This window comes from Papio anubis, chromosome 13 (genome assembly GCF_008728515.1).
Source record: "Papio anubis isolate 15944 chromosome 13, Panubis1.0, whole genome shotgun sequence".
Lineage (NCBI taxonomy): Eukaryota > Metazoa > Chordata > Mammalia > Primates > Cercopithecidae > Papio > Papio anubis.
The window spans coordinates 96,023,559-96,165,537 of NC_044988.1; the positions used below are offsets into that span (position 1 = coordinate 96,023,559).

Consider the following 141,979-nt stretch of genomic DNA (forward strand, 5'->3'; position numbering starts at 1 on the left):
CTGGCAAAACCAAGATAGTGGTTTCCTTGGAGGGAGGTGGGTGGTGCCTGGGAGGGGACATGAAGGATTTCGGGAAGCCAGCAACATTCTCTCTCTTAATCTGGGTGTTGGTAGCATGGGAATGTCCTCTTTGTAATCCTATGCTTTGTGCACTTTTCTACAATAAAAATGCTAGAATAAAGGCCGGGCGTGGTGGCTCAAGCCTGTAATCCCAGCACTTTGGGAGGCTGAGACGGGCAGATCACGAGGTCAGGAGATGGAGACCATCCTGGCTAACACGGTGAAACCCCGTCTCTACTAAAAATACAAAAAACTAGCCGGGTGAGGTGGCGGGCGCCTGTAGTCCCAGCTACTCGGGAGGCTGAGGCAGGAGAATGGCGTGAACCCGGGAGGCGGAGCTTGCAGTGAGCTGAGATCTGGCCACTGTACTCCAGCCTGGGCGGCAGAGCGAGACTCCGTCTCAAAAAAAAAAAAAAAAAAAAAAAAAAAAGCTAGAATAATTTTAAAACAAATCAAGGCTGCAGTGCTGGGAGGAAAGACTACCTACGGGGGCCAAGCTCAACACACTTGCAGGCTGCCTTCTGACTCTGGGCTGGAGACATGAGGCAGGCACAGGTGCTCTTGGCCCCTAACCCCCTTAGTGGGCAGGTACTTCCTCAGCCACACAGGAGGAACGCCCATCCTGCCCCACCCTGCTGCCTTGTCCAGAGCGGGCTGGACAGCCACAGTTCCTCTCGGCCGGATCTGCTGAGCTCACATTCTAGAGAAACAGACAAGCTCTGTCACTTAAATGATAAAGTCCCCCCAAAACTCACCCTTATTATACATTTTACTTTACCAAGAATGCCCAGAGGACAGTAATCAAAAGGCAGACTCAGGCTGGGTGTGGTGGCTCACGCCTGTAATCCCAGCACTTTGGGAGGCCGAGGCAAGTGGATCACCTAAGGTTGGGAGTTCGAGACCAGCCTGGCCAATATGGTGAGGCTGAGGCAAGTGGATCACCTGAGGTTGGGAGTTCGAGACCAGCCTGGCCAATATGGTGAAACTCCGTCTCTACTAAAAATACAAAAAAATTATCCAGGCATGGTGGCGGGTGCCTTTAATCCCAGCTACTTGGGAGACTGAGGTGGCAGAATCGCTTGAACTTGGGAGGAGGAGGAAGTTGCAGTGAGCCAAGATCACACCACTGCACTCCAGCCTGGTTGACTGAGCAAGACTCTGTCTTTAACGAAAAAAAAAAAAAAGCAAAAGAGGCAGACCCAATTATGTTTCCAAAAAAGGCTTCCTAGAATCTGGGTTTCACCAAGCCCACCTGCCAGCCCTGATCACCCCCACGAGGTAAACTCAAAGGCTACAAACTCAACTGGTAGTGTCACTGGTTCCCAAGAGCCCCTGACATCACAGGGGTCGTGGTTGGCAGTGGAATTGCCCCAGCTCCACCCCTCTGCCTGGTCCAGACGTCTTGGTTTTATTTTTCTTTTCTTTTCTGAGGGCCAACAGGAGATGCACACACCTCCTAACATAAAGTGGTACTAACCAAAACAAATGCTCATCAAATGCACGTATTTGCACACTCATAAAAACATTACTAGACACCAAATCATTACAGGAAGGGGCGAACCTTCAATCCGCCGAGCCACAGCATTTTGAAGTGGATTTAAGATAAAGATCAAATAGGACAGGCACTGGCCCCAGCCTCACATTGGGTCCCCGTCGCCAGCCACGAGCGCATGAGAGACTAAGGAACTTTCTGGGTTTTGTGACTCTGTGTCCAATTTATAGAAAATATCTTTCTGTGAGTTATTCTTAGTGTCTTAATGTGGCTTTTATGGTTTCAAATAATACAATCCCGGGCCTTCTCTGTTCTCACTCCGGTCCTCAGCTGGGGAAGCCCCCGGTTCCAGACGGGCTGCAGAAATAATCCAGCCCATCCATTTGGCAAGAAAGCCAAATATTCTTTTTTTTTTTTTTTTTTTTGAGACGGAGTCTCGCTCTGTTGCCCAGGCTGGAGTGCAGTGGCCGGATCTCAGCTCACTGCAAGCTCCGCCTCCCGGGTTTACGCCATTCTCCTGCCTCAGCCTCCTGAGTAGCTGGGACTACAGGCGCCCGCCACCTCGCCCGGCTAGTTTTTTGTATTTTTAGTAGAGACGGGGTTTCACCACGTTAGCCAGGATGGTCTCGATCTCCTGACCTTGTGATCCGCCCGTCTCGGCCTCCCAAAGTGCTGGGATTACAGGCTTGAGCCACCGCGCCCGGCCTAAATATTCTTGAAGAAAATACATTTTAAAAATAAGTGACACCTTGAGAATCCCACATGGTTGCTTTTGATGTAATGGTCTAACGCCCCTAATTCTGTGTGCCTGCAAGGGTCCAGCTCTGAGCAGCTACTTGCAGGCCCAGGCTTTAGAGCAGGGCCAGTGGTGAAGGCTGTGCCAGGCCTCTGGCCACTGCCTGGAGGTCTCCCATGCCCAGCACACAGTTGCCTGGAGCTGAGCATCACCTGCCCTGAGCCCAAGGGGTCTGTTTGCCCTCAAGCCCTGGTTGGAGGAGGAGGAGGGAGCTGTGATTTCCCCAAGTCTTGGTAGCAAGGCCCCTCTTCCATCCAATTATTATTATTACTTAAGACAGGAGTCTTGCTCTGTCAGCCAGGCTGGAGTGCAATGGTGCAATTTCAGCTCACTGCAACCTCTGCCTCCCGGATTCAAGCAATTCTCCTGCCTCAGCTTCCCAAGTAGCTGGAATTACAGACACGTGCCACCATGCCCAGCTAATTTTTGCATTTTCACCAGAGATGGGGTTTCACCATGTTGTCCAGGCTGATCTTGAACTCCTGACCTCATGATCCACCCACCTCAGCCTCCCAAAGTGTCCATCCAATTATTTACCAAATATGTATAGAGGCCTGGTAGGTGCTGGGTGCTGTGGTGACCACTTACATTTCAGCCTCTCCACAATCCTGTAGGACAGATGAGGAAGCTGAAGTGCGGAGAGTAGGACAGGACCTTCCTGAAGTCCCACGGCCAGATCCTGAACCAGATCTGGGTGGCTCCCCAAGACCTGCTCTTGACCACTCCTAGCCACTGCCAGACCTCAGCCCTGGGCCACCCAGCCAGGGCACCGTCTCCCTCAGAGCTCCAGTCCTGAGAGCTGATAGCAGCCTGGGCTCTAAGGGAGCCCAGTCTCCTGACCCACGGTGGAGGAATCCCATGACTAACGACCCAGATCTTGTGCTGGAAAGTCATGGGTCTGTGGCCAGAACCCCTACCCACTGAAGGGGAAGCTGCAGGAAGGACTTAGGGGCTTTGCTGGGGCTGGCTGTCTCCCCGCTGCGCACACACACATACACACACACACACACACACACACACTTGTGCGCAGCCTCAGAGCCCGAGCTCTGCCTCACCAGCAAATTCTGCCACAAATCTTGTCTCCCTGCAGCCCCTCTCCCATCAGGCTGGAAAACCCCAATGGGAGGGAGAACCAGTTCCCAGTCCTGACTCAAAGGACCCCAGCTGAGCCCCATCCCCTCACTCCTCTGTGTGGGCCTCCACTTGGGTTCAAGGTCGCTGTGAGGTCTTCCACCCGCACAGCAAGACCACAGACACTTGCACCGCGCTGCGGCAAGGTGGCCGTGTTACTCTGTGACGATCACACAAGGCCATCTCTAGCTGAGAAGGGGCCTGACCCTTTGGCCCGTGTGCTCTGGGGGTCCAGCCACGCTGGGGTCCAAAAAGCATAACATGGTCACTGCTGGCTGGAAGTTTCCAGCGCTGTCTCTGGGTGTTCCCGCTCCACTTCCGGAGTCAGTGTGGTTCTCCCTGGACCCTAGACCCGGGGCCACCTCCCAGGAATATCAGCCCCCAACCCGGCCCACTGCTTGGGACGGCTCTGGTCCACCCAGTCTGACCGCCTCTCGAGGATCTGAGGCTCGGCAGGGCTGATGGCGCCGGGGCAGCATGGGACGGCCCAGGCTTTCTGCAGCCCTGGCTCTCCGGGCAGAGTGGAGAGACACTCGCAGCTCCTGGTCCTTGTCTTCCCACTCCTCCGAACCTGGCCAGGACTGCACCCTGCGCTGCCCCAGATCCGTGCCTCCAGCTGGGATGGTAAACTGGGAGGGGGCAGTGTGGCTTTGGCTCTGGTCAGAAGCAAAAAACAGTCCAGACAGCCCGGGGCGGGATGGACAGGGCTGGGTGGGGTGGGGGAGGGCAACTCCTAGAGCCGTGCCCGAGGGAAGAGGGTAGCGCAGAGGAGAGGGGCTAAGGGCACGGCTCAATGGAGCCGGGGTGTCCGCAGACTGGAAGGAGCCGGGACCTCCGCCCCAGAGCCTCCTTTTCCATTCTCGCTTCTTCCAGTGATTCGGAGCCTCCGACTCAGTCTTTCCCCAGGTGGAGAGAATCCGAGGCTGTTTCTGCCGCTGAAATCCGAGCGGGAGAGCATCCCGGAGCCGCCTGCGCGGAGCCAGCGGCCCCCGCATCGTAGGCCGGAGGCGCCCGGGAAAATATGCGGGTCCCAGGTCGCACCCGTGGTAGCCTGGCGGAGCAAGGTGCCGTTCGCCGCCTGCGGGCAGGAGCTGGCTCTGGGCCTCAGCCCCTGCTGTGCCGTCCGGTCGGCCGCTTCTTCGGCAACGAAAGCGGTGAAGAGGCGCGGGAGCCCCGATTGTGCTGGAGAGACCTAGGGCCTCTGCGCGTCTCCGTGCGAAGGACCCGAGACTGGCCAACTGAGCAGGGAGAACGGGACACGAGGAGTGACAAAGGGCAAGGAACGGGGCCTATAGGGAGGGTGTGTGTGTGTGTGTGTGTGTATGTGTGTGTGTAGGCGGAATGAATGGACAGCGGAGAAGGCATGGAGAGGGGCCCAAGGGGTGTGGACTCAGCAGCCCCACCCCGGATCAGAGAAGGCAGCCAGGCTCTGGCGTCCATCCAGCCAGCGCCCCTACCTGGGCGCGGGCCGCATCGCGGCAGACCGCCCTATATCCGCCTTGCTGGCGTGGGATATGACTGGCAGGAGCGCGGGAGAGGCGCTGAGAATCCATGCGCCCCAGGACAGACCAGACGCGGCACGGAGTGGGACTGCCCACAAGTCCTCCTGCCGTGAGATCAGGCCTTCGAGTTGTCGGGGGAATGCGCCTCTAGGCACAGCCAGCGGCCCCGGATCGGCACTGGACACCAACCCAAGGGTTAGAGAAGCCTGGGAGGCCAGGTCGCAGGGGCCCTCATTCAGCCAAGGAGGGGGAAAGGAGAGCTGTAGGGTAGGAGAGGCCAGGCACATGGAAGGTGAGGAGGGGATGGAACCCTGCGCCAGGAGTTGGGGGTGCAGGGCCTGTGACTGGAGAGGATTCCCATGTGCACCCTAAAGCAGAGGGAGAGGGTCTGGGCCTGGAACAAGGACTGTCGCCTGGAGGTGGTCGCCCAGCCCCGGTTGCAGGGACTGACCGCGGCCAGCAGAGGGCAGGAGGGCAGCGGTGAGTGCCTGGTCCCACAGGCCGGCCCCTGAGCCGGCCTGGCGCTTGGGGCTCCTGGCCTGAGCGCCGAAGTCTTGCCCGCCCGGCTTCTCCCTGAAGCAGCCGCGCCCGCGCCCCAGATGCCCGGAGAAGGCGGGTCTGAGTCCCAGGCCCAACTCTCATGGGTCCAGGGCCTCGGGGCTCTGCTGGGCAAAGAGGGGACCAAGATGTGGGAGAGAAACTCCACATTTACTCGTCCACTCTCCGCGACCTAGACACACAAAGGCGCCCAGAAACACAAGAAGGCACAAAGCCCCCAACCCCGCCCCCCCCCACACGCTGGGAGACACGCTAGCACACAGAAGCATTCAGAACCCCAGAGATACGCACAGATACGCAAAGGTGACAGAGATACCCCTACAGAAAAGGATCTCAGACACAATACAGAGGTTGAGACACGCACAAAGACTTAGGCCCCCGCACGGACTGATGCAGACACACACACCAGACACAGGCACGAAGGACCCACACATTCACACACACACACACGGGTGCAGGGAACTCAGACAAAGATCCACAGATTCACCCCCTGGGAGTCTGGAAGGTTGCGGGGACACACATACCCTGTGTGCAGAGCCAAGGTGCACACGGAGGCAAGAGCCGCAGGGGTGGGGGCCCGACACGCACAGACACACACAGATACCCACCGACACACACGCAGGTAGGGTGGGGCGGGAGCCTATAATCCTCCACAAAGCCGGGCCCCTCCGCGGGGCCCCGCGGCGCAGGGAGCCACTTCTGACCCAAGCCTCCCGCAGGTTCCAAATCCGATCCGCCCTTTCGCCTCCAGCGAGGTCAGGGGACCCGCCCCCCCATGCCCTCCGCCCCCGCCCGGCTCCGCGCCGCTGCCTTGCTCCGGGAGGGGCCGGGGCCCCCCCGCAGGGAATCGCTGGGGTCTGTTCGCTGCTACCCCGGGCCGCACTCGCCCCCCTGCTCCCCGGTGAGACGCGCGTCGGTGGGGACCACGGGCCGCAGACAGCCGGTCCGACGCAGTGGCCTCTCGCACTGGACGCGGGTGCCAGGCCCGGCTGGCGCGGGAGTCGGCAGCTCCATCTCGCCGGCCTTTGGTGTCCCGTTGCCGAGGCCCACTTTGCCCAGGCTGGTCAGGGCACTGTCCTTGATCCGCGCGTCCCAGCGACCCCTGGCCGGGCACCCGGGCCGCCAAAGGACGCCGATCTTGGCAGCCAACTTAATCTCTTTAGAGCCGCTACCCTGGGGCCACCACTCCCTCCCAGCGCCCCTCACTGCAAACCCTAGGAGGCCCGGGTCTTGCCCATGTCTCCCGCCCCTGCCCGGGGACCCCTTTTCCAGCCTTAGTTGTCCTCTAAACTCTCGGTCGCCTGAACCCAGGCCTGACCTTCCTTGTCGGCCCAGTGTCCCCCATTCTCGATCCCGGGGCCCCAACCTCCCATCGGCTCAGTCCTCCGCCCAATCTCTGCCAGGCCCGGAGCTTTTCCAGACCCCTCACCCACACTCTGGGCCCACTCCCCGTTCCTGGGCCTGGGCCCCCCTTGGACGAGTTCAGGACCAGCCGTCCTCGCCTTCTGCCAGCCCCCATCCTTCGTTCCGGGAGCCGGCCCTCTCCGCGGATCAAGCCGCCCCGAGCAGGCGCCGCCGCCCGGGGGACGCCGACTCAGCCCCCGCGACTTACCTCGGCCGACAGTCGGGGGTCCCCGAGTGTCCACTCCGGGCCGGCGCCGTCCCCTGGCGGAGCCGCCGCGCTCCCCGCCGTCCGTGCAGTCTGGCCTCGCTCGGGGCCACTTCTCGTAGCGCTGGAGCTTTACAAAATATTAATAATAAAGAAGGCAGGGGAGAAAAAAGAAAGCCTTCGCTCCCAAACTCCCAAATCAATTTTTCAAGGGGGTGGAGCAGAGGGATTTGTTTCGAAGGCGATCAAAACTTCTGCGAGGGGCCCACGGGGCGGCCGGCCGGGCCAGGGCGCCGGGGCCTGCGCTCGGGGCCGGGCGCTGCGCGGGGCGCGGGCCGGGGGCGCGGAGCCCCAGGGCGCGCGGGGGGGGCGGGACGGCACTATTTGACGTGGAGCCGGCGGCGCATCCCGGCGCAGGGATACGGGCCGCGGGGTTCAAAATGTCAGGGAAGTTTCTGGAGGTGAGGTGTACCTGTATCCCTCCGCCGCCAGCCCCAGCTCTAAACCCGGCGGCTCCGCGGGCGCACCATGGCACTGGAGTAGCGCGGGGAGCGCGCCCGGAGCCCAGCGGCCCGCTGCGCCCCGCCCGGGACCCCGCTGCGCCGTGCGCGCCCTCCCTGCCCGCGGGGCCGCCCTGCACTCCCCACCCTCCCCGCCTGCCGCTGCCGCCACCAAGCACCGCTGCCGCCGCCTCCTCCCAGGAGTTGGTCTGTAGCCCGCCGCCGCCGGGCTCCGGGACTGACAAGCAGGTGACAGAGAAGCCGGCGCGCGGGAGGCGTCCCGGAGAGGCGATGCGGGCGTGGGCTGCAGCCGCCCTGGCCCGGGCCCTGCATCGTGACGCCGGGCCCAAATAGCGCGCGTCGCTGCCCATCGATCGCCGGGCCGGCGCAACCCCTGCCCTGCGGGGGCCGCGCCTCCCCGGCTCCAGGGCCGCGGCGGCGGAGAGCGGGTGGACGGGCCGACGGGCGAGCAGCCCGGCCAGCGTCCCAGCGCCCTGCGTCCCAAGCGGATATAGTAAAGCCAGGTCCCGAGTCGCTGGAGAGGTGCTTCCCTCGCGGGCAGACGGACTGCGCCAAGATGTTGGACGGCATCAAGATGGAGGAGCACGCCTTGCGCCCCGGGCCCGCCACTCTGGGGGTGCTGCTGGGTGAGTGCGGGGTCGGAACGCCCGAATGGTCTCGGGCGTGGGACAGGGGCGTCCGGGCCAACGGATAAAGGAAATGGGTTTACAGGACATGGGGAGGGGGCAGAAAGACAGGACTCCTGGAGTGATCACCAGAGGGCCGCAAGCACGCCTCCGGCAGGGGTCCTGAGGGGACAAGACAGCTGCAGTCGCCACCCACCATCCTTTACAGGCCTAGGTTCTAGAGCTGCCACTCTGGTGTGGTAGGTGGCGGGTGGCAGGGGTGATGGAGGACCTAGCAATCACCTTGGCGAGCTTGGGAGAGGCGCCAGGTCACCTGGGGTGGGGGAGATTCTAAGAGAAAAACGTCTCCCTGGTCACTGGAACCACAGATTTGGGGGAGATCGGGGACAGAAGACCACGAACGCCACCGTGGGGCGTGTCAGCCAGCGAGCGTCCCAGCCTCACCTCGCCTGTCTTGGTCCCAGCCGGCCACCCTGCGCCGTGCCGTGCTCCTTCTCATTTGTCTTAACACGGAGCGCGGATTCTCCGGAGAAGGGGAGAGCGCAGCGCCGAGCCAAGGCTCGAGGCCCGCGGCCTCCACGCCGGAGCCCGCGGACCGGGGCGGACTAGCCGGGGCCTCCCGGCCCCTGGCGCGGCAGTCCGGGGAGCGCAGGCGGCAGGAGGTGATCCCGGGCGGCCCGAGCCCTCGGGGCCGGGGGCTGTGGGCCCCGTGCGACCGGGACGCCGGGGCTGGGCCGGGCGGCGCTGACGGCCGGGCTTTCGCCCTGTGCGCTGCAGGCTCCGACTGCCCGCATCCCGCCGTCTGCGAGGGCTGCCAGCGGCCCATCTCCGACCGCTTCCTGATGCGAGTCAACGAGTCGTCCTGGCACGAGGAGTGTTTGCAGTGCGCGGCGTGTCAGCAAGCCCTCACCACCAGCTGCTACTTCCGGGATCGGAAACTGTACTGCAAACAAGACTACCAACAGTAAGCGCTTCTCGTCCTCCTTCCCCGCCACCGCCCGGCACTCGAGCCCGGTCAGCCCCCTGCCGGGCCCGGCCCTCGCCCGCTCTGCCGCCGGCTCTGTGCGCGACTGGGCCAGGCAGTTCCAAGGGTTCCGAGAGCTGCGCGTCTTGGGGCTGGGGCGGACCAACCCAGCCCAGCCGGCACTGATGGGGTCCTGGGAGCCTCCGGACGGCCCGCAGTTGCCATCGGTTGTCCCGGAATCCTGCGCTGGGCCGGCTGAGGGATTTGGTGCCTGGGTCTTGTGATGTAGGGTCTGGCCCTACGGAGGCCTGAATTGGGAACCCAAACTTTATTTCCAGAGGAAAACAGTGCTTTAGGGAGCCAGGCCTGGCGGACTGCTTCAAGGGCCTGGTGTGTGGGGGTTTGGGATTCCTGGAGCCTGGAGCCAGGAACCAGGAGCCAGGAGGTGGAGCGCTGGGCACTGAACGGCCTGAGCCGCAAGGGAGGCCCCCTTTCTGTCAGGCTCCCTGCTGCACTTTTAGTCCCTGATGGAGAGAAAAGAATGTCCATATTCCCCAAACCGTTCCATGCGGGAATTTTGCACTTGGCAATTTTCGTTGGTTGGAGAAGCATTCTAGGAAGAGGACCTCAAAAGGTGGCAAGTTACAATCTGGGGCTCCCAATGGGAGTGAGGAGCTGACCCAGTCAGCCCTCCCTAGAAGGCCTCCTTTCTGGTAGTGTGTATTAGGAGGGGGTTGGCCCGCTCTGCCCTGGTACAACCCAAACCTCAGGGCTGAGGCCAGAGATGTGGGTTGAGCCTTTCTTGCTAACTAGTTCTTAGCTGAGACTGGATTTGTATGGCCGGGGTTGGGGACAGATAACAGTACATGCAGGCTTTTTCTTCTGACCTGCTGGGTTTTCTGCCTGGCACTGCAATTGGGAGGGAGGCAGTGAGAAGGCACAACTGAAAGAGGGGTGTGGGGATCCCCAAAGCCCTGTTGCAGACACAGTGGGTGCCTGCAAAAGTTTTTAATGATACCAGAAAACCGTCCTGGATGAGGCTGCAGAGCCGGTAGGCTGCTTAGGTGGTTTGGTGCTCAGAGAGGGCTGTGTATGCCCAAGCCTCCAGGGAAAGAAAAGCTGGGCTGCCGGTGCCTCGTGGTGAGTGCAACCTACGTGCTCTGCCCAGGGATTGTCCCCAAATCCAGGGCCTAGTGGAAAGCAGCCCAGCCCAACTGTTAAACTGAGGCCTGGGAATAGTGCAGGCCAGAGCCCTCGAGAGTGCGTCGGATTTTACCCCAAAAAGTTCTGGCTGTGCCTGGTGGTCTGGGGGCTGAGCCTGAGCTGCTTTTTGCACCTAGCTCTTCCAGCTGAGGGATCTTTGGGTAGAGATTGGAGTCCATTCAGAGGGTCAGCTGTTTTGCTGGTCCCAGAGTACAGCTGAGGCCTTCCTCTCAGTAGGAAGCACCCCAGATTTAGGGACACTGCCGTCAGTCGGCTTTGTGCTGTGCTCTGGACTAATATGATTCTAGTTCCCCGAGAGGGAGAGGCCGCCAGTCGGTTCAGCCACAGCCCAAGCATAGAGCAGCACAAATTGAATGGGGAAAATAGTTTGGGGTAGATGTGGCTGTGGGCTCTGGGCCGGCTAGAGGAGCCCCTCTGCCGGGTGCACCAGCCTCCAACCCCCTCCCCACCACGCCCTGCACCCCTGGCCACACTCTGCTTGCCTGACCCCGAGCTCTGGCAGTGCCACTTACACCCAGCTCAGCCACCAGCCTTGACGACAACACGGGGGGAAGGGGGCCCAAGAAACTAGAAACAGGCCTCCGAATCATTTGCACGGCTTAAGAGAAAAAAAAAAAACAAAACTTAATATGTTGAAAAGACTTTCCAATCACTTGTACGTAGCCTCCCCTCCCCCCACTCGCCATAATTATTTATGGAGCTTCTATTTTTAAAAAAGAAAGGATACCCCCTGGTTCTTCAGGCACAGAATGGTAAAGTCATGAAATTTCAGCTGGATGTTACCTTAGAGATGAGCGGCTCACCCCCTCATCTTACAAAACAATTAAACGTTAAACATTTGTGACTGCTTTGTCCAAAGTATATTTGTTTTAAAAAGAAAAAGAAAGTCACCTAAGAGCCGGCTTCCTCAGTGCAGTCCGGTGTGTTGGGAATGGTTTTTGGCACAGGGCGAATCTCAGGTCGGCAGACCTCACTCAGTCTGGATCCTGTGGGGCTGAAGCCTGGGGTGGGGAGTGCATTATTCTAGCTGTGGACGGTTCACTCGTCCTCCCTCATTCCGTTTTTTCCAATAATGCCAATTAGGTATCTGTGTTAGGCCGGCCGGCAGGATGTGCTGGGGGTGGGGTTGTGGGGTGGTTGTTATCAAGACAATCTTGGGGACAAATACCCAGTGAGTCGTTTCACAGGGAGATGGAGCGCCGCTCCAGGCAGGCAGCAGCTCACTGGAAAGGGATGTTCTTTGCACAATAAAAAATTTTTTATTTACATTTCTTTTTTTCTTTGACAATTGCAGATGCATATTTATTTCATTTGTGCGTAAATGCTTTTCAGACAAGAATCCAGGCAAGCGGGCACAGAAACGTGCCTTCTTGATTTTGTCGAGTCTGTGCGTCAGCGGTATTGGGAAATTAACAACCCCCCAACCAAACACAACTTCTGAAAAATGTGTCCTCACATTTTTCAACCTCACTCAACATGGTTGAGTTGCAGGGTTCCATCCTTAAAAAGAGGTTGCCGTTTTTAGTAAGTGCCTCTTCCTCCTTTCGATTTGTTCTCGAAGATCCCAGACTCCCAGAAGTGCCAAGTTCTTTTACGCACCACGGGGGTGATTGACACTGGGGCACATTGAGCCGAATTTGATAAAAATCCTTTTGTACATCCTTGGCGGGCAGAACAGAGTGCTGGCCGTGGAGTTTGGGCATTTTCACTCTTAACTCCAAAAGTCTCCTTTTTCCCCATGAGTGATTTTTGGGGGATCCTTCAACAACAACAACAAAAAAGCAGTCTTTTCGGACAGAAAACCGGTTAGGAAATGGAGAGGAAACGCAGCCTCCCCCAAATCAGGAACACCTCTCACCGTCCTCCACCGGAGAACAAATGAAAAATAAGGCACGTTCTCCCCTCCCATGTTTTTTTTTCTTGGCGACTTGGCCAAATAGAATTATGTAACTCTCTTTTCTTGCCGTCTGTCGCTCGTCTGGAAAGGGTTTTTATCCTGAAGAGGTGGAGAATTCCTGGAGGAGGCTCCGGAAGGGGGGAGGGTCGGTGGGAGAGTCCAAAAATCTGTCACAAAATGGAGTCTAATCGCTTGTAAGACAGCTCCCAGGTTTGGCGACCCGAGACCCGCTGGGGTGCAAGCGGGCGCCTTTGTGCACGGCGAGACGCGGGGCTGCGGCCCGGGCCGCGCTCCTACCTCGGCGGCGGGGCCGCGGCGCCCTTCCGCCCGCAGGGCCTGCCCGGGCGGCCGAGCCTCTCGGCGGTACAGACTTCCAGGGCTCCGCCGGGCCCGCCGGGGGCCCTTTGGGCTCGCCTGCCCAGGTAGGATGTGCCCACCTTGTCAGAAGGGGAGCATCCAGGCTTTGATTGAGTTTCACAAAAAGCCCTCTTGAGTCCTGGGGTGAGTTTTTAAAAAATTTCCCCCAGCTGGCTGTGGCTCCAGTGGCCCAACCGCTCTGCCCTGCACATTCCTTTCCTTGGAAGTGTTTAGCCCGGGAAAGACCTTCCTGGGAGGCTCACCTCTCCCCCACACACTCCCCATCCAACTCCCGCGTTCGGGTGTGGCCCAGGGGGAGAGCAGTCAGCCTCTGGCCTTCTCTGGCTACTTCTCCCAGCCTGGAAGGCCTCCCCATAGGCTCCCCTGCAGGGTGCCACTTCAAGCAGCACCCCTTCCTCAGTGTGTACCCCAACCAGCGAGCCCCCCTGCCCCAACCATCAAACTTACTCAGGGCTGCAGAGCGCCTGTCCTGGAAACTGTCTGCTTGGGAGGAGGAGCCAGGACTTTGCCTTACAAAAAGGCTTCTATGGTGCTGTCTCTGGGGGCTGAGGCCCAAAGGGCCCACTCTGGCAGCCCAAGTCTGGGGACTCTTTGGCCCTTTGGAGGGTACCTCTCCATTTAACCCCAGCACCTTGGCTGTGTGCAATGGGGTAAGCACAGGCCTTCCTGGGGCTGCAGTCCCCTGCTGCTGAACGGAGGCATTATTCACAGTGACTCCTGGCTCACCCTCAACTCCCCGGGCGCTGGGCTGGTGTGGCCTCATTTGTTTGCCCTATTTTTCTTGAGTGGGGTAAGTAGGCTGGGAGGATCTCCTCTGGGGTATGTGATTGGTGACTGTCAGCTCTCTCCTGCCCTGTCCATTGGAGCCAGGCTTAGAGACCACATGGCCCTGGCACCTACCTGATCCTCCTCTGTGAAATGGGGACTTATTCTGCTGGGGGCATGTATTCTTATAAGGACTTGAGATAAGGTACCCCAAAGGACTTGGCATCTTGCCTGGCTTGTTATTAATACTCTGGAAGTTATTGCTGTTACTGTTCTCACCATGAGCATGGCAGGGAATACCTTGTCTCCAAGGACACACACCACACTGCCAACAGGTTCTATACCCAGGTTCCATGGTACGCAAGGTTTACCCTGAGCCTCTCCATTCAGGGACGATGAGGAGCACCCTGGGGAAGGCGTTCCCTTTCCCTTCGTAGGACACTGTGAAAGTCTTGTCTTCCTCAGCCATGAAAAGAGCTTTAGACTCCGAGTCAGACCTGAGTTCACCTCCCAGCCCCAAATCTTAGCAGCTAGCTGTGTGATCTTCGCTAAGTGGTTGCCCATCTCTGAGCCAGGGCTTCATCAACAAACTGGGGATGATGATGTGACTTTGCAGGGTGGTTATGAGGATTACACAGGCACCTGGTGGAACTCCAATAAATATTCCATTCTCTGGGGGATCCGTTATCCTCTCCTGCACCTCATCCTCTGGGGAATCCGTTATCCTCTCCTGCACCTCAGGAGAGGTGGAAAACCTGATTGCGTGGGTGTGCACAGATGCCAACTGCATTATCAGAAAGGGCTGCAACAGGGTGACCGGGTGTGCTGGGCTCTTTCTCCTTGGGGGACAGACAGGGTGGTCCAGAGCAACAGTATTTCCACCAGGAAACAATTGGCATCTCCAGGGCCTGCATATAGCTTGGAAAAGCTTAATAATTCATATTTGAAGAACTGTTTGTACTTAATTGTTTTGTGATTGAAGCCACAGAAAATAAAGCTCAGCCAATGGAGAAGGGGGTAGGTGGGGGAGAGATCCGGGGATTTGTGTATTTCTCAGAAGGAAGATGAGGTTTAAAATGTGGAGAAACACCATTCCAGGAGCTCAGAAGTCCCCTCAGCTCAGGCTCTGTGGCCTTGTGAGGTTTCCACCCATGGGTGGCTGGCGATGCTTCTCCAAGGAGCCGCCTTTGTCCCGCGGCTCTGAAGTTTCTAAAAAATAAAGAAAAGGAAGGGGAAAAAAACCAGTCCTACTTTGGCATCAGTTAGGCTGAAGGATGGAGGATACTCTCACCGACATGAGTTATAACTTCCAATTTGTTGGACACCACAATCAAGCCTCAGCCAGGGGAGGGAGGAAGGGAGGGATAGTCCACTCATACAAGGCGCTGCATGTGAGCTGTCAGTCAGTTGGGGGTGCCCGAGGACCCAGGGCCCTTGGCTCTCTGGCTGACCCAGCCGGAAGTTCCTCTGGCCCTCTCCAACCAGATTCTGTGCTGATGGCAGCAAAGAGCAAAACCAAAATTATATATATTTATTGCCACTGCAGTCAGAAGTGGAGAGACGGTGGTAGTGAGAGAGGGCTAAGGCTGAAAACCATATTTGAAAAAGTTGATTCACGAAGGTAGAGGAAGCAAAGTGGCAGACGTTTGCCATTTCATCAACCGGCTGGTGTTCTCCATTCATGTCATAAATGTCTCCTGTCATTTGATGCCAAAAGCAACATGATTTGGTTCCCTGGTGGCCTATAGGGTTTTTCTCTCTCGCTCTCTCTCTCTCTTTTTTTTTTTTTTTGCAGTAAATGTTTATTTGTTAATAATATACTTTAAACAGCCTAGCCTTGACCTCAAGTCTCCTGAAGCATCCATCTTCTCTCAGAAAAATGTTTCAAAGTTTGTGTAATTTTGGGGGGAAGGTGTAACTGATGGGGCAGTGAAGGGCCTGTGTTTGCTTTAACTACTGCTGCGGTGGGGAGTGGTGGGGCATAAGGGGCCACTGTGCTCGGAATGGCAACTTTCTTGGGTTTCAGGCCGGCTGACAGCACTTCCTCTCTGCCCTTTACCTTTGCTTCGCCTGATCAGTACAAATAAATTTCCGCGTGGGCCCTTCCTTTGTTATTCCCTGGATAATACTGTATCCATTTCTGCTCAGCATCTTGACTGGCAGCCGCTGGACCTGCCCTGCTGACCTTAGGGCCCCAAAGGGAGGATGAGGGGCTGGGGATCTGGGGATGTGTGGGTACATTTGTAGGGAGGCTTTGTCTCAATTGGGAGCCTGGCTCAGACCAACCCTGGACGAATGTCCTGGCTGATGGCAGAGCACCTGGCTGGCCTTGGCACTTGGTGAACTGGGGGGAAGTGTTGCTGAAGGAAAAACCCGGTTCCTGGAGCCCGGTTCCAGAAGAAACAAAGATGTTTGCTTCCTGGCCAGGCCAGTGCGGTGAGAGAGGCTTTCCTGGGAACTGTGGGGAGGTGGCTAGCTGGGGAAGGTTGTAACGGCCACCCAGAGCAACAGCGATGCCCACTGGGTCTGGCAGGAATGAGGAGGCCACCGAGCTGCTGGGTAGCTGAAGATGAGCTGAGCATGCTTGGACACAGGGCCGCCAGGGGTCCCTCCCCCAAGCACCTCCTGAGGAGCTTCAGCAGCAGTGAGGGGAGGGGAGGAGCAGCACTGGGTTGGGACGGGACAAGTTGGGTGTGACTGCTGTTCCCCCTTCTCCCGCCTCCTGCCTTCCGAGGGGACTCTCTGACTCTTGTCATGTGACTCCTGGATTGCTATAGTTACTGGGCTGTTGGGTGTGGGCACCGGACCAGGACTGAGTTGCCCAGGCCTTTGGGGTTCCAGAGGATCAAGGTGCTCTGGGGTGACCTCCTCCAAATGGAGGGGTCCTGCAGTGGGGCACACTTTCTCAAAGGAAGAGCAAGCTTGTTGGCAGTTACAGAATGGGGATCCAGAATGTCTCCATCTTCTAGTGACAAAGGCCAAGGGCCTTTAGGGAAGGACTGACAGCTCTTCCTCAGCCTCAGTTCCCTTCTCTGTGAAAAGGGGATGGTAATTCCAATCTTACAGGGTTGCTCTGAGAATAAAGTGGAACAAACCCAGATGCCAGCCGGTGTTGGGCATGCAGTCAATGTATGTTTTCTTCCTTCCTGCTGGGAAATGAGCCCAAGGCAGCCACGTCTGGCAGGAATGCATTGTCTGTCCTGTGTGGGAGGCCCAGAAAGTGCAGCCTCCTGAACAGGCCTCCCAGAGGGGTCTTGCCCACCCTTCTGCTCCTCACTCAGGTTGGGGGCCTGTGTTTTTATTTATTTTTTTACCTTGAAAAGGGAATGGGGCCCGTCTGGATGCCAGGGGCTGCTCCTCGGAGCCAAGGCCAGTCTGTGGATGGGCCCTCATTACTACTGAGACATGTAGGTCCCATTTTTTCCAAGAGGCTGCTGAGCATGGTCAGTGTAGATGTGAATTTGCAGGAGCACAGCCTTACTGAACAGGGAGGCAGGACGCAGTAGTGTATCTAGAAGGGCAAGGCATTGGCGTCTGTTGAGCCCCTGTGAAGTTCACTGACTGTACCGTCCCAGCTCTGTGCGGGGAGGAAACTGAGGCTGAGCAGCTTGAACAACTTCCCCCAGGCCCAGAGTTACTCTGTAGCAGATTTTTCCCGGCCCAGAGTTACCCTGTAGCAGATTTCCCCCCAGGCGGGTCCAACTCCCAAAGCCGGATGGGTTCTCTAAGTCCTCCTATGCCGACCTTCCGGAAGGTGCAGGCTCTACACTGTTGCCAATCTCCCCAGAACGCCCAGCCTGGCAGGGGTGGGGAGGAGGAGTCGCTACCCCGAGGGCTGGGAGGCAGAGTGTCACTGACCTCCTCCGTGCGGATTGCCCCCTGTAGGGCCAGCCCTGGTCAGAGGAAGAAAAAGGTTAGAATAATTGCCTTCCCCTGGGCGGGAGAGCTTCCTTCGACGTCCGGACACGCGGATGGGGCGGCTTTCAGCGGCCTCCACCCGCCCATCCCTCCAGGCCCAACTCTCGGCGGTTAGTGCACCACGTTCTCCTTTCCTGGGAGTGGGATGACACCAAGCATAGGCTCCTGGGCTCCGCAGCCGAGTCGCGGGCGCCAGCGGCGGTTGATGAATTTCGGTGTCACCAAGGGTTTAGCCCGGATTTGGGAACCGCGCGCTCTAATACGCGCACACGGTCCTGCCCTTTCTAAAGCGCAGCCCTTTCACCCGGCTGCTGATTTATGGAGGAATCCGATCCTGAGACGGGCTGGGCTGGAGCCTGGAGTCCGGGGCCCTACAGCAGCCTTCGGGCTCCTCAGCGTTTCGGGGATCCTTGGTGGCTTGGGGACTCACCTGGGCTGGGCTCGGGGTGCCCTACCGGGTGGGGCTTTCCGCGGTCCAGAAGGAGCCAGTGATTCTCCTAGGAGCCACTGCAGGCTCCCGCTGGAGGGAGTAAGGCTGGCGGGGAGACTTGGCATTTTCATTCCTTGTTGAGCACAGCCCTCGCCCCTCCCCAAGCCCTCCCGCCGACCCCCTCGGGCTGGCCGAAAGCGGCAAGTTAGGGAGGTTTGTTTATTGAGAGAACAGAAAATTAGGGGTTGCGGGGCAGAATCTAAGACCCTTTTCCCGCCTGAGAAATGTGCAAAGTCCCTCAGCTCCTGGAGGCAACCAGGCGGCCCGAAAGCTGAGTTCCCGGCGTGGACGCTAGGGCAGACCCCAGCCCCCTCCCTCCTGCGCCCCAGCCGGAGGGCGACGAGCGGCAGGTTTTTTTTTTTTTTTTTTTTTTTTTTTTTTTTTTTTTTTGGATTTGGTTTGCAGGGGGGAAATGTGGTTGTATCAATCCACAAATATTTACTCTTAACAGACTTGTATCTGTGGAGATTTCGAACAAAGACAGTTTAGGGGGATTACAAAAACCCTAAACCCCGTTTTTCTCCCGGACTTGGTGCTTTAAATGCCAATTATAGGCGAGCCATATCCAACAGCAACGGGGAAAGGCGAGCAGGCTCCGGGGAGGGAGGTGGGGGGCGAGTCCGGCCATTAAATGTAACTTTTCATTATGAAAAGGATTTCGCCGGTTTTATCTTCTAATAAGATTATGTCACGAACACAAGTACCTAGGATGGTGCTGAGTGACAGGGCTCTGTCGTTTAATCAGAGGCTGTGCCGCTCAAACCGCGGGGCCCTTTGTCCCACGGAGTGAACGACGGAAACTTGCTGTCCTAATCCCCTTATTCATGTCAAGCACAGAAAAGAAGCCGAGCACCTTACAACCGTGTCCCCTCCACCCCTTCCGAGGGCGGCGGGAAGAGGGGGCTCCGGCCCTGTAGCCCACTGACGCTTTCCGTTTCCGAGCGCGCTTGGGCCTCAGGAGCCAGAGCGTTGCTGCGGGGGCGGGGGAAGGGGTGGTTTTGCGGGTGCCTTAATTGGCAGCGTCTGGAAAATGGGGACAATGACCCCACGACTAGATGATGAATGGGGGGAGGGTTAGTGGGATGTTTTTGCCTTCTCTGACCGAGAGCACGGGTCCTGCTCTGTCCCCTTTTCCCAGGAAAGGTGGCACTCTGGGTGCACACCCACCACCCCCATTAAAGCGGGATTGACCAGAAGAGAGGCCGAATGGAGATGCCAGGCTGGGGCCCTCAGCGGGGCAGATTTCGTTGGATCCCTGGGACTAATGTCGCAGCGCTCGCACTCCTGCAGGTCTCCAGGGTTGGCCATTCCCGGCTGCATGCTCGGCCCCTTTCTTCTGAGGGCGAATTCCTTTGTTCGACCCCCGCGGAAACCCGCTTCTCCGCCAGGCCCGTGGCGCCTTTCTCGCCACCTCCGCCGCCGCCGCCACCACCTTCGTCCCACCGTTTGCAGGGCTTTCCTGCGGCGCCCTGGCCGCGGAGACCCAGCCCCGTCTGCCGACTGGCCCTTCGACGTCGCCGCCGTGCCTGAGCCCCGCTGCCTGCTCGGACAAGCAGAACTCCGGCAAGCGCAGCGGGCGCCGAGGCTCGGGCTTTAGCCGCGGCGCTCGCCTCTGGGCGCAGTGGGGAGCCGCGGGCGTCGGAGAAGCGGCCGCGCTGTTCCGGGTCGCTGCACCGGCTGAAAAAACCAAAAGCAAAACCAACACCCAGCAAACGAAGCCTGCGTGCCCCCGGGGGCTCCGTTTTGCTCCCCTCGTGAACACAGGGGTGGGGAGCTCCTGGGGTTTCAGCCCAAAGGCTCCAGTCAGCGGAACCAGAGGGGGGACTTCGGAGGAATTTGTCTCTGATGTCCCCGCTCCTTGGCCTCCTATTAGAGCTCGTAGAGGATCCGCTCTTGAGTCCCCGTGCGCCCTGGCAGCGGTCGGGGACGCCAGAGTGCACGCAGTCTCCTGTGCGCCCAGCCCAGACTCCGGGCGCAGGGAGGATCGGGCTGAGAGCAGGGTGTCACCTCATAAAAGCGACAGGCAAGGGCTGTTTTATAGGGAGGGAGAAGGAGCAGGAAGTGATGCTTCCATCTCTGACTGTGTAGGGACCGGGAGCTCCGATGGAGGAAACCCTTTCTGGGCAGGACGACTAGAGGGATAGGGCAGGGCCGGGGACCATAGGATTCGCTGCCATTAAGTATGGGACGGGCAGGCGACAGCAGGGAAGGGGACCGACGGAGCCAGAAGCCCCGAGCTCACCTCCCGCCTGTCCTCTCCTGGAGACCCCTCTGCAGTCCCGGCTTATTCGGCAACCAGCCCTTCCTTCCAGGTCAGGGGTGGGGGAGAGACTTTCTCCCTCAAAACACTTGATACCAACTTTGTTTTTTTGGCAAGAAAAATAAGCTTTGTTTGGAAAGGGGGGGGTGGGGGGCGTCGAGCGAGCGAGGGAAGGAGCAAGGAGGCGGCGGCGGAGCAAACTCTGCGGATTAGGTTTCAGCGCCTCCGCCCCACCCCCAGCCCCGCGGCGGTGATTTGTGTGCGGGGGTCTGTGACCCTGCGAGCATCAAACGGCCCGCGGGAACCGGCCGAGTTCAGAGGGACAGTGGGCCGAAGGGCGGCCTAAGACAACGCAGATGGTTCCTATCAGCCCGACCGGGACCGCAGCGTCCGCCCGTCCGTCCGGGCTCCTCCGCAGGGAAGAGGCCTTGGTCTTGGGGGAGGCCCCCGCCTGAGCGTTGATTAGGGTCTGGACGCAACAGTCCACGCCCAGTCGGCCCCAGTGGAAAGGAGGCCTCGGAGACTAGTGTCAGAGGGTTCCTCGGCCGGGTCGTCCTGATCTTACTGGGCTCAGGAGGAGCCTGATGTGCCTGGTCTCCAGAGTGACCTCTGAGCAGGGACCAGCAGGAGAGAGACCCTCTAGCCTCCTCCCAGTGGCCAGGTTACCCTGTCCCTGCCCTGCAGGCAGCTGAGGCTCATCCACGATATAGTGCCCCTCCCCTAGGTACCATTCTTCCCTTTTTTACTCAGAGAGGTGCCCTGCCCTGCCCTCAGCCTGCTTACTTCTGACTTCATTGATTCTACCCAGTGATAGAATGAATGCCCTGCTTCTTCCTGGCAGCTGGAGCCCTTCTGCTTGGCTTGAGCTAACTTTGAGGGACTCTTCTATTTTCTCCCTCCTGTCCCCAAGGGAAAGCAGAGAAGGAGGCTCACTCATGCCTTGGCCCAGATCCTTGCCTTGGTGCTGGGAGCCCTGCTTGGTCAGGGTGGGAGGGGCTCTTCCCTGACCAGCCCTGGCCTCTGAGCCTGCTCCCCTTCTTTCCCCAGAGCTGGAGCAGGGCTGCCAACCTCAGCAGGCCCAGGCCTCCTTGGCCTGATTTCCAGGGCCTGGCCTCCTGCGTGACCTCCAGTGACCTCAGTTGAGTACAGCAGGGCCACACTCCCAGGGACCCTGGGCTGCTTTAGGATATCCCAGCTGAAGGGCTCTTCAAGATCCCAGTAGAAACGGGAAGACCAAGGTCCAAGTCCAGCCACGACTTGTCCTGTCGTAGCAGAGCAGAGGTGGAAATCCCAACCTGCATGCTACCAGGCTTGGGGGCTGTGTGGCAACTCCACAGTCCTTTCGAGAACCCTCTCCCAGACTCTGGCTTTAACACTGGCCTACTCTGTCTTCCCTGGGCCCAGGTCTCAGGGACGGGAAGGTTCTTCCATCCCAGCTCTTTAAGAGGGGGTGACAAGTGGACCTGGACAATGAAAGTATTTCCAGAGTTTTCTGGATAACATGGGGTCACGTGACTTGGGAATTCTGTCTACTAAACTGGGACCTTGGGGGACAAAAACCAGGTGAGAACAGTGCCACATCCCACCATCTTTCTTGTCTCTGACTCCCAGACATCCTGGGCTTGGCCCTTCCTCTCTATAGTGGGTCATGGGAAGGCCAGAGGCCTGGCTGGGTACTCAGAGGGCCAGTGGACTGCTGGGACCTCTCGAGACTCCGTCTCCCAGGGTCCCTGCCTCGGGGGAGCAGCCGGCTGGGTCATCTGTGCACGGAAGACACATCTGCCCTCCACATGTTGCAGGCCAAGCAGAGGACATGTGGTTTGGGTCGTGTTATCTTAATCATATTTATTAGCCAATCCTGGGGGAAAAAAGAGTTTGATATTGTTATGATTCGGAAAAGGTCCCCAAATCTACAAGGCGACAGATCAGGAGAGGCCACCAGCAACAGCCAGGTCTCAGCTGGATTCAGGACATGGCTTTGGAAGTTCTTTGGGTTGTTCTAGTGCGATGGAATCCCTATGCTGCGAAACAACACTTACCGCTTTCATTTTCCCAAACAGAGATCTGAAGCGAAATTAATTACCCCGCCTTGACTGATAGTTGTTCTGTTGGAGTATGGTTCTAATCCTTATTAACATTCTCTAAAGTCAGGCATGAAATATGACTTTTACACCACACTCTTTGGCATATGTTTTTCTTTTCCAGGATACTTTTCAGGCTATCTCTAAGCCTCACTGCTGTTCATTATTTTTGCCATAGGTCTAAAGTTGCCTTCCCCAAAGCCAGTCCCGCACAGAGCACAGCCAAGCGGGGAGGGGGGGGTGTGGGAGGAATGACACATCTCTGCTAGCGACGCAAATTGCTTCTGATTATTGAGCTTTGAATATTTTTCTCCATCGTGTTTTTATTAAAAACTCCAGCGTATTTACACTTGATAGTGTCTTCAATTAGGTTAAAGAAAAAAAAAAAAAAAGCAGGGGTTCCCCTTTCTATAGCAGTATGTAAGGAAAATAGTTGTTATGACCACAAAATTACCATCCAAACCTGGTTCTAGTAAAGCCAGCCCTGCTTTGACAAGCCCAGCAGGCTGGGTGCTTTTTTTCCAAGCGTTCCAGCTGCTAGGGAAACAGACCAGAGAGGAAGCCCACAGAAGCCTCCATTCTGCAGGGTACTTGGGGCACCTCTCAGGAGCTAACACTTCCCAAGTTTGTGAGCCGCAGAAGGAAGCCCAGCTGCACGATGCATGTTGTTTATTGAAGAACTGGCTCCTAATGAATGGCCGGTGTTCATTTCATGCTGCTTGTGGTAAGGCTTTGATGGGGATTCGCTCACTGAATCTTCTTACTGCTCTGGGGGCAGGTTTTATTAATATTATTTCCCATTTTGCCAACATCGAAGCTTGACTTGGGTGCAGTGATTTCCCCAATGGCAAGCTGATCATTGCCAGCTTCAGATGGCACCCTAGATCTTGATGAGACTTCCTAAAAGCACTATTGTTGGCCAGGCGCAGTGGCTCACACCTGTAATCCCAGCACTTTGAGAGACTGAGGCGGGCGGATCACGAGGTCAGGAGATCAAGATCATCCTGGTTAACATGGTGAAACCCCGTCTCCACTAAAAATACAAAAAAAAAATTAGCGGACATGGTGGCAGGCGCCTGTAGTCCCAGCTACTCGGGAGGCTGAGGCAGGAGAATGGCATGAACCCAGGAGGAGGAGCTTGCAGTGAGCCGAGATTGCGCCACTGCACTCCAACCTGGGCGACAGAGCGAGACTCCGTCTCAACAACAACAACAAAAAAAAGCACTGTTATTTGCCTGCGTTTCCAGGTGACAGAATTGGGGCTCAGAGGGGTGAAGCCACACACCTAGGGCCACACAGCCAGTGGGGGTCTATGCAGCACAGAGTTAGCATCTGCGGGTGCCACAACCTGCCCTTGGAACCACTTCTCAGCTCCCGGGAACCCAGGCTTGAGGGAGCACCTGCACTGAGCCTTCTCAGTGGGTCTGACTTGGCCTGACCAACTCTCCTGGCAGTAGGCAGGGCACATTTCAGCCCTGGGGAAAGGGTTGTTATCTGTGACCTGTCTGGTGCCAAACAGGCATGGCATCATCCCTTCTGAGCCCCGTTTTACAGAAGAGGAAACTAAAGCACAGAGAACCTAAGTGTCTCGCCCTAGGTCACACAGCTAGTGAGCAGCTGATGGGAACCACACTCAGGTGGCCTGTCTTTGGGGCGGTGCCTCTCAGAGAGAGGCTGTGAATCATCATCTTCGTCATCAGTGTTGTCAGCTTTATGCATGACCACCCCTGAGTGCCTTCTCAGTACTTTGCCAATACATAGTGAAAGCAGCGAGATTCAGAGAGGGAAGGTGATTTTCCAAGGATTACACCACAGGATGGGGCCGGTCAGGGTCTGCCCTCCTGCCCAGGATAGTGGAAGTCCATCCCATGGATGGGAGCATGGCCAGCCCTCACAGGGCCACCTTTACCCCTGCAGTGCTTTCCTGGCTCCGGGCTGCCGGTGCAGCAATTCAGGGCAGGCGTTGTCTGGCCTTTGAAGGGACGGCTGCCTGAATGTGTCACTTTGAACTGCAAAGGGGCCTGTGGTGAGGGCTCAGCCCCCTCCCACGTGCCCCCGCCTGCCCACCCCTCCAGCTCTGGTTCCAGTCGGCAGGCGTGGAGCCGAAGGGGCAGGCAGGGCAGTGGCCCCCCTGTGGGATGTCAGCCTGATAAGTGAGCAGCGACAGACCCCTGGAGGAGGATGGAGCTGGCCGCCCACTGGTTGGGCTGTCCCACGTGGCAAGAGTTCAGGCCAGTCCCCGAGGTGCCATCCTCCCACAGACATGCCCTTACGGCTGCAGAGAAACATCTGCCTGAACGTCAAAAGATTTAAATTAAAATAACAGTAATGATAGTACTAATAATGATTTGTAAAAGGAAACATCTTGCCTTGGGGCACAGGGAGTATCAGGGACCCAACCCTGTGCTCTGCTTGGGGAGTGCTCGTGGCCGGAGGTCAGGAAGAAGAGGTATTAGGTAAGAGACCTAATGCCTATTAGGTCTGGGTTGCTGATTCCCAGGAGTCCAGCTGGGGGGCCTTTTGAGTTGCTCAGCTTCCTAGCCAGGTGCTCGCTCAGCTAGGCCAGGATGGGGCAGGCCTACCCTGCCCTCAGAGAGCTCCCAGGCTACCTGGGTGGGTGGGGTGAGTTGGGGGTGGGGGCGAGGGCAGAGTTGAGCAGAAATCAGGCCAGCACACTCCGTGTGCCTGCAGATATTGGCTCTTGGATTTTGTGACCCCAGAACTGATTTCCTTGGGAGGCCGAGAACTTAACCAGATTTTTCACCAGTGCGTTGGAACCTCAGGTTTTACCACCACTTGCCACTGTGTGACCTTAGGTTAGAGGCTTTAACTTCTCTGTGCCTCCGTTTCTTCAAAGTTTACTGAGGACCAGACCCCTGCCTCCGGGTAAGGATGATTCACAGAGGGAGCAGTTGCCAGTCCTCGTTAGGTGAGTGGTTCCTGCTGATTTTGTTACTGATGTTCCCACAGTCCTTTGTGCCAGGCCTCAAAGGGGGCCGCCTTTGACCATATGTATCGAGTCTCAGCTAGAACAGGGAACGGTAGGTGCTGAGTTCATACTGAAAGAAAGTATAAGGGTCAGGAGCTGGGCTGGACTCTGGGCTTGGCCTCTTTCTAGCCGTGTGACCTTTGACGAATTCCTTAGCTTCTCAGAGTCTCCACTCCCTCGCAAGCAAAATGCACAAAAAGAACCTACCTTCCAGGTTGTGGGAAGAGTGAGATGAGATGCTGTGTTCAAAGAGCCATACCAGTCCATGGGAGCCGTTTTTCTTAGAGGGAAGGGTTGTGGGCAGGGGCCTCATTAGTCACACAAGAAGGCAGCAAGAGTGTGTGCCAGCTTACCACGGGCAGGTGCCAGTAAGATGGGAGGCTGCAGCTTGGGAGGATTTGGGGAGGGCATTCCAGGAGGGGGCCCTGGCAGCGGGAATATTGGGGGTTAAATGGGTAAGCTGGGACAGTGAGTCTGGTGGAGGGGCTTCTGGGACTGGAGGCTGCAGAGCAGGGCAGGAGCCCGTAGCTATGCTCTGGCATTTGGATTTTATCCTGTGGGCAGGAGGGAGCCATTGAAGGTTATTGGACAGGGGAGTGACAGGAACTGGAGAGGCACTTTATGGAGCTGATGCTGACAACATGTGCCTGGGATTAGATCGGTAGGAGGAGGCTGTTGCCACCTTGGAGGTGAGGGTAGTTGCGGGAACCGGAGAGGGAACAGGGCACAGGGAGGGTCACAGAGGCCTGGGGCCTGGAGCTGGGGTGGCTGGAACCCAGGTACTCGGCTGCCTGGTTAAGGCCTTGGGGTCCTAAGCACTCTGGGCTGGTCCCAGCAGGGGTGACCCACTTAGCTGGGTCCCTGGAAGAGCCGGCTTGACCTGTGCAGCCCCATTGGGCCCCACACCCAGAAGGGCCCTTAGCTTGGTTTAATGCTCTGCTCTCACACTCTTGAAATTTTTAATTTTTGAACAAGTGGCCCTGCCCCTGCCTTTTCATTCTGTGCTGAGCCCTGCAGGCGAGCCCCCAGCTCACCTGCCGTTCCTGCATGTCTCAGACACTTGCCCACATCAAGGTCTTGCTCAGGCTGTGGTGGTTGCCCAGGAGGCATCCCCTAGCCCATCATCCTTTCTTCTTCTGGAAAACTCTCCCTACTCCCAAGGCCTGGCACAAGAGTCACCGGTTTCATGGAGTCTCTCTGGCTGTGAGCCCCACCCCTGTCCTCCAGGCTTGGGTCTGTCCTGCAGCACGTGTTAAACATGCAGAATCCTAGGTCTGTGAAAGAACTCCAACCCTCGAGGTGAAGCCCATGAATCTGCATTCCCAGATGGCCCCTGGGGGAAGGCTTGCATGCTGAGGTCTGAGAACCTCTGCCCAGGGCACCTCCGAGCCTGGCACAGGGCCTGGTACTTGGTAGGTGTGTCCGTGTGTCATGTCATTGTGCATGAATGAATGAACTGTGGTTACCTGTCCGTCTTGATGAATGAAGCTCCCTGGGCCTGGCTTATTGCCTGGCATGGGTGGGTGGGTTGCAGCATTCTGGCTCCACAAGACAACTGGGAGGACACCTGGCCGATCCTGGGGATTGGCTGGGGCAGCATTATTCTCCTTCCTGAAACCCTGGGACATGGGGGCCAGGCTAGGGGATAGAGGGGCAAAATTACTACCCTGTGGGAGATGGGAAGTGGGCAGAGGCCACGGAGCCCACCAGCACATCCTCCCTGTAGCTCTCCCCTCCTCCGAAAGGACTGCCCACTCCTGACATGGTTATACAGCAGGCACATAATTATACAGCATGATGGAAGAAGAGGGTTTGATTGTTATTTCCAGAGCCTTAACCCTGTGCAGACTGATTTAAGGATCACATTATTTCATTCAACCGTAAGCCTCATAGCCTGTGAGGCAGAGTCTGTTATCATCCCCATTTCAGCGATATGGAGACTGAGGCACAGCAAGGGTAGTTGGCAGTCCAAATTCACACAGCTTTGTGTGACCCCTCTGTCAGCTGACCTCTGAGATGCCTCGTTCCCCCTGTGGCTCCCGCTTTTGATACCTTAGGGATGCACCTGGCACAATAGGTACTCAGTGAATGTCTGGGGAAGGCAGGAGGGAGAGAAGAAGGAAGCCCAGCTCGCTCATCCAACCGGAAGGACCCCTGCTCCAGGCAGGACTGGAATGACGCCAGGACCCCCAATGAGCAAGAGAGTCCCAGCCTGGCCTCCCTGGGATGAGGAGCGGGCAGGGAAACCCAGAGGAGAAGCACCAACTTTGGCAGGTTGGGGCACAAGAGGGCACCTGGAAGTCACGGTGGTGAAGCCTGAGACTGGAAAGCCTCTTTGCCCAGCAGTGACGAGGGGACCATGCAGAGGCCTCAATGGGCTGTCTGAAGACAGCGTCAGTTTCATACAAGCATTCCAGAACCACATGTGGGACTTCCTCCCTCCACACCCTGTGTGGGTATCAGGAAGGCACGGAGAAGAAAACACTCCATGTCCTGCCCTCAGCTGCCACCATGGTGCTGAACAGGGCGAGTCTAGCCAAGGGATGGCAGATGCCAGGAGCAGACCCGGTGCACAGTAGGTGTTCAGGGACTGTCCCCATGGAGATTTTCAGTTGCCCACCTCCTGCATTAGCCCCTGGTGCCAGGTTCTGGGCTCCCCACCCCCGCCCAATGCCACATCCATGAGCCACTCTCTTGAGTCCTTTGACTCCTCTGAGCCTGAAGTTAAGTCATCTATAAAATGGGTACAGCTGTTCCTACTGTCCAGGTTGTTGTAGCGATTAATCCATGGGAGGGTCCTGCTGCAGGTGTACCTGGAAGAAGGGGTGCTGCCTGGGGAGGTGGGAGAGCTTTTACCAGGCAGGTGACATTTGGACAGTCAGGAAAGGCGAGGAGGAGAGATTTGCAGGCTTGGGGTACAGTGTGAGCCAAAGCCCAGAGACATGGAAGCCTGTGGCCTGTTAGAAGCACAGGGCTCACCATTCCCTCTCCTCTCCTCTCCTCTCCTCTCTGCCCCTGGCTGGCCTCACCCTCAAGCTGGTGCCAGTGTGGCTCTGCAGATTGGCTTCTAAGCCCTAGCACCAGCTGCATGCCAGCCAGGCACAAGCACCATATGAAGCCTCCTGACATGCCTGGGAGACAGGTGTTACTGTCATTTCCATTTCACAGATGAGGGGACTGACACCCAGAACCCAGTGGCCACTTACCCAGGGCCACACGGCTGGGGAGCTTCACCACCAGGTCTGACTCCAGCTCCTGTCCACACTTCCCCCAGCCCTCGCACTCCTCTTCTGGTCAGCTGCTTGACCCCACTCGCTCATGGCCAACACAGGGAGCAGGCAAGATGTCCCGGGACTTACACAAAGGCAGGGGAGGTAGACCGCTGGGACTTGGAAGACTGAGAACAGTTACATAGAGGAGGCGAGCTCCGGAAGCTTCTACAAAACCAGTTGCAATCGGAGGAGATGCTATGGTGAGGGAACTCCAAGCTGAGGGCACTGCCTGGGCAAAGGTGTGGAGGCTGACAAGTCCAGCCACACTGATGATTGATGTCACAGCACAGTCACACACATGACCTTTGAGATTTAGGGGAATAACTGTTCCGGAGGAGGCTGGTGGTCTCAACCTTGGTTCCATCACTTTCTGCCACTTAGCCTGTTTTTTTTCACCTGTAAAATTGTTATTCTAAAAACCCAAATCAGGGGTTCCGGCGAGTGAGGAAATGATCGCTGCTAGATGATTATTATCCAAGTCTCACAAAATTGCAGCTCAGGAAACTGGAGCTCTGAGAGGTTAAGTAACTGCTCCGAGGCCACCTAGCTGTTTGGATTTGGGCCTTGACTAAAGAGCACCAAGGGCTGCGCATCTTAGGTGTCCTGGGCCGTGGCCTCTCAAAGGAAAGGAGGGGAGGGCCTGAGGCTTAACTGAACACTTGCAGGCTGAGCCAGAACCTCCCCTGTGGGTTGCCAGCCCTTCAGGGGTGTGCAGGGAGGGGCGTCCCACTCCCATGGCCCAGGGACCAGCACTGGGGACGAATGATGGGAGTGACAGCCACTTCCTGCTAGAAGACAGCCCGATGAGTTCCCTGGGTATCCTTCATACTGGAGCCCTCCCCTTTATGACCCTTTTGGACCCAAGCCTTCTGCAGGCCCCACTCTCACTCAGGAGCTACGACCCCACAAGCAGCTTCCTCCCTTCCTCCTTTCTGATATTTGCTGAGAAGCTGCTGCATGCCTTGTCCTGGGTACTAAAGACACAAGGCAGACACAGCCCTGCCCAGTGGAAGTAGCTTGTAAAGGCCCTGATAGAGGGAATACAGGACATTGTGGTCCCAGAGGACAGGGCTCCTCACCCAGTCTTAGGGGATGGAAGAGGGCTTCGTGGAGGAAGAGCTGTTGAAGCTGAAAGCAGAGGAATTATCCAGGGAAAGAGGGCAGGAGAGCAGGTTTCAGGCAAAGATCAGCATGCACAAGGGCCTGGAGAGGTCAGGTCACAAAAGGTCTTGAAGTCTGTGCTAGAGTCTGGCCTTTACTCCAGGGCCCCTGGAAGCCATGAAAGGGTTCTAAGTGGGGTGGGGGGGGTCATGTCAAATTTGAGGTGAGAACATGCACTCTGGCTGCTGTGTGGATTGCAAGGGGATGTGGGGAGCCAGAGAAGAGAGTGGATGGAGGCTGTGGACACAGGGAGAGGGGCGCTACAAGGTAGTGTTCAAGTTTGTGCACCCTAGTGCACATGACTGCGAGTACATGTGTGCATAGGTGTGTGTAGGGAGGTGTCAGGGATTTGAGCTGAATGAGAGCCCGACCTTGTCCTCTAGGTCAGGGCTGTCACCCAGCATCCAGCACAGGGAATGGCCCATGGTAGAGACTCAGTGAATATGTGCAGTTCAGATCTCAGTGGGCACCAGGCGTCCTTGTCTGTGTGTGCATGCATGCAGGCACACGTATGTGCGAGTGTGTCTCTAGAGATGTGTGTGCACATGACAAGTGGTGAGATGGCACCTCTCTGGCCATACTCCCTGGGTGGGACCCAGGAAGCCTTGGGCAAGAGGGTAGGCAGCTGTCGGCCTGGTCTGGACTGGCCCAGCCTGGCAGACACCTTGCACCCAGCCAGAGGTCACCAGCATAAGCTCTGCTTAGCTTTTGTGCCCGTGCTATCAGTCAGGGAGTTGTCGCTGCTTCAAGCATACCTGCCTTACCCACTGCAGCTGAGCTGATCACAGGCAGTGGTAGGTGGTGGCACTGTGCTCTGGAACCAGCAGCATCTGGAGAGGCAGGCTCAGCTCCTCCTTGGGGACTCTGGCTTATTCTTCTGAATTCAGATGCCAGAGCATACGGCAGGGGCGGCGCCTGTGTCAGTGTGTGTGTCCCTGTGTGTGCTGTGGGTGTGTCCCTGAGCCTGCACGTCACCCTCTGTGCCTGTGGCTCAGGGTGCCTGCCTGTCACTTTGTGAGCACAGCTCAGGGTACCCTGTATCTGTGTGCACTGGTGCAGTCAGGCGTGTGTGTGTGCATTTGTGTGTGTGTGGTTGTGGGTGATTCTGTGGTGTGTGGCATACAGGCTCATCCTGAGGATGCTGTGTGAGTCTGGGTGTCCATGTGGTGTTGGCCATCGTGGGCTAATGTGTCAGGGCGTGGGGAGGGTGTGCACCTGTGTCACTGTGGGCCCTGCGGGTGTGATGTATGGACGTGGGCTGAGTGTGACAGGCAGAGCAGCAGATGGCCCTTCCTGGACTGTGACATCCCTGCGTCCCTGGCCAAGACTCTGAGAGCCAGCCCAGGTTTCAGCGGGAATTTCCTCTTACCTCTCTCACGTGCAGGGGAGGGCAGGGTGATGATGGGTGACTGGATTCAGGGACTGTGGTACTTGTCCCGTCTCCACCCCCACCCCCAACCCTGTACTGGGAACAGCGGCAGTTCCTCCCCTCCCCTCCTCTCTGTCTTCTCAGGAACTTGACCCTGCTGTAGCCTCAGGGCCAAAGGGATGGACACCCAGGGCCCCCTCCCACCACAGGCCCTAAACCCTCCAGAGGAGGCACAAACCCCACACCTCCCCCTCTGCAGCCCTGCCCGGACCTGCTTTGGCCCATGGCGGGGAACCTTGTCCAGGCTGGGATCTCAGGGTCTGGAAGCGCCCAGGCTGCATGGGGAAGCATGGGGAGAGGGAGCGGCAGTTCCAGGGCAGGGGGCAGGTTCCCGAAGTCCGAGGAGCTCCTGGCCCAGGTGAGCCCCTCTCTGCTGGTGTCCCTGGCAGGTGGGTCTCGACAGGTATGCTCCTGTGGGGGCGCCCCACTGCTGTGCCCTCCCAGGTGCGCCTGCCCATCTCTCCCAACAGGTGTGCCCTGACAGGTGTGCCCGGATGGAGTTTCCCTGGGAGGAGCAAGGTGAACGGCGAGACCTCCGGGGCTCCCCAGGACTCCCCGCAGCCTCTGCACCAGCCTGCAGCCCAGGGGGCCAGCGCCCTCCCCGCTGCCACTGGCTGCCCTGCCCGCGGCCCTGCCACCCTGGGGAGCTGACCCCGACCCCACCCGGTCCCCCATGTCCCAGCTCGGGGGCTCACAAAGGGAGAGGAGGGAAGAGCAAAATCGCAGAGATTTGTCTTGTCTGGGGCTGACAGCGGAGCGAGTGATTGCCAGGCCCGCTTGGCAGTTTTTAATCATTTTATCTCTGTTCTCGGCTCTCCGGGGAGACAGCCAGTGCTTAGCAGTCTGCTCAGAAAGACCTCGGGGCGCGTGGCGCAGCGGCGGCTCGGAGCTCCCATTATTAGCTGTGCTCTTCGGAGCGCGCTCCGATCTCTCCCGGGGGAGCCGGTGAAAAATTAACACGGGCCGGCGGCGCGGGCGCCCGATGTAACTGTAATTACTCCATTGATATTCCTCACACAATAGCGCTGTCATCAGTCATTTACATAAACTTTCTCTCCCCAGGACGGGCGGAGGTGCCTAATCCTATTGGGCGCTTCCACTGCATGCATTATACATGGCAGCTCCTAGGTGCGGACGGAGGGAGGGGCGGATCGCCGGGCTCTAGGTGAGGAGGGAGGGAAGGAGGGAGGGAATAATTGGGAAGGAGAATTGGAGAGGAGAGAGAAGGAGGAGGAGAGGAGGAAAGGGGAGGGGAAAGGAGAGTTGGGAAGGAGAATTGGAGAGGAGAAAAGAGGCTGGTAGGAGAGGAGGGGAAGGGAGGGGAAGGAAGGGAATAATTGGACAGGAGAAAAGGAGAGGAAAGAGAGGAGGGGAGGGAGAGACAGTGAGGCAGGAGCAGAGCCATAAGCTATCCCCAGAGGATGGGGCCCCCAGATGGGCTGGAGCCCCGCTTTGCCGGGTGAGGGTCCCTCTGCATCCTGGGGCCAGTCCCCGAGGGCTTGGTAATGGGGCTCCCAGCCAACCTGCCCCTCCATCATCTGTCTGGCCTGGAGCAGGTGAATCTGATTCTCCAGGGGCCTCGAACAAAGCCTGGCCCATGCCCCACCCCTCTACCGGCCTAGAGGGTCTCGCCCTAAGCTCCACTGGGCTTGGGCTGGAGGCTTTTCAGCTGCTAAGGAGTTAAAACCTCCCTGGAAATTACCCTGTAATGACCTAATTAAAGACTTCGGGCCACCTACTCTGGGGTGAAAGCTAATAACACGCGCCCAGCAATAATAATCCCGGCGGAGTCCCCCTGTTATTGCGCAGCCTGGCCCCTTCCCACCAACTGCGGCCGACACTCTCCCCTGGCCCTGCCTGTGCAAGCTGTTAGTGACTGAGGAGGGGCAGAGGAGGGCTCAGGATGGGACCAAGGGGAGAGGCCCAGGATAGTCAAATTTCCGTTGCTGAATATTTAATGAGGCCCGCGCGGTTTATTTGGTTGGCCTGTCGATTTTTATTCTTCTGTCAATAGCTTCTCATATGCGGGGCTGTGATGATCTTTAGCAGGGCCTCTCCAGGGACGGCTGCCACTAAATGCAATTATGGATTTTATACCTCAATGTGTTTGATATTTCCACTGATCTAATTTGCAGCCTGGTAGTTTATTGTTTGGCATTTTAATGGCGCTCAAATGCTATGGGAAATTTGATTTCTTTTTATAATTCCTCCTTAACGCAGTTAATGCGGGTGGCAGGATGGCCCAGATTTTAGAGCCCAATGTATAGAAAGAAGGGAGCAGGAAAAAAAGAGAACACCCCGTTGTATATATTTAAAGATGTGTCCATTGAAGAGGGAGCCCTTTAGGCCCTGGGGCCCGGATGTTTGCTGCCTCTGGAGCAGGGACCTCTGAGGGCTGGCCTGGGGAGCTGGGGCTGAGGTGTAGGGGTGCTGGTGGTGGTACCAAGGTTCAGGCAGAGGGGCCAGCAGGCAGCCCTGTGCCTCAGGTATCCTGAGCTCTGTGTCCTGTAGACCTTGTTATGGGACCCCTCCAAGTGGCTTCAGGTGAGTGTCCTACCCAGTCTGGGCATCTGCAGAGCCGAGAATTCCAGTCCTTCCACTGGCACCAGTTTTTGTGTCCTGTATCTGAGGGCAGGGGCTGCACCAGTCCTGGGCCTTTGAGGATGGGGGTGATTCTGTGACATGCCTGTCATGTATGTGACAAGTCCTTGTGGGGTCTCACCATGTTCACCAGATGTGTTCTCTTCCCAAGTTCCCAGGCCAGGGGTGTCTCTGCCTCTGTCCCTACCTGCATCTCTCCTTCTTGTCTTGGCCTCCTTGGGAAGGGTAGGGGTAGGGGCGTGGCCAGGATAGACCAGAGCTGGTTACAATCCCAGAGCTCAGTTCCTGGAGGCTGTGCTGGTCCTTTTTTCAGGCTCGACTGAGGGCAGAGAGGATGCTGGTGTCCCAGAGCAAGCTGGAGGCTCCCATCTCTTTGGGCAGTTCCCCCAAGCTAAGCTTCCTGCTTTCCTGACAGAGAGTCTGCAGGCTGGGTGACCAGCCAGCGGTGGCCTTCTGCCCTCAGATAGCAGGGTGGGGTCAGAGGGGACACTCGGAGAGCCATATAGCAGGACAGCTTGGGCTGGACTACCAGCAATTGTTCTGGACTTTCTAAAACAGCCTCTGGAGAAAAGAAGTTGAGAGAGACTCCGGAAGCGCTTCCAAGTGACCTGCCTGGAAGTGACCAGGGGAAATGGTCCAAGACAAGTACATTGAGTTTCTCCATGGGGCACAGAGCTGGGCAGGCAGCCTGGCATGGGGGCATGTGGAGGGAGCTGTGGGAAACAGCCGTGGGCCTTCTGGGGAGGTCTGTGCAGGCTCCTCTGGTCTGTGGGCCCCAAGTTCTGGTCTGGAAAGCCCCCTTTCCTGGAGCGCAGAGGAGTCTGAAGTTCAGGCCTCTGAGATTATAGTCATAATTCAAGCTGCCGTTGACTGAACACTTACTGTGTGCTGAGCACTGTGCTAAGTGCTTGCAAGCATCACCTCTCTGCATCCTCAGGAAGCATAGGTACCATCAGTATCCTCGTCTTACGGAGGCACAGACTGAGGCTCTGAGAATTTTATGTCACCTGCCTGAGGTCATAGCTAATAGCAGGAACAGGACATGAACCCATGTATGCATATCTTCATAGGCCCTGCACTCAGCTGTGGTGCCTGATAGTATGGTCTTCTCGGGCCTGAGCTGGGCTGGGCTGGGCTAGGCGTGCCTGCTCAGGGGGAGACCACCCCCACCCAGCTGGGTTCCTCCCCATCTTGCCTCTTCCCACTCCTGTTCAGCAGCTCAAGTTTCTGTCCTTGAGCCAGTCCCACCCCCAGAACCCACCAGGCTGCTTGCTGAGCTGCACTGGGGAGGCTCTGTCTTCAAGGGAATCCTGTGCCCAGGGGGGCTGTCTTCTCCCTCCTCCTGGAGGATTCCAGTCTCACCATCTCTCCCAGGTTTCTGCTGGATCCAATCCACCTTCCACACAGCTGCTGTCCACAGCACCAGCCCCACCCCAACCTCTTGCCACTCACGCATGAGCAGTTGTGGTCACAGCTGATGTGCCCCTACCCCGGTGAGGCCCTGGGCAGAGCACTTCACCCACATTCTCTCAGAACTCTGAGATAGGGACCAGCTTCTCCCCATTTTACAGATGACGCAACAGCCTCAGAGCAGACCCATTCCTGCTGGGGTCCTAGTTAGGACTCACAGCTTCCCCCAACAACCCCTTCCCCCAACCTGGAACAGTCCTTCCACCCCACAGCTCTGTGGTGTGTCTCCTGGCACCTAATGCCAAGGCAATTTGTGCTCATATGTTGTCCCTGGTCAGTCTAGGAGGCTGGAGCAGGGTCTGTCCTGCTCGCAGTCTGCCTGCTGCTGCTACAACAGGGCCTGGCACACCCGGGCCTAGGAAAGATTCCTGAGCACGCAGCTGGCTGAGCAGACCAGTGAGTGCATGTGTGCGTGAGTGAGCGAGGTCCCCAGAGCCTGTGTCCCAAACCTCTCCTCACAGCCATTCCAAGATCTCATGGCCCCTTCCAGACAGATTGCAGCCCCGATGCCAGGGCTTCAGGTGGTTCACCGTCTTTCTTCCACTCGTCCTCAGTGCTATCACCAGAGCTTCAGCGCCACCCGAACTCCCACTTTCCCTCTCTACACTGTTCCCTCCACCAAGAACGCTTTTTCTCTTCTCTTCACTGGGCAAACTCTGCTTCTCCCAGGTCATCCGCTGAAGAGCCGCCTCAGTTGCCTGGAGGGGCTGGCCCTGACTCCTCTGGGCACCCCCAGCTGCCCCAGCCCTTGTCACGTGGCTTTGCCACCGTCTCCCTCACTGTACGGGCATTCCCTGAGGGTGGGTCTCTACTGCCATAACATAGACACTGGGGAGGGTCTGCTGAGTGAACGGAGTGAAACAAGGGGGAAGAAACGCTTCTGCTGATCATCTCAGATCGTTCTCCTTGTCTTGGAGGCATGAGACAGACTGGCTTTCTGCTCTTTCAGAAATTGCCACCCTGGGGTGGAAGGGAAAACAGATTGAAACCCCGTCATTCCTGGGTGTGGACTGGGACCCCGTCCAGGGATGACGGATTGGCAGCCTGGGAAATCGGGAATCAGCCTCACCCCGTGTCTAGGTGTTAAGTGGACTGCGCCCTCTTCCCACCCCCAGTCAGTGAAATCAGACCTGAGTAATCTGATGTTCCACTTAGGAAAGAAAACAGGATTCCCCAGCCTGGGAGGAGCTGAGGCTGCGGTGGGCAGGGGGACAGCTTGCTGGTGTCAGTATGAGCCATCAGGGACCTGATAAGATCTTCACAGCTTGTTATCCCGGGTCAGGTTGACTTGTGTGCACAGCTGGGGGCTAAGAGTGGAGGCTGGGGGGCAGTTCTCCAGGTAGCTAGATCAGCTCTCAGTAACCTGCCTGTGGTGGGGTGAGGAGCTGGGTACATTCCAGACAGCTGCAGGAGGAACTGGGGGTCCCAGGGCCTCTGTCTGCCCCTGGGAGTGCCAACTCTCTGACTTTGAGGCTCAATGCACCTTTGATAGAGCCAGCAGAACAGATGAATGGGGACGGCATGGTGCAGTGGGTCATGCAGACTCAGCAGTGTGACCCTCGCTCAGTCACTTCCTGCTGTGTGTCCTTGGGCAAGTCACAAAACCTCTCTGAACCTCCGTTGCCTCGTCTGTAACTGGGGAGCACAATCTCTACTCCCCTGGATTGTTGACAAGATTTAGTGATATCCTGTTTGTCCCTGACACAACTGAGCAGCTCAGCAAATTAGGTGTACGTATCAATCATTCATTATCCCAGCTGGGACACTTTTGAAGCAAAAGGGGATGTCATTAGTAATTATGCTGGGACCACAGTTATAAGCCAGGACTGTCCTGAGCATCCTGGGATCTCTGGCCACCTGTCAGTACAGGGCCACAGGGTGTGTCCATGGACTCCCCTGTCTTTCCTCAGTACTTGTTGGTGGGTGAAGGGCTCCTGGGGTCTTAAAAGGGATGAACTTGAAGCAATACTGTATAACCTTTATGAAGCACTTCTTGCATGCCAGGCACTGTGTTTTCTCATTGAATTGTCACAGTAGCCCTACCAGGTAGACGCCACTTTTATGCCCACTTTGCACATGAGGAAACTGAAGCTCGGGGTCAAATGACTTGCCAAGGTCTCACAGCCAGAAAGGGGCAGAACCAAAAGCAGGTCTGGCCGGCTCCGCCATGGGAGTCTCAGCCACTGGCCCGCACTGCCCAGCAGCAGAGAGGAGCAGAGGCCCGGCTGATAAAGGCCATCTGGAGGCCAGGTGGGAGTCATCTCACCCTGCCAGGTAACGGGGCTGGTGGGCCCGCGCGGATCTCTCCAGGTCCTGGGTGTCCTGCGCCCCCACCGGCAGGGCATCTGCAGAAGTCGTTTCCCAGGCTGGAGAGTCTCCCCCATCAGCTCAGCAGCTGTCAGGATTAAAGAATGAGATGAGGAGAGAAATCCATAAAGTGCGAGTTTGGAAAAACCTGTTTGTTGGGTGAGCTATTGATCAACCGACTGGCCCCTCCCAAGTCAGCATTTAAGCTTAATGGCCAACAGAGGATGGTGGGGTCAGGCTCAGAAGAGGGAGGGGGGAAAGTTCACTCTCTCCCACACTATTCTTCTCCCCCATCACTGGCTCCCTTCTCCAGGACGGGGGTAGGGAGTGCCTGCCCTTCCCACGGCCTTAGGACAGTTATCTTTGGGGATCAATTGTTCCCTAGTCTGAGGCTCCTTGTTTCATTCTGCAAAGCCCCGTGGCCCCCTGCATTGTGGGATTATAGAGTGAAATGCTCAGAATGGCCCCTCCATGAAACTGCACGGGGAAGAGAATAGCTTTGCCCTCCGGCTCAGCCGAGTGAGAACTCTACTTTGCCACTTCCTGACCGTGTCACTGCCCCTCCCTGAGCCTCGGCTTCCTCGTCTGTAAAATGGGACCACAACCCTCGCAGGCTATGTAGTCAGGGGTTGAATCTGAGGGAAGTTCCTGGCTGCAGCTTCCTTAGGCGGGAGCTGGTGGAGACAGGCGTGTTTCACCTGCGATTCTCTCAACCAAGACAGGCCCTTTCAGCAATTATGTTGAGTTCCTTAGAATTCCTGCCAAGTGCTGACAAGGACGGAGGGCCTGGGGGCTTCTCCTGCCCTCCCAGCCCACCTGCTGTCAGTCTGCCCTGATAGAGCCCCCACCCTATGCAGGCACTCGGCTCCTCTGTCCCACCTGGCCCAGCGGCATAGGCGTCCTGCTGCGCTGCGTTGTTCCAGCTCGCTTTGAATCGTGTCCATCTGGCTGGGTTGCCCCCGCTGCTCCCCTGCCCCGCTGGAGGTCCCTGTGGAAGAGCATCGCTCAGACCAGGGATCCCACCTCCCAGAGACCACCTCTCCCACACCAGGTGCTCACCTTTCTCCAGAACTCTACGCTTGATCCCTGGCAGACCTCTTCCCTGGCATCTCCCCTGGCCCCGTCAGCCCTGCAGAGGGACATGGGGAGTACTCAGACCCGGAGCCTGTCCTTGAGGAGCACCCAGTCTTGTCAGTCTTGTGAGGGAGACATACGTGGATCCCAAATCCCTGCTGTGCTTGAGGTCTGCCCTCGGGCCAGGCAGGGAGCAGGGCCATCTCTAACCCACCCCTTCCTGCAAGGGACATCGTTCCCAAGCTGAGCACAGACTGAATTTCAACCCACTCACCCCTCTGAGGAGCATCTTGCTTAGTGAACAACCTACACAACCACACAGGGCAGCCTGCTGGGGGAACAAGATCCTTGGAGGAGAAGTCAACAGTGTAGATCCCTTAAGTCAGAGATGGTGCTGGCAAGCAGCACACAAGGAGGGAGGGCAGGGGATAATGTCTCCGGAGAACCATTCCAGGAGGAGCTAGTGAGGAAGTGGGCTCTGTCCTCGGAATTCGTGAGTTCCATGTGTAACAGTTGGAGTTGACTCTCGAGTCCAAAGGGAACCACAGGGGATTTCCAGCAAGAGGGCTCTGGAACCCAAACTGCTTTGCGGAGGACGGGGTGGGGGAGAAGCCGCTGAGGGAGGGGGGTCAGGGAAACAGCCCCACCGTGCCCCTGAGATAGAAGTCCAGTGCGGGTAGGGCCTGCTCTGGCTCACAGAGCGTGCTTGGTACCGTATCTGCCACCTATTAGGCACTCGAGAAATACTTCCTGAGCCAGATTATTAAACCAGGGGAAAGGGTTAGAATCCTGGCTCACTTCTCATTTGAGGTCTGAGATCCCTGCCTTCTTGGCAGTGTGATCAGGGCAGAATGTTGGGCTAAACTCTCTTCCTCCTCTCAGAAAACCTTTTTGCTCTATGGTGATATGAAGTGACATGTCAGGGTAAAACATGGATGACAAGAGGGAAGTCTGCATGTCTTAAAAAAGCAGGAAGGTGTGTGCTGACCCCTCCCACTCTCATTTCTCTATCCACCCACCTACTCATCCAGCCACCTACCTATCCATCCATCTACCTACCCATCCACTCATCTATCCACTCATCTGCCTACCTGTCCATCAGTCTACCTGTTCGTCCGTCCATCCATCCATCCATCCATCCATCCATCCCTTCCTCCCTCCCCCCATCTGTCTTTCCATCCATGCAGTAGTCACTGAGGATCCTCTTCATACAGACCCCATGTTAGGCAAATAAAGACACAACAGTGAAACCTACAGGCATCACCTGCCCTCGGGGGCCCATAGTCCAGGGGAGAGATTGATTGGCCAGGTGGCCAGGTGCAGCCTGCCCCTCTCCCATGGGGCCAGAGCCAGGTTGCACACCTGTAAGATGAGCCCCTCAGCCCCTGGGTTCTACTTCTGGTGGATGAGCAGAGTCTGCCAGAGACCATGTTCCCAGAAACAGACTCTTGGTCCAGTCAGCAAATTTTTGTCAAGCTCCTGCCCTGTGCAGACCCTGCCCTTTCACTGAGACACAGCAGACAAGGTTCCTGTTCACGCTCACCCTCTGCTCCTTGTGCTGGCTCTGGAATCGCTAAGGTACATTGAGCAACCGGCTCCTAACACTGAGGTCTTAGTCTAACAAGGGGGCAGGGAAGTGGAACACACAGACAGTGTGATAGGTGCTCTAGCGTTAAGGTTCAAGGGGTTGCTAAAAGGAAAGACTAACACATTTTGCGTTGGTGGATCAGGGAAGGTCTTATGTAAGAGGAAACAAATGAGATGACTCTTTTGATCAAATAGCCTCTTAAAAATGATTACAAAAGCAGTATGGTGCACACCTGTTCCCAGCTACTCAGGAGACTGAGGCTGGCGGATCACTTGAGCCCAGGAGTTCAAGTCTGCAGTGTGCTATGAGGGCACCTGTGAGTAGCCACTGCACTCCAGCCTGAGCAACAGAGTGAGACTCCATCTCAAGAAGAAAAAAAAAAAAAAATGCTAGGAAAAATTCAAATAATACAGACTATATAAGCAAAGAAATAAAAGATCCTTCCCCCTACTCCAGCCAAGCCCAGTCCCTGAAGATAAGCTCCCTTAGAAGGTGGAATAAATTCCTCTGGACATTGTTCTACACATTTACATTCTATTCTACATGCATAACTTTGGGACACACCGGGACCGTGCCGCACACACTGTTTGGCAGCTTGCATTTTTCACTTCCCCGTTCCTTTCACCTCGGCGCCTTCAGCTCCTCCTCACTGTGCACTGGCACAGCATTCATTTAACTAGTCTCCTGATGATGGACAGTGGGGTTTGCATCCTGGCCTTTTGACCCCTTGACTTTCACTCAAACCTGCCTGGTTTAAGAATGGTCAGTGGCTCAGGTTGCCGAAGTGTTGTGTGCTTCAGGGGGAAATTCGTGACCCAGCAGTTCCTTCCAGGAAGCCACGCAGGGAGGACCCTTGGAACTGATGGCTCCTGCACAGGGCAGTGTGGAGCCCTGGCCCAGGCATGAGGTTGCTAGCTTCTTGGGGAAGCCCAGGGATGTTAGCATAACCCTAGGTCCAACTCCGCAAGCCCACACTGCGTCCTTCGGGAAATCCGAAGCCTCAAGAGCAGCCAGCCCGTGGCAGTTCCAGGCATGGACTGGGTGAGTTCACAGGGACACAGACCTCTCTCCCCAGAGATCTGACATCTGCCCCCAACCCTCCATCCTCCTGTCCCCAGGGAGCTGCCATCTGTGCCCTCCCCCTCTGCTCTGCTGACCCTGGCAGCTCCTTGTGTGATGGGAAAGGCCCTGACTCTATGCACTATACATTTTTATTTTTTCAGCACATTGTGAAATTCATAACACCCAGTAATGACTTCCTCACTGAACTGGGAAAAGGGAAGGGAGAGAAAAGGGCCTGGAAGAAAAATGAACCAAGGCAGGCGTGGACTCCATTTGTAACAATATGGAAATTGATTGTTGAGTCGTAGGAATATTTTGTAGTTTGCTTAGCTGTGCTCAGCACTAATAGCCAGGAACATTAGTGAACCCAGGAAATGAGTTATGGGTGCATTAAGGAGGCTTCGAGGCTCCCTGGCCTCCCTCAAAAGGCAGGTCCCAGCCCTGCAGGTCTGCCCACCCTGGTACTGGCTCCTTCCTGCCCTGAGAGAACCAGGCCAGGCTCTGTGCTAGAGCAAAATGCAAGCACCGTCTTGATGGAGTGTTGGGGGCAGGATCTGGCTTCAAATCTCAACTCCTCCCTCCTGTGAGCTGTGGTACCCAGGGCAGGTGACTTGGCTTCTCCCAGTCTTGATTTTCTCATCTATAAAGTAGTGTTAATTATCCCTCTCGGGGCATGAGAGGACTGGGGACGATCATTAGTATAAAGCAAGGAACACAGAGATTGGGCATGTTGGTGGCACAGCAAGCTGGATGGATAGATCGATGGACAGGTGCGTGGGTGATGACTCTTCAGGTGAAGGTGAGGGCTGGAATCTGGGGGATGCTGGGCTGCCCGTTGGAGGCACCAGGGGTGACAAGGCTGCCTAGGACCATAGAGGTTACCAGGACTGAGGAGGCTGTGACAGTAGGGACTGGAAGTTGGGACCAGATAATTGGGTGGAGGGAGGCAATGGCTTGCAGCCTCCTCTGCACATGGGCAACTCCCAGAGGCAGAGGTCCACCCAGATCGAGCCATGCCGCATGGGAGGCTCTGGTGGTCCTTTAGAGGCAGCATGATCTGAAGTCAGGGTTCTCACACCTGCCCATCTAGAACCTGGCCTGCTTGCCTGCTCCCTGTCTTGGTGAGAGGCACCTACCATCTTCCCAGGTTCTTACATCTAAGCTACCTGTGTCTTCCCTGGTCCTCCCTCTCCCTCACCTACAGGCTAAACATTTGATCCCCTGACCATCACTCAAATCTGTCCCTTTCTCTCCATCCCCTTCGCCTCCCCTATCCCAGGCCTCCCCATCCCTCCTCTGAACAACTGCATCAGCCTCTGTCTGGCCTCCCTGCCTGCTGTCTGCCTCCCTGGCCCTGAAGTCAGAGTGAACTTTTTAAGGTCTGATCCTGTCACTCGCTTGCTTAAAAGCCTTCCATGCTCTTACCACCCTTTCAGGGACTCAAGACCTCTAGGAATCTTCCAGAGGCATCTCTCCTGCTTTTTCTCCCTGTGTCCTCCCAGCCCCGTCCCTTGTGTGCTCTAGAACCAGAGTTCTCCAACTCGAGCAGGCCTCAGAATCCCCTGGCAAGCCTGTTCAACTATGGATTGCCACCCCTGCTTCACCAGTTTCTGATTTAGTGAGTCTGGGCTGGGGCCCAAGAATTTGCATATCTAACAAGATCCCAGGTGATGCTGAGGCCACTGATGGGGGAACCTCATCTTGAGAACCTCCGTTGTTTTATTCTGATTTTTTTGAGACAGGGTCTTGCTTTTGTCCCCCAGGCTGGAGGGCAGTGGCGCAGTCTTGGCTTACTGCCATCTCTGCCTCTCGGGCTCAAGTGATCCTCCCCATCTCAGCCTCCTGAGTAGCTGGGACTATAGGCATATGCCACCATGCCTGGCTAATTTTTATATTTTTTTTTGTAGAGACCAGGTTTCGCCATGTTTCCCAGGCTAGTCTCAAACGCCTGAGCTCAAGCGATCCACCCGCCTCGGCCTCCCAAAGTGCTAGGATTGCAGGTGTGAGCCACCGAGCCTGGCAGAGAGCCACTGTTGCAAGCACACCAAATTTTGTACTGTTCTCAAACATCAGTTTCATCCCCGCTTGCAAAGCTTGGCACCTGCTGTGCCTGCTGTTGAGAATGTTCCTTCTTCCCCTTCTCAGCTTGGTGGGCCCCTGTTCATCCTCTCCTACAACCCCCAGCAGAGGCAGCGGCCAGGAGCCCCTCTGTTCAGCAGCCTTTTGTCTCTGTTGGTCCTACACGCTGGGGACTTCTGAGCCCACTGAGGAGGGCTGGGCATAGGAGACTTCAGATAAGGAGCTTCCTGCCCTGCCCCAAAGTTGGCAGTGTGTCCTGGCACGTCAAGCAGGGGACTTGGCTGCCAGGGATGTGGGCCACTTGTAGGGTCACAGACCTCGGTCATCTTTTCCAGGGGCCAGAGGGAGCGGAGGCCCCTGGGAAGCTGAGACCAGAGCCGCAGCTCTGGCCGGTCAGCTGAGAGGCAGGCAGGAGCTCCGAGGGGGCGGCCTTGTTTTGTTTTAATCATGGGTGAAATGCTGATGTGGCCCTCCCTGGGGACGATAAAGGGGAGGCCAGCCCCACGGGCGGTGGAGGCGCTTCTGCAAACAGCGAGGGAAACCCGAGTCAGCAGTGGTCAGGGAGAAGAGCCAGTCGTCCTGGAAAGAGGATGTTAATGATGCCGGGAGGGCAGCGGGAAAGCCCCAGGCAGGCCCGGTGGCCCCCTCGCTCCTGGCCTGTCGGCACTGCCCACCGCTCAGGCCAGTCCCTCACCCTTCCTGAGGCCAGTGTGACCGGGGCAGGCAGGAGCCCACTGGGAGCCTCCAAGCAGCTGGAAGTTGTTGGCCGCAGCAAAACTTGCCGGGCATCCTTTCTGTGGGTGCCCTGGGCGGCCCTCCTCGGGCAGGGAAACTGCTCGGCATACCTATTTTAAACACCAGTGTAATGGTTTATGGCCCATAGAGGGATAATTACGGAGTGCAGAACCCAGCTTTTATGGCCCCTCCTCCCCGGGGCGCACTTAGCGAACAGTATGTGTCATGTAGCCAATTTAGATAATGATTCTGATAAAGATAAACGGAATTGTTTATTATAAGTAATTGGGTCTGCTAAGGCCCAGATGAGGCGATGATGGGGAAGGACTCCGTAGGATGTGGGGACATGGGGACAGGGCCTGGATGGGGCTCCAGGGTGGAGGAGAAGGGCCTGCCCCCCTCTCCCTCCCCATCTCTCTCTCCCCATCTCTCTCCCCATCTCTCTCCCTCCTTCTCTCCTCGCTGGGGCTGACTGATCCTCCTCCATCCTGGGCAGAGGCTGCTCCTGGGCATAAATAAATCATGGGGTTTTCTGTTGAGTCAGCTGAGTGGGGGAGGCACCTGGAAGGAGGGACTGGGGGTGGCTCCAAGCTGCCCCAGGCAGGGCAGCCTGGCCTATCCATCCCCAGACCCCGAGGGCTGCCATCCTCCTCAGCAGGCAACTGGCAGGTGCAGGGGGTGGGGCACAGGGGGCGGGGGTCAGCCTAGAGCTGAGACTGCAGGGTTGTCTCAAGGGGACAGTGGCCTCCTGTTGGGGGTCTTTGTGAAGGATAAACAAAACGAAGGCCCTTGGAGCCCACCCCCCACAACACACACACCTGAGACCTCTAATTACGCCTTAGCCCCAGGCAGGGCCGTGGGAACACTGCCCTGTAACCCACTGCCTGACCCCTCTCCCCTGGGCCCCCGCTCCTCTCCTGAGGCTGACTCAGTTCTCGCTGCAGGGAGGAGAGGGGTCCCACAGACCCAGATTCAGGAACATGAACAGAGATTAGAGCCTCTGAGAACAGGGTCCCTGTCCCCAGCATCTCTGAGATGAGGATCCCACAGACCAGGGTCTGAGCTGCGAGTTCAACAGGCCGAGTCTGCTCTGAGGAATCCCACAAACTAGTGAGTCCCCTGTGAGTAGGACCTTACAAGCCAGGGTCCTAGGTGGAGGATCCCACAATCTAGTTTGAATGGGGACCCTGCAAGCCGGGGCTATCGAGACAAAAAGAAACCCAAACCAAACCACAGGTCTCAGATAGTGGCCTGAGATGGGGTGGGCCTGCCTGCAGTGGAATACTCCAAGGCTTGGGGGTCCCAACAGCCAGGACCCTTGAGGCAGGGTCCTTACAACAGAGGCCCAGTGGCCCCTCAGACCCAGGTGGAGGGGCCCAGCTTGGCTGCCTGAGGCTGCAGCTCCCCGGATTGAAACCCAAACCGGAGGAGCTGCCTGTCACGGTGCCTGTGATCCTGTGATCCGAGGCATGATTGAGAGGGGGCGTGGCAGGAGGGGGGCTGCAGGCCCCCAGGCAGCCCCTGTGTGGAGCAGCAGGAGTCTGAGGAGGAGAAAGGGGGGGATTTTCTCTTTCTTCCTGGCCTGCTTATCTGATCACAGAGGAGGGAAGGGCTCCCGTTCAAAGGCAGTCTCCTTATCAGCTGGGGGTTTGTTTGGAGCGATAACTGCACCTGGCAGGGAAGCCTTCCTGCAGGTGGGGGCGCGGCTGCCTGGGCGGAGCTGGCTCCAGGGTGTCCACGTGGGAACATGGCTACCGCTAATGCTACATGAGTGTGCACCCCATGGTCTTTGCATGTGCAGTTCTATCCGTGTGTGCATGTCTCCAGGCCAGTTTGTGCTCCCACCTGTGCGTGACAGTGTGTGTGTGTGGGTGGGCACAGAGTACATCTGCCCTTGGCACAAGAAAAAGAAGGGACTCAGATCTGGGCCTGTACTGGATTGGGCACTGCTTGGCGTCCGTCATGATGGAGGTCCCTGCCAGTCCCACCTGTGTCCTGTCTCCAGAGTGAAATACCTGGGCCCTGTGGGAACAAGGGGATGGGTCAGGAGCAGAGGTTGTGGCATCACAGTTCACTTGTGGGCACAGCAGGGACAATGGGAAAGAGGCTCCATGGATGCTGAGGTGTGGCCCCAGAAAATGTTGATGGAGAAGAAAGAGCCTGTGGAGAGGCCAAGGCACGGACTAGATCAGGGCAGCAGGATGGGCCAGCTGAGGGCTGGGCAAGACTGAAAACAAACCCAACAAAGGCGCCCAGGGTTGTCCGAAGATAGAAACAGAGTGGGGCCTGGGTCTTTTTGTGCTAGGAGCTGACTTAGCTTAAAACCCATCCCCCATCCCAAATCCAAACCCATTCCCCTCTCAGTGTTTTGTTTCAAGTAGATGCTTTTTTTTTTTTTTTTTTGAGACAAGGTCTCACTTGATCACCCGGGCTGGAGTGCAGTGGCACAATCACAGCGCTCTTCAGCCTTGACCTGCCAGGCTGAAGCAATTCTCCTACCTCAGCTCACCCCGATGAGCTGGGACTACAGGTGAGCGCCACCACGCCTGCTAATTTTTGTATTTTTTTGTAGAGATGGGGTTTTGCCATATTGCTCAACCTGTTCTCGAACTCCTGGGCTCAATTGATCTGCCTGCCTTTGACCTCCCAAAGTGTTGGGATTACAGGCTTGACCCACCATGCCTGGCCCTAAGTAGATGCGTTTTAATTCAGCTTTTTATTTTGAGATAACTGTAGATTCATAGGCAGTTGCAAGAAATAATAGAGAGGTCCCTGTACCCTTTGCCCAGTCTTGCACAGCTATGGGACAACATCACAGCTAGGACGTCCACATCCACACAGTGCCGATTGCACTTAGACTTCTCCAGTGTTGCGTGTGTTTGTGCATGGAGTTCTGTGCAAATTCATCACATGTGAACGTTTCTGGATCTGCCCCCACAGGATCCCTCCTGTTGCCCTTTCATGGCCACACTCCCATCCTCCATCCCCAGCTTCCTGGCTTGTGTTGTGTTGTATTGTTATTTAATCTTATTAAATGGCACCTCCACCTCCCAGGCCCCCAAGCTGAACATTAGGACATTGTCTTGGTATCTCTCATCTCTACTCCCCACCCCCTGCATCAGGCCAATGGTTGGCCATCGAGGCTTAGATATTCACCCTACTAATCATTTCTGGAACTCTCCCCTTCTCTCCATTGGACCTGGGCTCCCAGCCCCTAGACTTGGTCTTGCCAACCCACCCAGTACTCACTGCCATACCCCGATCCCCTATAGCTTCACCATTCTTAGGAGAAGAATGTGGAATATACCGCTCTTGGGGCCCTACTCATCCCACCAGTCTCTAGTCTCTGTGTTTGTTCTAGCCCTTCTGAGCCACTCCCGAGATGCCACACTGTCCTGGCAGCTTCCTCCTCTTGGGCAGCTCCTGCCCTTGGCGCAGGTTTCAGCTGAGCATCCTATCCCGGGAGCCTTCCCTGACACTCTGCTCGGGGTTGCTGCCCCCTGGCTGGGCTCCCACAGACCCCTGTGCCTCCCCCACTCCAGCCCTGGTTTCACGTATTGTCATGGTCTGTTTACTCAGCAGCCTTCCCCAGAGACAGCAAATAACTTGGAGGCAGAGACTGTCTGGTTTAGTGTGGTGAGCCTGTCTATGAGGTGGGGAACGGGCACCTGAATCTAGTTTGTGTGAATGATGAACAGGTAGGTTGGTGGTAGTTACCAGGTCTGCCCCACTCAGGGTAGAGGCAGTCAGCCAGGGGCTGGAGCAGGTAGAAGGAGGGACTGTTTGCTTCTCTCTTGCCCAAACTGTAGCCACACATCCCAGAATGGAGCCTTTCCCATGTGCCCTCTGTCTTTTCCCAGTGACTCTACTGCCAAAGTCTGAGTACTTGGCTCTAGAGAAGGAAATGAGGAGCAACTGCTGAGTGCCTGCTGGATGCCAGACTCTGAGCATGCCACGGAGAGCTGGGTGGGCCCATGAGAAGAGGAGGGGGTAGCCTCAGTATCTCTCATCTCTACTTCCCACCCCCTGCATCAAGACAATGGTTGGCCATCCAGGCCTAGACATTCACCCTACTAATCATTTCTGGAACTCTCCCCTTCTCTCCACTGGACCTGGGCTCCCAGCCCCCAGGCTTGGTCCTGCCAACCCACCCAGCACTCACTGCCATACCCCGATCCCCCACAGTTGTGACACCCAGTCCCGGGTCTGTTGCTTCCTGTTGTGACCTGGGGCAAGTCCCTTTACCCTGTGAAATGGTGGTGTTAGGATCTTCCTCATGCACTCCCGGGAGAAGCAGAGGAAGAGGTGGTGGGAGTGAATGTGATGAAGACTTATGCTTTGCCACGGGATAATCAACTTTTTGGAGGTACCCAAAGATTCACTGGCCTCGGGCCACTGTCAGGAGGTTGTCCACAGCTCAGCCCTCACCACTGCTCGGCCCTGGAGGCCTTGTGAGCCTTGTCCCTCACCCGATGTGGTGGTCCCCTTCGATGGGGGGATCTAAGGGTCCCGGCTGCCCTAGACCACCCCTCCAGCATTGGAGGCAGTGGCAGGTGCTGGAGGAGGATGCTGGTGGGGCTGAGGGAGCTGGCCAGGGACACCTGCCCAGCACAGAGGAATTCTGTCTCAAGAGGGAAGACAAACAGATGGGAAGGGGAGCTTTAAGGTGACCGTGTCATGGAGTGGAATCCCGGCTTTGTCCCCTACTAGCTGAGAGGCCCTCTCAGCTAAAATGGGGAGAGGTTTCTCCTGTTTTGTTCACGGATGTATTCTTAGCACCCAGAGCAATGCCTGGCACATAGTAGGGGCTAAAAAAAATGCTTGTTGAATGAATGAATCAGCCTTGGGTGAATCACTTTGCTAAGCTTTCCTTGGAAATGGAGATATAATTGTGCTGTTTGTTTTGTTTTAGGTATTGTTTAAATAACATAAAATTTCACATAACATAAAATGCACCATTTCAAAGTGTACAATTCAGCAGTTTTTAGTGTGCTCACAAAGTTGAGTGCTGCCGTTTTGATCATTGAAAGTAGTGCCTGGCGCAGCTACACTGTGGATGTTGGACTGTCTTTTCGTTTATGATGCACACCTGCTACTTCCCAAACGGGTATAGACAGCTTCCGAGAGGAGGCGAAGAGTCAGTCAGGTTCTCAAAAATAAAAGCAGAGGATCAAATCCCTAGAGTGTGCTGGGGAAGTATGTCAAATGCCCAGGCCAATCTCCACTAAAGTCGAGGATTAAATTGAACTCTGAGCATCCTGGCAGCCCAGATGGAAGGAAAAATGGGATGAGAGAGAGAATTCACATTGACCACAGGAGGCTGATGAGTTCATTGGGAGAATCTTTTTTTTCTTTTACCAAATTTATTTTTTGCAGTTTCCTTAGATGAGGAATGGAAAATAGACAGGTGTCAATGAGCACCTCTGTTGAAGTGAAATATTAAACAAGATCTTCAGGCCGGGCACAGTGGCTCACACCTGTAATCCCAGCACTTTGAGAGGCCAAAGCAGGCAGATCACTTGAGCTCAGGAGTTCAAGACCAGCCTGGGCAACATAGTGAGATCTGGTCTCAGACAGACAGGTAGGTAGGTAGGTAGATAGATAGATAGATAGATAGATAGATAGATAGATAGATAGATAGATAGATAGAATAGAGAGGATAGATAGATCTTCAGAGGCTATCTCCCCAGGCTCATGGTTTCAGACAGACAAGGACAAAGGCTCAGAAGCCACTTGGAGACATTTCTGAAGGTCACTATGCTGAGGAAGGAAGGGATGTGATGCCTCAGGGAACTCTTGGGACATGGGGAGAGGTGGGAGCCTAGCTGGAGGGCCGTGGCGTGTTCCTCTCGCCCATCCCTCAAGCCTTCACGCTCTTGGCAGGTGAGAGCTGAGTTCTCTGACACGAGTCTAAAACAGGTAGACTGCAAGGTTTCTCAGGCTCAGCACGTTGATGTGGTGGGTCAACTCATGCTTTTGTTGCAGGAGGCTATCCTATGCATGTAGGGTGTCCAGCAGCACCTCAGCTGCCACTCACAGGATGCCACTGGCACCGCATCTCCTAGTCCATGGCCATCCAAAATGTCTCCAGACATGGCTGAATGTCCCCTGAGGCAAAATCACCTCTAACTGAGAAGCACTGAGTAGGGAAAGACACCAGGCCCTCTGACCTTCTGTGTGCCAGACCCCCAAACCTCCCTCTACCCCAGATCTGGCTTTTGCCTATCACCTGATGGGAGGATTCACGCTCTTAGGGATGGCCCTGATCACCTAACACTTGCCTGGCCCTACTGCCACCTTTTAAACAGCACTTGTGCAGTTTTCTTCAGTATTTTATTGCATTTTGTTCTGAGATTTGGAGAAAGTAAAACAAGTGAGAACTGGGCAAAAGAAAAGCACTACTACCAGTAAAAAGAAACATTCTTCCCACAAAGGTAGACATCACCAGCTTGCCCAAGTGAACGTAAGACTGTCAGATGGTGAAGAGGAATAATGACATTTAAACACGTGAATATGGTAGAGCATAAAATGCTGGCAAATATCTTTCTTGGTCAGGTGTCTGATATGACGCACAACATGCATGACATAGGCAAAGCATATTTGAGAATCTGACCATACTTTCAGTTCTCTGCAAGCAGAACTCTGCTTACGTGCAAGTCTGCTCCCCAGTGGTGACATGTTTTCAGGATCACCTGATCCTTGGGAGCAGGGGTTGCCTGCCTGCCTCTGGGATCAGGACTGGGGTTGGGGGAGGAGATCCACAGACTTTGGATCCCAGAAGCCTCCTCAGGAAGGCTGGCTGGGCGTCCTCACCACAGAGTCCTTGCCATTTCCACAGGGGCACGCATGCCCTGGCTCTGCAGCTCCCGGGTCAGAGTTTTGGAAGTGGGAGGATCTCGATGCATCCGTTCATTCATTCAGGCAAGCATTCGGCCACCAGTGAGGACTTGCTTATGCGCCAGCCAGCGTATGAGATGAAGAACGTACCAAGATAAGTCAGGGAACCGCAGGGAGCTCCCGGTTTTGTGAGATGACCTAGGGCTGTCCATTTCTGTGATGCAGGATGTTCCCTGCATCCAGGCACCCAGCCTAGGGGTGAGTGGGGGACTGGACTCCACCTGGTACTTTGCTCACCTGGCACAGGGCTGTGTCTGGCCAGAAGAAGGGGTGCCTGCGTCACTTAGCAGCACAGTCCAGTGTGGGCTAGCTGTCCGGTGATTAGAGTTTCCAGAGGAGGATGGGCAAGAGGCTCTACTTAGGTCCTTGCTTGGGGCAATAAGCAGCAGGATGGGGAGGTCTCAGAAGAGGGACCAAGGGACCTGAGTGGGAACAACCAAGCTGGAGACTCCTGGGTATGAAGAGCAGAGAGGGAATCCCCAGCCAAGTGCAGAGGTCAGGGGGCTGGGTCTGGGGAATGTGGTGGCTGGGTTGTAGGAGTGCAACAGGGCAGAAGGGGGTGAGTCTGCACAGGGTACCAAATGCCAAGCTCGGGGTTTGGAGAAAGGGAGTCAAGAAGGTTCTAAAATGAGGGAGGGACTTATCAGCTCTAGATCCCTTTGACCAGGGTGTGGGGAATGGGTAGCAGCAAGCCAGCCTCAAACTGGGCTGGCCCTCCCCGAGGCTGCCAGGCCCGGGGCACCCCTCCTGTTGACCCCCTGCCCTCCCTGCCGCCTGCCAGCCCCCTCCCTCTGGTCCACATTCCCAGCTCCTGATTAGATTTGGGAAGGACTAATTAGATATAATTCATTATCCTCAAAAATGAGATCAGAAATCAGGAGCTCTCCTCAGAAGAAGGTGGCCTCGCCCCTCATCCATCATGCCTCTAAGTAACCAATTTAAAGGCAGGCGGCCGCACGCGGCAGCGTTATTACCTTGTCATAAATAGTTAGGGGAAGGCCCCCGAACGAGGCAGCTTTATAAATGGCTTTTATCACATTAGTTTGCAGTTATTTGTCATCCACTTTGCTTAAGATAAATGCCGAACAAATAATCAAATTATCAAGCCCAAACCTGGGAAAGTCATTTGCATTAATTGCAGCAGGAGAGACCGGGGGTTCAAATTCGGAAAGCCCCCTGTCCCTATCAGGCCTAGTTTGCTGTGGAGGGAAGGAGGACTTCCTGGGGACATGAGAAGTCCGTACGGGAGGCGAGAGGCACCCAGAGGCCCCCCATAGGATGAGGCAGGCCTGATCCAAGTCTGGGATACAGGGTGGGAGGGGCCCTTCAGAGGGCTGAGAGGCGGGCGTTCTAGGGCTGGGGTCTGCTGGGGCATCCTCTCCCTCATGCACGCACAGAGAGGCATGCAGACACATGCAGACGCTCAGACGCACTCACAGGCACACTTCTTACTGTCTGTTGCTGGGAGCCGGGGCCTTTTGTCTAGCCCCAGAAGGGCCCTGTCATAGGCCTGAATGGGCCCCCTACCCCCAGAGAGAGTGACAGCTTCAGGCAACTCGTGCCCCAAGCCTGTCTGGTTCTTGTCCTGGCCACCAGTGCTGGGCAGGTGGTGAGGAGCGTCCCAGGCCTGGGCAGAACATGTCCAGGGGCGCTGCTGACCCTCTCCCAGCTGGGCTGGGAAGGCTCCCTCCAGCAGCGGCCCCTTAGTGGAGAATGGCAATTTCACGCTGTCCCCAGGAGGCCATCCTGTGCTCCAGCTGGGCCAGGGCTAGGTCGGCCCTGCAGGCCCCCATCCCTCCTCATCCTATCAGGGCGGGCATGGCCCATCCAGCCTCTCCACACACTCTCAGGCCTTAGAGATTGTCCTGTGCCCTGGTGAGTGTCTACACTGGCTTCAGAGGTTATCTTGTGTGTGTGTCTACACTGGCCTTAGAGATTGTCCTGTGTAGGGGTGTCTACACTGGCCTTAGAGATTGTCCTATCTGGGGCACCTACACTGGCCTTAGAGATTGTCCTGTGTGTTTGTCTACACTAGCCTTAGAGATTGTCCTGTGTGGGAGTGTCTACACTGGCTTCAGAGGTTATCTTGTGTGTGTGTCTACACTGGCCTTAGAGATTGTCCTGTGTGGGAGTGTCTACACTGACTTCAAAGGTTGTCCTGTGTGTGTGTGTCTACACTGGCCTTAGAAATTGTCCTGTGTGGGGTGTCTACACTGGCCTTAGAGATCGTCCTATCTGGGGTGCCTACTCTGGCCTTAGAGATTGTCCTGTGTGGGGGGTATCTATGCTGGCCTTAGAGATTGTCCCATGTCGGGGTGTCTACACTGGCATCAGAGGTTGTCCTGTGTGGGGGTGTCTACACTGGCGTCAGAGATTGTCTTATGTGTGTGTCTACATCGACCTTATAGTTTGTCCTGGTGTGGCCAAGGCCATAGTAGCTTTCTGTGGTCCATGTACAACTGCTTGGAGCTGCCCAAGAAGTGACTTCTAAGGCCAGTGTAAATAGTATGGCAATGAATGTGGATGCTGCAGCCAGGTGGCCTGGGGTCGAACCCCAGCTCGACTACTGTGAGACTTTGGACAAGTCACTTACCCTCTTTGTGCCTCAGTTTTCTCATCTGTAAACCGGAGTTAGTAGCAGTAGCCACCTCCACTGGTCACTGTGAGAGTTAACTGAGTTAACATTGTGAAAGGCTTGTATCAAAGCCTAGAACGTGGTAAACCCATAGAAGAGTTTGAAATCCATGTCAGGGGGATTGCAAAGGCTGATATGAACCCCTGGGGTGATCTCCACTCAACTGTTCTATTTATCTGCCCCTTCTTTCACCTAACGACAGTATTTCCCGAGCCCTTAGTGTGGCTGTGGAGGCGGCTCCAACCAAGCCAGCCGAAGTCAATGCCTGCTGTGGTTCTTGGGTTGGACTCAACACACATGATGAAACAGGCAGTGACGGGACATTTCTGGAGATGCCATGATAGGGGACCCACAGGCAGCTGCTGGAGAGTCAGAGCAGGAGCGCTCAACTAGTCAAGGGACCTCAAAGAGGATGTCCCTACAAAAGCAACGCCTAAACTAAGAGCTGGGATCTGGGATGGGTAAAGGGTAGCCAGGGGAAGAAGAATGGAAATTTGGAAAACATCCCACATGGGACAGCCTCACACAGGGCAGCCTCTAACCGTAGTAGTCATGCCCACACACAGGACAACTGCTGAGGCCGGTGTGGACACCCTGACACAGGGCGACCCCTCAAGCCAGCATGGACACCCCATGCAGGGTGACCCCTCTGGCCAGCGTGGATGCCCCGTGCAGAGTGACCTCTCGACCTCTCAGGCCAGCGTGGACGCCCTGTGCAGGGCGACCTCTCAGGCCAGTGCGGACACCTCATGTGTGACCCCCTTCAAGGCCCTGTTGGCTTCTCTCCAGGAACTCTGTCTGTTGGGGCCAGAGTGGGTTTCTGAGCAGTAGGACAGACTAGGCAGCCAGGATGGAGCAGCTGCTCTGGGTATGGTGGGCGGAGAGCCACTGGGGGCACGGAGGCTGAGCCCAAGCACATGGTTGCTGTCTGTTTATGGGGCAGCAGGAGCAGGTTTAATGGGCCAGCCCCGGAGGCCATGGAGAGGCAGCTTTCAGAGGAACCCTGGACGAGGGAGGCCCCTCCCTCCTGCCCCAACTGCCCCAGCTCAGCTGGGCCACCAGGAGCCTGGGGCTCTGTGGAGCCCAGTGGGGCCCCGCCCTCCCCACCCGCCAGCCTGCAGTGTGGCTGTGGCCCGAGTTGAGCAGGCACCTGAGAATGCCAGGCCCCAGTGGGAGGTGCCGGGCCTGCCCCTCTCTATCCTTGGAGACCTGAGGGTTCCCTGCAAGGTGTGGCTGCTGCAGAGGGGAGGGGGGACACCTGGCCAGGCCTGCAGCGCCCCCTGACCCAGTCGCCCCTGCAGCCCTCAGCCGCCTCAATCAGTCATCTCCCTACCCTCCGAACAGCTGGTGCTTCCAGGGAAATTACCTAATGAATCAACAATGCAGGGACTGTGGAGGCGGAACTGCAGCAGGAAAGGGCCTTTCTCCTGCGCTAGGCCCACTGGGCATGGGACACCTGCGGGGCAGCCAGCCCCCTTCAGCCCTCCCCTACCTAGCACCCTGCAGGATAAAGAAAGCTGGAGTCAGACAGACACAGGGCTGCTGCTACCAGTCCCTGCTTTGCTCTTTGCCCGCTGTGTGTCCTTATGCAAGTGTCTTTACCTCTCTGGGCTTCAGGTTTCTCGTCTGTACAAATGGGGTTAATATGGTGCCTTGTACTGGGAGCCTGTGCTGATTAAGAGTAGTGGCCCCTGTGTGGTGCTTAGCATAGGCCCGGGACAAGTGACTGCTCAGTACACGGTGGCCTGATAATAATAATGATTATCATCACTATACCTTCTCAGGAGACATTCGTTTGTGTGTAGTTCCCAGTGATCCTTGTCAGGGAATTCCGTCTGAGCCTCAGTTTCCTCGGCTATAAAGTGGGGCCAGGATCTCTTTGCTTGAGGGTAGTGGCAGGGACTGGTTCCTGCCCCTGGAGACCTCCTGGCTCTCAGCCCAGTCTGGGAGAGCAGCCCTGAGAATTCTGCAGAACCAGTTCCCTGGTCTAGCCATGGGAGGCTCCCACGCCCTGCCCTCGGGAAGAAGGAGGCCTGCTCCCAGGGTGGGCACAGGGGCCCAGAGAGGTATGGATGGAAGTGTGGGCTGGGCTGGGAGCCGGTGGGCGGCCTGTTGGAGCAGGCCCCGAGCTGGGCACAGAGGGCCCATTGTTGCTGGGCTCAGCCAGGCCAGGCCCACGAGAGCGGCCACCGCTGCCGGGTTTCAAGAAGTGTCTAGACAGGGCAGCTTAGGCCCTGCCTAAGCTTCCTCCAGGTGGGGCTGTGCCACTGGGGGCAGATAGGGAGCCTGGTGCCCTCAGCTCAAATGGGACCCGACAGACAGAGGAGGCTGGAGCAGAGGCAGGACTACCCGTCAGGAAGACAGACAGACACAATCCAAACACACTGCTGGCAAGGAGGGTGGTGTTGGCAATGGTGACTCACTTGGGATCTGGAGAGGAGCTTGGACCTGGGAGTCAGAAAACCCTGGGTTCCAGTCCTGGCTCTCTTGCTGTGCAACCCAGGGCAAGCGAATGTCCTTCTCTGAGCCTTATTGGCCTCAGCTGAACAACCTAAGGCTTAAGAATGTTGAGGCTAGTGCAGTGGCTCACACCTGTAATCCCAACACTTTGGGAGGTTGAGGCAGGTGGATCACTTGAGGTCAGGAGTTCGAGACCAACCTGCCCAACATGGTGAAACCCCATCTCTACTAAAAATACAAAGAAATAGCCAGGCATGGTACATGCCTGTAGTCCCAGCTACTTGGGAGGATGAGGCAGGAGAATCACTTAACCCGGGAGGCAGAGGTTGCAGTGAGCCGAGATTGCACCACTGCACTCCAACCTGGGCAACAAGACAAGACTCTTTCTCAAAAAAAAGGAAAAAAAAGAAGAAGAAGAAAAAGAAAAAGAAAAAAAAAAAAGAATTTTGAGAGCAGAGGAACTTGGGTTCAAATCCCAGCTCTGCCACTTCTACAGTTGTGTGACCTTGGCAAGGGATTTGACCTCTTTGAGCCTCAGTTTTCTCATTTATAAAATGTGGATAATAGTAATCCTTGTCTCTAAAATGAGATAAACACATACGATGTTTGGAGTAGTGCCTGGCTCCTAATGAGTATGAAGTAAACATTAACGCCTGCCTCCATTGTTATCACCATTTCAATTTGTTTTGGTTGACACCAGGCTTGTAGATCGCTTGCCAGGCAGTGTCTGGCACATAGTCAACACACGGTACTTGAGAATGCTTTTCCCAAGATGATGTGCTTGGCCCTTGCCCTCTCCTTGGCTTTGGTTGCCCTGCTTGGGAAATGGGCTCATCCCAGACCAGGCCACCCATGGGGCAGGGGCAGCAGGCCAGCTGTCTTTGGGGAATCCCGGGGCCTCTCTGCCTCCCAGTATGGGGCTATTTTTAGCCAAGTGGGTAGGAGTTGCTGCTCTTATCTCTGCCTGGTATTTTTGGCACATCTTGACTGCCAGGGCTCCTCTGCCTCCCATGCCAGCTGCACCCACGGAGCCCAAGTCTGAGTCCTGTGCCAGGCTCTTGTCTCCCAACCCCAGCCCAGGGGATACCAGGTGGAGGATGCCTGTCCAGCCAGCCCTCGTCTGCCTCCAGCCGCCTCCAGGCCACCCACAGCTGGCCCCAGGTCTGAGGCTGTGGGGGGTGTCTCACATCTGTAAAGGGGAGCCGCGCCACACTCCCCTCCCCCCACGTTCTGTGTAGTTTCCATGGCGGTGAGCACAAATCCCCCAGCCTTGCACAGAGGAGCCTTGTTTGTTTCGCCCACATAACTTGGAGACCAAATCACAGGACCAGGCCCCCCAAGTTCCCCCAGGCAGCCCAACCCAATCCCCCACCCAAACAGACGGTCAGGCCCAGGGATTGGGGGGGGCAGTATACCCCTTCCCCTTGAACCAGGCCAAGGGACCATGTGGGCCAGGAGCCAAGAGGTGTCACCTCCAAGTTCCTTCCCTGCTGAGAGTCTCACTTCCCTTGTCTGTAGAATGGGAACATGTCACGGAGATAGCACAAGGCCTGTACTAGGTACTTAATAAATGCACAAGTTGGCGGGCGCGGTGGCTCACGCCTGTAATCCCAGCACTTTGGGAGGCTGAGGTGGGCAGGTCATGAGGTCAGGAGTGCAAGACCAGCCTGACCATGTGGTGAAACCCCGTCTCTACTAAATAATACAAAAATTAGCTGGGCGTGGTAGTGCGCGCCTGTAATCCCACCTACTCAGGAGGCTGAGGCAGGAGAATCGCTTGAACCTGGGAGGCGGAGGTTGCAGTGAGCTGAGATCATGCCATTGCAGTCCAGCCTGGGCAACAGACAGACTCCGTCTCGAAAAAAATAAATAAATGCACACGTTGTGCAAGTATTTCCTGACCTTGACCAAAGTAATTCAGCTTCCTGAGCCTCAGTGTCTCTACCTACGAGGTTGGGATGAAAGTATCTCTCTCACTGGAGGGGCTGAAGCAGTAAACACAGGGATGCCTGTACCGTCCTTAGCGCTGTGCTTGTGCTGGGCAAGTGTCCATTCAGTCCGTTCAGGAATTGCTTGTCTTCTTCCTGCCTGTGCTGCTGTTCTTGTTAGTTTTATTATTATTATCCCCAGGTGGAGGTGGGGTGTTCCTCCATGCCTTCGCGCCTCTCTGGCTTCCTCCAGCTCCCTGGAGCCGCTGGCTGAGCCGGTCCCCCTCCTCCTCCACGGTCCATCGTAACCTGATTTGGGGGGAGGGGCGGTGCAGCCTGGCACGGCCCATTGTTGGGCCTCCCCCTGGAGCCGGGGCTGGGGTGGCGGGGGCGGGGCTGCCAGCTGTGCAGTGACATTCCGCAGCCCTGCTAACCGCTGCTCCTGACTCTGGTGGCTAAATTGAGTCTCGGTTTCCTTAAAATGACTATTTATTGCTTTAATGCAGTATTGAGTATTTACTGAGTGTTGGAGAAAAGGCTCGCCCAGTTTGGAGCTCGGCAGCGGCGACCAGCGGGGCTGCTCTGGGAGGGTGAGTCTGGAGGAGGCGGGAGGCTCCTCTTACCAGAGAAACAAAAGCGCCTCCGGTGTTCCTTGTGCTGGGCTGCAGGGGCGGGGTTGCCCTGTCTCTGATCTAGACCACTCCTTCCCCTGGGTGATGTCTCTTTGGGAGGAGGGGCTCACAGGACATCCTCCCACCCGCTTCACCAGCCGTGGAGAATCACTGGCCTTTGAACAGAGTAGGCACCAGCTGCCCCCTACCAGCCCTCCGGGTAGCCCTCTTCTCCAGTGGGGCCAACCCATGCCAGCCCGGGGCAGCTCAGCTGTGTCTCCCTGCATGGAGACCTCCTCACAGCCCCAACAAGGCCAATGTGGGCCCTCCCCAAGGGCTACACCGTTGTCTCCAGGGTGAATGCAGACGCTGACCGGAACCCAGAAGGCAGCATGTGCAAAGAGGCTGAGATGTGCTAGTGAACAAAGATCAGAGGAGGAGGCCTGTCATGGCAGCTCCCACGCAGAGGTTCCCGAGCCAGGCGCTGTGCTGAGGCGCTCTGCCCTGCGCCTCAGTAACCCTCAGAACAACCTACCAGGCAGCTTCTATGTCCGGCCTGTTTTACAGATGGGAAAACTGAGGTTTGAGAGATTTGCTGAGAGGCACAAGACAGGTCTGAACCCAGACCTGGTGCTCTGCTCACCACCTCCTGGGGGCAGCCCGCTGGAAGATGCTGGGAGCGGGCAGGCTCCCTGAAGGAAGCGCCCATCGAATCCAGCCTGGAAGGATGAAAAGCATTCAGCTGACAGCCCTGGAGGGGCAGGGGCAGGCCCAGTAGAGGGGACAGGGAGAGCCAAGGTGCGGAGTTGAGGGCACAGACCTCAGCGTCCAGAGCAGCTGAGCCAGGTGATGGAGGCTGATGGGATTAGGGAGAGCCTGCCGTGGTGTGGCTGGAGCTGCAGATCCATTTCTGGAAAGAGGAAAGGGAGGCAGGAAGAGAGACAGAGGGTGGAAAAGTAAGTGAGGGCAAAGAAAGGATATTGAGGGCAAAAGGAAGAAGGGAAGTGCGAAAAACAGGTTGTTAAAATAATAGCAATGCTGCCAGGCGTGGTGGCTCACACCTGTAATCCCAGCACTTTGGGAGGCCGAGACGGGCGGATCACGATGTCAGGAGATCAAGACCGTCCTGGCTAACACGGTGAAACCCCATCTCTACTAAAAATACAAAAAATTAGCTGGGCGTGGTGGCAGGCGCCTGTAGTCTCAGCTACTCGGGAGGCTGAGGCAGGAGAATGGCGTGAACCTGGGAGGCGGAGCTTGCAGTGAGCCGAGATCATGCCACTGCACTCCAGCCTGGGCGACAGAGCGAGACTCTGTCTCAAAAAAAGAAAAAATAATAATAACAATAGTAGCAATGCTAATAATAACCTTGCTGGCGCCGTTCTATGTGCTTTACGTATGCGTGTTCTATGTGCTGTATGCTGAGAACACACTGGGTAGTCAGGGCTGCTCTGTCCTGTTGCATGTAAGTGGAGAGACTCTGAAGACTTCTGAGCAGGCTGTGATGCACTTTGATTTTCATTCTGAAAGAGACAGGAGACAGCAGAGGCGACAAGGAGGCCTGGGCAGGGCAGGTGTACAGGGATGAGGGCCTGCAGAGGGGCCGCGTGGGAAGAATGGGAGGGGAAGAGGCCTGGGCAAAGGATTCAAGGTTTCTTCTCTCTCAGCCCTGGGAGAACAGTGGTGTCACTTCCAGAAGAGCTGGTCAGAGGGAACTGAGCTTAGGCAGAAATGACAAATTGGTCATTTTTTTTCTTCTCTGTATTTCTTATAGATTTGTCCTTTTTTATGTTACAAAATCATTGTTGCTCGTAAAATAAATTCAGGCAAAGCAGAAGTCAAACAAAATGGGACAGTCTTCATCCATTTCCCCCACCCCTTTCCCAGAGGCAGTCAGTTGACGGATGGGTCATGTTCCAGGCCTTTCCTACAATGTAGGAGCATGTTCTGCGCACATCCACTTGGTTTTCCTTTTGACGGGATCCATATTTTCTCTAAACTGCTCTGCTCTGTACTGGCTTGTCCCACCGAGCAACACGCTGAGAACACCTGCGCACATCAGTACACACAGATTTGCTGTATCTTGCAGCCACGACGTAACAGTCGAGGGAATGGGTGAACTTTGATTTATGAACCCATTTCCCTACTCACAGCCCTTTGGGCAGCTGCCAGTGCTTTGCTGTCACACACACCATACATCAGTGAGCATCCTGGTACATATATCTTTATGCACATGTGCCACATGATGGGAGCTGGAGTGTCAACACACTGGGCGGTGCTGCTTTGGAGGCATCTACAGAGCAGCCCAGGAAGCAGGCCAGTAAAGGGGTCCGGATCCCCCAAGAGGGTGGGAACTTGACGGAGGGGTCAGTGCTATAGATCTGGAGGTGGTGGTTTGAGAGCTTTTGGCATTAAATGACACTCAAAGCCATAACAGAACAAGAACCCTGAGGGTCCTGGCATTTAAGAGCAGATGGAGAACTAGGAACCTGCACGTCTCTGGGGAGAGACCAAGACTGTGTGCCTTCATAGAGTTTCCAGAAGAAAGGGATGGCCAAAGGTGGCCGGTGGCAGAGGGCAGTGTGAGCTTAGTTGTCCAGCCCCTGGCACAGTGCCTGGCCCATAGTAGCTGCTCAGTAAGCGAGGGCTGGTTGAATAAATAAATCAATGAACGAGACACTTGGGTCTGGAAGGTGTTGTTTTTAGCCGAGTGGTGGCTTAGGGAAAGCGGAGGCGGCTGAAAGCAGGTTGATTGAGGAAGGAAGTGCAGGTGATGATGTAGTCGCACTGGGTGTGTGGCCAGAGCAGGGGCTGGCCAGGGAGGGTGAGAGGAGGGCAGGTTGAGGGGTTGAAAGGAGCTGAGTGTCCTGCAGGTTAGGAAACGGGGGGCGGAAGAAGAGCTGCTGAGGAAGTAGTTTGTTGTTTGGGGCTCAGGGACAGAGACTCTTACTGAGACCAGGGGCCTGCAGAGATCTCAGCATTGCAGGGAAAGTTTCATCTGGGTTGGAGGAGGTGGCTGAGTCAAGCTGTCACTTCCTGAGCACCGTCCTGGCCACTCAGCGCTTACTGTCTCATCACACCTTCACCAGAACGCTGCAGAGGCAGATCATAACCTCCCATTTTACAGACAAGGAAATTGAGGCTCTGGAAGGGGAGTCATGGGCCCAGGGTCACAAAGCTAAGACACAAATACAGAAGCAAGATTGATTGATTGATTGATTGATTATTTTGAGATGGAGTCTCCCTCTGTTGCGTAGGCTGGAGTGCAGTGGCACCATCTCAGCTCATTGCAACCTCTGTCTCCTGGGTTCAAGCAATTCTCCTGCCTCCGCCTCCTGAGTAGCTGGGATGACAGGCGTGCGCCACCACAATCAGCTAATTTTTGTATTTTTAGTAGAGATGGGGTTTCACCATGTTGGCCAGGCTGGTCTCCAACTCCTGACCTCAGGTGATCCACCCATCTCAGCCTCCCAAAGTGCTGGGATTACAGGCATGAGCCACTGTGCCTGGCCCAGAAGCAGGATTTAAATCCACATCTTTCAGACCCCAAAGAGGCCCCACTCACCTCTTGTCCCCCTAACCCCACATCCACCAGGCCCTCCTGGGTGGTGCTTGGCAGGGGATGATAGACAGGCAGGGAGAGGGGCCTTCTGGAACCTGGCTCTTTGTATCCACAGTTGGGAAAAGCATGTTTGCACTTGCCCATTGTTACACCATCAAGAATGCTTGACTGGGTGAGGAAACTGAGTCACGGCCAGACTCATTTGCTGTTTAGAAATGGACACGGAAGCGGCAGCAGGCCTGGGGTCCAACCCTGCCAAGGGGCTCTCTGGCAGCTTGAGCCCTGAGCAGTCCTGGACCCCGAGGGCAGAGGGTGAGGGGATGAGAGGAAGATTGTGGCTGGCATGGGCAGGGAAGGCGGAAGGGCATTCCACGTGGCGAGGGTGCACCTGAGAGGGCATGGGCTGCCTGGGGCCAAGACAGTGAGGCCTGAAACAGGGCCTGGCCGCAAGGGTGGAGACAGGGATGAGGGCTCCTGTGGATATGAGGACTCCCGGCGGATGAGGGCTAGGGAGAGGGAGGGGCCAGCCCGTGAGTCGGGGGCCCTGGCCTCGCCACCCACCAGTCTCAGACTGTGGGTGGGTCACTGCCCTCTCTGCCTGGGCCTCCCTGGACTTCTGAGAAAAGAGTTTCCTTGGGGTCTGCATTGTGTATTTGTATGAGCGTGTGTGTGTTTGTGTGTTCACGTGTGTCTGGCCTGCTTGGGCATCTGTGTGGGCCTGGGGGTCTTCGTTTTGATGTGTCCTTGTTTGTCCAGCATCTCGTGTTCAGGTATGTGAGTGTCTACCTGGGGCTTTTGTGCTCCTCTGCGTGTGTCTGTGCACACTGTGTGTGACCCCAAGTGCCTGTGTGTGCCTCTGTATATGGCCATGTGTTTCTCTGTGTAAGTAGGTGCCATTCTGGTCACCTCATATGTGTGCACATGTGTTAAGGTGTGTGTCCATGGGATGAGGGCTGGGGTCATTTGTCTCCAGGGCAGGGAGAAAAGGAGGTCATCAGAGCCCAAAGTTCCTCTGGATCTGGGCAGTCCTCTCCTCTGCCCTTCCCCCAGGATGGCCCCCAGGTACTCCCCAGGCCACGAGACAGGACAGGAACCGCAGTGGCCATGGTTAGAAGTGGAGGAGGCAGGAGAGAAATGAAGCCTTCCGGGGAGGCTGAAGGCCGGGCTCCTGGGCGGAGGATTGGTGACAACTAGGGGCGAGGTCACCCAGCAGACAGCGAGGAGACCCCCATCCTAGCAACTTTTCCGGAAACCTGGCACTGAGAGGGCCCTAACCCAAATCCCAGTTCCCAAGAGAGTCCCCGGCGTGTGCCTCAGTCTCCCAGGATATACCAGCTGGGCCCCCAGAGCAGTCACCTGACGCTGGGTCTGAGTGACCCCCTCCAAGGGGCAGAGCCCTGAAACAGCCCCCACAGCCGCCTCCCATGGCTGGACATGTGCGTACATGAGTAGAGGCAGCAGACTCCCCACGGGTGGAAACGTGTGCTTGTGCATGTACAAATGCATCAGCAGTTTGTGTGTGTAAATGTGTGAGCACACTCAGAGAGCAGCCTATAGAATTGTGCACATACACATCCTTGGTGCGTGTCAGCGTGCATGTGAGTGTATGTGGCCAGTATGTGTGCATATGGGTGCAGACGAGCTCAGATTTGCTGGCATATTGTGCTGGCGTATGTGGGCACGTGTCAACAGCAGGCTTGGGCAGATGCAGATGGACAGGTAGGTGTGAGTAGCTAGACATGCTGGACTACAGGTATGCACACATATTGTCATCATACACATATGTATTGGCAGGCATGTGTGGGTGGACACTGGTGAGGGCTTAGACTGTTGGCACAGGCAGTACAGGTGTGCACACGTACATGTTACCTGGGTGCTGTGGGTGGCAGTACAGTCAGTCCTCCCTCACCCTCCTGGATAGGTTCTTGGAAACTGTGACATTAAGCGAAACCACAGAGAGCAGGTCCTCGCCTAACGTTTCCATATAACACAGATGAAAAAAGTTTATTTCATTATATGGCATTTCTTTTAAAGTCGCAGTTTCCAAGAACCCATCCACAAGGGCAAGCAAAGACTTACTGTGCATGTCACAGGTGAATTCTTGTGGGTGTGGGTGTGGGCGTAGCTGTGGGTGGGCATGAGGATTGGGAGCACAGCTCACACAGACCTCCCACACTAGCTGCCACCACTGTGGTTGTCTGGAGGGGAGTGCAGCAGGACAGATACACAGCCAGGGGCCATCCCAGGCGGCAGAGAAGGAGGCAAGAGAACCATCAGCTGGGGAACCTCCCCTGTTCTCCAGAGTTTGGCACCCGGGCATAGCCCCATGCCCAGCTCACCAGCCGTCAACAGGAATTCAGTCCCACCCCAGTAAACCCAGCTCTGCTTCACCACCACCAAGCTCCGAGCTGGGGGGGAGGGGACCCCGCTCGGAAATCGGTCATACATTTCTTGAGATGCTTTAATTTTTTAAAAGCCCCACGTAGATGCTTTGCATTGCGAAAACCCACAAATATCAGCTAAATGAGGTGCGCCGGCAGAAGGCCTGCCAGGCCCACAGCCCTCCCCTCCCGGCAGCTGGGCCCGGGCTCAGCTGGGGCCCCTGGCCTGGCCAGCCAGGGCCGAGGGGCCCATCTTTGTTCCGAGCACAGCTCAGACTGCAGAGTGGCTGGGTAAATAGTCGCTGCAGTAATCGCAGGCTGATTCCAACTAATTAAATCCTGCGCCAAGAGCCCACTCCAGCCAGTATCCCGAGAGGCCGCGAAAACAGACACCCCAGGCGGGGCACCGCTCCAGGCCGGCTCTGGCTCTCTAATCCTGTATCTTTTGAAAGATAGGCGCGCCCCGGGATGAGGGGTCAGCGGGCCTGCCCTGTGCCGAGCGGTGGAATTTTTCAATAACCAGCAGCTGGGTCACCAGGCACACAAAGGCAGTGTAATATCCTGTGGGCTTACTCGGGGAGAGAGAGGGAGCCAGCTCCCTCCAGGCCGGGGCAGCGGCCCCCCACAGCCCAGGCCCCCAGCGGCCCAGAGGCCACTCGGCCAGGCCTCCACTCCCCTCCCTCCAGAAGGGCAGAGGGAATCAAGGTCGGCAGTCTCCACCGCCCCCTTCTCCTGGACTGGGACTTCCAAGTAAATTCATCTTCCTTATTAAAAACCAGCCTTGATGCTCCTGGGCGCCAGCTGTGGCTGTGGTGGGACCTGCCTGGGGCAGGGCTGCTGGGGCCGGGCTCCTTCCAAGGGATCAGTGGATGCTTCTCACATAGGGAGGCCACACCGCAAGGGGTGAAGGTCTCCAGCTCTGGAGTCGGAAGGACCGGGTTCAAATCCCTTGGGCCTGTCTGCTGGAGGTCATCCCGGCTGGCCCAGTACTGGCTGGTGACCTTGCGCAAGGCGCTCAGTTGTACCCTCTGTAGAATGGGATCATGAGTTACAGTGTGAGGTTATTAGAGGGACCAAATGAGAGCCAGTGTCTGGCAGCTCCCCCTGCGTTAGTTTCTCCCACGGAATAACGGAGATCAGAGGCCTCCCTCACAGGCTGTAGGGTGAGGCAGGGTCTGTGCCCATGCGGGGCTCACACACTGTAGAGGGCTGTCCTTGGCGGGACCTGTGCAGCACATGTGAGAGTGATTAGAAGCTGCAGAGACTCCGTTTATTTTATTTTATTTTATTTTTTTTCCCAGAGAAACAATAGTTGCCCCTCTCCCGAGTCTGGAATGCTTTACGCCCCGGGTCTGGGAGCCCTCATTTAAATTGGCTGCGAAGGGACAGGCACTGTGAGCTCGGGAGGGGCTGTTAGGGATGGAAAGCCGGGGCCCAGGAATTTACAATCCGTTACTTGAGGGATGTCCTGCCTCCCTCTCGCCCCATTCAGGCCTTCTCAGGCCCAGCATGTGCCGTAAAGATGTCACATGGGGTGCGGGGGGCTGAGGAACAGTCCAGGGCCTGGCCTTAGGGAGGGGGGCGCACACAGCCCAGGACAGAATCCTGGCTGCACCATGTCCTGGCCAGCTGAGGCTGGCAGGAGCTTCCCTCCCAGAGGCACTGGTAAGCAGGAGCCTTGACTTTTATCACTTGCCGGACCCAGTGATGCCAGAAGTGAGGTCAGTGACATGCCCAGACACATGGCACCCGGCACAGGACTTGGTCAGAAAGGTGCACCTCTTGCTGCCCGCCTGTGGGCTCCTCGCACACACAAAGCAAGAGGCTCTTTTCGGCTTCTGCCCGACCACAGGCTGACCTATCTCTTACTGGGGGCTCTGGCACTTTGTAGCTGTGAGGCTTGGCACAAGGCTCAGTTTTCTCATCTGAGAAATGGGAAGACTCATTCTCCTTGCCTTCTAGGGTGGAGAGGAGATGAGAACTCCAGAGCTCGACCCAGAGCCTGGCTCACAACAGGCATCCATGCTGGGGTCTGGGGGAGCCCCCGACACCACAGGGAGCCCCTCTCTAGGGAAAGGGCCTAGAGGGGACCCGTCAGAGTGAATGGGGAACCACCCACAGAGGGTAGGGAGGGCTCTGCCTGCTGCTGGCTGGACTTTCTGGATGTCTGACACACCAGGCCCCACAAACAACTCAGCACCAAGGAGTTGGGCAGATCTGAGAGCCGCACAGGAGGCCAGTGGGGTCAAGCTCAGGGCCCAGTGTAGAAAGAGGCTAACCTAGGGCTCCCTCAGGCAGGGCAGAAGGTAGCTGTTGGCACCATCAGGGAGATGGAGATGGACAAGGGGACACAGATTTGGGGCCAAACAGACCAGAGGGGTTTTGAGGGGGTCGTTCCCCAGGCACCCAGCTTCACCAGGTCCCCAGGCTCTGAGACACTCCACCGCGCTCTGGGCAGAGAGGGAGCATCAGGGGCAAGGCTAGGGGCCAGCACTGTGCTCCCTGGGCACCTCACCTCCTCCCTGACTCCTGGAGATTCCCAGCCCTTGTCTGGGAGATGAGCATTTAGGAATCTGCTTGTGCAGGGGTGGTGGGAGGGGCGGGGGTGGAGGGCACATCCCCACGGGGAGATTGGATGGAAATGGCCTGCCAGTGTGTGTGTGAGTGTGCGCCTGTGGTGGGAGCAGAGTAAACAGCCGCTGCCCTGTCCTCTCTGCGGCCGTGGCCAGGTACACAGGCCTGTTTGGACAGCTGCCTTGTCTGTCCGTCTGTTTGGGAGATGCTGGCTGATAGATGGGGATGGGCAGACTGTTAACCCCTCGTTGCCTGCACTGCTCTGTGTGTCTGTGGGGTACAAGACAGCCAGAAGGTGGTCCTGGCTGTGCCCCCAGCTCCTCTCTAGGGGGACACCTCTAGTTCTGAGTCAGGGACAGAGTGAGGAGGGCTCCAGGGCATCAACAGCTTGCTCCTCCCCCCACCAGGGAGCCAAGGACAGAGGAGAAGGGGTTCTCCCCCAGTGGTGACTAGGGCCGGAATATGTCTCTGAGTGTCTGGAGCCCTCCTCTCCCCAACACCGTGCCCTGCGGAAGCTCCTCTTCCTTTATTAAAAAGTCACTGCCAGGCTTTCTCAGGGCTGCTCCTCTTCAGGAACTCCTGCTCCGCCTGGGGTGTGAGGTGGAGGAGGTTGGGGGGGGTGTTCAGGGACACCAACAACAGGCCCCTGCTAAGTGTGAACAGGCAGAGATGGGGCCTGGGGCCACCTGTGGGGCAGCTAAGCTCCATCTGTCTCCTCTTCGGCATCAGAGAGCCTGGCGTGGGGAAATCCCCGACCCAGGGATGAACGGATGCTGTGCTGGCAGTCAGTGCAGTGAGCCAGGTGACTGCCTGCCTGGCATCTCCACGTGGTCCCCCATCTGCCACCCTGGGCTGCCATCTCAGGCAGGGCTCCCCCATCCACGTCCACCAGCCACCTGACAGGGCCGAGGGGGCCACCCCATTTCTCCCATTCACCCCCCCAAACCCCTGTCCACTTCAGGAACTCCCTGCATGGCTATGGTAACCCACCCCTCCCACTTCCGCAACCCCGGCCAGGACCCGCTGTGCCTCTCACCTGCAGGGCACCAGCCTGGAACCTCTTAGTGAGTCTCCCCACAGAGGATCTTTCAAAAATGTAAATCACTCAAGCCACTCCCTCCTTAAAACCTTTCAATGACTTCCCATGGCTCTTGAGATTAAGACAAAAATCCTTTAAATGGCCCACGAGGCCATCAACAGGGCATGGGTTAAATAAATTAGGGTTTGCCCTGCAATAGAGGATCAGGCAGCTGTAAAATCAGGTGCTCTTGTCCCGATGTAGAGTCATCTCCAATCATGGGGTGGGGGTGGCGGTTGTAGAGCATATTAGTGTTTGTATGAAAAACAAAGTGGACAAGAATCCCAATCAGTCCTCATTACCAAAACAAAACCCCCAAAGTACGCCCCAAACCAGGCCAGGGAGGGGAATGACAGATGCACTCAGCTTGGTGTATGTGGGTTTGTGTATGTGTGACATATCTCTGGAGGAGGGTCAAATGAAAGACCTGGGTTGCCTCTGGAGAGGGGGCCGATGGCTAGGCATGGGGTAGAGGAGGATGCAGAGAACACCCTTTTGTATTTGTACATTTCAGTATTAAATTATGGAATGCATTACCTCTTCGAAAACAAATTCAATTATTTTTAAGATAAAAAATGTTAAGTAGATAGTGTGTAAGACCCTGCACACACAGGCAGGCTCCTGCACTCCCCCAACTTCCTCTCGCTCCAGGCACCCTCCCTTCCCTGCAGCCCTCTGCACCTTTTATTTCTCACTGATTCTCATTGTTTCTCAGGACCTTTGCACTCAGTGTTTCTCTCTTGCCTGGCCTCTCCGTCACCTCCCATCCTTGCCTGGCTGATTCGCCTTCCTCTCCCCATCTCAGCCCAAATCTCTGCCTTCCGAAAAGTGGCCTTCTCTGACTCGCTCCCCACCACAGTCCCCAGGATGGGCTGTCTCCCAGCGACTTGTTCGCTGCTGTCCCCAGCACCCAGCACCGCACCTGGCACACAGTAAGCACTGCATCAGTATTTGGGGGAATGGATGAACTGGCAGGAAGAGGAGGATACCCTGGGAACCCCATGCCATGGGGCTTGGGAAGTGCCCCATCCGGCCTTTGAAGGATGAGAAGCATTCAGACTCACAGCGGGACAGTATTCCAAGCAGAGCGCAGGACAAGGTGCAAAGACCAGGCGACTGACTTTCTCTAGCAACCTGTCTGCCCCCCGAGTTCTTCCATGCCCAAGCTGGGTATCTTGAACAAGTTACCTCCCCTCTCTGAGCCTCAGTTTGCTCATCAGCAAAGTGGAGGTGTTGGCAGAGACCACTCAGATTTCTCGGAGTTGCCAGGGGTAGGGTCCGCAGATCCCGCAGGGAGAGCTTGCGCACAGTTGGCGCTGGGTAAATGCTGGGGAACTGCTGCGGGCGAGGGGAAAGGGTTAAAGCTAGGCGCTTTTTAATTGTCAAATGACTACGGGCGATTAGCACTGGCAGCTTCCTCAATAATCGCTCTTCTCTGTACCTGCTGGGAGCTTAATTAAAAAACAAAGAGGCTCAATTTAAAGGCCATTACTATGCTAATGCGGCCGGGCGGGCGGTGATTAAGCGGCTGAGGCAGGCAGCGGGCGGCTGGGGCGGGGCGTGGAGTGATCAGTTACCCACTAAATGGGCGGGCGGCATGCCCTGCCTGTCCCGGAGGCCGGGCCCCGACCTGCCTCACCTGCCCTTTGCCTGTCCCCAGCCAGAGTGCAGGAGACCTAGGGATGTGTTCCTCCAGACTCTCTTCTCCATCCCTGGGAGAGGGTCCCTGTCTCTGGCAGGAAATGAGTGGCACCCACACTTTCATATACCGCCTTTTAATTCCTGCTCCTGCCCCCTCCTCTCCGGGCTCCCCTGGGCTCAGCAGGGAGTCCTGCCCCTCTCTGGCACCCCCTTTTCAGGATATTCTGTCAGGCCTCTGTGGATGACTCAGCCAGGGGACTCATCTTGCCCACTCACTACTGGTACGGCCCCACAAAAAGCCCGGCACAACAGGCCACTGGCTAGAAGCAGGTGTCAGGCTCCCAAACCTCTGGGTCATTTGCTTCCCGGTCTCCAACTACCTTCCCAACCTCCAGGAAGGCAGGAGAGTGTGGTGGTTACCAGCCCTGACCTGGGACCCCAGCTCTGCATTTCACCAGGTGGGCGACCCATGGAAGGAAGAGACTCCTACCTCTGGTAGTGGTCTCGGTGAGGCCCCTGAGTGTGAAGCTCTGAGCACAGGGCTGGGCTGGTTCCCGTGGGTGTAAGGTCTACTAGGAGCGTCTGCCAGCTTCTTTCACAGCCTGGGTTCAAACATTCGAGCAGAACACAGGGCATGTACTCAAGGACATTGCGGGGAGGAGGAAGCTTAGTCCAGATCTCAGGAAAGAGACTTGGTAGTAAGACCCTCCATGACTGGGCTAACAAAGTTGGTGCTATCTCTGGCTGCATTCAGTGGAGCATAGGTTGGGAAATAAGGGAGGAGATGGTTGGTCTTTCCCTCTGGAGGACAGAGCTACTGGATTTCATGCCTCAAGGGCTTACGTGTAAGGATAAACTCAGGCTCATTCAGAGGGTGATTAGAATGTGGAGAAACTGCTGGGTGCGGTGGCTCACGCCTGTAATCCCAGCACTTTGGGAGGCCAAGGCAGGTAGATCACTTGAGGTTGGGAGTTTGAGACCAGCCTGGCCAACATGGTGAAACCCCATCTCTACTAAAAATACAAAAAGTTAGCTGGGCGTGATGGCCTGTGCCTGTAATCCCAGCTACTTGGTAGGCTGACACAGGAGAATCGCTTGAATCTGGGAGGTGGAGGTTGCAGTGAGCCAAGATCGTGCCATTGCACCCCAGCCTGGGCGACAGAGCGAGATTTCATCTCAAAAAAAAAAAAAAGAAAAAAAGAAAGAAAGAAAAGACTGGAGAAGCTGCCACAGGAGCCTAACCAAGAAAGGGAGGTGTCACTGTCTTTGAGTCTCTGATGGGCAAGAAGGAGCTCCCTTAGTCTGTGGGGCCCCAGCTGAAACCGCACATTTGAACCCAACATATGACACCCCCAAATCTGTCTCGACCCCATGGTTTTTACCCTGAGCATGTTTTTATCACCTGCCTGGTAAAATTTGTAGTAATAAACTTTGGTAATTTTGTTAACGTTGAAAACCACCCATCCTGATCCTGGGGAAAATTTAACTTGGTAAAATCATCCATACAAAATGTAACTAACAACAGTGAGATGACCAGGGTAAGATGTGTCACCAGCCACAAATTAACCAAAGAGTCCATCAGCAGGATCCAATACAGGCAAGAACCTGATGCTAGAGCAAAGCTTTATGGAAAATTTTTCATGAAAAATAATTTATCTCAATGAAAATAATTTTAGGGAAATAATGGGCAAAGTAGAAAATTATTTGACTGTACTAGAAAGAACATTGATCAAAAAATTGCTTTAATGGCGTTTGTTCCGGAAAACACTTGCTCAAAGAAAGTTTATTAGTGTTGTTATAACCCTAATTAAAATGCTGTGGTCTGTGTACAGCAGTCCAAAATCCTTAAAGTCAGAATGGCAGAGTCAAAGTATCAGCTGGGTCAGCCACTTGGACACTCTAGTGGTACCCTGGAGATCTGACACTCCGCTCATATGGAATACCTGCTTTCCCATTCTACCAGGAGCCCCCTGAAGACTGTGACCTTGCTGATTCCCCATCACCTAGCACAGAGCTTAGTCATGGTGGACGTTCGCTAGTGCCTACAGAATAGACAAATCATATAGCGAAAGTTTCTGCCCTTTCAGGAGAAACTGAGTCACTAGTTGGGGTTTGGCACCGAGCAAGTAGCTAAGTATTTGTTGGACGGATGGAGGCATGGATGTTTGTATGGGTAGCTGGTTGAGAGGGTGGATGGATGGGGCATGGGTAATAGATGGGTGGGGGATGGGTAATAGATGGGTGGGGGATGGATGGGTAAGTGGAAGGATGGATGCATGCACACGTGGATATTTGTATAGGTGGATAGCTGGTTGAGGGGGTGGGTGGATGGGGGACAGGTGGATAGATGGGTAGGTGGATGGACGGATGAGTGGATGCATGGGTGGATGGATACATGGATGGATGAGTGGATAAATGGATGATTTGATGAGAACAAGAGAGATATGACCTGTCCTCCTTAGCCCAACATACAAGGTGTCCAGCCTGACCTTTTTTGCTCGCCCACACTCCAACCTGACCCACTGTCTCCCAACCTGATCCACTATCTTCCTAACCCTGAAAATGGCCTCCATTTCCTTCATGCCATTGCTGCTTTTCAACTTCCCCCTCCCAGAATGGGCTCTCTGCTTTTCCACCTCTACACAGAGCCTGACTCTGGCCTCAGACACACACATTCCCATCCCAGCCCCAACACTTGCCCCTCTGGAATCCTCTGAACTCTTTGAAGTCTCCAGAAAGTCCTTCCTGCCACACCACTCCGCCCTCCACCCGCCTGAGTTTGCATGTCTTCAGACTGCCGTGGATCCCCCACCCCTTCCTGGGCACCTGGCTCTGGGCCTGGCCTATTCTGGCCCTGCAGGGCCCTGGAGAGAAATCTAAAGGCGTCTGCCTCCCATGGCCCAGGGTTTCTCACCTTCCACGTGCATTGTCAGCCCTCTGGACTGTGGGTGCCATCATCACCCTATAACCGTGGTGCCCCCAGCCCAGACCAGAGGCCCAGCAGCTCCGTGCTGATGAAGCAAGTGTGGAGTTGTTTTGGGAGGTGGCCAGGGCAGATGAGGTTAAAGCAGGAAAGGGCTTCAAGAACAGGGAGGTCCAGGAAACCAAGCACAGAGACTGGGAGGATGAGCAGGAGCTGGGAGACCCAATGTGCCAGGCTCAAACCCCAGCTCAGACACTAAGCAGCTGTGTACCCTCTTCAAGCAGCACCTTCTTCTCTAGCAAAGAGAGGATGATGCCTGTCTCGCAGGGGTCTTATAGAGGAGGAGCCCATGGGCAAATAAAGCCCAGAGCCTGCTATGTGGGAAACAGTCAGTACATTATAGTAAGCAATAATAACGATAATAATGAATGTTGGATTTGGTAACCAGGAGCTGGTGACCTCAGTGAGAATGGGGGAAGGTACCTGGGATTAGCTCAAATGGTTTGATGAGCAGGTGGGAAGAGAAGGTTCCTACTGCAGACCAGGAGAGGGCCTGGCTCATAGTAGGTGCTGGGTAAATGTTAGATAAGTGGGTGGTGAATCACCAAATCATCAAATGTATTGAATTCACTAGTGAAGGGGCAGAAAGAAGGGGGAAGAGGGTGAACCCAAAGGTCATGAAATAGTACAGGTAAAGCCCTTTGCACAGTGCCTGGCGCATCATAGCTCGCAACCTCCCTGATGCCCGGTTGGCCCAGGACTTCCTGTGACTCTTCTAGCCTGGACTAGAGTCCCAAGTTCAGCCAGAAAGGATGCAGGGAAGGATGGTCAGAGGGATGTGGTGCTCCACCTCCTACCTGCACCTGACCTGTCTGTCACCAGGGAAGGTCTGGTCCCCACAGAAGCCTCAATATCCCCATCACCCATCAGAAGTCAGAACCCCAAAGGTGGGAAACCAGTGGTCAGGTGCCAAGCCACATGGACACGGCTGCCCACCCTGTAGCAGTGTGTCTGTGTGATGTGTATCTCTGGATGTGTCTCCATCCTAGCAGCCCCCACACAGCATCTCCAGCCTGCACCTCTCCCCGAACTGCAGCCTCACACAAGCAGCTGCCCCTGGACCTATCCACATGGCTGCCTAGAGGGCAGCTCAGACTTAACACATCCAGGGCTGCTCTCCCCGTTCTTCCCCTGCTTCCCCACAGACACCATGTCCCTTAGTGGCAACTCCATCATTCCAGGTGCTCAGACCGGGAGATCTTGGACTCATCCCCAATGCCATCCTTTCTCTTGCTTCCTCTCGGGCCCCTGTCTGCCTTCGCAAGGCTTCCCCCGCCCTCCTGGCTCTGAGCCGACACCTTCACTGTACTAACTTCCCAAAGCCACTCCCTGCTCCTCCCTCTAACCCGGTGCCCCCCTACAGGTGCCTAAGGAACCTGGTTAAAATGCCAATCAGGGCCGGGTGCAGTGGCTCACACCTGTAATCCCAACACTTTGGGAGGCTGAGGTGGGTGGAACATTTGAGGTTAGGAGTTCCTAACCAGCCTGGCCAACATAGTGAAATTTCTCGGCTAATACAAAAATTAGCCGAGTGTGGTGGTGCATGCCTGTAATCCCAGCTACTTGGGAGGCTGAGGCAGGAGAATCGCTTGAACCCAGGAGGCAGAGGTTGCAGTGAGCCAAGATCACGCCACTGCACTCTGATCTGGACCACAGAGCGAGACTGTCTCAAAAAATAAATAAATAAAAACTTAAAAAAATAAAATGCCAATCAGATCACAGCCCCCCCCCCACAACCTTCCCAGGGTCCCTATCTCATGTGATCTGTCCCCTTTGCCCCCCAGCTCTACCTGCACTTTGTCCCCTGTCACTCATCTGCTCCAGCCACACCCCAGATATTTGGTCCCCAGGGCCCTTCTTATTTATTTATTATTTATTTATTTATTTATTTATTTTAATTTTTGATAGAGATGGACTTTGGCCATGTTGCCCAGGCTGGTCTCAAACTCCTGGGCTCAAGCAATCTACAAGCCTCGTCCTGCCAAAGTGCTGGGATTACAGGGGTCAGCCACGGAGCCCGGCCTCCCCAGGGCATTTGCACTGACTGCTCCCTCTGCAAGGAACCACCTCCCCCGATATCGTAGATACCATCCCCCAGGTGCCTGCTGGAATGTGTGCCTCATTCATGACTGTCCCTTCTAAACCTGCAGCCCCATCTCTCTTCCCTGTCTCACTCTTCTTTGCCTTGTAGTCACCATTCGTCATACTCTATATGAAATGGATTTATCTACGTGTTAAAATAGATCAGTGTTACTGTCCTCCCGCCTATGAGAATGTCCTCCACCGATAAGAAGGAACTGGGGGTGGGGGCATTGGGAGGGGCTGTCTCTCTGCTAGCTGCTCTAGCCCCGCCTCCAGACAGCGCCGACCCACATATAGCAGGCGCTAAAGAAATATTTGTGGGGCCCGGTGCGGTGGCTCACGCCTGTAATCCCAACGCTTTGAGAGCCCGAGGCGGGTGGAGGGATCACGAGGTCAGGAGATCGAGACCAGCCTGGCCAACATGGTGAAACCCTGTCTCTACTAAAAATACAAATATTAGCCGGGCGCGGTGGCGCGTGCCTGTAGTCCCAGCTACTGGGGAGGGTGAGGTAGGAGAATCGCTTGAACCCAGGAGGCGGAGGTTGCAGTGAGCCGAGATCGGGCCACTGCACTCCAGCCTGGGTGACAGAGCGAGACTCTGTCTCAAAAAAGAAAAAAAAAAAGAAAAAAGACAAAAAGAAAAAGAAAAGAAAAATATTTGTGGAATCGCCAAATGTGCATGTGGGCCTCCCTGGCCAGGCTGGCCCGGGATGGCTCCCCGGGCTCCCGGCTGTGCCCGTCCCTCCCTGTCCCTGGCCCGTGACCTCCAGCCCCGGCTGGGGGCTCCCGACAGCGCCCCTGGCGCGGATCAAAGGGCCGAGGGGCCGGCGGCCCCGCACAGCTGCGTCTGCGCCCGGGCCGCAGGAAGCGCCGGGGCAGCCCTCGCTGCAGGCCCGGCCCCGACGCGGCGAGGAGGCCTGGGGAGGCCGGGAGGCTGGGAGAGGCCCCGCGAGGCCCGCAGAGCGCGCCCGCCTCGCCTCGCATTCCAGCCGCGTGATTGACGCGCGTACCGGGGCCCCAGCCCGCGGCTCCCGCCGCCGCCCGCCCGGCCCGCGGCCGCCGCATCAAAGCAGATGTTTGCAGCTGGTTTGAGTTGGATCCCCATCAACAGGCCCTTTTTTGTCTCAAAATAAAAAACAGCTACGCCCGGAATGATAAGGACGCGGCAGGCACGTGGGGGAGATGTCAGCGAGTCCGGCAGGGAGGAGGCCAGGCGGCTCCCTCTCCAAGTGACAGGCTGACTCTAGCAGCAGCAGCCGCGACCCCCAGAGTGTCTAGGGTCCTGTCCCCTAGCTCCTGTGAACTGCAGCTCATCCTTCAGCCGGCATCATCAGAGCCCAGTCCCGCCCACAGTCATAACCTCAGCCACCACACTGAGTGCTTACTGTCCGACATGCTCTACAGCCATGCCGTCCTGGGCACCTTGCCACCAGCCTAGGAAGGAGGTGTGACACAGGGACGTCAACACATTATGATGATTACCTGTAAGGTGGGAATTGGGATCGCCAGCTTTCAAATGGGAAAAACCAGGTCAGAGAGCAGCGGTGGCTTGTCCCAAGTCAGCCAGCCAGGAAGTGGCAGAGCCCGGATTCAAACCCGTTCCTTCTGCTCCAGAACCAGGTTCTTAAGTATGTGTCATGTCACCTTTTCCAGGAAGTTCCCAGATAGATTCTTGGTGCTTCCTGTGCCTCTCTGCTTGCCCAGCATGCCCCAGGACCCCATCCAAGCATGTGTTCTACGGGATGAGATTCCATCTAACTCCATGCCCCAAGTGTCTTCCATGCGCCCAGCCCAGAGTCAGCCTCCACGGGTGTTTGCTGGGTGAATGTGAGAGGGTGTAGCCGGTGGGAACAGAAGGGCTGCAGTTGCAGGACCAAACCTCGTGGTCCCCATGGAGGGAGGAGGGTGTTCCCAGCAGTGGTTGCTGCAGGGGCCATGGGTCTTGGGCATGGAGCGGCCCTAAAGGAAACCAGCCTGGAATCTGCCTAGTCCCCAGTGCCGCGCATACCCATAAAGGGACGGACAGACAGACAGACAGACAGACAGGGACAGCACAAACCCAACAGTGCGATTACGGGGCTTCAGACAAAAATGGGAGGTGGGGAAGAGAAAGTTCCAGAGACTTAGATTGGGGAGGAGAAGACAGCACACACCTATTGAGATCCTTCCTGTGCCAGACGCTGGGCCAAGCCTTCCCACATGGGTTAAAATCACCAGATTCTCAATTACCCAGGGAGGGACAGGTCAAACCCCCATTTGACAGAACAAGAATCTGAGGCTTGGAGAAGGGATGTGAATCACCCGGGGCTGTGCAGCTGGCGATGGAGGTGTGGGAGCCACTGAAGATGGAGTGGGGGCTGACAGAGCTCTTGAGTGAGCAGGGGAAGGAAGGCACACAGGACAGAGGGTCTGATTGGCCCCCCTTGAATCAGATGTCCAGGCCTGGTCCAATCACTTCCGGTCATAAGAATCAGTACAAACATGGTACCCCCGGGGTCTTTCCCTTGGTACAGGGGATGAGGGTGCTTTTGGGGTTGGGGACTCCCAGCCCTGCAGGAAGCATGCGTGGAACTCCCCTGATACAAATTTAACAAACTGGACCCAAGTTGTGTCGTTGTAAAGGGGCTGGGGGCGGGAGGGCGAGTTCACTTACCTTGTTACACGGTGGCAGTTTCAGACCCTTAGGAGCAGAATGCGTGGCGTTTTCTTGTGCTACCTGGCTGCCCATTTCATTTCATACAAGGTTGTTCCTTCATTTGACAAACACTAACCACCTCCTCCATGCCAGTAAATTAGACCCAGTGTCTGATTTCTAGGTTGGTCGGGACTTCAGACGCACAAATAACTAGAGAGAGGCTGGGATTCTGGGTATCAGGGAAGGCTTCACAGAGGAGGTGACACTTGAATTGGGTCTTCAAGGATGAAGAGGAGTTTAGCAAGAAGCAAAGGAAGGGGGCAGAGAAGCCAGGCCTTGGAAGCAGATGGAATTTTAAGCACTAAGGAGGCAAAAAGGGACTTGCTATGTTCAGAGAGCAGTGAGAAGCCTGGCAGTGAGAGCCGGGTGTCACGGGGTGGGTGGGGCCTCGAGTGCCACAGCGAGGTCTTTGGGCTTATCCTGACATTTTGGGGTGCTCTTGGACATTCAGAAATGAAGAGGGTTTGTAATCTAATTTAACCTGATGAGGAGGCAAGACCAAATCTTGGGTGTCTCTCTCCTAACCTTCTGGTTTATCTCTGAAGTGGGAGGTAGCAGTGTGCTGGACAAAGGCTGGGAGTTGCCCCTAGGCTGTGGCAGAGGGGCTGGACGGGGTTGCCTTGAGGGCTGGAAGAGGCCCGCTGAGAGTACAGAGACCTGAGTGGAGTGTGAAGTGTGAATTGTTCTGAGAACCCAAGGAAGAGCCACATAAACTGTAAAGGGTAGTGACGGGGTATGGGAATGGCACCCTCAGAGGAGGGTAGGAGATCTTGACTCAGCAAGGGTGGCAAGCAGGAAGTCCAGGAAGTCCTGGAGAGTTGATAACAGTGATCATGATCGCCGTTTATTGAGCCCATCTCCTGTGCCCAGCCCTGTCAAGCAGTCTCTGTCATCATCCCCACTGGACAGTTGGGGACAGAGGCTCAAGAGAAGGGACTTGTGCAAGATTCCAGTGCCAGGAAGTGATAGAGCTGGGATTCCAAGCCCAGTGCATGCTGTCTGGACCCTCAGATCTGGGCATGAAGACCTGCTTGGAGAAGCTGGAGTGCTCCCAGAACATTAGGAAAACCAATGTTACTGGAGGTGAAAGAATCAGCCATACTCTGTGTGTCTCTGCAGTTGTCAGTAATGTAAGTCGAGACCATCCTGGCTAACACGGTGAAACCCCGTCTCTACTAAAAAATACAAAAAATTAGCCGGGTGTGGTGGTGGGCGCCTGTAGTCCCAGCTACTCAGGAGGCTGAGGCAGGAGAATGGTGTGAACCCGGGAGGCGGAGCTTGCAGTGAGCCGAGATTGCACCACTGCACTCCAGCCTTGGTGACAGAGTGAGACTCCGTCTCAAAAAAAAAAAAAAAAAAAGAGAGAGAGAAATTAATCAGATTTATAATCCGTGTTCAAATGCTCCTGAAAAAATTCGTTTTCAGAGTTTTGTTTATTAGCCTTATGAGTTTAATAAATTGAGCATTAAACAAATAAACCCATAAAAACTCAGAGGATATGGAGCTATCTTCTCACAGCCTGGACTCTTCAAAGGAGGGACATCCCTGAAAATGGAATTTCTTACTCCATAATACCAGATGACACCACGGAGGGGAAAAATGTGTTTGGAGGTGGGGGAGATGTGTATGGCCAGCCCCACCTTCTGGAGGCCGGGCTCGTGCTAAGTAATAAGAACTTAGGGTGAATCGGGCCCCAAGTCTCAGGAACAGACAGACACGGGCATGGTACCCAGGGCCCAGGATAAGGGTGGCTTATGAGCAAAGGCACACGGAGATGCACAGATCAGGAAGGGAGTATCTGGAGTATCTGGTGACGCTGCTGTGTGACCTTGAAGGAGTGACCCGGCCTCTGCACCTTTCTGTGCTCATCTGTAAAATGGGAATGGAAACAGCATCTTCCTTTGAGGGTTCTGTGAAGATTGAATGAGGTGATGCAGGTAGCTGATAACTGAGCATTATTAGCCCTCAATAATGATCTGAGACTGATAATGGAGCCAGGAGTGCTCTGTCCAGATCAGGCCAAACAAGCTAGAAGGACTGGCCAGAACCCGGGGGTGGTGGTGAGAAGGAGGCACAGCGGGGCCCTGTAAACCCAGTCAGCGTCAGGGAGGCTGCCTCCAGGAATTGTGGAGACCCTAGCAAAGGTGAGCAACAAAGGTGTTTTGGGCACACACCGAACAAAAGAAACATGGAGTACCTTCTTCATGCCAGCGTGGTGCCGAGGGCTTTAAATACATCCAGCCCCTGCCAAAACCCCATGGTTGGGATGATCATTCCCATTTTTTTTTTTATTTTTTAATTTTTTTTTTTTTTTTTTTTTGAGACGGAGTCTCTCTCTGTCACCCAGGCTGGAGTGCAGTGGCACAATCTTGGCTCACTGCAACCTCTACCTCCCAGGTTCAAGCGATTCTTCTGCCTCAACCTCCCAAGTAGCTGGAATTACAGGTGTGCGCCACCATGCCCGGCTGATTTTTGTACTTTTAGTAGAGACAGGGTTTCACCTGTTGGCCAGGCTGGTCTTTTTTTTTTTTTTTTTTTTTAAGACGGTGTCTTTCTCGGTCACCCAGGCTGGAGTGCGGTGGCGCGATCTCGGCTCACTGCAAACTCCGCCTCCCAGGTTCATGCCATTATCCTGCCTCAGCCTCCCGAGTAGCTGGGACTACAGGTACCCGCCACTACACCCGGCTAATTTTTTTGTATTTTTAGTAGAGATGGGGTTTCACCGTGTTAGCCAGGATGGTCTCGATCTCCTGACCTCGTGATCCACCCGTCTCGGCCTCCCAAAGTGCTGGGATTACAGGCGTGAGCCACTGCACCCAGCCCAGGCTGGTCTTGAACTCCTAAACTTAAGTGATCTGCCCGCCTCAGCCTCCCAAAGTGCTGGGATTACAGGCGTGAGCCGCCGCGCCGGCCTGATCATTCCCATTTTATAGATGAAGAATTTGAGGCTCAGAGAGGTCAAATGCCTTGCCTAAAGCCTCACAGTGAGGAAGTTATGGAGATTGTGCCCGCCACAGCCGCTGCTTTACACCGACAACTCGCCACATGCTGAGATGCAGGCAATGTTGTCCAGCCCATTGTACAGATGAGTGAGCTGAGACTCGAGAAGACAAATTACTTGCCCGGTCACCAGCTAGCAAGTGATGGGACACAGCATGGAACTCAAGTCCCTGTGATTCCAGTGCCACCTGTCTGTGGCTGGGCCTGCTTCTCAGTGGCTGGCTCCATAGTCCTCTGTGGTGGGAGGCACGAAGAGAGGGGGAATGGGGACTCACAGAGAAGAGGGGACCCCGCTGGTATCCCCAACCCCTCCCACACATGCCATTAGTCGCTCTCACCCCAGCACAGTAGACAAAGGCAGCCCCATAATTGGGAGTGAGTATTTCATGCATCCCCCCCGATGTTTTATTGGGTGGAGAGATGCTTGGAGACCAAACGGATGGCGCACGCTGTTTATAAAGTGCGTGCAGTTTGTTTTATTTCCCGAGTTTTTGCAATCTAGATAACAGATGATGCCCTGAGTGGCTGGCGCTGCCTCCGTAATGGCGGCACCGAGCCTTTGGAGAAGTATTAATAATAGATTGTGTTGATGAGTTTGGAGAAAGTAGCAATCGACCCCCTGCTGCCAAGGCATTAGCGGCTGTTCTGAACACAGCCAGCATTGTGGCTTTGACTGCAAATGCAGGTCACCCGCCCTGCTGCCTTCTCCCCAGCCTGAGAAGGTCTCCTCTCCGGGAGTCACCCAAGGTGTGCTGACCCTGGCCTGGGACCCTGAGACCCTGGCCCTGCCATGCTAGCAGCGACATGGCCAGTGTCTGTTCACTCAGAGGCCACAGAGGTCAGGCTGCAGACCTTAGTGTGGCCACTAGGTCAGGTGGAGTGTGGGGAGGGGACAGAGGGGCAGTGGGGGTTGGGGGAGGACCACCTTCCATGTCAGAACACCAGGTTCTACAAACCCAGGCTCCTTCTTCAGCCCCTTGGTAGAGCTGGACAGCCAGCCAGATTCCTAGGGCCTCTGCCTAACGCTATCACTGACAGTTGGGTAGGTTGTGCCCTGAACAAGGGGATTCAGCCAGAGGGCCAAATTAAAGCCAGAATCCAGCCCACATTCCCCTTGCAGAGCCATGCCCTGCAGGCTGGTGGGGTCCAGCATGCCCAGAGCAGAGCCTGGCCTCAGCCCCAGCTCACCCCAGGCCTTTACTCACCTACTCTAAACACTCATGGAGGCCCCCGCTTGAGGATCAGATGGGACCAGGTCCTGTCTCACGGAACCCCAGTAAAGTTGGTAGAGTTGGGCACCAGCAGGGACATGCATTGTCATTCTGCTATGATACCCGTGCACTGAGTTACATGCTCAGCATCCTCGAATCCTGACAACAGCCTTCAGGAAGGGCTTGATATCTCCATTTTGCAGGAGTAAACTGAGGCTAGGGGAAGCTCAGGGGAGCATAGAGAAGGCCACCTCCCCCAGACTGGGGCATCAGAGGAGGTTTCCCCAGAGGAGGTGGCATTGGAGTTGGGCATTGCAGGATGAGTAGGAGCCTGCTGGGTAGAATAGAGGTGGGTGGCAGGGGTCGCTGGGGGTGCCCCCTGCTGAGTGCTCTGGCCAGTGCCCAGGCAGCATGCAGAGCTCAAAGCGGCCCTACCCACTTCGCCCCACCAGCTCGCCGTGGGCGGTTCTGATGGCAGCCCCGGGAAGGGAGGCAGGCGAGTGCCTCCCATTTATGGCCATTTCTGTTCCAGAACCGATTAGTAGAGAATTGCAGCTGTAATCTGTGCCCGTGATGGCGGGCCATAAAGAGGGATGGGATGTGCACAGCACTCCCAAGGTGGCGCCCGCAGACGTGGCCCGGGGACGCCGGGAATGAAAAATGGTTTTAATTCCCTCCCAGCAGCAATAATTTGATTCTTCATAAATTTTTCCATCAAAGTGTTGTTGAGCTGAGTTCCCACAGAGCAGGACACGTGACAGGGTGGAGGAGTGTCGGGAGGAGCGGTCAGCAGACACAGCAGAGGAGGGGCCGTGCTGCCTAGCCCCTCCCGCTAGTGCTGGCCAGGGCCCAGAGACCCCCTCCGGCCCCCGCCGCCCTTGTTTGTCTGCAGAGATGATGGGAGATGGGACCACGTTGTCATACGGGAGCTGGATTAGGCCCAGCCTGGGAGTTGCCTCCAGCATTTACCCATGTGACTCTGAGCAAGTGACTCTGCCTCTTAGCACCTCAATTTCCTCATCTCTAAAATGGGGCTAATGTTCATTCTCTTCTTGTAGGGTTGTTGCAAGGATTAAATGCATCTCTGCACATAAGATGCTTAGAGTAGGGCTGGCACTGTGTACGTGCTCAGTGAATATCTGTTTGTGATGGAGATGCATAAGCTGAGACAGAGGGATGGGAAGGTGTTAGCCAAGCCAAAGGACAGAGAAAGATGTGTTGAAAGGCTGCCATGATGGTGCTCTGGAGAAACTGCAGGCTGTTCTTTGGGGCTGCAGCCTGGGGAAGCAGAGGGTAGAGAGGGAAGAGGCAGGATCATGAAGGGCCTTGAGTGCCAGCCTCAGGAGCTCAGATGGTCTCCTAAGGGCACTAGGGAGCCATGGAAGAGTCTGGAACAGGGAAGCAGCTTGATCCGATTTGTATTTTAGAAAGACCCCCAGGCTCCTGTGTGTGTGGCGACCCCTGTGTGGGCTGTGGTTTGAAGGACTGAAGAGGCCAGGAGCCCAGAGAGGGGACCAGGCAATTGCTCAGGCAGGAGAGGAGGGGCCCAGGCTGGGCAGTGGGTTGGGCAGGGAATTGGTTGGATGTGTTGGTGAGGGAGGATCAGAGGAGAGGGAGACCAGGGAGCTGAGGAAGAAAGGATCCTTTCCAGACAGGGGCTGACCTGGCCCCCAGGGAAAGTTTGGGTGGAGCCTGCACACTGCCCTCTAGTGGCCACCATGTCTCTGAGCTGGAAGGGCCCTGAGCTGCCATGCCAGGGACAGGTGACTCTAGGCAGGATGCCAACGCCCACCCCAGGGCCTCTGGGGGCCTGTGGGCAGAATAGGGCTGCAGGGCCCTTCTGCTGTCTGGCCCGGTGCCCAAGGCAGGCATCTCCCTCCCACCTGGGCCTGAGGGTCAGGGCGGCAAGAGGGAGAGGCCCTCGAGGGGAGTGGCCTCTGGGAGGGACTTGTGAGCGCAGCCAACACACCCGCTTTGTGCATCCGCAGGCTCTTCGCGGCCAAGTGCAGCGGCTGCATGGAGAAGATCGCCCCTACCGAGTTTGTGATGCGAGCGCTGGAGTGCGTGTACCACCTGGGCTGCTTCTGCTGCTGCGTGTGTGAGCGGCAGCTACGCAAGGGCGACGAGTTCGTGCTCAAGGAGGGCCAGCTACTGTGCAAGGGTGACTACGAGAAGGAGAAGGACCTGCTCAGCTCTGTGAGCCCCGACGAGTCCGACTCCGGTGAGGCCTGGCCTGAGCTGGGGGCAGGCCTCGGGGACGGGGCTCACAGGGGTGTCCTGGAGGGGAGTCCCGGCTGGAGAAGCCACCTCCTGCTTCCAGGACTTGAGCTGCATACAGATGGTGCATGCATATCCAGATGCACACGCACACCGATGTGTCCACCTGCGTGCACATGACACGAACGTGCATGCCCCCAGGCACACTGCCCCTGAGACCTACACATCCATACACATAAACACATGTGTGATCACGTGTACACACAACACATAAAATGCACGCCCGAATACCCCTACCCTGAGCGTGGATACATGTACATATATGTGGAGATATGTGTTCACGTATCTGGGAATGCAAAAGCCACACCCGGGTACACACACACAAGTGTACACACTTAAGCATACACACACATACACACATGACACAGCACACTTGTGCACTAAACACCGATCCACATGGCTGCACATACATGTTTGTCCATATGCTCACATGTACTGTGGATTGTGCTTGTGTGCACACACACCTCTTGTTCTCTGGCCCACCCGCCTTGCCGTCTCTGCTTTGATGCCCCCCCCCCCAACCTGCAGCCCAGCTCCACAGGGATCTTCACCAGCACCCGGTCCACAGGCTGGGGATGCCTGAGAGGCAGGGAATCTGATGTGCCCTCCCCTCCTCAGCCCCCTGGAGCCTTCAGTGGGAAGCAAACAGCCCCGACCCAGCCTCTGTTTCCCAGCTGAGAGGAGGGGACTGGGCCCTCTCTGCTAGAGGGGAAGACCCCATTTCCCAGGGTGAAGGACCCTCCCTACTCTGCTCTAGCCCCCAAAAGGACAAGGCCAGTTTGAAGCCCTCCTGGCAGACAGGGCGAGTCCAACCAGGAGTGAGCCTTAAGGAGGGAAAGGCCAGGAGGTGGCTTCGGCCCTTGTTCCTGGGAGCAGTGGGGAAGGACTGGAACAGGAGGCATGGAGAGGAGGTGTCCCGGTCTGCCAGGCCCCATGGGTAACCTGGAGCCCTCTGGCAACAGGATCTGCCACATGGGAAGGGTTTTCCATGGCCAGGGCCTGCGTGGAGGCAGTGAGCCCAGCACCATCTGTCCCTACCCATCCCTGGGCAGGGCACCGCTGCAGCCAGCCCCGTGGCTCCTGAGGAAGAGCAGAGGCTGGCCAGGCCCAGCAGAGGGGGTCTCAGTGGGAGCAGATGACCCTCCTCACGCTCCAAGAAGAGGACTGAAGAAAGGAGACCAGCCTGGGTGGGGGCAGTGGGAGGCCCAGTGGTGGCTGGGGAGGCTTGGCCATCCATCTGGGGCTGCTGGCATTTCTGAGACCCAAACCTGGGGCAGGGAAGTGCCGTGTGTGTGTGGTGGGTGTGGCTGTAGCGCTGGTCCAAGTGCATATGCTTCCGCACGCTGTGTGTGTCTGTCCAGATGCGTGCAGGCCTGTACGTTCCTGCCTGTGAGCCTGGGCCCGTATGTGTGAATACGCCTGTGAGTTGCATGCGCGAGGCCTTTGTGGGCCCATGTGCATGTGCCAGCGGGTGAGTGTGCATCGTGAGTGTGTGCGTGCATACGCTGTGGTCACTAGCACTCTTGTGTGAATATCTGCGGCGCATGTCTTTGCTTGCACACTTTCGTGTGTGTCCACACAGCCATGTGCATAACCATGCGTACTCGCAGGGTAGAGCAGGCAGGAGACGAGGGCCCAGGCGAGGCAGGGCCTGTGGGCCGGGGGAGGGAAGGAGACCTTATCCTGGGGGCACTGGGGAGCCATGGCAGGTATCAACAGAGGAGACAGGCTCCTGTTGAGCAGCAGGTTGCCTAAGGGGACAAGGCTGAGGCCCAGGCTGCCCCCGCCCCTTCCTCACAGGCCGGGTTGTGTCCCCCACAGTGAAGAGTGAGGATGAAGATGGGGACATGAAGCCGGCCAAGGGGCAGGGCAGCCAGAGCAAGGGCAGCGGGGATGACGGGAAGGACCCGCGGAGGCCCAAGCGACCCCGGACCATCCTCACCACGCAGCAGCGAAGAGCCTTCAAGGCCTCCTTCGAGGTCTCGTCCAAGCCTTGCCGAAAGGTGAGGGGCGGCCGGGGGGCAGGGCTGAGGCGGGTGCCCGCACACCCACTGCCTTTCTGGAGACCACCCCCTGCTCCTGCTGGGGGCAGGGACATCCCTCCATCCTCCATCTCCCCCCACATCCCATCATCCCCCTAAACCCGCCATCTCCCAGCTGCTGCCCCTGGATGGCCTGACCTGATCCCCCTCTCTCTGGGCCAGGTCCGAGAGACACTGGCAGCTGAGACGGGCCTCAGTGTACGTGTGGTCCAGGTCTGGTTTCAGAACCAAAGAGCAAAGGTAAGAGGCCACGCCCTCCACCCGCCCTGGCCCCGGGTAGGGTGGGAGTAGAGGGGGCAGCCAGAAGACTGTGGTCCAGGGGGCGTAGGGCTGGCTGTGCCTGGAGGCGAGGGGCAGCACCGGCCTGAACCGCGCTATCCCTGCAGATGAAGAAGCTGGCGCGACGGCACCAGCAGCAGCAGGAGCAGCAGAACTCCCAGCGGCTGGGCCAGGGTGAGCCAGGGCCGGAACTGGGGCTGGGCCTGGGCCCGGGTGAGCTGGGGCAGGGGCTGGGGCTGGGTGAGCCTGTCCCAGGGCTAGGGACAAAGGGGCCTGGCATGTTTCTTTTACCAAAACTTCTGAAAAGCCTTCCACCAAGGCCATCAGATCCCAGGAAACTTCTGCGAGATACAGAGAAATAGAGAAGCCATGGGGACTAGGGGACCCAGGGAGGAGAGATGGCAGAGTGGCGGCCTGGAGGGTTGGCAGAATTTCTGCAGTCAAAACAGCAACGGTCTCCTCACACTCACTGCGCACAGACACGGGTCTCAGCCTTCAGCACACCCCATCTCGCCCTGTCCTCGCAGATCACTGCAAGGAAGGGTATCGCCATGTCCCATTTCACAGATGAGGAAACTGAGGGACTGCCTGGGATCCCTCAGCCAGTAAGGCACAAAGTTGGACCTCAGCCCCAAGCCTAGAGCTCAAAGCCTGTACCTTTAACAGGATGGCACTACCCCCCTGCTGGAATTCTGCAGACAAAGCTTGTCAGGGCGTGAGGGGCCTGCTGAGTTGGGAGGGACCAGTTTCAGGGGCATGAGTCAGGCCCCCTCATCACTGGGCTTTACCAAAAACCGTGTTTCCATATCAGAATCTTGAGCCAGGGTTGGTCTCCTGGGCCTTCAAGGCCATGAGGGAGGAGCAGGGAGCTCCCTGGGGCTGCGGAAGTGGGCGGGAGACAGCTGCCTGTGCCCCGGTGAGAGGGAGGCTTCTGGGCAGGTGCCAGGGCACCAATGGGCAGATACCCGGGCACTGGGGGCCAGGCTGGACTGGGCTTCTAAGGACACAGCCTTAGCGCCTGCGTCTTCCTCGCTTCCCCCTCTGCCCCTCCTGGGGCTGCAGTCACTGCCTCTGGTCTCCCAGCCAGGTCCTGGACTGTGTCTCACCCCTCAGTGTTCCCAGCTACTTCCTGGACACAGCCTCCCTGAGAAGGTCCCACAGTCCCCCCAGCTCATCCCAGCCCATGCCGTACCCTCCATCCTGCCTCCCTCCATCCTGCCCACATGCATATGGCATGCCCTGCTCCTCCCCACCCTTCTCTGCAAATGGCACCACCATCCGCCCTGTCGAGCCAGGAACCAGGAGTCACCTCTGACCTTTCTCATCCCATGCTGCTGAACCGCTGAGGTGCCCAGTTGGGGAGTGAAGTCTTCTCATGTCTCTCGCACCCTCCTAGGAGCTGTCTCTTCTACAGCCACCTTGACAGAGATCCCACCCTTCCTCTGACTTCCTCCCCCACTGGCCCCAGCCTGGGTCTCCTCCTCCAGCCTTTCTCACCCTTGTCTACCAAACCCTCTCGCGGCTCCCAGCGGTCTCGGGGACCCCCACCCAGCTCGGCGTCCCAGGGCTCCCCATGATCTGTGGTCCCTCTCAGCCGGTCTCCTCCCACACCGACCTCTCTCCCTGGCTCTTGGCCCCGCGTGCTGCACCCTCACTTACTCGGCGGTCTGTCTCGTCCATGCGTTTGCCGCCCCTCAGCCTGGCTTGCCTCCCCTGCTCCGGCCTGTCGAGCCCCTGCTAGTTCTTTAAGTCACATCGGGGTGAGGGCCCTTTCCTCCAGGAAGTCTTCCCAGGGCCTCTTTGGCCTGGGTCTGGGACCTTGGTGCTCCCAGATGCAGGGCAGAATCACTATTGCCTGTGTGCGGTCTGCCTCCTCCCTGGATCCCCTGGAGGGGCGGAGTGGTGGGAGGAAGGAAGAGAGGGGAGGGGAGGCCTCTGGCTTTTGGTAAACTGTGTCTGGAGGAGGAGCTGGAATGTGCACCTGGGGAAGGGGATGGGGAGTCAGTGTCTGGACAGCTTCAGCCAGAGTGGGGTGCCTGGGCAGTCAGAAGGGGGTCAGACTGGGGAGGCTGTGGTGAAGCCGGGCCATGGGGTGTAGCTGGGAGGGCGTGGGCCAGGCCAGTGGGTGAAGGCTCACTGTGCCCCCAGAGGTCCTGTCCAGCCGCATGGAGGGCATGATGGCCTCCTACACGCCGCTGGCCCCACCACAGCAGCAGATCGTGGCCATGGAGCAGAGCCCCTACGGTAGCAGCGACCCTTTCCAGCAGGGCCTCACGCCGCCCCAAATGCCAGGTGACCACATGAACCCCTATGGTAAGCCGCCCTACCTCCGCCCGCCCACCCCAGCACAGCCCCTGCCCTCTGCCAGGCCAGGCAGACCTAGGGACATAACAGCCACCTGCTGCCCCAGGGCTCAGGCAGCATGGCCAGCACAGCCCTCCTGCCTCCTGCTGACAGGAAGGGCCCCGGCCCCTCTTGGCCTGCACTAGCCAGCAGGCCATCCTGCCTCTCCCTAGCCTCCAGTCACACAGCCTACAGGGCAAACAGGGCCCCCAGGAGCCCCAGCCTGCACCCCGGTCCTGACACCCCTTCTGCCCCCCGCAGGGAACGACTCCATCTTCCACGACATCGACAGTGATACCTCCTTAACCAGCCTCAGCGACTGCTTCCTCGGCTCCTCAGACGTGGGCTCCCTGCAGGCCCGCGTGGGGAACCCCATCGACCGGCTCTACTCCATGCAGAGTTCCTACTTCGCCTCCTGAGGGCCAGCTGGGTGCACGGACGCTTGGGCAGGGGCCTGGGGGGGACCGCCAGCCTGGCCACCCCCGCCCTGCTCTCCGCACAGACTACAGACAGCCATACGGTGCCCTCCCCTCGGCCGGCAGGGCCTGACCACTGCCCGTTGGGTACAGCCAGATCGGTAGATGGGCACAGCCTGGGCAGGGGCTGTGTCCTGCCCACAGAGACCTTGTCATCCCCAGGGACCCAGAGCTCTCGACGGCCACTCGCCTCCCAGCCCCACCTTGGCCTCCATCACCTCCTCCCCATCTCTTTTTTGGGAAGCTTAAATTCTCTCTATTTTTTTAAATGTCCTCTCTGTGTCCATGGCCCTCCATGCAAGCCCCAGGACAATGGCGTCATGAGGCAGTGACCTGAGAAGCGTGTGTACCTGTGCCCCAGCAAGGGCAGGGGTGGCCTCTGGGGGCAGGCCCACTGCCTGGTACCGCACCCCCCCAGCCTGAATCTGGAGCAGCAGTGGGGAGGGGCCTGAGGGGGAGGCACTGTCCGGGGGCGGGCTCGGGGCCTGAGCCTGGGCAGGCACAAAGGGACAGAGCCACGTGCAGACACATGCAAACTCGCAGATAAACCCAGGAAAACACAAACGTAGCTGTGTGGGGACACCAGAAGGGACAGGGATGCTCAGCGGGTCTGCCTTGCCTTGTCAGAAAGGGATAAGGAGGCCAGATAGGGGCAGGGGACCCCCCCACTTCGTAAGAGCGATTGGAGAGGGAGGAAGGGGAGAGGAAGAGGCGAGCTTGAAGCCCTGGACCCAGTTGTATCCCAGCCTGGGCCCAGATGGGGGGCAGGGAGGGCAGCCCCAGGCCCCGCCAACTCTAGAGGCAGATGGAGCCCCCAGAACCAGGTAGCATCAGGCCAGACAGCAGAGCCTCCATGTGGTCAGGGACTTCAAAAGCACTTGCTGGGCACCCCATCTGCAATGTGGTCCTCTCCCCAGCCACCGCTGCCTCCCCTTACATACCTCCAGGGACAAGGAGCTCACTAGGTCATCGAGCCCAAGGCAGCTGTGCCGTCCTGCATCCCAGAGCCAGGCTTCCCTGGCTCTCCCTCTTAACACTGTCCCCCTGCGGGCCTCTAGCTGTCCCTCTAAAGATGTGGAGCAGGTATCACTTCACCTTCCCACCGATGTCAGCCAGCCAGAAGTGAGCAGGCACATCACCTCCCCTGCTGTGGCACCCTGCCTCTGTTAATGTGACCCAAAACACAATGATTTGGCCACATGACCTTAAGAGATCCACGCTGCCCTGCTGTAACTAAATCCCCGGGCCCCATGCACAAGGGACAGCTAAGCCACATCTCTTCTCTGTGTATATGCAGGATGGGGACACTTACTGTTTAGACTGAGGGAGGCACTGACCGCCTTCCTCTTCCATTCCCTCTTACTCGATTGATTCCAGCCTGTGGAATTGCTCTGTACCCTGATTCTGTGACCACTGCTCTGTTCTCTCCCAGCACATCTGCCCAGTGAGGAGTTGGCACTGGGTGTCTCGCCTGAGGTGTGTGGACCGCGGTGGCCTCTGCCTATTTGACATTGGCCCATTCATCCACCCTCTTTGGGGGACACATTCCAATTGCATTTCCTGCCCCCTTCCTCCAGGGCGATTGCAGAAGATGGTGTCAGGCGCCCTGCTGGAAGCCAGGTGCACTAGGTCCATCCCCAGCCCGCTCAACTCTAACCCTGTCCGAGCAAGGAGGCTGGGCTGCTGGGACCTGACTGTCCACTGGTGACCTGTCCACAGCCCACCCTGTCCCCTGGTGACCACTGTGTCCCCTTGTTCAGGTGCTCACAACCCTGCCTTTTAACTCTGAAGTCAAGCCCTAGGCCACCACCCTAAAGTCTGCCTGGTCCAACCTTTGAGCAAGTAAGGATGATGAATGTCCCTTTCCACTTTTGGGGCCCTCTGCCTGGATCTCTGGAATCCTCCAAGCTCAACCTGTTCTGTGGTTTTGCTCCCTTGTTTGCTGGAGAACTCAGTCCCCCCAGAGTGTCCTGGGTCAACCTCCTCACCTGACATGAGGCCTCGTGCCACCCATCGGGCCCCAGCAGCCAGCTGGCCCTTCTACAGCTCTTACAAACAGAGCTTCTCCAAGGACCTCAGTTGATGTCCTGGACTTCTGCTGCCTTAGCCCCCCAGGGTCCGTGCCACCATGGGTCCCTGGACAGCAGTTGTGCTGGCTTCTGGAGAGACACCCCTCTTTCTCCCTTTGCACATGCACCATCTGAATCGTGCCAGGGACATTCTGGGCAGATGCAGGGGCAGACACCCTACCCCTACAGAGGACCCGGCCCTTCTCTCTCAGACCCGATAAGTTGGAAGGGAAATCAGAAGCGGTCATCTCATCCGCCCCTTATTTTATAGCTGGAAACCGTGAGGCAAGAGAGGGAAAGAGGCCTGTCCAAGGTCCAGGTTATTGACAGAGCTGAGCTGAGAACAGGGACGTTGTGCCCCATTGTCCCCTGTGGTTTGTGAATGACCCAGGTCAGGGGGTCACAAATTGTTCTTAGTAAACTTGCCAGCCGCTGGGGTCACATCTTCCCATTCTGGGGCCTCACAAGCCCCCAAATCCAGTCGGGACCCCATGCCAGGAGCTGGTCTAGGGACAGCACACTTGTGACCCACAGACAAAGCCAGAAGGGACCTCAGAGAGCTCCTCGCGCTGCAGGCACCCTGTCAGCGGTGGCTCGGGGCCCTTTGTGCTGTGCCTTGCTGCCCACAGGCTCCCAGACACTAGCGCCCACCCTGCCCAGCCCCAGACTGTGTGTGGCACACAGATGAGCAAGTTGCACGGCCTGCCCTTGGGGGGTCTCTCCTAGAAGGAAAGCCAGACTGTCCGGCCCAGCCAGAGTCCAGACATGGCAGGGACCCATTTCTCAGAGAAGGGAGGCGATGTGTTCAGAGCCACCCAGCAGAAGCCTGCAGGGCCGGGCAGCCTTCTCCCACTTTATGGGAGCAGCTGCAGCCTCGGCTGGGAGCTGGGCAGGGAGTAGCCAGGACCACCCCTCGCCCCTGCCATGACATGGAACCTTCATCACTAAGGGGGCTGGGGTGGGAAGAGGCAGATAACTGTGTGGTCTCCAGAGCGAAAAAGAATGAGAGGTGGGCGGGGGTGGGGGGGTCTTGGCAAAAGGCCAAGTTCCGCTTCCCTGCTGGGGAAGTCAAGCCGCAGAAAGAGGAAAGAATCACCCCAGGTGACACAGGGCAGAGGAGGGACAAGAAGCCGGGCTCATGGCCCCAGCCAGAGCCTCATCCGCCTCCTCTGTGAAGCCTCCCAGGGACTCCGCTATCTTGGGAAATGCACAGGGAGGTCACCCAGAGACACTGCTCACAAGGGTCAGACCAAGGTACCAGCACAGCCTGGAAAGAGCCTGGAGAGGGGGTTGGTGCATGTGGCTGGGCATCTTTGGAGGCTTCCTGAGGGTGGGTGAATGTGGGAAGGCCCTGGCGCTGCATCAGATGAGCAGGGCCCGACAGGGACAAGCCTCTTCTCCTTTGGGAAACCCTGCAGCCTCCTAGCAAGAGGCTGCCTCCCCACCGCCCCCATCTGAATGCCCTTTTCATGTCACATGCAGGGAGCCTCGGGAAGGAGGATTGCCTGATGCCTGCCTGGCTCCATCCTTGAGCTCTGGGCACCACCTAGGGTGAGGGAGAGTCTGCAGCTCTAGGGCTAAGTCTGCCCTGTGGGGAAAGGGCTCCACGCTCGTACGCACGCGCTCGCACACACACACTCACACCTGGATGCACGCGGAGGCTCACGGACCCACACGCAGGCACGTGGCCTGGGGACTGGGGGAGCAGGAAAGACCACTCCGACATTTGGCCCTTGGAAGGCGCCATTGCCAATGAGCCTCTTTGCTAGATCCCCCGACCCCACCTGCGGGTCGCATGGGAGCCCAGCCCAGCCAGGTGTGGGGATGGGCCACCGGCCATTCCTGTTTTCCTTGTACAGACAGACTCTCACTGCCCACCCGCCATCCCCAGACACATTTTATTTAATAACTTGTCATTGTTAAATTATTTATTAGCGTTTACCACACCACCACCCCCACCCTGCCCTCCACTCTCACCTTCCACCTCTTCCCACAACAGCAGAAATGGAAACAACAAAAAGATGAGACATCAGTATATTTGTAAATAAACCAACCTGTACACGCCTGTGGTGCTTCTCCTTGGTGGGCAGGGCCTGGGTGGAGGAAGGGGCTGTCCTGGGCCTGGGCCGGTCCTGCATGCGACATTAGCAGATTTGTTGATGGCCACCAGGGACAGCAGGTCAGGAGGTGGGAGGCCTTGAGGTCCCTGTTCTTGCCCAACCCTCCCATGATTCTCTTCTATTCCACCCTTGTCTCATCCCAACCCCGAACCATCTCCAACCTTAAAAGAAATGCATTCCCCCCATCTCCATTTCACTCTACCCCATTCTCCAACACTTTCATTCATTCAATCAACCAGTGTTTATGAAGGCCCCTTAAGTGCCAGCCACCAAGCTGAGAACTGGGGATTGGCTATCCCTGCTTCAAGGAGATCAACAGTGTGATGTGAGTTCACTTGAGGTACAAAGAAACCCTGTTACTCAGGTACCCAACCTCGTCTGGAGGGTGGAGAATCATGGAAAGCTTCCTGGAAGAAGCTACATATTAAGCTGAGATCTGAAGTTACCTGGCATTGGGGGGACTGGGAGTGAGAAGGGGTGTCTGAGAACATTCCAGGCTTGTCCAAAACCTCAGAGGCAGGCAAAATCTTGTGAATCTCCTAAACTGCAAGAACAACAAAGTTTGAGGGCAGGGCCAGACCATTCAGGGCCTTGCTGCTAAGTACAGAACAGATCCGATTAGATCAGGGTGACTGGATAGAAGCTGGGAGGTCAGTTCGGTCACCAGGTGAGAAGTGATGATGGCTTTGACTAGTGTGGCAACAGTGGGGAGAAAAGAGGGGGCAGATTCCATAGATATTGGTGAGGGAGGAGTCCAGGCGACATCTAGGTCCCTGGATCACGGAGATGGGGGCACAGCAGGCATAGGGAGTGGGGAGATGTGTGGTCTGGGCATGTGAGCTGGGGGGTCTCCCAGGCATCCAAGTGGAGACATCCTGGGCCAGGGCTGGGCCTCAAAGTGACCGGACGGGATGCTGAGCACCCAGGTCTTCAACCAGGTGGCTGGCCACTGAGGCATGAGATGGATGAGCTCCCCAGAGGAGTAAGGCATGGGAGAAGGAAGAAGCTGAAGCCAAACCCTGAGGAATCGTGAGGACTTGGGATGGGATGTGGCTGTGGGGTCTCCAGAGATGGCGGCAGGGATGGGGAGTGTGGGGGTGATGGCATAGACTTGAGGGGATTTGGTTTTCAAGGTGCGTTCCTTGAAATTCTCAGGGTGTGTGTGCATGTGTGGATGTGTGTGTGTCTATGGAATAGCTCTGTGGACCAGTTTGCCTGGATATGTCCTGCATGAAGCTGGAGGTCTGCAGGTGACGGGCCATCGTGCATGGCTGTGTCTCCTGGCGAGGCCGCGTGTCTCTGCACCTGGAGACGCGCGTCCCTGGTGTGGCGGTCTGCTGGTGGGGATGTTTGCATCCCACACGGGGCGTCATTGCCTATCTTTGCATGTCTGCATCTGAGAGGCCTCTGGGCTTCCTGTCCACAGACCTGACACCCCAGTGTTCTCTCCCTTCCACCAGCCCTCTGGTTCCTCCCCGGCCTCTTCTCCCCACACCTGTGGCGCAGACCACCCAAAGGCCACCTCTCATCCCTCTGGATGCCCGCGGGCACCAGTGACCCCTAGGGGCAGGCCCTGCCCTGAACCCTCTTCTGGGCTCGCCATTCACAGCCCGCCCTGGGCAGTTCCAGCTGCCTCCAGAGTCTAATGACGTGGAGGACCTCTGGTTCATGTCCTCATCTATACCCCGACAACCCCAAGAGGCAGGTCCCCCTGTTTCCGAGAAAACTGAGGCTCGGAAGGTGAAAGCGACCAGCCCAGTGCAGCAAACCTAGCAAGGGACAGCAGAACCAGGGTTCGAACCCAGGTGCAGCAGCAAACCCATGGCCTGACCACCATCCCAGCTGCCTCCCCAAGGCCAGACTCTGTGGCCCCGTGATCCGGTCCTCCAGGTCAGGCCCAGGGCCCCGGGAACAAGGAAACTCCTACCTTCAGAGTGCTTCACTGAGGCTCAGAGAAATCAAGTCGCTCAGCCCAGACTGCACAGTACAAAGGCAGAATTAATGAGGCTTCCTGTCCAAGCCACAGGCCGGGCCCATGTGAGGAGCCCTCTAAGCTCCACCCTTGCCCATAATGGGCTGACAGCTCTCTTGCCTATAGCAACCATTTAAAATCCTGTCACTGAAAAATGTGGGGTGAGGGGTGAAGGGGAGGAGCTGTGCTAATCCGTCTCTCCCTTGTCACCTGCCTGTCTTCTTCCCCTAGCGCAGAAGGTAAAGGCATGGACTGGTAGAGAAAATGTATGCTGAGTCCCGGGGAATAAGCGGTCACCCTCTGAACCCCCTTTCTGGGAGCAGATTTTTAATTTTGACTCTGTCACCCAGGCTGGAGTGAGGTGGTACAATCATAGCTCACTCTAAACTTCAGACTCCTGGGCTCAAGTAATCCTCCAACTCAAGCCTCCTGAGTAGCTGGAGCTACAGGCACACATCACCATGCCCAGTTAATTTTTTAAGTTTTTCTGTGGACATGAAGTCTATGTTGTCTACGCTGGTCCTGAACTCCTTGTCTCAAGCAACTTTCTTGCCTTGGCTTCCCAAAGCACTGGGATTATAGGAGAGAGCCACTGTGCCCAGCCCAGGGACCAATGTTAAACAGGATGGACACTAGTGGAATGCCTGCCCCTGCCAGTCTCAGACTTTGGCCCACTGGCCCTCACAACTCAGAACAGCTCCTAGCCCATTGTATAGATAAGAAAACTGAGGCTTGGAGAGTAACTTGTTCTGGAATGATTCCTCCCAGGAATTTGGGGTTGGAGGTTTAGGCCATGGATCCTGTGGACTTGAGAAAGGAAAGATCCCAGGCAAGGAACATGACTCTGAGGTCACCCTACAAAACTTAATCTTCAATGACTCTGAGAGCCCCCAGTCCTGCCTCTGGAACCCCTCACTGCTGCCAGCCCCTGTCGCGCATCCCAGACTGGAGAAGGTGAGGTATGTGCAGCAGCTGTACAGATTGACAATCAGCCTGGACAGATGGGCATGCGGGGAACAGTCAGGAGGAGGGCTACTGCATAGGGCCATGCAATCCCTAGCGCCATGTGAGTGGCACCCCAGATACAGGCAGTGCAGTGGCAGGTCAATGCCTGGCCTGCAGGGTGGTCAGCTGGTGGAGAGGCAGAGCGTTGGGAGAAGGCTACTGGTTCCTCTTGCTTCCTCATCAGCAGGGAAGGGAGCACTTGGGAAGCACTCTCACGCACCTGACACTGATTGAGCCTCCTGTGTCCTGCCTCACTGACACCTTGCAGCCCTGGGGGCAAATTATGTCCATTTGGAAGACGAGGACACTGCCCTCCAACCCCCATTCCTCCAGGACTCCCTGTCCTCCAACTGCCACTGGTCTGCCCCAGAAGCCCCCTTTGGCATGAGTGTCCCCTGACTCTATGCCAGGCACACCTTGACCCCAGGCATTGATGGACACGGGGACTCTGTTCTTGGCTTTGACTTCAGAGCAACCCATGCAGCCTAACAGGAGAAGGGAGACCTGCCCTGGGCTGCTTCTCACTTTGCCCTTCAGCCCTGGCTTGGCAGACCCTCCCCAGACCCAGCCCACCTGGGCGGAGCCTAAGAAGGAGTTAGGAGAAAGACTTACAGGGACTCAACGAGTGACAGGCTGATGGCTGTGCTTGGGAAAGCAGAGAAAGCCTCCTAAAGGAGGGACATTCGGGCTGAGCCTGCAAAGATGAGTCAGCATGCGTGGGGTGAGAGGAGGCGGGCAGGTGGAGCACAGGCTCAGAGGCGGGCGCTGCAGAAGTCTGGGGCAGCAGGGCACAGGCAACTTGTATTCAGAGTCTGAAGGCTGGAGGTGGCAGAAGGTGAGAGCCCCCGCACTACCACACTGGGCATGCCAGGGTCAGTCAGGTCCTTGGCAGCAAGAGACACTTAACACGTCACATCCTGTTCTTTGATTTAGCAGGGAATAAGAGGAGCACACTATGAGATACTGGAAATACAAAGGAGTGTATGTATTCTCAAACATATCTATTCATGGCCTCAAGAGGAATGACAAAAACCTCTTTGCCCACTTCCCAAAGAAAATGTACATTCTTAATTCCTTAGAGTCCTGGGTGTTCCCCCACCATGGTGTCAAGAGCCTTCATTCCTTCATTGGGAAAACTGATTCCAGTAGCTCAGCCACAGCACAGAAAGCCCAGAATCCCGTGGGAACGGGCCCAGGGGCAAGCGGCCCCTGGTGCATCTTCCCTTTGCATCGAACGTGCAGGTGGCTTGCTGTGGGGAGCATTCCGCTTTCACTCCTCGCCCCCAACCCCCGTCCGCGTATCAAATCTTGGGGCGCTTTGCTGTTAAATCCCCAGAACAGACCCGAAGAGCGTTTGAATTTCGCTACAAACCTGCAGTCACCCGTCAGGCCACGAGGTGGCGATCGGGAGTCACTCAGGTGTAGCCCACGTGGCCGGCGGAGCGCTGAGGGGCGGCGGAGACTGCGGGGGGCTCCTAATCGTGGCCAAAGAAGGCGGGAGCGAGGACGCCGCCTCCGCGGAGGCTTCTGTGAGCCTTGCACTGCGTGGGTGCTGCTCACCGAGGACGCCGTGGATTCCTCACGCAACCCTGAGTGGATGGAAGTGCGCATTCCCATTTCACAGGACAGGAGAGCGGGCTCAGAGATGTTAGGGAGCCTGCCTGAGGCCACACAGCTGGGAAGCGGCAGGCTGGGGTCTGAACCAGGGCTGGGGCAGTGCAGGGACAAACGTCCTGGAGGAAAACTGAGGGAGATGGGCAGGGAAAAACCAAAAACGATAGCAACCGCTTTGGAGCCTTGTTATGCCCGACCCACGGGCTCCTCACGCCGACCTGTGCGGCGGGGACGGTTGCCACCCGCTTCATTGCTGGGGATGGTGAGGATCAGGAAGGCTAAAAGCCTGGGGGGCGCTGCTTTACCCGGAGCACCCTGGCCCCCGCCTACGGCGCTCCCCGAGCCCAGAGGGAGGGCCATGAGGAGGAAGTAGGGGACAGCTGAGCAGCCACCGCCCACCTCCCACGCCATCCCCTGAGCTGCCACCTCCTACCTCCACCCGCAGCCCCAGCCCAGCCAGCCCCTTTTCCCTCGAGCAAAGTCAACAGGCTTAGGCCCTCCCCAGGCCCCAGACCAGCTTCCCCTTCCCCAGGACCGCTTCGGGGCACATGAGGGGGTCCCCGACCACAGCAAGGCTCATCCATCCAGGGAATGAGCCGTCCCCTGTGGATACCTCCAGAGCAGATGGACACCTCCTTTAGGCCAGGGAAGCTTCTGCCAGCTGTGTTTCCTGTCACACCAGCCTTCCCTGCCCCATCTCTGAGGCTGATGGGCAGCTGTCAAGGGAACAGACACCTGGGCTTCCCGGGACCGCACGGACCGCGCCAGAGGCGGCATCGAGGCCTAGGCAGTGGGAGCTTGTGCCTGCCAGTCAGCCAGCTCTGAGCCTGGTGGCCAGAGCACCTCATTCCCTGTGACCCGTCCAAAGCCGAAGTCGGGGCCCCTTCTTGGATGACAGTGCAGGGATGCGCTCAGCCATGTTCCTCGCCACGCGGGGGAGCCCTAGAGCTCACGGCCAATTCACAGGCAGCAGGAAAAGAGTCAGAGAGAGGGGCGGCCCCAAGGCTTCAGTTTAGGGAGGCATTAAAGGGCTAACAAATGGCCAATAAAGCACTAATTGCTTAAGCTAGTTTGAGTCTCTGTCTCTTGTCACCAAAGAGTCCTGTTTAAACCCCACACCATCTCACAGAGTTTTGGGGTGAATAAATGAGAAATTTTTAAGTTTCTGGTATAAAAATCAGTGCTCAAAAAAAAAAGTAGTAGCTAAAATGATTCTCAACAGCACACAGTAACTGTCTTTGCAATTTCTCCTTCACATTTCACAACATCACTCTGCCTCACTTACACAAACATGGTTTGCGAAAACTCTACACCTCACCTGTGCACGGATTTTGAGCTGGTATTTAAGAGGAGGCATTGCTTTGGCGACATTTTTTCCGCAAATTGCATCCACCAGGATATTGTCAAGAGATTTCCTGGGAACAAATGAAAATGATGATTTTTGATGTAAAATAAACAATGGACAACATATATCATCGCTGTAAGAGAGGTTCCTGCCATCACAGCTCTCGTGGTCCACCAGCACCTGCCTGGTGTGGGGTCTCCGCTGGCTCCCCTCACACACACAGAGCAGGGACAACTCTGATTTACCCACAGCTGGAACTTGAGTCTGTGCCTCAGGGACAGGCAGCGGGGTACTTCACATGCTACAGAGTTCAATTGAAAAAGTGAATTATTGGTGCTGAGTTACTTATAAGCAAATAATCGGTTTATACCCATCACAAAAATGTCCACAAATAGAATGATTGTGACAAGGGAAGAAAACTGCAATCATGCTCTGCAAAAATGAAGTGAAGCTGCAATTCTGTAAGAAGGCAACTTATTGCATTTGATCTTTTTGCTTATAAAATGCCCGGCCAACACCTAGTAATAGTGGTAATAACGAAGATGAACACAATGACGATAGCTGCTGGGCTTTGAGTACTTACCACGATGGGTCAGTGCTTCAGACATTATCTCTTTTTTTGTTTTCTGTTTTTTTAGATGGAGTCTTGCTCTGTCACCCAGGCTGGAGTGCAATGGTGCGATCTCGGCTCACTGCAGCCTCCGCCTCCCATGTTCAAGTGATTCTCCTGCCTCAGCCTCCCAAGTAGCTGGGATTACAGGCATGCGCCATCACACCGGCTAATTTTGATACTTTTTGGTAGAGACAGCAGTTTCGCCACGTTGGCCAGGCTGGTCTCAAACTCCTGACCTCAAGTAATCCCCACACCTCGGCCTCCCAAACTGTTGGGATTACAGGCATAAGCCACAGCACCTGGCCCAGGCATTATCTCATTTAATTCTCACTCAGAGTGTTATTATTATCCCTATTCCATAGATGAAGACACCAAAGCTCTGAGGGGTGAAAGGGCTTGTTCAAGGTCACAGAGCTGGTGGACAGCAGTTCCTGAGAGCAGGTTACCAGCGTAAATAAGCAACTCTGCCTAGAAGAAAAGCCAGGACAGACCCAGACAGGAAAAGCCCCAAATTTTCTGCAACTATGCCATTCTGTGGGGTGGGGCAGCCTTCACCAACGCAGGCTCCAAGCCCAGGAGTGCCTTGGAGTGGCCTGAGGGACAGGGGCAAAGGCCTCTTTACAGTGAGGACGCAGAGGCAGGGCTGGGAGGTGTGGCCCCTCCTAAGCTGCTCCCTGGGCACCAGCCAGCAGGTTGGTTCAGACATGACAAGACAAGAGGAACAGGGAGAGAGGGAGACTGAGGGCTGGAGAGCCACGCTCCTTCTCTTGGCCCATCCCAGCCCTACACAGGAACAGTCTGGGCTCCTTACATCCTTGCCTTGTGCTGTTCAGAGAGGAAGAGCACAGCTCAGACTGGTCAGCAGCTTGCTAAGGTCACATGACCAAGCACAGATAGGAAATGCTTTACAGAGCTGGAAGGGAAAGAAAGAGAATGGGTTCACTTTTTACAGAATAAAGGCCCTTCAGGAGAGGGCATTGGGTAGTGTAGGAGCCTAGAAAGTTGGTGAACAGATGGGCATGGTGGCTCATGCCTGTAATCCCAGCACTTTGGGAGGCTGAGACAGGTGGATCGTCTGAGCTCAGGAGTTCGAGACCAACCTGGGCAACATGGAAAAACCCCATCTTTACCAAAAATACAAAAAATTAGCAAGGTGTGGTGGCATGCACCTGCGGTTCCAGCTACTCTGGAGGATGAGGCAGGAAGATCACTTGAGCCTGGGAGGTGGAGGTTGCAATGAACAGAGATCATGCCGCTGCACTTCAACCTAGGTGACAGAGAAAGACTCCATCTCAAAAAAAAAAAAAAAATTGGCCAACAGTAGGCAGGTGATATGGTATGGCTGTGTCCCCACCCAAATCTCATCTTGAATTGTAGCTCCCTTAATCTCCACATGTCACGGGAGGGACCCAGTGGGAGCTGATTGAATCGTAGTGGGGTGGGGCGTGGTTTCTGGTGCTGTTCTTGTGATAGTGATTAAGTCTCATGAGATCTGATGGTTTTATAAAAGGCAGTTTCCCTACACATGTTCTCTTGCCCACTGCCATGTAAGACTTGCCCTTGCTCCTTCACCCTCCACCATGATTGTGAGGCCTTCCCAGCCATATGGAACTGTGAGTCCATTAAACCTCTTTTTCTTTATAGATTACCCAGTCTCTGGTATGTCTTTACTAGCAGCATGAGAACCAATTAATGCAGCAGGTCAGGAGAAGCAGGAAAGAGCAGGGATCATCCCATGGGGAGGCCAGGTATAGGAACGGATGTAGGAGCTGGGATTGGGAGGCTGGATAAGGCCAGACTGGGACCACTAGGGAGCGTGGCCATACTCCTTGGCCTCTTTCCAAATCACTGGAGAAGGTAGAAGGTAGGTGTATATATATACACACACACACATATGTGTGTATATATACACATACATATATATACATATATGTGTGTATATGTATATATTTGTGTGTGTAGCTGCTGATATATATGTAGCTGCTGTATTGTTTGATACAACAAAGTTTATTATTGTTTTATGTCCTTGGAGAAGGATGTATCTTTCTTCATTAAGTATTGTCCCTCTTTGTTCTGTTGAATGCTTTTGGCCTTGAATTCCACTTTGGTAATATTGTTGATACTCCTACATTATTTTTTGTTTACCTTAATCTACTATATCTTTGTCTTTGTCCAGCCCTTTATTTAACAATCTTTCTTTGCCTTTTTGTTTGTTTCTTATTTTTCTTAAAAAAAAAAAAAAAAAAAAAAAGCAAGGCCAGGCACGGTGGCTCACATCTGTAATCCCAGCACTTTGGGAGGCCGAGGCGGGCGGATTACAAGGTCAGGAGATCGAGACCACGGTGAAACCCCGTCTCTACTAAAAATACAAAAAATTAGCTGGACGCAGTGGCGGGTGCCTATAGTCCCAGCTACTCAAGAGGCTGAGGCAGGAGAATGGCGTGAACCCGGAAGGCAGAGGTTGCAGTGAGCCGAGATCGCGCCACTGCACTCCAGCCTGGGCGACAGAGCGAGACTCCATCTCAAAAAATAAAATAAAATAAAATAAAATAAAATAAAATAAAATTTTAAAAAAGCAGCACAATACTGGAGTTTATTTTCACTGTGTTATATTTGATACATACACAAACAAAATGTACAACTGACGTAAGTTATTAAGCATAATAAAATGAATACCTATGCCAATGACAACCATAAGAACTAGAATATTGTCAAAACCACTAAGCCTTCCTGTGTATTCCACTCCATTCCATCTTCCTATCGCACCCCTGAAGATAATCACTATATTACGTTGTATGTTTATCAGTGGGTTGTTTTTATTTATTTATTTCTAATTATTATTATTATTATTACTTTGAGACAGAATCTCACTCTGTCCCTTAGGCTGAAGTACAGCTCACTGCAGCCTTGAACTCCTGGGCTCACATTATTCTCTCACCTGAGCTTCCCAAGTAGCTGGGACTACAGGTGCACACCCCTGCACCCAGCTAATTTTTTATTTTTATTTTTCTGTGGAGATGGGGTCTCCCTATATTGCCCAGGCTGGTCTTTAACTTCTGGGCTCCAGTGACCCTCCCATCTCAGCCTCCCAAAGTGCTGGGATTACAGGTGTGAGTCACCGTGCCTGGCCAGCTGCCTTGCTTTTTAAAAAATAACTTCTGATCCCCTAATTATATATTGTTCAGTTTTGCTTGTTTTTGAGCTTCATATGAGTGATATCATATATGTGCAGTCTTCTGCTAATTTCTTTTTTCCCTCAAGATCGTTTCTAGCTTTCACCCACATTGCTGCATTCACATTGCCACCGTTCACTAAGCTATATATTAATGACATTCTATTTGTTTTTGCTTTTGTTTTTGAGATGGAGTTTCTCTCTGTCACCCAGACTGGAGTGCAGGGGCACAATCTCGGCTCACGAGAATTTATTTTTTGGGTAGAGATGAAGGAAGGATCCAATGTCCTATTTTTCCATGTGGATAACAAATGATCCCAGCACCCTACCTTGAATAGTCTAGACTTTCCTGGCAATCTGAAATACCAGTCCTGTCATATGTCAGGTTCCCATCAGTATGTTTATTACTGTTACATTGTTCTGTTGGCCTATTCCTGTGCCAGTCCCACATAATCTTAACTACTAATATTTTATAATGTCTCTATTGCACTTAGAACCGGTTCTTCCACCATTTCTTCTTCAGGAGTGTACAACCTCTCTTGAGCTTTTTCTCTTCCGAATAGGTTTTAGAAAATTTGTAAAGTACCTTGAAAAATTCGGTTTGGATTTTGATTGAAATTGTAAACACTCTTTTGATCAATATAAGGAGAATTGATAAAATTATGGACAATTTTAGTCTTTCCCCCCTTGAAAAGAATAAATCTCCCTGTTGTTTAGGTCTTCTTTTTTTTTTTTCTTTTTTTTTGAGATGCAGTTTCGCTCTTGTTGCCCAGGTTGGAGTGCAGTGGTGCAATCTAAGCTCACTGCAACCTCCGCCTCATGGCTTCAAGCGATTCTCCTGCCTCAGCCTCCCAAGTAACTGGGATTACAGGTGTGAGCCACCACACCCGGCTAATTTTGTATTTTTAGTAGAGATGAGGTTTCACCATGTTGGTCAGGCTGGTCTCAAACTCCTGGCCTCAAGTGATCCACATGCCTCGGCCTCCCAAAGTGCTGGGATTACAGTCGGGAACCACCATGCCCAACTCTTTAATTTTTTAAAATAAAGTTGTGTCATTTTCCTGTATCAGGTCTTACACAACTTTTATTAGATTTATTTTTAGATTCCTTTCTGTCTGTTGCTATTTTAAATATTGTCTTTTCCTGAATTGTTTACTTTTATAAACAAGTGTGGAGAAAAGCAATTCAGTTTTGAATATTGGTCTTATATCCTGCCACCTCGATTAACTTTTTCATTAATTCTAATAACTCTCAGTAGATTACTTTGGATTTTTCCATGTAGATAATAATATAATCTGGAAGTAATGATAGTTTTGTTTGTTTCTAATCATTATACCTTTTCTTTCTTTCTTTTGTTTTAAACACCTTGGCTAGAACTTCCAATAAAATGTTGATTAGGTAGCTATCAGTTGGGATCCTTGCCTTGTTCTATTAAGGAGAATGTTTTTTACTTTTTACTGCTAGGTGTGATTTTGCTAAATTTTGCAACTTAAAAAAATTCCCTTGTATACCTAGTGAGATAAAAATTTTAATCATGAAAGGGTATTGCTTTTTATTAAATGCATTTTTGCACAGATTTTCTCCTTCAACCCACTGTCACTGCATATATTTACACATTTCATACACATAAAAATAGTATTATATGACATATATGATATTCTAATGTGTAATATAATGTTTTATATAAGTAATATATAAGCTACATTTCTGATATTAATATGATGTTGATATATAATATGTATTAATGTTTAACCACCCTTGCATCCATGGTATTAACCCAGTTTGGCCATGCATTTTAAAGTGTTTTGTTGTATTCAGTTTTCTACTATTATTTCGTGATCTTTGCACCTAGGTACATGCATGAGGTTGTCCTGGTTTGGGTGATAAGATTATATTTGTTTCACAAAGTAAGCTGATGAGTGTTCCCTCATTTTTTTCTCTAGAAGAGTCTATATAAAATTGTAATATCTAATCATTGAATATTTAAAATCATTTGGGCTTCGTGTTTTGTTTTGTTTTGTTTTTAAATCGTGTGTGTGTGTGTGTGTGTGTGTGTGTGTGAAACAGAATCTCATTCTGTCACCCAGGCTGGAGTGCACAGGGGCGATCTCAGCTCACTGCAACCTCCATCTGCCAGGTTCAAGCGATTTTCCTGCCTCAGCCTCCCGAGTAGCTGGGACCACAGGTCTGCATCACCACACCTGGCTAATTTTTGTATTTTTAGCAAAGATGGGGTTTCCCCATGTTGGCCAGGCTGATCTGGAACTCCTGGCCTCAAGTGATCCATCTGCCTCAGCTTCCCAAAATGCTGGGATTACAGGTGTGAGCCACCATGCCTGACCAGTGCTTGGTGTTTTCTATGTAAAAATATTTTAACTACCACCTAATTATGTTTAATGGCTATGAAACTATCCAGGATTTTTATTTCTTCTTGAGTCGGTTTTAGTAGGTTTTGTGTTTGAAAGAATTTGTCCATTTTGCCTGTTTTTAAAGGTATTAATACAAAGCTGCTCAGGATATTCTCTTATCTTTTTAATCTCTGCTCCATCTGTAGCAATATTTCCTTTCCCATTCTTAATGATACTTGTTTATGTCATGTATCTTTTTATTCTTTATAACTATTGCCAAATGTTTATCTATTTTGTTAGTCTTTCAAAGATTTTCAATTTTTCACTTTGTTGATTCGCTCTATTTTGTCTTTATTTTTCTATTTAATTGGTTTATTGTATCCTTTCTTCTACTGTCTTTGAGCTCTGTTGTTCTTTTTCTAATGTCTTAAGTTGTATGCTTTAGCTCATTAGTTGTTAGCCTTTTTAAAAAAGCATTTAAAGCTCTAAATTTTCCACAAATTACTGCTTTGCATCATTACATAAGTTTTGATATGTAATTTTTTTTTTTTTTTTTGAGATGGAGTCTTGCTCTGTCACCCAGACTGGAGTGCAGTGGCGTGATCTCGGCTCACTGCAACCTCTGCCTCCCGAGTTCAAGCCATTCTCCTGCCTCAGCCTCCCAAGTAGCTGGGACTACAGGCATGTGCCACCACACCCAGCTAATTTTTTTGTATTTTTAGTAGAGATGGGGTTTCACCGTGCTGGCCAGGCTGGTCTCGAACTCCTGACTTCAAGTGATCTGCCTGCCTCAGCCTCCCAAAGTGCTGGGATTACAGATGTGAGCCACCCTGCCTGGCCTGATATGTAATATTTCCATTCAGTTCTAAGTATCTTTTAAATTTTCAGCGTGGGCCGGGCGCGATGGCTCATGCCTGTAATCCCAGCACTTTGGGAGGCCAAGGCGGGTGGATTACCTGGGCAACAAAAACAAAACTTGGTCTCAAAAAAAAAAAAAAATTTTCAATGTAATTTTTTCGTATTTATAAACATATGGGAATTTTTTTATTGTTTTGTCTTTAACTTTTAACTTAGTTGCATTGTGAGTCACAGAAACATGATCTGTATACTAGTTATTGTAATTTGATCAGAATTACATTATATTTTTGTTGTTGTTGTTGTTTTAGTAGAGACGGGGTTTATCATGTTGGCCAGGCTGGTCTCGAACTCCTGTCCTCGTGATCTGCTCACCTCTGCCTCCCAAAGTGCTGGGATTACAGATGTGAGCCACCATGCCCTGCTGAGAATTACATTATGTTCTCTGACCACAATATGCAGTCACTTTTTATAAATTCCCTATGTGTTTATGAATACATTTGTATTCTCTAATTGTTGGATTTAGGATTTATGTCCATTTGTTCAAGTTTGTTAATTAAGTAGTTTTAACCTTCTATACCTTTCTTAATTTTTACTTTGAAATATCAATAGTTAGAGGAGATATGTTGAACTCTTCCATAATAATTATAGATTTATCAATTATTCTCTGTGCTTCTATCCCTTCTAGCTTTGTATACTTTGAGCCTACTTTATTAGTTGAATTGTTATATCTTCCACATGCGCTAGAACTTTTATCATTATTAGGAACTTTATTCATCTCTTATACTAATATTGACCTTAATGACTATTTTTTGATACTAACAAAGCCACTCTTATTTTGATTGGTATTTTTCTGACATACCCCTTTGAATATCTTTATTTTCAGCTTTTCAGTGTCCTTGCATTTTAGGAGTGGCTCTTGTAGGCAATCTATACTGAATTTTTAAATTACATCTTACATATGATAATCCTCTTATTTTTTTTAACTAAGGAGTTTAGTAGCACATCTACATTCCCCAAAAACTAGTGATACATGTGGACTTGCATTTGCCATCCAACTTTGTGCCTTCTTTTTGATTCACCCATCTTTTTTATAGTTTTTGTTACTCCTTTTACTTTTTAAAAAATTGATGGTGGCTGGGGGCATGTGGTAGTTTACACCTGTAATCGCTGCTCTTTGGTAGCCTAAGCTGGGGGGATCTCTTGAGGTCAGGAGTTGGAGACCAGCCTGGGCAACACAGGGACACCCTGTCTCTACAAAAATTTTAAAAATTAGCTGGGTTTGGTGGCATGCACTTGTAGTCCTAGCTATTCAGGAGGCTAAGGCAGGAAGATTCCCTGAACACATGAGTTCAAGTTAATAAAGAGCTATGATTGTGTTACTGTACTCCAGCCTGGGTGACAGAGGAAAAAAAAGAAAAGAATAGAAAAGAAAAGAGAAAAGGAAGGAAGGAAGGGGAGAAAGAGAGAGAAACAGAGAGAGAGGAAGGAGGGAAGGAAAGAAGGAAGGAAGGAAGGAAGGAAGGAAGGAAGGAAGGAAGGAAGGAAGGAAGGAAGGAAGGAAGGAAGGAAGGAAGGAAGGAAGGAAAGAAGGAAGGAAGGAGGGAGGGAGGGAGGGAGGGAAGGAAAGGAAAGAAGGAAGGAAGGAAGGAAGGGAAGGAAGGAAGGAAGGGAAGGAGGGAAGGAAGGAAGGGAGAGAGAGAAAAGGAAGGCAAAGGAAGGGAGGAAGGAAGGAAGGAGTTAAACTTAATATAAAAAAGGAAAAAAAAATGACGATTTTCTCTCTTTTATTCCACTTATTTTCCTGTACATATTTGGTAGTTTCATACTCCTTTCTTATTCTTTGAGTGATTACCCTGGAAATTTTGCCTTGCGAATTTAAAAAAGTCTAAAGTTAATAATTATCTTATCCTCCTGAATAATGCAAGGAGCTTAAAGCATATTAACTCCAATCATGCCTTCCAACTTGCATACAACTGATATCCAGTATTTGAGTTCTGCTCTTTTTTGTCCTCAAAGTAGACATTATTATTACTATTGATACTATTTTACACAGACAGTTCTTACTTAGATTTGCCTACATGTTTGCCAACTTTTTTGTCATCATTTCTTCTTGTATATCAGAATTACTTTTGGGGATCATTTTCCTTTCATTTCCTTTAGTAAAAGTCTAACAGTGGTAAATTCCCTCAGTTTTGGTTCATATGAAGATAACATTATTTTGTTCTCATTCTTTAAAGATAGTTACACTGGTTGGGCGTGGTTGCTTACACCCAGCACTTTGGGAGGCCAAGGCAGGAGGATCGCTTGAACCCAGCAGTTGGAGACCAGCCTGGGCCACATGGCAAAACCCCATCTCTACAGAAAATTAAAAAATTAGCCAGCCACGGTGGCACGCACCTATAGTCCCAGCTACTCAGGAGACTGAAGAGAGAGGATCACTTGAGCCTGAAAGGTGGAGGCTGCAGTGAGCCAAGATCACTCCACTGCACTCCAGCCTGGGTGACAAAGTGGGATTCTGTCTCAAAAAAAAAGAAAAGGTAGTTATATTGAGTGTACAAGTTTAGGATGATAATTACTTTGTCTTAGGACTCCGAAGATATTTTTCCATTTCTTAGGGATTTCCATGGTGGCTGTTGATAAGCCACTAGTATTTTGTTTTATTATTTATTTATTTATTTATTTTTGAGTCAGAGTCTCGTTCTGTCACCCAGGCTGGAGTGCAGTGGCACAATCTCTGCTTGCTGCAACCTCTGCCTCCCAGGTTCATGCAATTCTCCTGCCTCAGCCTCCTGAGTAACTGGGATCACAGGCGTGCACCACCACACCCAGCTAATTTGTTTGTATTTTTAGTACAGACAGGGTTTCACCATATTGGCCAGCCTGGTCTTGAACTCCTGACCTCAAGTGGTCCACCTGCCTTGGCCTCAGTTACTAGTATTTTAAATGTCATTCTTTTGCAGTCAGCTTGTTTCTTTTCTCTGATTGATTCTGAGGTCTTCTCTTATCTTTTGATCTCTGCAGGTTTATTACAGTGTGCCTAGGTGTGAATTCATGTTTCTTATAAGTTCTGAAAAGTTATCAGCCATTATTTCTTTGAATGTTACCTCACCTTTTCTGCCTCTATTCTTTCCTGTGGGCCTCAGTTATATAGTAGACCTTTTCATCTTTCCCTCCCTCTCTCTTAAGCATGTTTCATATTTTACATCTCCTTTTTCTGTGTTGCAAATTATGCAGAAATAGGTACTTTGGTAGATCCATTTTCTATTTGGTTGGTGCAAAAGTAATTGCAGTATTGGCCATTACTTTTAATGGCTAAAATCGCAATTACTTTTGCACCAACCTAATAATTCATAATTATCTCTTCCGCTGCATCCGATCTGCTATTTAATCATCTGATGAGATTTTTGTATCATCAATTAAAACTTTCATTTATGCAAGTTCTACTTTGGTTTAGTTTCCAATCTTCCTGGACATTTTTGATAGATTTGTATTCTGCATTCAGTGTGTGTGTGTGTGTGTGTGTGTGTGTGTGTGAGAATGCATCTTGCATTTCTTATTTTCTGCATAATTATGTTATTTTCTGTAGTTGGTCATTCCAACAGCTGAAGTATTTAAAGGGGTATGTCTACGCATATTGTTTTATTTGCTGACTCTCACTCAGAGCGGCTTATTTCCGTGCAGTTTGGTGACCCCTGACTGTGAGCTCATATTTTGTTGAGCTTAATCTGTGGGAATCCTGAGGGCCTACATTGGAGGTACATTCCTACTGAGGCATTGGCATTTGTTTCTGCCAGGAGCCAAGGAGCTGCTATTAACCTGGGAGGACTTTAACCACCTTTAAGTGACCCTGGCACAAGGCAGGAGTCTCAAGTTCTCTCACCTTGCCTCTGCCCTAGACTTAATTTCTCTATCGCAGTGCTTATTTCATCACTTAGCTCTATTTTCTTGTTTCCCTGTTAGTCCACGTTTCATGCTTTAGTTTCAGTTCCCCACTGTCTTGCCACGCTTTTCTTGGCAGAGGACATTTAGTCCTTAGAGATTTCCATTACTCTCTAGGAAGTCCAGCAATGTATTAAAATAATGGTTTTTTTATTTGTTTTGTTTTTGTAATTCTTTTTTTTTTTCCTTTGGAGCGGAGTTTCGCTCTTGTTGCCCAGGTTAGAGTGCAGTGGCGTGATCTCAGCTCACTGCAACCTCCGCCTCCCGTGTTCAAGTGATTCTCCTGCCTCAGCCTCCCGAGTAGCTGGGATTACAGGTGTCCGCCACCATGCCCAGATAATTTTTGTATTTTTTTTTTTTAAATAGAGATGGGGTTTCACCATGTTGGCCAGGCTAGTCTTGAACTCCTGACCTCAGGTGATTCACCCCCCTCGGCCTCCCAAAGTGCTGGGATTACAGGTGTGAGCTACCGCACACGGCCTTGTTTTCGTAATTCACGCAGAATCCAGTTATATTTTCATGAAGTGATCTTTGAGAGCACTAGTCCGCCATCTTGCCAAAAGTAGAAATTCCACGGTGCTACTGGGATCCCCATTTGACAGATCGAAAACCGAGGCTCATAAAATCAAATATCTTGCTGGAGACCACACAACACTCAGGCTGAGTGTTTTAACCAGAGGCTGCTGCTCCCCAAATAAAAGGAAATGTATTTTCAGGGTTGCAGCCTTGGCCAATGCTCGGGGATAAACCCACAAACTTCTGCTAAGGAGGAATGAGGAGACCCAGCCCAGCCCAGAGTGAGCAGGCCCCAGGCACCCAGCACCAACTCAGCCAGTCTGCACGGGCCACTCAGCCTGCACCTCCTCCCACCCTGGGAAAGAGCCAGCAGGCGCTTCCGGCACTTGGGTTTCCATGGCAACCAGTCACCCTGTGCGATGAGATGCAAAAGCCACAGGCAGTGAGTGGAACATTCCTGAATCTGGAGCCCTCATTACAGGTGGGTCTCCTGCAGCCTTGGGGACAGTGTGAGGGGGGCTCAGAAGAGAAAGAATTTGTGTGAAGGGGTCATGTTCAAACTAGCCACAATGCCACTTGCTAGCCCCTTTCTTTTTGCCCATACCCCAATTATGATGGCCCCAGAGTCCCAGGTCCAGGGAAGCCCAGAAACAGGCTGGAGTCTAGCCTGCTGCTAGGTGCCACACAATACCAGCTCTACCTTTTTCATTCAGCAACAGCCTTTTCATGCCTCCTCTGGCCAGGTCCTCAGGATCCTCTGACAGATGAGGGTCCCTGCCTGCGGTGAGCTCTCTGGCTACTGCAAGACTCAGGCCCTAAAAGCCAATTACAACCAGGAGACAAGAGAGCACAGAGGCCATGAGAGCACAGAAGAGCGAGTGCTCCCTGCAAGGAGGCTTTCCAAAGCAAAGATGTTTGAGCTAAGTCGCAAAAAAAAAAAAAAATTAGCATGGTAGAAAAGGGAGGGAAGGGCCAGGTGTGGTGGCTCACGCCTGTAATTCCAACACTTTGGGAGTCCAAGGCGGGCGAATCACGATGTCAGGGGTTCGAGACCAGCTTGGCCATCATATAGTGAAACCTCATCTTTACTAAAAATACAAACAATTAGCTGGGCATAGTGGCGGGCGCCTGTAATCCCAGTTACTTGGGAGGCTGAGGCAGGAGAATCGCTTGAATCTGGGAGGTGGAGGTTGCAGTAAGCCAAGATTGTGCCACTGCACTCCAGCGAGGACGAAGTGAGACTCTGTCTCAAAGAAAGGAAAGAACGGCAGGCGGGCAGGACGGATGCCAGCGGGCGGACGCCGCCGCCAGCCAGTTGGATGAACTGGACGGTTGGGTTGGGGCCGGTTGGGCAGACGGGTGGGCGGGCCGGGTGGACGGGTGGATGGTGGACGGATTGGTGGATGACGGATGAGAAAAGGGAGGGAAGGGCATTATAGGCAGAAGGAAGCACAACATGGTGGACTCAGAGGAACAAAACAGCAGTGACTTTAGTAAAACAAGGGGAGGGAGGCAGGAAAGTTGACCACAGAGAAGAGTCACAACGGAGCTTGTAGGACACTGCTGTGAACTTGGGCTTTATCCCGGAAAGAGTGGGCAGCCTTAAATGGTTTTAGAAGAGTGTGACATGGCCTTATTGTCTTTATGGCGTGAGGATGGAGAATGAGGAGACAGGAACCAACAAAGGCCAGAATAATGCAGAAGAAGTCACAATGCTTAATTTCAGGGTGTAGCTGAGGGACATAAGGAAAGGCGGATTGTTTCGTGCCATGGCTCACGCCTGTAATTGCAGCACTTTGGGAGGCCGAAGTAGGTAGATTGCTTGAGACCAGGAGTTCGAGACCAGCCACAAGCGAAATCAGCCTCTACTAAAAATACAAAAAAATTAGCTGGGCATGGTGTACGCCTGTGATTCCAGCTACTCAGGAAGCTGAGACAGGAGAATCACTGGAACCCAGGAGGCAGAGCCAAGATCAGGCCATTGAACTCCAGCCTGGGCAACAGAGCCAGAACCCGTCTCAAAAAAAAAAAAAAAAAAAAAAAAGAAATTGTGAACTGGAGCAGCTGGACTTGGTGAGATATTGGGGCAAAAAGGGTGGCAGCATCAACCTGAGAGGGGCACAGGAGCGGGGAGGGACTAGGAGTAAGAAGTGACCATACACGCTACTGGTTCATGTGAAAGTGACCAGTTTTCCTCAAACAGATACTGGGGTTGAGCTCCCTGGAGTGTGACATCCAGGACATTTTCTCTCCAGGTCAATAGAGAAAAAGAAAGTTCCAGAGCCTTCTTCAGCCTGGAGGCTTCTGGTAGGTTCCAGTCACTCTGTAACAGATTGCAGGAACAGCTGCAATCTTGCCCCCGGGCCCCACCCACACTGCACTGCACCAGCCCTGGCATCCCATAGCCTCTGTAGGGGGCACCCCAGGCACCTCCGGGCCACTGGCCCCTGCATCTCCCAAACCAGTGGAACCAAATTTCTGTTCCGTATCCCATTTCCTTGTTCTGGTTACAAGCATGTCACAAAGTTATGTCTGTGGCAGCTTGCTGCGTAGCCTGGGGCTGAATTAATAAGGAATACATTGTAGAGGAATCAAGTTCGTGACTGCAACTCTAAGGTGGCTTGGGAGTCAGACAGAACCAAGTTCAACTCCTGACTTATTGACTCTGTGTCTTTGGGCAGTGACTTCTCAGACCCTCCGTGCCGTCTGCTCACCCTTCCTCCTCCCTCGACCCTCTCCTCCCTTCGACCCCCACCCAGGCCACACACGCCTCTCACGCCCACATCTAGGGCAGGTTCCCCACTGTCTCCAGATCGATACTGGTCTGTCACCTCAGGGTTCTGAGGAAAGAGCGCTGGGGCCCAGAGGCCACCCCACGCCCCTCTCTTTCCCTCCAGCCCCCAACCTGGTCTCCAGACAGGTGCCAACCCGGGCCGGCCTCAGGGACCTGGCTGGCCTGCCTGGCTCGACTGGAATACTCCGCCCTGACTCAGGTCTTGGGGACACCACTCTGCCTCCAGGGGAAGTTGGGGGTGGCGGTGGCAACTGGGCTTCCAGGCTGGCCCGCATTTCTGCTCCTCTGACTCCCTCCCCCAGCAGCCCACTCCCACCGTCCCAGCACAAGAGCTCGGTTCCTCTCTTCCCTAACCTACTGCTAAGCCACACCCCTGAGGAGCCAATGTGGGTGGTTAAGGCCAAGAGTATTACTAGAGGGTGAAGTCTGGGAGTGGAGCTTTCCCAGAATCAGTCCACCTGTGTACAGTGCCCTCTCCTTTGTCTCTGTGTGGCTACAGGCTGGAAAGGCCAGGGATTGTCTGTCATAGGGAAGGAGTTCCTACCCCTGCACATGCTAGGCAGGTAAAGGCTTGTTCCTGCTTACCTGAGCCAGGGATTCAACACCATGGTTGGAACCCAGGGTCTTAGATGATTGTTCTTTATCCAGGGTTTCCATCAGAACCACTGCTGGATTTTTTTTTTTTTTTTAAACATGGATGCCTGGTGGCTGGGCACGGAGGCTCATGCCTGTAATCCCAACACTTTGGGAGGCAGAAAGGCCGGAGATCGAGGATCGAGAGATCAGCAAATTAAACAAAGCGTCATAAACATTAATCTCCGAGAGCTAAGCGAGCAAAATCGTTCGTCGAGTCGAGATCATGCTCGATCAAACCGAACTCTTTTTGCTTTAGAAAAAGAAGAAGAAAGAAAAGAAAGAAGAGAGAGAGAGAAGAGAAGGAAAAGAGAAGGAAAGAAAGAGAAAGAAAGAGAAAGAAAGAAAGAAGGCGGTCCTGGGAAATTCTGACTTAGCAGGTCTGAGTTTGAGTCCTGAAAGCTGCCCTTAGGAGATTCTGATGGGCACCCTGGTTAATTTCCCAGATATCATGGCTGCTTAGACCCCTGGGACCAGCATACAGTGGGCATCTTTGGCACTGTCTGGACAGCTTGCTTCTCTTCTCAAGGTCACTGTCCCCAGCCCCAGCCCGCTTGCATATGTGTGGCTGGAGCACAAGCTACCATGTTCTGGCATGACACAGGTGATTGGTCCAGAAATGGTCAACTGACCCAGGATAGGCCAACCAGACTCCTTCCCTGGGATCTTCAGAAATTATTAAAGTTTTAAAATATAAAACATTCCATACATATGGAAGAATAGAGAATAACCTAATAAAAACCTTTCCGCTCATCACCCATATTTGGCAAACAAGATTTTGCCAGCTCGGCACAGTGGCTCACACCTGTAATCCCAGCACTTTGCAAGGCTGAGGCAGGAGAATTACTTGAGCTCAGGAGTTTGAGACCAGCCTGGACAACATAGCGAGACATCGTCTCTACTGAAAATAAAATAAAATAAATTAGCAGGACATGGTGGTGCACACGTGTAGTCCCAGCTAATTGGAAGGCTGAGGCAGGAGGACCTCTTGAGCCACGAGATGGAGGCTGCAGTGAGCTGTGATTACACCACTGCACTACAGCCTGGGTGATAGAGCAAGACCCCATCTCAAGAGAAAAAGAAAAGAGAAAAGATTTTTGCCTTATTATATCTATCTGATTGTGCCTTCCTTGTCTCTTTTTATTACCTTCTTCATGCCTACTGACCTAGAAGTGACTACAGTTTTTTGTTTTTGTTTTGTTTTTGTTTTTTTGAGATGCAGTTTTGCTCTTGTTGCCCTGGCTGGAGTGCAATGGTGCGATCTCAGCTCACCGCAGCCTGCGCCTCTCAGGTTCAAGCGATTCTCCTGCCTCAGCCTCCTGAGTAGCTGGGATTACAGGCATACACCATGACACCCAGCTAATTTTGTATTTTTAGTAGAGACGGGGTTTCTCCATGTTGGTCAGGCTGGTCTCGAACTCCCAACCTCAGGTGATCCGGCCGCCTCGGCCTCCCAAAGTGCTGGGATTACAGGCGTGAGGCACTGCGCCCGGCCAACTACTGTTCTTAACTTTGTTTATTTTGCCTGTTCTCATGTTTACACTTTTACTATAAAGGTACCTGTAAAAATGTAGCATGATTTCATGTATTTACATAAGTTGTCATAAACTATCATGTACATATTTACCTGAATAGAATCATTCCCAACTTTTCACTAAACATTATTTTCTAGGATTTGTCCACATTGATATATGTAGCTTTAGTTCATTCCTTTTATCTGATGATGAGTAGCCCATTGTACAAAATGACTGAAATTTCTTTATTTACTCCACTGTTTGTAGACCTACAGATTGTTTTCTGGTTTTGTTACAATTACAAGTGATCATCCTCATGCATGTCTATTTGTGTATTACAGCAAAATGGCTCTGGCACATACACTAAGGAGTGGGATTCCTGGGTGCCAGGGTGTGTATATTGTCAAATTGTATTTCCAAATTGCTCTCCAAAGTTGTTACCCTGTTTTACCCTGCCACCAGCAATGTGCAAGTCTTCGTTTCTCCACGTCCTTGCTAATACTTGCTACTGCCAGGCTTTTAAATTTTTGCCCATTTGAAGGATGTGATACGATATCTTGTTAATCTTTTAACTGTCTTCACCCAATTATGAATGACGTTGAGCATCTTTTCATTTGTTCTGGGAAATTCCCATTTTTTCCTTTGCGTATTTGCCATTCACACCCTTTGTCTACTTTTCTGCTGGTTATTTGTCTTTAACTTATTGGATTGGAGAAATTGTTTACATAAACTGAATATAAATCCTTTAAATTTTTTATTGTGAAAATATTTTCTCCCACTTTGTGGTTTTAAAATACTTTTGAAGAGTGTTATTTCAAATTTTATTACATTTTTAGATGACAAAAAATAACTGAATATGTTATATATTTATGGGGTACAATGTGATTTTTTGATATATGTTTACATTGTGGAATGATCAAAGCAAGCTAATTAACAAATCCATCACTGCACATTCTTAGTTTTTCATGGTCAAAACATACAAAATCAACTCTTAGTAATTTTGATAATTTTTTTCTATACTTAAATGGAATGTTTATAAATACTTTTTAAAATTTAAGATGACTTTATATATAATGGTTTTGGCACAAGGATAGGCAAATAAAACAATAGAACAGAATGAAGAGTCAAATTTATCAGTCTTCAAAGTTGGTGCTTTTCTTCCTCCCTCCCTCTTTCCTTCCTTTCTTCCCTTCTCTCCTTCCTTTCTCCTTTTATTTCTTCCTTCCTTTCTTTTTTCCTTCTGTCCTTTCCTCTTTCCTTCCTTCCTTCCTTCCTTCCTTCCTTCCTTCTTTCTTCCTCTTTTCTTTCTCTCTTTCTCTCTCTGAAACAACAACAACAACAATAACAACAACAACAACAATTCTTTCTTTCTTTCTTTCTTTCTTTCTTTCTTTTTCTTTCTTTCTTTCTTTCTTTCTTTCTTTTCTTTCTTTCTTTCTCTTTCTTCTTTTTCTTTCCAATGCTTGAAATTTTCACTACAGCAGATGGCAGATATTCTTTTGTGAGCCCCTGGCTACAGCCCAGTAGCGGTGGCTCCAGCCTGTAATCCCAACACTTTGGGAGGCAGTGGGTGGATCATGAGGTCAGGGAGATCGAGACCACGCCCCGGCTAACACAGTGAGGCTCCTACTCTACTAAAACTACAAAAAAATTAGCGGGGCGTGGTGGCGAGCCTGTAGTCCCAGCTACTCAGGAGGAGGCTGATGCAGGAGAATGGCATGAACCTGGGAGATGGAGCTTGCAGTGAGCCAAGATCATGCCACTGCACTCCAGCCTGGGTGACAGAAACAGACTCTGTCTCAAAATAATAATAATAATAATTTCTTCTATTATTTTTATTTTATTTTATTTTATTTTTATTTATTTATTTTTTGAGATGGAGTCTCGCTCTCTGTCACCCAGGCTGGGTGCAGTGCTGCAATCTCAGCACTGCAAACTCTGCCTCCCAGGTTCAACGATTCTCCGCCCCAGCCTCCCGGTAGCTGGGACTACAGTAGCATGCCACCACACCCAGCTAATTTTTATTGTTTTAGTCGAGGATGAGGTTTCATCATGTTGGTCAGGCTGGTCTCGAAACTCCTGACCTCAGGTGATCCCTTGCCTTGGCCTCTAAAGGTACTAAGTTAAGCGTGGTCTCACCAACTGATTTCTTTTATTTTTAAATGCTTTGATTTTTTTTTGATTTGGGTCTTCGTCACCTAGAATTTGTTATACATAGTGCCAGTATTATATATTATTTTATATTGGCTTTCATATTGATAATGATTCTCAACACTATATATTACATGGTTCCCATTTCTGCACTGATTAGGTAGGCTGTCAAGTACATGCAGAGTTTTCTCTGACATATGGAAGTCAGTTTCTGGGCTCTCCTTTTTTGTTCTGTTTGGGTCACTTGTTTATCTTTTGCCCCACCCACACAATTTTAATGATTGTATCTGTATAGAAATCTTGACAGTGGGCAGATGCAACGAAGACTGGCTAGCTCCTCACTACACCTATTTCTGCTTGTTCTTGTTTTTTACAACTGGGCTCCATCTCACAGCCTCTCTTATAAGCAGATGTGGCCACTTAAGTGAAGTTCTGACCACTGATGTGAATGGAAACAACATACACCATTCTAGGCATTGCCCATAAAATCTCCCATGCATGACTGGCTTCATTCTCTTTCCCTCCCACAACCTAGAGGCAAACAAATTATGATGACTTGAAAGATGGGATCAGAATGAAAGAAGCCTGAATCTCCAAATTGCTACATAAAGAAAGCTGCCCACTGAACAGAAACAGCCATTTTAGTTTACACCAGCTGGGAATTTTTTAAAAATTTTTTATTTTTAGATGGAGTCTTACTCTGTTGCCAGGCTGGAGTGCAGTGGGCGCCAATCTCAGCTCACTGCAACCTCCATCTCCTGGGTTCAAGCGATTCTCCTGCCTCAGCCTCCTGAGTAGCTGGGACTACAGGCACATGCACCATGTCCAGCAGCTAATTTTTGTGTTTTTAGCAGGGGGCGGGGTTTCACCATCGTGGCCAGGATGAGGTCTTGATATCCTGACCTGCGTGATCCTCCCACCTCGGCCTCCCAAAGTGCTAGGATTACAGGTGTGAGGTCACTGCCCTTGGCCTGAAATAACTTTTATTATGCTGAGCCTTAAACATGTCTTGAGGGTTTGTTTGTTTCAGCAACTAGTGTTACCCTAATGCAACCATAGCTAAGTATGTACCTACCCTCCCCCTTGTTCCTCCTCTTTAAAATTGTCTCAACTGTTCTTGGCTCTTATCTTCACAGGAATTTTAAAGATTAATTGACTGACTTCCTTAAAAAAAAACTTACATTGACGGTAGCGGTGGCTTAAGCCTGTAATCCCAGCACTGGGAGGCGAGGATGGGTGGATCACGAGGTCAGGAGATCAAGACCATCCTGGCTAACACGGTAAAACCCGTCTACTAAAAATACAAAAACTAGCGAGGCGAGGTGGTGAGCGCCTGTACACAAAAAATTAGCCGGGCGTGGTGGCGGGCGCCTGTAGTCCCAGCTACTCAGGAGGCTGATGCAGGAGAATGGCATGAACCTGGGAGATGGAGCTTGCAGTGAGCCAAGATCATGCCACTGCACTCCAGCCTGGGTGACAGAGCAAGACTCTGTCTCAAAAATAATAATAATAATAATTTCTTCTATTATTTTATTTTATTTTATTTTATTTTATTTTATTTATTTTTTGAGATGGAGTCTCGCTCTGTCACCCAGGCTGGAGTGCAGTGCTGCAATCTCAGCGCACTGCAAACTCTGCCTCCCAGGTTCCAACGATTCTCCCGCCCCAGCCTCCCGAGTAGCTGGGACTACAGGCGCATGCCACCACACCCAGCTAATTTTTGTGTTCTTAGTCGAGATGAGGTTTCATCATGTTGGTCAGGCTGGTCTCAAACTCCTGACCTCAGGTGATCCACTTGCCTTGGCCTCCCAAAGTGCTGGGATTATAGGCGTGAGCCACCTCACCCAGCTGATTTCTTTTATTTTAAATGCTTTGATTTTTTTTTTGATTTAGGTCTTCAATCACCTAGAATTTATTGCTCTATATGACCTTCCAAATATTATATATTATTTTATATTGGCTTTCATATTGATAGCCAATTCTCCAGCACTATATATTACATGGTTCCCCATTTCTGCACTGATTAGTGAAGCTGTCACGAGTACATGCAGAGTTTTCTCTGACATATGGAAGTCAGTTTCTGGGCTCTCCTTTTTGTTCTGTTGATCTACTTATTTATCTTTTGCCCCACCCACACAATTTTAATGATTGTATCTGTATAAGAAATCTTGACAGTGGGCAGATGCAACAGAGACTGGCTAGCTCCTCACTACACCTATTTCTGCTTGTTCTTGGTACCACAACTGGGCTCCATCTCACAACCTCTCTTATAAGCACATGTGGCCACTTAAGTGAGTTCTGACCACTGATGTGAATGGAAACAACATACACCATTTCTAGGCATTGCCCATAAAATCTCCCATGCATGACCTTTCATTCTCTTTCCCCTCCCACAACCTGAGGCAAACAAGTATGATGACCTTGAAAGATGGGATCCCAGAATGAAAGAAGCCTGAGTCTCCAAATTGCTACATAAAGAAAGCTGCCCACTGAACAGAAACAGCCATTTTGGATTTTACACCAGCTGGGAATTTTTTTTATTAATTTTTTTTAATTTTTTTTATTTTTTTAGATGGAGTCTTACTCTGTCGCCAGGCTGGAGTGCAGTGGCGCAATCTCAGCTCACTGCAACCTCCATCTCCTGGGTTCAAGCGATTCTCCTGCCTCAGCCTCCTGAGTAGCTGGGACTACAGGCACATGCCACCATGTCCAGCTAATTTTTGTGTTTTTAGCAGAGACGGGGTTTCACCATATTGGCCAGGATGGTCTTGATATCCTGACCTCGTGATCCTCCCACCTCGGCCTCCCAAAGTGCTAGGATTACAGGTGTGAGTCACTGCCCTTGGCCTGGAAATAAACTTTTATTATGCTTGAGCCTTAAACATGTCTTGAGGTTTGTTTGTTTCAGCAGCTAGTGTTACCCTAATACAGCATAGCTAAGTATGTACCTACCCTCCCCCTTGTTCCTCCTCTTTAAAATTGTCTCAACTGTTCTTGGCTCTTATCTTCACAGGAATTTTAAGATTAATTGATTGACTTCCTTAAAAAAAAAAACTTGTTGACCGGGCGCGGTGGCTTAAGCCTGTAATCCCAGCACTTTGGGAGGCCGAGATGGGTGGATCACGAGGTCAGGAGATCAAGACCATCCTGGCTAACACGGTAAAACCCCGTCTCTACTAAAAAATACAAAAAACTAGCCGGGCGAGGTGGTGGGCGCCTGTAGTCCCAGCTACTCAGGAGGCTGAGGCAGCAGAATGGCGTAAACCCAGGAGGCAGAGCTTGCAGTAAGCTGAGATCCGGCCACTGCACTCCAGCCTGGGTGACAGAGCAAGACTCCGTCTCAAAAAAAACAAACAAACAAAAAAAAAAACTTGCTATGTCTTTAGTTGGAGTTCCATTTAATTTCTATATTAATTTATGGAGACTTACTATTCTTACAATACTAAGTCTTTTCATTCATAAACACAGTCCACTTACTTAGATACTAATTATTAAATGTTATTAGATTTGGCTTCATTCAATATTATTAGATTAATATTTGTAATTTATGTTATACATAGGTCTGTGTATCTTCCATTACATTTAATTATTGTTATGTGGATTTTGTTGCCATTGTAAATTAAATATTTTTCTTTTTTACATTATATGTCTTAATTGGTTTCTGCTGTTATATAGAAACCCAACTGATTTTTGAACATTTATCTTGTGTCTAGCAACCTTGCTAAATTTTCTTCTTAATTCTAATATATTTTGTAAATTTTCAATGTAGAGAATCATATCAAAGATGCTTCCACTTGCTCTTCCTTTTGCCTGGAACTTACTTATCCTAGATATCTGTATAGTTCATTTCTTCACAACCTTCAGGTCTCTATTCAAATATCATTTAATCAGTCAGGCCTTCCTTGACCTCCTATATAAAGTAATACACATGCATACAGTGCTCTTTATTCCATTATTCTACATTATTTTTCTTTTTAGGACTGATATAAATTGTTCGTTTATTTTTGCCTGCTTCCTGCACTAGAATGTAAGCTCTTTAAGAGCAGAAAATTTTTCTGTTTTACTTACTTCTGTATCTCCCAGTGCTTATTTCAATAGATCATTTTTAAATGAATAATATCAAATTTAGTATTTCCTTTCCTATCACTAATTCTTATTCCTCTTCAGTACAAAATCAAAGGGGTTGCTTTTAAGATTTCACCACTTATTTTGTAGTAGGTTTGTGATAGGTTCACTTTATCTGGTTAAAACATTTTCTTTAATATCAGCTTTTCTATGAATATAGTTTTTCTAGTAATATGTAGTTTTCTAAGAGTTTAAAATATTTTGTTATTATTGCAAATGGTTTTCTCCATCTATTGATATTAAAAATTCTTTTTATTTTTAATCTGTTAATGTAGTGGATTGAACCAAGAGATTTACTAGCAGTTAGCTATTCTTGTGTTCCTGGGATAAATTTAATTTAGTCTTGGTGTATTTTTAGTATAAGATTTAAGGTTCATTTTGCCAAATTTTTTTTTCTTTTTTTTTTTTTTTTGAGACGGAGTCTAACTCTATCGCCTAGGCTGGAGTGCAGTGGCGCGATCTCGGCTCACTTGCAAGGTCCGCCTCCGGGGTTCAGGCCATTCTCCTGCATCAGCCTCCTGAGTAGCTGGGACTACAGGCACCCGCGACCCCGCCCGGATAATTTTTTGTGTTTTTAGTGGAGATGGGGTTTCACCATGTTAGCCAGGATGGTCTCGATCTCCTGATCTCGTGATCCACCCTCCTCAGACTCCCAAAGGCTGAGATTATGGACGTGAGCCACCGCGCCCGGCCATTTTGCCAATATTTTTAAAGGATTTTTACATCGATGTTCATAAGTAAGATTGGCCTGTCATTTTTATTTCTCTTACTGTTTCTTCTAATCAGATATCAAAGTTTTCTTAGTCACAGTAGAGATGGAGGTGAGGGTTCATTCTCTTTCTATTCATGAAACGGTTTAAATAAGACAGGAGTTACCTGTTTCTTGAAATTTTAGTAAAGCTCACCTAAAATAAACTGCCCTGATTTTTGTTTTGTCTTTTTGAAATACAGTCTCCACTCTGTCACCCAGGCTTGAGTACATGCACTCACAGCTCACTGCAACCTCAACCTCATGGGTTCAAGCAATCCTCCCACCCCAGCCTCCTGGAGTAGCTGGTACTTACAGGTGTGTACCTCCACCATGCTAACACTTTTGTATTTTTAGTAGAGATGGGGCTCTACCATGCTGGCCAGGCTGGTCTGGAACTCTGACCTCAAGCAACTAACGCAATTCCTGGCCTCCAAAGCTACAAGGTTACTGAGCAGGCTCCTGAGCCACTGTGTCTGGCCAGCCATGAGAGGGTTCTAATTGTAGGTCAAATCTAAGTGGTTATATATGTAGTTATATTCACTTGAATTTTCTTTTTTTTCCAAAGCTGATGTTGATCACTTTTAGATTCTAAAAGGTTTTATTTCATACCAATTTTTTTTCTTTTCTTTTTTACAGAGTCTCACCTGTCACCCAGGCTAGAGTGCAGTGGGTGTGGAACTCGGCTCACTACAACATCTACCTCCTGGGTTCAAGTGGGATTCTTCCTGTCCAGTTCTCCCAAGTAGCTGAGATAGAAGCTCCCAGCCAATTCTTGGTTTTTTAGTAGAGATGGGGTTTCACCCATGCTGGCCAGGCTGGGTCCCAAACCCCTGGATTCAGGCGAACTTCCACCTGGGCCTCCTAAAGTGCTGGGATTATAAAAGGAACCCACCGCATCTGGCCTTCATACAAGTTTTTAAATGACTTGGCAAAGAGTCAAAGTAGTCCCTTATGGGCCTAGCATGGTGACTTAGACCTGTAATCCCAGCTACTCGGGAGGCTGAGGTGGGAGGATTGCTTGAACCCATGAGGTTGAGGTTGCAGTGAGCTGTGGATTACACCACTGTACTCCAGCTCAAGTGACAGGAGTGAGACTGTGGCCAGCTCTCACTGCAAGCCCGCTTCCGGTTTACGCCACCCCTCCTGCCTTCAGCCTCCTAAGTAGCTGGGACTACAGGTGCCTGCCACCCTGCCTGGCTAGTTTTTGTATTTTTTAGTAGAGATTTGGGGTTTCTGCCCATGTTGGGGCCAGGGATAGTTTCCCATCTCCTGACTCCTCAAGGGATCCACTCTGCCTCTGGCCTCCCAAAGTGCTGGGATTACAGGCTTGAGCCACCGCGCCGGCCTACATGGATTCTTTACATTAGCTTAATTCTGTTATTTAGTGTTCTATATCTTCTTTCTCTTTACTAGTTTTTTTTTCATATTCCCTCTGCTGAAAAGTGTTAAAATCTCCGAGTATAATTGAGGGTCTATCCATTTTTGCTTAATGCATTTCAGGCTACATCAAGTTCAGTATTATATGTTCCTGGGAAGTTCATTTTATCATTAATTACCACCTACTTTTCTTAATAGTTCTCTTGTCCCTGAAGTTTGTTTACAATTAACATTGCTGTATCAGCTCTCTTTTTGTTACTATCTACTTATTGTTTGTCTCTTTCCATACATTTTCTGCAACCCATGTCATTCTTGTAGATGTGTCTCTTGGAAAGAGCACTTACAGCTGAAGTTTTTTTGTTTTTTTTTTTTTCTTTGAGATGGAGTTTCACTCTTGTTGCCCAGGCTGGAGTACAATGGCGCCATCTCGGCTCACCACCACCTCCGCCTTCCAGGTTCAAGGGATTCTCCTGCCTCAGCCTCCCGAGTAGCTAGGATTATAGGCAAGCACCACCATGCCCAGCTAATTTTTGTATTTTTAGTAGAGACAGGGTTTATCCATATTGGTCAGGCTGGTCTCAAACTCCCGACCTCAGGTGATCTGCCCACCTCGGCCTCCCAAAGTTCTGGGATTACAAGCGTGAACCACCACACCCGGACTTACAGCTGAATTTTTAAACCAGTCTGAAAATCTCCGTCTTTTAGTGGATGGATTTAATTTGCTCATATTTACTGTATCATTTTATTTAGAACTATTGATAACATCTTATTTATGTCTACATGGGTCTCTTCACTATACTTTTCTTTGTCCCTTATTTCTTTTCTTCTGTCATCCATTGAATTAATCATTTCCCCTTTTCCGCTATTGGTTCATAAATGATATATTCTATTTATATTATTTGAGTAATTATCCTTAAATTTTTACATAATTTACATAACAAAGCCAAGAGATAATAATCAGTATCTCCGTAATAATAGGAGGACTGATATTTAATTCATGTGTCAGTCCCATCATCCGTATCTTTATTGCCTAGCTTTTAGTTTCCCCTTATTCTTAACTCTCCCATTAGTTAGTTAGTTATGCTTTACAGCTAAGGCTTACCATATTTTATCAAACCTAAGATTTCAGCAATTGTAAGAAACACTATTATTTTATGGTCCCCTAAGAGAAAAAAGGGGGTGACATCAGCAAAAATGGCAGAGTAAGGCCTTCTGAAAGTTCCTCCTTCATAAAAGCAATGAAAACACTGGCAACAATTGTCAGAAACAACTCTTTGAGAACTCTGGAAATTAACCAAAGGCGTGCAGCAATCTGAGAGTATTTAAAAAAAAAAAAAAAAGCCAACAGCTAAATCTCAGTAAGAACAGCGAGCTCTGTGGCATTTTAACTTATCCTATTTCAATATCCCCGTCCCCAGCTCTTCAATAGCCTTTTAACTACAATTATAGTAAAAATCAACAGCCTGGTAACCAGTGGAAGGGACAGAAAGGGTTGGAGCACTTCAAAGTCCCATTCCCAGAGAATTGTCATTATTTGACTTGTCTGGTGGTTCCACAGAAGATCCCACTTACAAAGCTGTCTTTATTCCACCTGATTCAGAGCTCACCCAGTGAAAACAACTTTTCTTCAGGCCTATGTGCCCAAAAAATGAGAGGCAATTGTTGAACATTGGGTGCCAGAGGCTGCCGTAGCTGTTGGGGCAAGCAAGAAGCTGACCAAAAAGCTTAAAAGGAAAATCTGGGCAGTGAGATGACAATAGGCGGCCTTTTAAAAGCTCCAACTTATTCCAGGGAATCAAGAAAGCCAGAGACATCTGTAGGGCTGTGCACATGCTCAGGAAAGATGTGGGAAGGCCTTAAACTCTCACCTCTGGCTAAGCTTGAAGCTCTGTGTCAGCAGGAAGTGAAGGTAAAAGTGGAGTTGTATGCTGCCTGTCTGGATGCTGAAGGCAAGCCCCAAAACACACATATACACAAATATAGCCCCTCAAAGAGATGTGGGGACTTATTGGTTCCAGGCATTTAAGAAAATGTTGGCCGGGCACGGTGGCTCACGCCTGGAATCCCAGCAATTTGGGAGGCTGAGGCAGGCGGATTACGAGGTCAGGAGATCGAGACCATCCTGGCCAACGTGGTGAAAGCCTGTCTCTACTAAAAATACAAAAGTTACTTGGGCATGGTGGCGTGCACCTGCAGTCCCAGGTACTTGGGAGGCTGAGGCAGGAGGTTTGCTTGAACCCAGGAGGCAGAGGTTGCAGTGAACCGAGATTGTGCCACTGTACTCCAGTCTGGCGATGGAGTGAGACTCCATCTCAAAAAGAAAAGAAAAGAAAAGAAAAGAAAAGAAAAGAAAAGAAAAGAAAAGGAAAGGAAAGGAAAGGAAAGAAAAGAAATCGTCTGTACAGCTATTACCTGGCCCACTAAGGTAACCAATCAGATATTTCAGTAGTCACACATGACAAGGAATTTGTCACAGTAGCCACACATGACAAAGAATATAGACCTTGCAGAATTTGTTCAGGAAAGTCACTAAACAAACAACAAAAAGCTACCACAAAGACAAACCTTGGGGGCAGAAAGGAGAGGAGGAATTGAATTTCCAGAGTTGCCACATTAAATTATTTGAAATGGCCAATTTTCAACACAAAATTGAGATATGCCAAAAAAAAAAAAAAAAAAAAAAAAAAAACAAGAAAATATGGCCCACAAACAGCAAAAAAGCAATAAATTGAAACTGTACCTGTGGAAACCCAGACATTGGATTTATGAGGAAAGCAACTTAAATCAGCTATTTTAAGTATGTTCGAAGAACTAAGAGAAACCACACCTAAACACTAAAGTGAAATATGAAAATAATGTCTTATTAAGTAGAGAATATCAATATCAATAAAGAGATAGAAATTATAGAAAAAGGCTGTGCAGTATGGCTCAGGCCTGTAATTCCAGCACTTTGGGAGGCCAAGGCAGGAGGATCACTTGAGGTCAAGAGTTCGAGACCAGCCTGGCCAACATGATGAAATCCTGTCTTTACTAAAAATACAAAGATTAGCCAGGCATGGTGACACACACCTGCAATCCCAGCTACTTGGGATGCTGACACAGGAGAATCACTTGAACCCAGGAGGCAGAGGTTACAGTGAGCCGAGACCATGCCACTACACTCCAGCCTGGGTGACAGAACGAGACTCCTTCTCAAAAAAAGAATTATAGGAAAGAACCAAATAGAATAGTCAAAAAGTAAAATAACAGAAGTAATTTGAACAAGTGGAAGAAAGAATCAATAAACTTGAAGATAGGTCAGTTGAGATTCTCTAGTATGAGAAACAGAACAAAATGAAAAAAAGAGAATGAAGAAAAATGGACAAAGCCTGAGAGACCTCCAGGACATTATCAAGCAAACCAACATATGTAAAATGGGAGTTCTAGGAGAGGAGTAAGAAAGGGGCAGAAATAATATCTGAAGAAATAATGGCTCCAAAATTTCTGAATTTGGTTAAAAATGTTAATCTACAAATACAAAAAGCTCAATGAACTCCTAGTCAGATAAAATCAGAGATCCACACCTAGACACATTATAAACTATTAAAAGACTATGACAAAAAAAGAACCTTAAAAACATCAGAAGTAGACTCAGCCTGGTAGCTTATGTCTGTAATCCTAGCACTTTGAGAGGCCAAGGTGAGAGAATCACTTGAGGCCAGGACTTTGAGACCAGCCTGGGCCACATAGCAAGACACTGTCTCTACAAAAAATTTTAAAATTAGCTGGCATGGTGTCCCATGCCTGTAGTTCTAGCTGCTTGGGAGGCCAAAGCAGGAGGATTGCTTGAGCTCAGGTCAAGATTATAGTGAGCTATGATCATGCCACTGCACTCCAGCCTGGGAGACAGAGAGAGACCCTGTCTCAAACAAAACAAAACAAAACAAAACAAAAAGTAAAGTGACTCACTACAGACAAGGATCCACAATAAGATTAACAGCTGATTTCTCATCAGAAACCATGGAGGCTAGAAGACAGTGAGATGACATATCAAAATACTGAAAGAAAAATACCAAGTCAACCAAGAATTTTATATCTAGCAAAGTTATCCTTCGAAAATGAAGGAGAAACTAAAACATTCCCTCATGAAGAAAAAAATCCTAGACAATTTATTACTAGCAGGTCTGCTATAACCCTACAAGAAATAACTAAAGGAAGTCCCTCCAATGGAAGGACTGAAATGAAAGGACACTAAGCAACAATTCCAATCTGCATGAAGAAATAAAAATCACTGGTAAAGGTAACAAGGTAGGAAAATATTTTTAAAAAGTATAAATGCATTTTTTTGTTTGTAACATTTTTCTCCTATATGATTTAAAAGACAATTGAATAGGCCGGGCACGGTGGCTCACGCCTGTAATCCCAGCACTTTGGGAGGCCGAGGTGGGCGGATCACGAGGTCAGAAGATCGAGACCATCCTGGCTAACACAGTGAAACCCTGTCTCTACTAAAAATACAAAAAAATTAGCTGGGCATGGTGGCGGGCACCTGTAGTCCCAGCTACTTGGGAGGCTGAGGCAGGAGAATGGTGTGAACCCGGGAGGTGGAGCTTGCAGACAGCCAAGATCGTGCCACTGCACTCCAGCCTGGGTGACAGAGTGAGACTCCATCTCAAAAAAGAAAAAAAGAAAAAAAAAAGACTACTGAATAAAGCAGTAATTTTAAATCTGTGCTGAGGGACACTCAATGTATAGAGATGTAATTTGTATGAAAATAATAGCACAAAGAAGGGGAAAGGGATGGAGACATGTAGGAATAAAGTTTTTGTATGCCATTGTAGTTGTATTAATATAAACTAGACTGTTATAAGTTAAAATGTTAGTTATAATCCCTAGAGCAGTAACTAAGAAAATAAATCAAGTAAGTTTAAAAAATGACAAGAGAATGAAATGACACACTGGAAAAAAATATATTTAACACAAAATAAGGAAGTAATAGAGGAATAGAAGAACAAAAAAGTCATAGGACATATATAAAACAACTAGCAAAATGGCAGATTTAAGTACTACCTTATCGGTAATTACATTAAATGTAAGTGGATTGAGCACTCCAATTAAAGGGCAGAGATTGGGAGAAACATTTTTTTTTTTTTAAAAAGATCCAACTATATACTGTCTATAACAGACAAACTTTAGATTTAAACATACAAATAGACTGATAGTATAATAAAGGATGGAAAAATATATACCATACCAACATTAACCGAAAGAGAACTAAAGTAGCTATCCTAATGTTAGACAAAATAGACTGTGAGACAAAAATTGTTACTAGAGACAAAGGGCACTATATAATAAGAAAGGGAACAATCCTTCAAGGAGATGTCACAATTATAAACATATATCCACCTAATAGCAGAGTCCTAAAATACATGAAGCAAAACCAGACAGAATTGAAAGGAGAAATAGACAATCCAGCATTCATAGTTGGAGACTTTAGTACCCACTTTCAATAATGGTTAGAACATCTACACAGAAGATCAACAAAGAAATAAAGTCTGGCCGGGTGCGGTGGCTCAAGCCTGTAATCCCAGCACTTTGGGAGGCCGAGACGGGCGGATCACGAGGTCAGGAGATCGAGACCATCCTGGCTAACACGGTGAAACCCCGCCTCTACTAAAAAAATACGAAAAACTAGCTGGGCGAGGTGGCGGGCACCTGTAGTCCCAGCTACATGGGAGGCTGAGGCAGGAGAATGGCGAAAACCTGGGAGGCGGAGCTTGCAGTGAGCTGAGATATGGCCACTGCACTCCAGCCCGGGTGACAGAGCAAGACTCCGTCTCAAAAAAAAAAAAAAAAAGAAATAAAGGCTTCAAAAATACAATATGCCAACTAGACCTAACGCACATCAATAGAACATTTCATCCAACAATACAAAAGTACACATTCTTCTCAGGTCACCAAAAAGTCTCAACAAATCAAAAATACTGAAATCAGCCGGGTGCAGTGGCTCACGCCTATAATCCCAGCACTTTGGGAAGCTGAGGCAGGCAGATCACTTGAGGTCAGGAGTTCAAGACCAGCCTGGCCAACATGGTGAAACCTCTTCTCTACTGAAAATACAAAAATTAGCCAGGCGTGGTGGTGCACACTTGTAATTCAGCTACTCAGGAGGCTGAGGCACGAGAATCACTTGAACCTGGGAGGCAAAGTTTGCAGTGAGCCAAGATCGTGCCACTGTACTCCAGGCTGGGTGACAGAGAGAGACTGTGTCTCAAAAAACAAACAAACAAACAAACAAAACCAAGTATATACATGAATCATACAAAGTATCTCATCTCCAACCACAATGAAATGAAATTATGAATCAATAACAGAAGGAAATTTGGATAATTCACAATGGAGTTTCAACAACACAGTCCTAAATAACCAGTGGGTCAAAGAAGTAATCAAAAGGAAAATTAGAAAATACTTTGAGATGAAGTTGGCCGGACACAATGGCTCACACCTGTAATCCCAGCACTTTGGGAGGCTGAGGCAGGCGAATCACGAGGTTAGGAGATCAAGACTATCCTGGCTAACATGGTGAAACTAAAAATACAAAAAAGTAGCTGGGCATGGTGGTGGGCACCTGTAGTCCCAGCTACTCGGGAGGCTGAGGCAGGAGAATGGCGTGAACCCAGGAGGTGAAACTTGCAGTGAGCCGAGATTGCACCACTGCACTCCAGCCTTGCCGACAGAGCAAGACTCCATCTCAAAAAAAAAAAAAAACTTCGAGATGAAGTAAAATAAAAACACAGCATTCCAAACTTAGCTAAAACAATGCTAAGAGGGAAATTTATAGCTGTCAATGCATGTTTTTAGAAAGAATGACCTCAAATCAAGAACCTAAACTTCCACCTTAGGAAACTAGAAAAAATAAAATGAAATAAACCCCCAAAACAGCAGAAAGAAAAAGACAATAAAGATTAAGATGGAAATAAATGTGATAAAGAATAGAAAAACAACAAAGAAAAATCAACAAAACCAAAAGTTGTTTGTTTAAAGGATCAACAAAATTGACAATCCTTTAGCAGACTGATCAAGAAAAGAAAGGATTCAATTATTAAAATCAGAAATAAAAAAAAAAAGAAGAAAATGTTAATGACCTTATAGAAACAAAAATGAATATAAGGGTTACTATGAACAGATTAACAAACCTACATGAAATGGATAAATTTCTAGAAAGACACAAACTAATGAAACTAAACTTAAAAATTGAATGTCTGAATAGACCTATAACAAACAAAGAGATCAAATTAGAAATAAAAAACTTTCCACAAAGAAAAGCCTAGGACCAGATGGCTTCACTGGTGAACTCTACCAAATATTTGAAGAAGAATTTATACAAATCCTTTACAAAGTCTTCCAAGAAACAGAAGATGAAATGTTACCATGCATTCTAATGAAGCTGGTATTACCTTGATACCGAGACTCCGACAAAGAAATCACACAAAAAGAAAAGTACAGAACAATATCTCTTATGAATATACATGTAAAAGTTCTTAACAAAATATTAGCAAACCAAATCCACTAACATTTAAAAAGGAGTATACACTATTACCAAATGGAATTTATCTGAGGAATACAAGGTTGGTTCAACATAAGAAAGTCAATCAATGTAATGTACCATATTAATAGAATAAAGGACAAAAGCCACATGTTCAATAAATATAGAAATGCATTTTACAAGAAATAATGAGATTAACAAAACTCTGATGCAGTGCTTCAATTTTACACTTATTGAAAGCTTTTTAAAAGCACCTATTAGAAGATTTATTTTGACATAGATGTTTATCATATATTACTCTCATGAATATATAAGAGGAAAATATAAGTGAAATCAGTGAATTCCTAAAACTTTTCACGTTCAGAGTACAACTCTTCTGAGGAATTGGTCTATATATATGTATATTCATATATTTATATCAAAGTATGAAAGAAATACTCAAAAGTACTGCAGTCCTTATTTCTGCAATGGGTGACATAGTTATCATCAGTTTTAAAATTTCCTTCTGAAACCACCAAGTTTGTAGTCCCTTTGCACTCATCAACACTCAACTGGTTGTGGTTCCTTGCCTTCTGGATTGACCCAAGCTTTCATTCTGAAGGTCTGTGCCACTAGCAGCCTTGTCTCTATTGGGATGTGGTGGCTCTTCATTAACCTTTATTCCAGGACATGAGACTACCAAGAGGTACCCCCAAAAGATTTCTGTATTCCACACATACTCCTCCCTGCCCTTATTATAGAAATCCAAATTCTGGATTGATTTCTGGATCAATCAACCTAAACAGTACAATAAATCCTTCATTGTCTGTTAGTTCATTGGTGTGAAGAGCCCAGTGTGGCCAGGTGGCAAACTCAGCTTCCAATTTAATGAAACCACATCTATGTCCACTGATGAGAGCATTCCTCCCTTTGGAACCAACACCTCTAAACCAGCAGAGCCCCAAGCGTCAGGGACGTGAAACAAAAATTTTGCTAGTGAACCATTGGGGTAAAAGTGAAAAGGGCCACTCTCATTTCCACCCTTTGATTCCAGGACCTTGAATCCTGTTTATAGAACAAATGAGACCACATATTGGTCACAATGATTCAGAGCATATACTGTATCTTAGAAGATTCTGCCTTAGCCCTACAAGATGTTGCCACACACCTGGTGTCATAATTGAGTCTTCCAAAAGCCATATCATTGTTTTATCAGGCCAGCTGCCACAGAGTAATGGGGAACCTGATAAGCCCAGTGAATTCCACAAGCCAGGAGCCTTCTGCCACACTTACTCATTTTCCGTAAAATGAGTTTTCTCTGGTTAGAAGTGATTTTGTGCAGAATGCGATGACTGTGGATAAAGCTGTTGCCATAGTTTGGATATGCTTTCTTTGTCCCCACAAAATCTCATGTTGATATTTGATCCCCAAAGTTGGAGATTGGGCCTAATAGGAGATATTCAGGTCATGGGAATAGATCCCTTATGAATAGATTAATGCCCTCCTCAGGGGTTAGGAGCAAGTGAGTTCTCACTCTATTTGTTCCTATGAGAGTTGATCAGTAAAAAGAGCCTGGCACGTCTCCTGCCCTCTTGCTTCCTCTCTCACCATGATCTCTGCACATATGGCTCCCTTTCACCTTCTGCCACGAGTAGAAGTAACCTGTAGCCCTCACCACAAGAAGATGCCGGCACCATGCTTCCTGTACAACCTGCAAAACCATGAGCCAAATAAACCTCTTTTCTTTGTAAATTACCCAGTCTCTGGTAGTATTCTTTTATAGCAACAAAAAACAGACTAAGACAGCTGTGGATGGTGATTTTGAAAGAAGCATTGTGAACAGAGAAAGCAAATCCACATCCAGAGTATCTATTCCAGTGGCAACAAAGTGCTGTCCCTTTTACGCTGTAAGTAGCCTGTATAACCAACCTGCCACCACATGGAGCCCATGGGAAATGAGGCCATCTTGGGGGCTCAGTATTGGTCTCTACTGCTGGCAGGTCAGGCACACAGCAGTGACTGTGGCCAGATCAGCTTTGTTAAGTGGAAGTCCATGTTGATGAGCTTATGAATAACCTCCATCCCTGCCTACATAGCCACTTAGTTCATGATCCCATACAGGAGTAACCGGGGAGAGAGGTTGACTGGAATCCAGAAAATGGGGCATCCTGTCCACGTGAGTATTATGATTCTTCTCTGCTAAGGTTGCTCTTTGACGAGCATTTACATGGACACAAATATCTTCACACCATGTGACAATTTAGAGAGGTTTATTCATATATCTCTTCCCCAGATCTCTTTGTTGCCAGCTATCCAATCTTGTTCTTTCCAAGTCCCTGACCATCCAACCAAACCATTAGCCACCTCCTGCAACTAATTTGTATTAATCATCGCAGATCTATAGTCTTGCCAGCTCTCCTTCCAGGAGAAATGAACAATAAGGAGCACTTCTCAACTCTCCGCTGGGAGGACTTCCCATTCCTACTGCTCTTCGGAATCACCCCAGAGAGTGGTTTAGTACTACAGTGGTCCACCTATAGATTGTTCCAGTCTGCCTTGCAGAATCATTTATTTTCCAGTCCAAATGTTTTCTTTCTCAGTTAACTGGTCACTGGCAAACTTCTCATGACTACACAGGCACAGACTGAAAAGGAGGAAGCAAAGTAGCAAAACCAGGAGTCACTTGTGCCTTTCAGATCCACTCACACCCAACCTAGTACAAAACACTTCTGCTTGCTGAGGGATTGATGGGATATGATGATGTGGATGCTGTAGAGTTGTCTGCAGGCCCACCAGGCACACAGTGAGGCTGACACAGCCAAAAACCCGTTAATCACCCAATTGCCATAATCCCCTTCTTTCACTGGTGAACCACGATGTCACTTTGGGTCCCCAAGCATGCAGTCATCTCCAAAAGTCTGGTTCTTTCTGCTTCCCCAGTGTATAGTCACCCTGGGAAACAGCTGCTGGGCCCTTTAGGAAAGTCTAGGAGGAAGAGTCATAATGTATTGAAAAAGTTGCCGTACACACTTTTGGCAGTAGCATTCCTTGTGTTGATTCAAGTTAGACTTCCATTCACCAGACCTAGAGCTTTTTAGCTTATCTAAATCAAGCAAGACTTTAATAATCAACTACCAATGCTAAAGCATTCTTCAGATCAGACCATTCTGGATACTGCTTTGGCTTCACTGTCCATTATGGGAATCATGCCCACCTTGTCTCGGTTAAGTGCTACCACTTGGTCCCTGCTACCCCAGGATCCCATCATCCCTATTGAACCAAAGAGTTTAGTTTCATGGCTCATGGCATCATTTCCCACTGTAATTCCTCTCTTGCAGAGAATTGATACTATGGAACTCTTTGGAGTTGCTGAGACTCCCCTCATCAATACCTATGCATTGCTTTTTCTTTTTCTTTTTTTTTTTTCCTTTTTTTTCTGAGACAAGATCTCATTTTGTCACTTGATCATCAAGCTCATTGCAGCCTTGAACTCCTGGGCTCAAGTGATCTTCCTGCCTCAGCCTCCTGAGTAGCTGGGACTACAGGCATGTGCCACCATGACCAACTAAGTTTTTCTGTAGAAATGGAGTCTCACTATGCTACCCAGGCTGGTCTCGAACTCCTGGCTTTAAGCAATCCTCCTGCCTCAGCCTCCCAAAGTGCTGGGATTACCGGAGTGAACCACTGCACCTGGCCTTATTCCTTAAAACCTTGGTGAGCATATTATTTCCTAAAACTAATTATCGGTGAGCTAATTATCTCCTAAAGCCTTGGTGAGCATACACTTAGGGCCCTCCTAGGAGACATAGAGAGGGGGTGGGTGAGTAGGACATAAACAATGAATCTCTTCCAGCTTTCTGTCCCTAAGTTTTGGATATCTCCCTCTATAGTGTATCAAAGAAGTAATGAAATTTCATCCTTATTCAGTATGGTCCATATCTGGATCCAGGTTTCAATCAACCAACTGAGCAACTATTAGAGTCCCTCTCAGCCCCTCAGATTACTGCAATAAATCTGGACTCTTGACTTATACATTCATATCAATAAATGCAGCCAGATTTTACATTATATTGCTCCCACCAAAATCTGACAGTTAGGGTCCATTTCTATGTTGATACAAGTTGGAGACACCTTACAATTATTTTCTGTATGCACAATGCCTCCTCATGAGTCACACTTTGTGCTTGATCCCCTGAAGCTTGCTGGGTCTTGAGTCTGGTTATAGTTCTAGAAGCAATGGGTGTGGGTGTGGGGTGGGGGTGGTGTAGGTCCTGAGGAAGACGGCCATTCCCCTGTAGGAATATCACCTCAGGAGAGGCCATTAGAGATTTTCCAGGCAAGTGGTAAGTAAACTCCCCAGAGGGAGAGGAAAGGATGCCTCCACTGACAAAAAGCTTGGTGGGACTGGGAGTTCAAGGTTCTTAGCTTCATCAGAATCTTCCCAGATATCCCCACCCCAATTTTTAGGGTCCCACTCCTTCTCAATGACCTCTAACTTTAACATGAGACCCTCCAAGGTTGTAAATTCAATCAGCGTCATAATTTAGTTACCCAAGGGAATCGATTTAGAGTTTGGTTTTTAGAAATCAACCTGCAGCTCCAGGACGTGAAGATTTTTTTTCAGAGCAGGTGGAAGTGCTTCTTGATTATTTATGCATTTCTTGATCTGAGAATTTCAAGCCCTGCACTCGTCATCATCTTCTCCAAATTTTCCAGTGCACTTAGAAGCAACCAACCGGCCAGGCGCGGTGGCTCACGCCTGCAATCCCAGCACTTTGGGAGGCTGAGGCAAGCGGATCATGAGGTCAGGAGATTGAGACCATCCTGGCTAACATGGTGAAACCCTGTCTCTACTAAAAAATACAAACATTGTCCGGGCATGGTAGATCACACCTGTAATCCCAACACTTTGGGAGGCTGAGGAGGGCGGATCATGAGGTCAGGAGATTGAGACCATCCTGGCTAACACAATGAAACACCATCTCTACTAAAAATATGAAAAATTAGCCAGGCATGGTGGCACGTGCCTGTAGTCCCAGCTACTTGGGAGGCTGAGGCAGAAGAATCACTTGAACCCAGGAGGCAGAGGTTGCAGTGAGCCGTGATTGCATCACTGCACTCCAGTCTGGCAACAGAGCAAGATTCTGTCAAAAAAAAAAAAAAAAGAAGAAAAAGAAAAGAAAAGAAGCAACCAACCAACTCCTGAATCCTTGTACCATTTATTTCCACCAAAATGTTCTATGGCAGTAGTTACTTGGTCAACCAAAGTCATGCCTTCTGTAGGCCTTGATGCCAAGGGTCTAAAGATGATAATTTAATAGCTCCTCTCCAGCACATGCCATCAACCACCGGCATCCCCTTTACTCCTAAAAGCAGTATCCTTAATGCGTCTATATCTACTCGGATGGGAGAACCATAGAACATTCCCATCCTTAACATTCTCTTCCCTGGAAAGCATCATTAGTATCAATAACTGTATTAGTCAGGGTTTGGTTAAGGAAGCAAAGCCACCGTGAGTGTTACAGGTTAAAGATTTATTACAGGGATTAGGCCTGAACAATGTGGCTAGAGCCAGGGAAATGAAGGTCGTGGGGGGAACTGGAGGATCACAGGCATAGTCACTAAGTCATCCTCCTCCTGATGCATTGGAGGCTCGGCTGGAATCAAAACCAAGCACATCGAGTCACTAAAAATGGGACTGCAAAGGGGTTCTTGTAGGGAAGTCCATGCAAAGCTGTTGCCTGTTGGTGGCTCCTCCTCTGTGAGTCCACAGCTAAGCACATTGTAGGGGACATGGAGCTGCTCCTGGTGAACAAGAAGAGCTGGTTGTGGAGCAGAGAACGAGGAAGACAGGTTGGGACCCACCAGGCACCTCAGCATCTGTCTGTAACCATACTTGACCACAGTGACAATCAGGAAACCATGGCAACTCCTGCACGTCTTCCAGCCACCTCCTGTGTCTTGGTCCAGTGTCCCCTGGAAGGAGATTCTGGGAGCAGTAGTTCATAGCTTAACCAAGTTGGCACTAGAACATTGCAGTACAGGGAATATAATGGCTTTAGAGCTCATAAACTTGCAAGTTATTATTTCAGATGCCGATTGAGACTAGATCACTCTGTTAAAGCATTCTCCAAATGGCATGGAGAGAGAATCTGATGGTCTCGGCTTGGGTCCTGTGTCCACAACTGGTTTAATCAGCTATGCCCAAGGGACACATGTTACATGGTAAATACCTGGCCTGTGGCCCTCTCCTGAGAATCAAGAAAAGGGAGTTGGTTCACAGCCCTCAACTGGTATTGTGTAAAATCGAGGACTTTGCTAGAATTTTTGTTTGTTGGTTGGTTGGTTGGTTTTAGACACAGAGTTTCACTCTGTTGCCCAGGCTAGAGTACAGTGGCATGATCATAGCTCACTGCAGCCTCAAACTGCTAGGCTTAAGTGCTCCTACTGCCTCAAAAGCTTTCCAAATGACTAGGATTACAGGTGTGTGCTACCACGCCCAGGTTTAAAAAATTATTTTTTGTAGAGATGGAGTCTCATTATGTTGCCCAGATTAGTCTTGAACTCCTGGCCACAAGCGATCCTCCTGCCTCAGCCTCCCAAAGCATTGGGATTACAGGCAAGAGCCACACGCCCAGCTGGAATTGAGAACTTTGGAGAGCTGCTTACTAATGGGAGGTACCCTGACCACAAGAGAAAGTAGAGGCTGTGTCCATAGAAGGAGCTCACGCTCCACTCTGGGTGCCAGGATGGCAGGAACCAAAGGGAAAATGGAAATCTTCAACAGATTTTCCCCATGGGCCAGGCACTGCGTTAGGCTTCAGAACCAACACAATATCAGCTTTTGTGGAACTTACAAATTAGAAGGTTTTAAGTAGTTGGAGCCTGGCACACAAAAGAAGGAGGAATCAGAAAAGACATTGAGCCTGTTGGTGCCAGGAGACAAACAGCTTTTCCCGTCAACAGGCCCAACAATCCCCTGTGGCGTGCTCATCATTGGGACCACCACTGCCCCCTGCACTGTCACCTGAGAAGCTCACATGTACAAGCAAAAAAGATTTCCTAAACATCTGTTGCCATGCTAGGAGATTATTCTGTCTTCTTTTAGGTGATGGTCAGTTAGGTGGGGCCACAGTGGGTGACATAGGAGAGGCTCAAGAAAAGAATGTGTATTATTCTCACAGCTCCTGGAGAGACAGAATCACTGCAGGAGGACTCGTGGTTGAGTGCCCTTATCAAGGGTCAGGGTGAAGTGCACAAGAAAAGGTGCAAGGGAATTTGGAATTTCATTGGTGGATTTGAATGTTACCAGGTCACAGTCTACCCTATCACACAGGTCACCTGGCAGGGTGCTTTCTGCAGCCTGTTTGTGGAGATGTGGAGGCAACAGGAAAAAATATAAAGTTTTTAAAATATGCCATACAGGCCAGGCACAGTGGCTCACGCCTGTAATCCCAACACTTAGGGAGGCCAAGGCGGGCAGATCACCTGAGATCAGGAGTTCGAGATCAGCCTGGCCAATATGGTGAAACCCCATCTCTACTAAAAACACAAAAATTAGCCGGGCATGGTAGCGGGCGCCTGTAGTCCCAGCTACTCAGGAGGCTGAGGCAGAGAATCACTTGAACCCCGGAGGCGGAGGTGGCAGTGAGCCAAGATCGCACCACTGCACTCCAGCCTAGGTGACAGGGCGAGACTCTGTCTTAAAAAAAAAAGCAAGGGCCTGGGAGAACGTGCAAGAGAAGAAGACGCTGGAAAGAACTGAATCGACACAGTGGTTTGAGATCAGTGAAACATGCTCAGGGTCTTCTTTTTCCCCTCTCTCCCTCCCTTCCTTCCACTTCCCTTTCTTTCCTTCCTTCCTTCCTCCCTGTTCCCGTCTCCAGGAGAGATAAGGAGGCTGGGGCAGTCTGCGGCTCAGTGGTTAGCCATTATATATTACTGGTCACATATTTTACACTCGGCAGCATGAAAAAAGGGCATAAAACTGCAATTAAATGTCTGAACTGTTGCTATTTTGGAAATTAAAACAGCCTACATTATCCTCGGTGCAACTCCGATTACTGACTCAGGGCTGAGGAGCAGTTATTCCCACCACTTTAACCGACTTCTTTCCCATAAAAACCCGTTGTTAATGGGTCCCCGGGGACCTCTGAAAATAACAAGATCTGTAATAAAGAAATTAATAACATGCAGAGCAGGCCACAGCTAAAAAGCTTTTTAGAATACATTAATGGTTCTGTTCTGAATGAGGAATATTTGTCCCCAAATTCCTGCCTCCTGTGTTTGATTTCTGGTTGATGCCAGGGGATGGGGGAAGGGGACTTTTTGGCTGCAGTGGCAGTGGAAGGGTGGTCCCCATTGGTCGGGGGAGTCAGCCACTCCCCGGTGTCAGCCTCCCTGCAGACAAGGGAGCTGGCGGTCCCGAACGCTGCCCCACCTCTGCCTCCTCTTCCCTCTGCCTCTCCTTAGTCCTCATGATTTCTCTCTCAGTCTCCTCTTCCTCTGTCTCTGTCACTTTCTGTTGCCATCTGTTTCCTCTTTCTCATTATGACTTTCTCCTTCTTCCTGTCCTTTTTTTTCCCGGCCCCCACCCACCAGCCGCTCTCTCTCTCTCTCTCTTTCTCCCCTTCTCTCTTTCTTCCTATCTCAGTCTGTCTGTCTTTATGTATCATCTCTGTCTCCATTGATGCCTCTGCAGTTGGGTCTCTCTCTTTGTCCTTCTCCGTCTCACCGTATTCTGTTTTCTCTCTCTTCATTTTACTTTTTTTTTTGAGATGGGGTCTCAAAAAAAAGGTGACAGATGAGCCTCTGTCACCCAGGCTGGAGTGCAGGGGCACGATCTCAGCTCACTGTAACCTCTGCCTCCCAGGTTCAAGCAATCCTCCCACCTCAGCCTCCCGAGTAGCCGGGACAGCAGACGCACCACCATGCTTGGCTGATTTTATTGTATTTTATTTTTGTATTTTTGGTGGAGACAGAGTTTCGCCGTGTTGCCCCGGATGGTCTCAAACTCCTGGGCTCAAGTGATCTGCCTGCCTCAGCCTCCCAAAGTGTTGGCATTACCGGTGTGAGCCACAGCACCCAGCCTTCATTTCACTTTCTATCCTTCCCTCAGTTTCTCTGTCTCCACTTCAATGCTTCTCTTTCTGCATTTCTGTCTCCCTCTGCCGCTATCTCCCTAATACATACATACGTATGTATACACACATGAATGTGTGTGTGTGTTTATATATCTGTACATATCACATATATTGTATGTGATCTTTCTCCTCACCGTTTCTCAGTCACCCTCCTCCCACATCTTGGTCTCCCTCCTTCCCCTCTGTCTGGCCTCATCTCCCCCTGGCTTTTCTGCCTCTTCAAGTTTGAAAGTCATATATTCTATATCTGTTTTTTTTATTGGTTATCTTTCAACCTTTTCGCCCTTACATTTTTAATATTTATTTATTTATTTATTTATTTATTTATTTATTTGAGACAGAGTCTTGCTCTGTCACCCAGGCTGGAGTACAGTGGTGCGATCTCGGCTCACTGCAGCCTTTGCCTCCTGGGTTCAAGCAATTCTCCTGCCTCAGCCTCCTAAGTAGCTGCGACTATAGGCACACACCACCACGCCCGGCTAATTTTTGTATTTTTTTAGTAGAGACAGGGTTTCACCATGTTGGTCAGGATGATCTTGATCTCCTGACCTCGTGATCCACCCACTTTGGCCTCCCAAAGTGCTGGGATTACAGGCATGAGCCAACGTGCCCAGCCAGATTCTTTTTTATAAATGCCTATTTGTATTGTTCCATAAATGGGGTTCCCTCCTTTATCTCTATGATCACAACTATCCTTAGTTCAAAGTCCTTTTTTTTTTTTTTTTTTTTTTTTTTTTTTTTGTGGTGGAGTCTCACCCTGTCGCCCAGGCTAGAGTGCAGTGGTGCGATCTTGGCTCACTGCAACCTCTGCCTCCCGGATTCAAGCGAATCTCCTGTCTCAGCTTCCTGAGTAGCTGAGATTATAGGTGTGTGCCACCACACCCAGTTAATTTTTTTTGGGTGGGGGGGACAGAGTCTCGCTCTGTCACCCAGGCTGGAGTGCAGTGGCGCAATCTTGGCTCACTGCAAGCTCTGCCTCCCAGGTTCACACCATTCTCCTGCCTCAGCCTCCCAAGTAGCTGGGACTACAGGCACCCTTCACCACGCCTGGCTAATTTTTTTGTGTTTTTTAGTAGAGACAGGGTTTCACTGTGTTAGCCAGGATGGTCTCGATCTCATGACCTCGTGATCCGCCCACCTTGGCCTCTCAAAGTGCTGGGATTACAGGCGTGAGCCACTGCGCCCGGCCAATTTTTTGTATTTTTAGAAGAGACGTGGTTTC

At 52.4% G+C, this 141,979-nt stretch overlaps 1 protein-coding gene across 3 annotated transcripts; it reads left to right on the plus strand.

Annotated features, from left to right (window-relative positions):
* The first annotated feature begins 8,210 nt into the window (after positions 1-8,210).
* On the plus strand, positions 8,211-89,619 carry LMX1B (LIM homeobox transcription factor 1 beta). 3 transcript variants are annotated; one of them, XM_021927641.2, is made up of 8 exons: positions 8,211-8,295; positions 9,073-9,259; positions 83,766-83,998; positions 85,876-86,057; positions 86,259-86,336; positions 86,483-86,588; positions 88,524-88,667; positions 88,980-89,619. In XM_021927641.2, the coding sequence occupies exons 1-8, from the start codon at positions 8,226-8,228 to the stop codon at positions 89,135-89,137; spliced, it is 1,158 nt and encodes a 385-aa protein (XP_021783333.2). In that variant the 5' UTR covers positions 8,211-8,225; the 3' UTR covers positions 89,138-89,619. The 3 variants fall into 3 exon arrangements, with proteins under 3 accessions (XP_021783333.2, XP_031510379.1, XP_031510380.1); XM_031654519.1 differs by having other exon boundaries at positions 86,483-86,549; positions 88,524-88,688; XM_031654520.1 differs by having other exon boundaries at positions 86,483-86,549.
* The last annotated feature ends 52,360 nt before the right edge of the window (positions 89,620-141,979 follow it).

Excerpts from the sequence above, each read along its gene's own strand:
- LMX1B (XM_021927641.2), top strand. The coding sequence starts at position 8,226 with ATGTTGGACGGCATCAAGATGGAGGAGCACGCCTTGCGCCCCGGGCCC. Across the intron at positions 83,999-85,875 it reads CCCCGACGAGTCCGACTCCG|TGAAGAGTGAGGATGAAGAT; the intron begins GTGAGGCCTGGC and ends TGTCCCCCACAG. Across the intron at positions 86,337-86,482 it reads TTCAGAACCAAAGAGCAAAG|ATGAAGAAGCTGGCGCGACG; the intron begins GTAAGAGGCCAC and ends CTATCCCTGCAG.